The sequence below is a fragment of the Manacus candei genome, unplaced genomic scaffold, assembly GCF_025592945.1.
Source record: "Manacus candei isolate 608988 ecotype Guabito, Panama unplaced genomic scaffold, ASM2559294v1 h1tg000034l, whole genome shotgun sequence".
In the NCBI taxonomy this organism is placed as follows: domain Eukaryota; kingdom Metazoa; phylum Chordata; class Aves; order Passeriformes; family Pipridae; genus Manacus; species Manacus candei.
The window spans coordinates 9798716-9942894 of record NW_026138082.1 but is presented as its reverse complement, the minus strand read 5'-3'; the positions used below and the strand labels follow the sequence as shown (position 1 = coordinate 9942894).

At 39.6% G+C, this 144179-nt stretch overlaps 2 protein-coding genes across 3 annotated transcripts; one reads left to right on the top strand and one right to left on the bottom strand.

The window, feature by feature from the left end:
- Positions 1 to 25445: 25445 nt before the first annotated feature.
- CEP85L (centrosomal protein 85 like) lies at positions 25446 to 136389 on the bottom strand. The gene is made up of 13 exons (XM_051792158.1): positions 136139 to 136389; positions 119389 to 119550; positions 88923 to 89689; positions 51157 to 51278; positions 41920 to 42037; positions 39748 to 39924; positions 37890 to 38042; positions 37455 to 37609; positions 35799 to 35916; positions 35427 to 35477; positions 31930 to 32037; positions 31332 to 31545; positions 25446 to 30195 (listed from the first exon to the last, which is right to left on the bottom strand). The coding sequence occupies exons 1-13, from the start codon at positions 136185 to 136187 to the stop codon at positions 30032 to 30034; spliced, it is 2358 nt and encodes a 785-aa protein (XP_051648118.1). The 5' UTR covers positions 136188 to 136389; the 3' UTR covers positions 25446 to 30031.
- Positions 68152 to 82276, top strand: PLN (phospholamban). 2 transcript variants are annotated; one of them, XR_007905263.1, is made up of 3 exons: positions 68152 to 68644; positions 72827 to 72861; positions 80768 to 82276. XR_007905263.1 is itself a non-coding variant. In XM_051792322.1 (3 exons), the coding sequence occupies exon 3, from the start codon at positions 75638 to 75640 to the stop codon at positions 75794 to 75796; it is 159 nt and encodes a 52-aa protein (XP_051648282.1). In that variant the 5' UTR covers positions 68185 to 68644; positions 72827 to 72861; positions 75516 to 75637; the 3' UTR covers positions 75797 to 78723. The 2 variants fall into 2 exon arrangements, 1 of the variants encoding a protein (XP_051648282.1); XM_051792322.1 differs by lacking the exon at positions 80768 to 82276 and adding an exon at positions 75516 to 78723 and having other exon boundaries at positions 68185 to 68644.
- Positions 136390 to 144179: the final 7790 nt, after the last annotated feature.

Genomic DNA, 144179 nt, shown 5'->3' with positions numbered 1-144179 from the left:
TAATGGCACTGGTATGCAAACTGAAAGGGAATGCTATAAACTTTTCAGCTTCTGTCTCCCTAGAAAGTAATGTTGCCTTCACTCAAAAGCCTGCCAGTTGCCTTCCTCTAGGAGCCAATGTGCTCCAGAGAGGACCACAAGGATGTCATTGGAAAGCTGACAAGGATTGTAGTAGGTCCATTGTTTTTAGGTGGGTATCTTGGCTTAGAAATGTGAGGTAGCTGAAGACTCAAGCTGATTGCATATGCTAATGCTGATTTATGTGTTAAGCTTTCCATTTGCAAAAGTGCTCAGGTTTTGGGCCTCCTGGGAAGCCTGTGCCCTCCTTGGGGTGCTTCAGAAGCAGGTCAGCAGCTCACACTCCTGGGCAATGCACCTCACACCCTTGCTGGTTCAGAGGGGTGCAGCTGGACTAGCAATGAGATCACAATAACTTGCTAAACTTCATCTCTATTGAAAACTTAAGGCAAACCCTCCTCCCCTCCCCCCAACATCCCAACAAATGGAGAATATTGGATGTGTGCTAAAGAGGGAATGGCAATAAAAAGGGTAAACATTAAAGACTTGGTATTCTTTTAAAGGATAATTATACATCTCAACCAGCCTGAAAGCTGAGTTTGTGTGTATATATGCATTTCAAGATCATAGAATCATAGAATCATAGAATCATAGAATCATAGAATCATAGAATCATAGAATCATAGAATCATAGAATCACAGAATCAGCTGGGTTGGAAGGGACCTCCGAGATCATCAAGTCCAACCCTTGATCCAACACTGCTGTGGTTACTAGACCATGGCTCTAAGTGCCACATCCAGTCTCAACTTAAAAACCTCCAGGGACGGAGAATCCACCACTTCCCTGGACAGCCCATTCCAATGCTTGATTACTCTCTCTGTAAAGAATTTCTTCCTAATATCCAACCTAAACCTCCCCTGGCACAACTTGAGACCATGCCCTCTTGTCTTGCTGATAGTTGCCTGGGAAAAGAGACCAACTCTCACCTGGCTACAACCTCCTTTCAGGTAGTTGTAGAGAGTGATGAGGTCTCCCCTGAACCTCCTCTTCTCCAGGCTGAACAACCCCAGCTCCCTCAGCCTCTCCTCACAGGACTTGTGCTTGAGTCCCTTCACCAGCCTTGTTGCTCTTCTCTGGACCTGCTCCAGGACCTCAATGTCCTTCCTGAACTGAGGGGTCCAGAACTGGACACAGTACTCATGGTGTGGCCTCACCAGCGCTGAGCACAGGGGAAGAATCACTTCCCTGGACCTGTTGGCCACACTGTTCCTGATACAGGCCAGGATGCCATTGGCCTTCTTGGCCACCTGGATACACTGCTGGCTCATGTTCAGCTTCCTGTCAATCCACACTCCCAGACCCCTTTCTGCCTGGCTGCTCTCCAGCCACTCTGTCCCCAGCCTGTAGCACTGCAGGGGGTTGTTGTGGCCAAAGTGCAGGACCCGGCACTTGGCCTTGTTGAACCTCATCCTGTTGGAATCAGCCCAACTCTCCAGCCTATCCAGGTCCCTCTGCAGAGCCCTCCTGCCTTCCAGCTGATCGATACTCCCCCCCAGCTTAGTGTCATCTGCAAATTTGCTGATGGTGGACTCAATCCCCTCATCCAGATCATCAATAAAGATATTAAACAGAACTGGGCCCAACACTGACCCCTGGGGGACACCACTAGTGACCGGCCGCCAACTGGATGCAGCCCCGTTCACCACCACTCTCTGGACCCGGCCCTCCAGCCAGTTCCTGACCCAGCACAGGGTGCCCCTGTCCAAGCCGTGGGCTGCCGGCTTTTTCAGGAGTATGCTGTGGGAGATGGTGTCAAAGGCTTTGTGAAGTCCAGACAGACCACATCCACAGCCTTCCCCTCATCCACCATGAGGGTCACCTGATCGTAGAAGGGGATCAGGTTGGTCAGACAGGACCTGCCCTTCCTAAACCTGTGCTGACTGGGTCTGATCCCTTGTCTATCCTGTAGGTTCTGTGTGATTGCACTGAGGATGATCTGCTCCATAACCTTACCAGGCACTGAGCTCAGGCTGACGGGCCTGTAGTTTCCCAGGTGCTCCTTCCGTCCCTTTTTGTGGATTGGCGTGACATTCGCCAACTTCCAATCATCTGGGACCTCCCCAGTGAGCCAGGACTGTTGTAGATGATGGAGAGAGGCTTGTATCTTTCAAGATATAGTTATGTATCTTGAAATTATGTAAAGGAATGTAAACACCACACAAATTTTAAATAAGAGCCAGAGCCAGAATCAGATCAGCAGAATGAGAAACCACTACTGCCTATTTCACAGTGGCTCTTCACCAGAATACAAAACCAACCCAAGCTTGTTTTCATGCAACTGCCTTGTATATGAAAAAGGATGAAATAGCAACTGTATCTTTTGGTGTTGAGCAAATCTTATAGCAGTTTTATCTTATTTAATTTGTTTTTTCTTGGAAGCACAGGATATGTAGGCAGTGAACTTTGGCTGAGGCAGGGATATGGTGCAGCAATAGTTGTAGCTGTTGCCAAGGCATGTCAGGATCCAATTCAGTTTAAATTCAGGCGTGGGAGGACCAAGTTGACTGTGCACAGGAGCTTGGGGCCAACCTTTTGCATTGGAAGATGCAAATGCTGGGCTTGGAGCATAACTACATAACTACATAATCAGAGGCAGGATAACAGAGCAGGTTCGTGAATAGCTGCTGCTGGGGAGAGGGGGAGCTTAACTGCATTGCCTATGTACATAAAGAAAGAGGTGATTTCTAATTGTGAAATTCCCATGAAAATCATATTCTTGTATTTGTGAACAGTATTTCATAATATTGTGTGTGCATAGAGAAGCTAATGTACAAGGGATGGATACATATTCACTATCACAGCTTGACTGTTTTTATAATATTACTTAAATGCTAGTACTTGCTGTGTTTTCTAAATGTTGATCCAATTTATGAGAGCTTAAAATAAAGTGTGTGGGTGGCTGATCAGCATGATTCTTTTTTTGTTCATTATGAAATGATGCTGTCATTTACTAAATAAGAAGGAATGATCACGTGTATTTCTACTTTGTTGTCCGGGTTTTAAGAAAACAAACAAGCAAGACAGATGTGTAAGTTGAGGCGGCTAAGTGTACAGGTTGTCTAGTATGTTCCTGCTTACTCTCATTTAGTTCAAACCATCCTGCATCCATGCAGGAAATCTAAGTTTCTTCATTGACTTGCCAATAAATTTAGGGTTCAGACTAGTTTTTAATAGACAGGATTCTGTATCACGAAATGTTGTAAATACTAAGATGTTCCAGTGTCTCAGTGGCTGACAACACAGGCTTCTGTGCAGTCATGTACTTAACTATATACTTCAGGTTAAGCCCATGAGTTATCTAGCCTCTTAATTAGCTAGTCCTTAAGCATCTGAATGGTCACAGGAACTCAATTAACCTTCTTTTCCATTCTTCTTAATAGTAGCCTCTAATTAATTACAGTGCTGTTCAGAATTCTTTTTCCTCTCTACGCTTTGAGAGAAAATACCACCTGTCCCTGAGAAACTCCTGATTTAAGGACAAAAGTTTGGAATAGGAAGTACTGCTGCTGGGGTGGCAATTGTCAGAGCCACATCTCATTCAAGATGCAGCCAATATTCTCACCAGTGAGAGACAGGTTCTTCTCATATTAACGTTTCTGCTATTTCTAGTCACTAATATAGCATCTCAGTTAAGGAAGCAAATTGTACAGCCAGGACTAGGAGTGGAAGCTCACCCAGTCTCATACCCACGATATTTTGGGTAGGAACCATTTCTGTATCCTCAAAGAGCTCCAACAGAGCAACACAGATAAAGGAGGTACGTTTGAAAAATGGACATTGAGAACTCGGGTTGGCAGAGAAAAATGCCACAGCCTTTACTGTGGCTGCCAGGCAGCTGTACTTGTGTTACAGGAAAGTAATGACAAACCTTTTTGATATTTGATGCCAAATTTAAAAGACATTACAACTTTAAAAGACATTTAAAAGACATTACAATTTAGTGTCAGCTCAAGTCTCTGTCCCTGACACTAGTGACAAATCTGGCAATGGATCACATCACTACAGTAGTGTAATTTCTGAATTAATGCTTCTCTTTTGTTGCCTGCAGTGAAAACCTCCTCAAGAAGAAGGGCTCTGAGTTAAATTGAAGGTACATTTATTTAGTTACTTTTTCCATCCCATTTTTAAGTAATTGGTGGGTACACCAGCTACAGAAACTCCAAGACTGTGACTCCTTAGAGTGTAAGAAATCTGAACTATCAGCTATGTATGATAAAATATGATAAAAGAGCAGTATGTAATGTCATATTCTTTACTAATATATATTGCACGGAACATAATATAAAAGTAGGTGTAAAGAATTAATAATTTTCTCTTAACTGTGTCTTCTTTTTAATTGCAATGTATATGACAACCTGTGAATACTGCTAAGCTCAGGCTGAGAACACAGAAGAACAATTGATCAGCATGTGAAGTAAAATAGGACTTTACAACTGCACAGAGTTTACAGAGGCTCAGGTTACTCACGGTTACATTTGGAAGCATTTTTTCCCCAAAAAATGTGTGTTAAGATGGTAAATGCTTTTCTTGGGATCTACAAGCAAGGCCAACTGTGATGTCTACACAGAACAGGATCTGGATCTACTTGCAAAATACCAAAAAAGGGAAAAGTGGATTTTAGCATCACCTGACTTGTTTTCATTTCTCTGTAAGTATCTTTGCTCATAAAAGTATAGACTGAAAGCTTATTGAATTTGAAAACTGCAAATATCTCATCAGTTACCTAGATGATAACCATGCTGGTTCTGCTTGGTTACAGCATCCTGCTTCCTAACCAGTATGATTAGGAATAGACTGTCCAGATCAGCATGAAAACAGGAAGGTTTTGCACAAACAGTAATAAATTAATGACAATTTTTACTGTTTATTATCAAGCATCCTCTTTTAGGTTATGACAAAGAGAACAAGAAATGTGTTTATGTAGTGGAGGGAGATTTTTGTCATAAAAAAGCCTGTGCATTTCCCATGATTTATTGCCTCATAGACCTGCAAACAGAGATTCCCAGAGCCTAAAGTTCTGATTTTGTTCCACACAGAAAGGCTGAATGCCTCTTTACATTGCCTGGTCTCCCACATTATGCCTTATCAGACATTAGCTTTTGATGTCAACTTCCCCTTACGTGAAGCTGTATAGCCTTAATGTGTGAAAAAGAGAAGTTTGTTTGTCATAGCTCAACCTGACGTCCAGTTCTAGCTTATGCTAAAACACCAACCTGTTCCACTCCCTCCACCTCCACTTATTCTCACTCAGAAAAATAGAAAGCAAATCCCCTTTTTACAGAGAAGAAGAGCTTTCTGGAAAGGATTCTCTGAACCAGGCAGGTCCTCACCATAAGCACTGAAGAATTACATTTACCACACAGCTGACTTCTCCCAGGAATGATTTTAACTTCCTGACTCTCTTACCTTGTTGAGTTTCTACCCTGTAGGGAACCTCAAGAATATGCAGTGTCTAAGATGCTGTTAGTCACAACTTGGGATCCTACATGCTAGAAAAGTAAAACTGCATTTTTATTGCTGCTTTAAGCATGTGTGTGCAGCTAAGCCTTATTTTCTGCTGCTGTGTTTTTAGCTTTCTGAGATTGCTAAGGAAACTGCTTCTCTTTATGTGAAACAAAGCAGTGGCTTGATTGTTCAGACACGAGCAACAAGGCTAGGTGTCATAAATTGATTTTTTTAAGGACCATGTCTGCAATTTGAACATCTTCAGCCAAGAAGCATGCTATTCATTTTTTGAAACACAAATAAATTTCACTTTTAAAGGAATTCTCTTTTCACCTCATTACTGGCTAAATTGTTTTTTATAAATTTTTAGAAATTGAAAAACTTCTTTGTTTAGCAGGTGCTAGATGTCCAGATTTTAAAGTAATGCTATTTTTTACGGAAGACTTGCTTATTGCATTGGGTAGATTAAAAATCTGATTATGGAAATGGCCTATTCCTAATAGTATATAAGTATATGTAATATAGATGCATACAACAAAATTTATTTAGACTGCAGCTAGCTTCAGAACACTGGACGTTCATGCTGATATACCTTCAGATTTCTTTTTAGTGTAGATCTGACCTCATTCTATTGTTTTGATTAATACAGAATCAAACGGTTTCCATCAACCTAAGGGTCCTAGAGATTAGGCTAAACCTGTCAATTGACATTAAAAGAATGTGATTTCTCATATTATGTAACTATAATGCATAATCTCCTCGGAACACCTCTTACAAAGTCTTTTTGCATAATAGTGCAAAGGCACTGCAGCAAACTATTTTTAGCCTTCTGCTCAAAATGGTGTAAATTGTTTGGGCAGTCACAAACAAGATCTGAGTAAAGGTCTGCATAGTTTAAAAGCTCCCTAATTCATACTCTAATTGCTCCTAGAACACATTTATCAGGAAGATCTGTGGAAAGTGGTACTCAGATGGTGATAGACTCTAACACATTGTCAGTCCTAAAGCATCTGTGAATTTTACCACTACCAGGTAGATTTATTCTGGTTTCTTCTTAGAGAAGGATAAACATGATGGAATGGGGCTTATCTTCTGGGGCCAGAGAGGGTCAAGAAAATCGTTAAACACAAAGCTCAAGACTCAGAACAATTCCTGCTGGCTGGTGTCCTGACCTGTGTTCTTTATGTTGAACTTTTTCCTGCAATAGTATCTTTTCTGAACCACTGTGCATTAATCAGGGTGAGCCATGGTGGCTCATACTTCCACTCGGCTGTCACAAAGAAGTGAAATGATATTAACCTCTCAGATATCATCGGTTAATTGCTGATCTGCTTGAGGTTGCAGCAGTGTCAACATTTCTGCCTTGCTAGACCAAACTCTCTGAAGCACTGGGAGCCTTTGCTCCAGGCACTGGTTTGACCTTCACTAACTACCTAAGTTTCGGTGTGGCTTGAGTTCAGGCTATCACACAACAGGTTTTGAGGTGTTCTCTCAACATCCTTCTTGATTTTTCAGTAGTTTTTATACAAGTCTGAAGTCCTTCCATTTATGTTCCTTTTTTTTCTAGGAACTCTGAGCACTACTTGTGCTTTGGTGACATCTTCTGGATAAGGTTGCCACTGGAAGGACTAATTAATACACCTCAACTTCTAGCCTTCTTCGTGCTTGTTTCTGATCTTTTCTGGGAAAAGAGTTCACATGAGCCTGGTTCCAGCGACTAGCATCCTATTTGAAATTTAGTAATGGGTTTGAGACTCCAAAGTGAAAGATGAAAATGGATCTGATTAAAAGCAAACAGAAACAGCTTATGTGGTGTTTCATACAGAGGTGCAATAGAACCTTTCGTCTTGCCCTGTTGACTAGAGTAATCAGAGAAAAAAGAGGGTTTTTTTGGCCAGAGCAAAGACACCCATAGCCACGTTTCCTGCCTTTGGCAGCATATTCCTAGAGGAGACGATAAGGTCAAGGTAAGCCAGGAGCAATAATTTCCAAAACAGTTATTTAACCATAGGCAGAAATGCCACAGAAGTTCAAGCTGGAGTAGTGACTTGTATGTAATAGGTTGTGATGGATTTTTCTTCAGTCAAATATTCTAAGTGCTCTCTTGAGCCCAAATAAGGTTTTTTTAGCCTTCATAATGTCATTCAACAAAGAGTTTATCATCTTCTCTCTTTGCTGTGTGGGGATCAACCTCTTCACTTTATTTTGGTTTTGAACTTGACACTCACTACTATCACTTGATGCCCCATTCACTTGTATTGGAAAGGATAAGAAATATCTCTACTTGTTTCTTTTATGACACAATTCTATAGCCAATGCAGACATGAAAAGACTCAGCTGTTTGACCATGATTTATTTTCTCTAGGAAATTCTATCACGTGCGGATCATCTGTATGTCCTCTAGATTTTAATCTTAACAAGTTCAGAAAAGTGTTGAGTTGGTTGTTGGCATTTTTTGCATAAAAAATGAAAAAATATACTTCACAAGTTGTTTCTTGCATATTTTTGGTCTGTGTGCTGCACCATACTTTGCTTGTAAGGATATTCCCTTTCCTTTAGTAACACCTTTTACCTTGGCACATAGCCCTGCCAATTTCCTTTCCATGTTTCTGATTTTCTTCTATTATCTTCTGAATTTTTTATTTGCTTTATGCTCCTAAAAAGGCAAATCAAAATTGTCTCAATGCCCCTCCAAAGATTTAACTCTTGCAGTTACCCTTTCCACCTTATTTTCTTAACAAGATTGACTCTTTGGGTGTCTGTATTCTAATCCTTTAAATTAAGTGACATAAGATAGAATTGTATTGCCACTTCTCTGTGGTTTTGATTTTAACTCTTCCATTGATCTCGTCGCCACCTTGGAAAATTGCATATGTCTCCAGATACAAATTTATCTTTGCTTTTATGTATTTCATAACTCATTTGAGAGAGTGCAGTAATACTACATCAGTGTATCAGACATTGGTGCTGGACTGTTTCAAGAACTAAACACTGACCTCAAAATTTTCTCCTATTATGGATCACGGGAAAGGTTTCATTTTTATGAGGGCCTAACTGGACCGACTTTGAAGTACTTTTTATAAACCTCTAGTCCAAATATTGATCCTATCATTTGTCAGTCCCTAGATATGTTTTGAAAACTTATTCACCCAAACTTTATTGAAACAGTGTTTCCCCTTTTACTGCCATTCCCTCATCATTCCCCATCATTCCCACCTGCCCATTGTGCACTCTTTCCCAGACAACCCATTTTGCACTGGGAGCCTTCTGGGACAGTTGTGCCTCCAAAACATTTCATTTCTAGCCACCCAGTACTTGGAGAAGAAGCACCCCATCAAACAGTATTCTGCAAGATTAAAGCAGCATTCAGGCAAGCAAAACATCTCTGTTGTTGCTCGCAAGCTTAGATCTGAATCCACAGTACATTTACCTGCTCTGCAACACACACTGCAGCTTCGTGAAAAGGGAAGGTGGAGCACAGGTAAGCACTTGTGTATTTTGCACTGCAGGTGAGACTGGGAACTTGCAATGAAATATGGAGCATGGCACAAATGCACGACATCACCTGGGGGAAACATGTCCACACCGAAGCACCTCTAATCTTCAGTGGGAGGGAAACATAAAAGTCTGCTGTCACAAGAAAGGCAATTCATTTTGATTTCTGTAAAAAAAGTTTCTGAAACCAAGTTTCCAATACTGCCTGTCAGAAAAGCTTAAGGTGGGCAGTGGTTTAATAGGGCTGTAAAAGTAGAAGTTTTATCAAATTTTTAAAGATGTATCATTGCTTTCCTTTGTTGCTGAAATAGAACATGTTTGCAGACAAGGTTGAGGGGTACAGGGAGGCGGTCATTAGGTCTTAATATTTTCCTTCTCCCATAATGATTCATTTACAATGCAAAGAAGGATGTTCCAATCTGGATCACGCTCAACAACTCTCTAAATAAAGTCAAAACTGTATTTCCTTCCCACCTGTGACACTGATGAGTGCTGCTGAAGTGGTGAGAGCTGCCTGGCTGAGACTCGACAAAGGTTGAGGGCAGAAGATATTCAAGCCACAAGAACCTCTGCACATTTTATACCACCTGGAGTGCTGCTGAACAGCTGTCTGCCAACATCTGGAATGGCGTCATAAATTTGTCAGCCAGCTGCAGCACTGAAGAAAGAAATTACTGCTCTCCTTTGAGCAGCAGCTGTTACAGGTATCGTACAGATGCTACAGCTCTTTGGACACAAGGCCCAAGCATCTTATGCTGGCCATAATGAAATTTGGCAACTTCTTCCACTCTGAGGGAGAGAAAGTATGACACCTAAAAGGTCAGAAGTCCTTCCGTTAGAAGTCCTCTACCTTCGTAAGCTTCTGGTCGAAGAATTTAATGATTTTCTTTCAGGAAGATGGATGGCTGCCCTCCAGGTGGCTTAGCTCTGCCTCTTTTCTACTCACTTTTCTGAAGCCTGATAGTGACATTTCAAATCTAATCATCATTTAAAATCCTAGTAGGAGCCAATTTCATATCTAATCTAAATCGAGCAAAATAAATAGGTTTACACTACAGGTGAATTTGCCCTGATATACTTTCTGCTTTTCAAAAGTCAAAAAATGTCCCAGTAGTTTTGAAGTGAAACTTGAAGAATGCATGGTGTTTCTGATGTGAGATCTCATTAATCAGAGATTGACAGTTGTCGTATTTCTCTGTGAACAGAGGGGGTGCTAACTGGGAACTCCACAGCAACATTTCACTGGTCTTGTTCAGTATTTCTTTAGCACTGTCACAGTTACACAGAGAAGCTCTCTTTTGCTGTGTCAGGCTGTTTCCGGGAGGTTGGAATTACTGTTGTCTGTTTGCTCTGTTCCTGTCTTCACAAAAAGTGACTGTGGAGCATTAGGTTAAGTAGAGAACCTACTGATAGGACACATTTGCAGTGTTTTCTAACCCTTTATTAGCTTATTGAAAATTGATAGCCCATTATTGCAAAATGTAGTTCCCAGCAATTTTCATTTGAAGATTTCTGTATAATTTAACAGTTGTTTTTTTCCCCCTTCTTCTGATTCCATCATCAGTTTCAAAGTCCTTTCCATGGACATCGGGCGACATTTTAAATCTCAGCACAGGTCATGCCTTTTCACCTATATCTCTAACGCTGTGTGACAGCAAACTGTTTCCCATTTGGGCAGTGTTCTTCATGAAATGCCCCAAATGACAATCAGGGCAACTACTCTTTTCATCTAGGCAGGGGAGATGGTTTCACAGTGGTTAATGCACCAGGTGTGCACTAAGCAACAGCCAAGGAACTCAGGAATTGAGAACTCAGGCATTCTGTCTTTCCTCTATATGGTGAATACTCATCATCCTGTTGGTTTACAACCTTATCCCTTTGGATTTAGCTCTTCACTTTAGGGCCTGTCTTGGCTAGGACTGTATGGTTAGTTCCAAGGGAGCTGGAGTCTTATCTGGGGACTCCAAGGCCCCCAGTGATATGAACCACACTGGATTAGGGACTTTGTTGTCAGTTTTTCTATCCATATGGTTCAGTCCGTTATAAGATAAGGTGCAAAGAACTTGCATTGAAGAAACTTCAGAGCATTTTAAGTCCTGGCATTAAAACAGGAAAAGGACTATTAGATATAACCGTATAGATAACAAAACCAGAATGATCTAAAGTCCAAACAGGATGTGTTTTTTGTATAGGTACTCAAGCATCTTTATGTTTGTTGTGAAGGGTCTCTGAATCATGTCCCAAGTGGTTGGTTTGGGTTTTTTTAAATTAAACATTATTGTGCATACATAATTACTGCTATTCACCTGTAGATATACATGGATTTAAATTCCATATTTATACATATTATATTACACTTGTAAATGTATTACATATGTCAGATTTTTTTTTATTCTTATTTGCAGTGAGTTTTTTAAAATACTGATAATTATGGATTCAGACACTCCCTTTTTTTGGTGTCATGCATTAAAAAAAAAAATATACTCTTTATGGTTCCGTTTGGATGGGAAAGTTCACTTAAAATTACTTGATTTCACCAGCTGTCTGCTGTCCCAAACATTATTGCAGCACTGTTGTGTTTTTTCTGAAGTTCTTGCAAATGTTTGCAGTCTTAAATGTGCCACTACAATTGTACCCCATGTAAAAGTTCATTAAATGATCAATTAATGATATTCACAAAGATGTACAATTTAAATTGAGTGCATCAGACAAGTCCTGCTGTTAGAGGCAATTAATTTCTCATGTTTTGATGTGACAATTTCAACATTCATAATCATAAGGGCTGATAGATTTTGAAGTCTGCAGGGCCTGGGCGCTTTGTGTCAAGCAAATTGTTCTCTGAATGGCATCATTGTGTGATTGAAAGGGGAAATCATTAGTTTAGCCATGATGTTTTGCTGAGATCTGGATTTCAATTACACTGAGGCAAGCAAGCAGATTTAAAATTAATGGATTTTTGATAGCTTTTTGGACCATGGGTATGGGGTCTAGAGGGACTAAACTTGGACCTGTCAGGAGACTTACCAGTTCAAAGTTCCTCTCTCCAGTGCTTTAAAAATGTGGATGCTGCCCTGGTAATGTGTGTAATACATGGAAAAATTTAAGAGTTCCTGAAAACCATGTGGAGTGACAGAGCCCCTCATGTTAGGGGCATAATTCTCTCCAGAGCCCGTAGGTGGAGTGTGTGCCATAAACTGACTTCATCTGAAACCAGGATTTCTCAGATGGCTTCTGCTACCCTTGTCCTAGGCATGGAAGTAGATCCAACCTGTTGCCTGATTGAAGACCTCACAACAGGCAACTCTATTTAATCTTAAGCTGTCAGCAAAGTAGCTCCATAGCAAAGAGGAAAGGGTTTGGCTTTATGTATTTTGTTCTCTTTCCTCCTCCCTCCTACCTGCAAGCAAATACCAGGGCATTTGCCTGGGACATGGGTTCTGGCTTCCCTGGAGTCAAAGACCCATTACACTGGCTCCCTAGGTGAGTCTGCAAGCCAGTGAGTAGATGAGCTCAGGAAGGGCTGTGAGCGTGATTTCCCTGGGAAATCAAGGTTTGCCAGGTCCAGAAGGGGAGCTGTCACCAGGGTAGCTGCCTCTCTGCACTCAGCTGCTGCAGGCAGGCTACTGCACACCCCATCCCTACCTCTAGGACTATTCAAGCCATGGCTGAAAATAGAAATGTCCGTCATGAATCTGAAGAACAAACAGATTGTATTTTGTCACTTACTTACAGGGTCAAGGCTTAAGCACTTTATGTGAACTTGTTTGTACTCCCATTTGATATTAATTTTTTTTCTCTTAGCATCTTCTGCCCTAATATTAAAAAAAATTATTGTCAAATAATATATAAATGTCAATATTATCCTAATGCCTTCTACGGTTATGTAGAAACTGCTCTTTGTAGTGTCAGCCTTCCTTAGCGTGTGAAATGTTTTGTGAATACCTTGAATGAAATGGGCTTAGTGTCTGGCAGGATATAGACACCTTCATTGCTCTGAATTTAAATGATATGTCAGGTGAAAGAAAAAGATTAAAGCTTCATGCATATTTTAAAAGAGAAATTTGGGTCATCCTGCAAAATATTTATTTTTTTTTTTTTGAGAGAAAGAGAGGAGAGAGAATAGAGCAATGTGCTTGCCCCTGTGGGAGGAACTCCTTTCTGCCCTTCACTATCCTTCTTTATCCCTTGCCTCATCAGAGGGGTCAAAACTTGAGTGAAGGAAAAGCCATGTTCACTATACAAATGTGTATATGCTATGCATACTACTGACAAGCTGCTTCTCTTCCTTCTTCCCCACTCCCTCCTGAAAAAAACAAAAGGTAGGCTGTTGCCAGAGCCAGGTACGGTGTCTTCCCAAGCACAGTGGTAGTGTGGACAGGACTGATGGAGATTTGAGCTCTGCCCTTCAGCCCAGGGGTGGGCAGCGCGGAACAGGGCAGCATGGGGAGAAGCTGCCCAAGCAGTAGGTGGGATGTTCAGTTCCTGCTCTCTCCAAGGTCACCTGAGGCCTGTGTGGCTTTCTTTCCAAAAATTTGTCTTCAGAAGTGTAGTGGAGGAGAGATCAAACCCTCCAAGGAACAAGCAGTGACCCCTTGCATTTGTTCCACTGCACATCTGGCTTTGAAAGAATGGGCTTATAAATAGCCTGCTGCAATTAAATGAGGATTATTTTCCAGAACTGCTAAAAAATAGTGGTCCCTTAACATCCTTACAAAAAAGATTGTGGGTTGGGGGGTGGGATGGATGGTGGTTGGTGCCAAACACCTGTAGAAGCTACTGCGCTTCCTCATGGCGAACTGAGATGTGACCATTCTCTTATATATTATAACCCACATTTTAGTAAAATGTGTTACCTTCTACTGTTGCCCATCTCCAGCCAAGGAAATTTTCAGAAGGAACAGGGCAGTTTTCCTGAAGTCCTGATTTGCTGTCATCGTGAAAAAGCTTCAGTAGTGTATTCCCTCTCTCCACCAGACACCAGCAGGAGCCTGGGAGTTGCACAGGGCACACCAGCCTGAACAGCTGTACCCCTCTCTGCTGTCAGGACAAACAAGCTTGCAGCTGTTGTTATGGAGACAAATTAGGACCAAAGGCTGGTTTTAAAGCTATTTTCCTTGTCTTTGCAAGAGAAACAGAACAGCTGATGGAGGAACTGAATTCCTTCCCACATAAATAATGTAGCTGATGTGCCCATTGCTAGGGTAAATGATGTTGGTGATTAAATAGTGATTGGTGATTAATCAATAATAAAGAAAAATGTTCACCCAAGACAAATGGTGATCCAAGCCTTTTTTCTCTTACTATAGAGTCCAGGAATCCAAACAGTTTTGCGGAGTACTCAGAGAAATTTGGAGGGCAGAAATGAAGCTTGAAGGTTGCTGAAAGAATCCTTTCTATTACTATTATACCCAAAGATGTCTCTACAGCCATACCTGTGCTGCTGACTAACAAGAGACCATAAATCTACCTCTGCTCCCAAGGGCTGTTGCTGTTAGTGTACCCACATTGCTCAGGGGTTGCCTCTGCTGATGGTATGAAGCAGAGTTTGGAAATAAATCCAGCAGCTAACCTGAGAGGCTGAGCCTTGTCCCTCTTTGAGCTCACTGCTACCAGCTGTTGGATAACTGCTGAGAGTCACAACAGGCAATTGGAGACAGGGAACACAGGGCATGAAAAAAGAATTTTCTTCAAGGAAGCAAAGGCACGTGAAGAGTCTCTCCACAGGTTAAGGAAAGCAGTCCCAGTCTGTGATGGTCTTGGGGTTGGTGGAGAGGGGTTGGGGGCTACTCACACCTCCCCCTGGGCCTCCCAAACAGCTTTCTAACCCAGGAAATAGTGCAGGGGGGAACACGCTGGACTGGTTTATCATGTTGTATCTGGGTTAGTTTTGCAACCAGTCTGAGTATTTCCAGTTCCCTGTGTGGGGTCCTTTCTCAGATGAAGATGGGAACATGGTGAGAGGGCAAGAGCTTGGGCAGAACAGATCTGCACTGAGAGCAAAGAGGAAAGAGCAGGAAAAAGAAAACTGTGGGACAAGGGACCTCTTTTTTACATCCCTGCTGCTTTCGAACATGTCCTGGTGGGAAAGACTTCTTGCTGTTCACTTTGGTGCTCTTTGTAGAGCTTGTTTATAAGAGGGACCACAATGAGTGGGAAAAGGTCATTTTAGAAAGGGACTTTCACATTTGGGCAAGTTTGAAAGAGCCAGGGTGATGGCTGGTGATCACAGTGACAGCTACTGCATCCCAACTGCAAGAGCTGTGGTGTCTCCCCTGGGCGAATGTGCCCCAAATCCACTCTGCTCCTGCTCTGAAGTCATTGCTTCCTTACACTTCACTGAGCAGTGCAATAGGGTCCTACTCCAAAGGCTTGCAGCTGCCTTCGACCAGCCCAAGATTCAAAGATTTTTTCTGCCCAGTCAGAGGAGGCCTATGTGTTTGAAAAGACATCCCCACACATTCAACCTTAGTCTGGGGTTTTTCAAGCACCAGACTCATAACATCCTGGTTTTTGAATTTCAAGGCTTTTCTTGAAGTTGGGTGTTTGGGGATTTTCTTCCCTTTGCTTAATCTTCATGTCCCACTCTGTGCTCATTTACGGGTAACAACTTCCTGAATGACAGAGGAAATCTCAGGAAGATCCCTCATGTTTGAAAGCTGTCCCTGAGCCATAGTGAGGCACCCAGGCACAAGCAATCCTGACATGCACTGAATGGATTATGTCTTAGTGGCCCTTTTGATGGAATGTCTCTGGCCTTTTCCCTTTCTCTCTTTGGCAAAAGAATAGGATCTGCTTGTTAGAAATGTACTGCTTGCATTTTGAATGAGGAAGCTGTACTGCAAAGGATTTTCTTAGCTTGAGTGGACAGTCTTTATACTTCAGGTCAATTCATTTTATTTCCTCTTGAATCCAATAGAATATTTTACTAGTTGTACTGTTGGATCATTTTCTCCAATCTAATTTTTGTTTGTTTTGCTTCAAAGAAACTATTTGCAATACTGATTGAAAGGCCAGTATCACAAGTTCATAATGACCTTGTTAGTTACAGATGCTTACATACTAACAAATTAACATGAGTCTTTAAGACTTCATAGACATTTGCCCAGTTTTTCTTTTGTAATAAAATGATAGTTCACTTGCAGAGGAAGTTTTCTGCTTCCTCATCAGTATTCACACCATTTTAACAAGCAATGGTAGAAGTGTGGTCTGTGGTGAGGACAGACTTCTTGCTGGGCAGCACAGTGATGAGTGCCATCCCTAAATGTAAAACAAAAAGAATCCCAAAATAAAAATCTCCATTCTGAAGATGGAGTCCACCGCTAGATTAGCCAACAAGCCTTTTTGTAGTTGTTCTCCTCAGGGCTACCTCTCTGTAAAGGGGAATCCATTACATGAGTTGAGCCTATGTTCCTTTCAGCCATAGACACTTGGATGTTTCTAAAATGGACTGTGACAGTGTCACCTTTTCCCTCTGCATAAGGTAGTTTAAAAGGGTTGTGCCATTGAATCTGCCTCAGGAGAAGGCCAGACACATTATTCATTATCTAGCAAAATGTCAAGTGGCAGGAAGAACAATTGATGGGAGAAGAGGAAGGTGCACAAGAGCAGAATGCACAGGGATTTAATCAGGATTGGTTTCAACCCTTGCATTCAGTGTGTCTGTGCCAGGTATGGGCAATAAGAGCTCACCCAGCTCGCTTACACTCCTTGGCTCAAGCCAAATCTAGTCAAGTATCCCTTTACCTCTCCCCGTAGCTCCTGCGGTGGGTGCAGCAGAGGCAGTGGATATACTGATGTGCACATCGAGTGCCTGGCAGGTACCAGGTTGGGTCGTAGGACAGGAGACGTGAGACACGTGAGACATGAGCCCTCAGGCTTTGCTGTACTCCCTTGTATTGCGAGGGTAAGGAGTGAGGGTTGTTAACACTTAAGAAAAGCATTACTAAATAGTAATGAAAATCTTTGAGATGTGGTTGAGGAATATTTTTGCTGTGGCTGTTGGACTAAGATGAGTGGTGCCACCTGTCCACACCTGGGGCCAAACCCCTGCATCCATGCTGCTCCTGCACATTGAGGGATCACTGCCATGTGGGAGTATCTGTTGCTGATCATGTGCATCAGCAGTCATTTACATGGGGAGTGTAGGAGGTGTAGCTTACTCTGGAGCATCCTGTGCAGGGCCAGGAGTTGGACTCAATGTTCCTTCTGGGACCCTTCCAACTCAGCATATTCTGTGAGTTTGTGATCTGCCACAGCTAAAGACTGGACCCTAAAGTGGAGCGAGATACCCAGGTAGAAAGACCTCCTGCTAAACCTTATGTGCCCATGGAGTGGGGCTAAGATCACAAACTGCTGGTGCTCAGGTGTAAAGTAAGGGGATGAAACCAACCGCTTTTTGATTTTTTATCTGAAGGAATTAAAGAGAACTGCAAATACAACACTTGTGATTGTCACGATCCAGGATCTATCCACTTAAACTAATCCTGTACATTTTGTTCTGTCCTCATAAGTGCTGCAAATCTCTGTCTGCTTGGCCAGGACTCTTCCTTGTGAAACTACTTTATTTCTGTAATCCTGATGTTCCTTCTCCTGGTTGTGAATGAGAGAGCATAATCTGTCAAAGGATCAAACAGCTGTGTCTGAGCTTTTGAAGTTATTCATAATATCTTCTAGTTAATTTTCCATTTAAAAATGCACATGCACATCCTGAAACACTGTCAGACTGCTGAACATATGAGGGGGGCTTTTCAATTAGGAGAATTAAATCACAAAGTAATGCCAGCGGGCAACAGCAGCCATGGCTGCAGTGGTGCTCACCACCCGTGTCCGTGCCTTAGCAACAAGTGGCACTGGGAGGTGCTGGGGGAAGCTGATGCTACCAGGATTGCAGGATGGGAAGGAAAAGCACCATGGTCCCACTGGGAAGGGGTGCTGGGAGCTGCTGCTCTGTAAATTCAGCAGTGGATAGAGAGAAAGAGAGAGCAGCAAAGGCAATGTCAGCTGCTTGCAGTGGGCGGGAGGCAAACCTCCACAACAGCCCTGAGTGATGCTCTCCTGTGACACTCCCTTCCCAAGGGACCACTTCCCAAAAAAGTCAAATGCCTGAGAGAAGCACTGGCTTTTTCCACTCCCTTGGCCATTCCTCTGCAGGCACATGAGGCAGCAACACTCCACCAAGATGCACAAGCACAGAGTGACTATCTCTGAACCATGGCTTAGTAGACCCTAATGTAGGAGATCCAGCAAACCCAGAGATTTTAATGATTAACAGGTTGATCTGGTACTTGAGGAAACAAAACTTGCATTCTGTGCTAGCTCTACAGAAGGAGAGAAAAAAATGCCAAGTCTTCTGCAGAAGAACCTGTGGATCGAGGGAAATCATGCTGTATGTAAATGGACTTTTAACTTCTTGGTTGAATGTGGTCCTTTGGGTACTAGTTAGGAACATTTTTAAAGTTCATGGTCTTCATCACCCTCCCCTATTGTATGGGGAAAGGATTTAGTTCAATCAATCTCAGTTCTGGGAATGGGACAGTTTTCCTGGATTATTGACTGCCACGGGGTGGGAGGGGATTCAAGACAGGAGATATAACATTCCAGTTTTGTGATCAGATTGAAAACCGCTGATTTTTTTAGCATCTAATTTCACATAACACAAGTTACTGTGTGAATGCTGATTAGTGGACATGCTGTTTAGTTCTTGTGGAAATTTTCATCCAAGGGTGTCAAGATGCTTTCCAAGGGAGCCTGTGTAATCTCCACTTGACAGTCCTCACATACAGTGAGGCACTGAGATGGAGCTACTTGCCCAAAGCTGTTCAGCTCACCCCAAAGAGAACAGTTAGCATCACAGCTGGACATTTTGTGCCTATTTTCCAGAACATGGTGCCTCTGAAATACATTTCAGGCATGTCACAGATGCAAGGCTGACCTCCTCTTGCTTAGTTTATGTCAAGACGAAACAAATTCTTCACTCTGTACACTGAAACAATTCAAGGCATTCAAAAGTCAGATTTAAAATATAGAAGTGCAGAGCTAATAAATTTCTTTTTATTTGAAGGTCAGTTTATGTAATAAATTTTTTTGCTTTAATTAAACAGAAACCATGTTTTGCTCTGTATTAATGTGCATATAAATAATAGTACTATGGTGCTGTGATATTTTTAGAAATTCTTTCAGGACATCTGTGTGAAACCTTAAACCTAAGACACAGAAAATGTCAGTACTGCTGTCCCAGACTGCTTCTCCATGAAAGCTTCTTTTATCCCCATTTTAGTAATTTGAGACTGACTTGGAACATAAATGGTTTGTTTTCAAATGTTCAGTGCAGGGCTAAGCTTTGACTTTTTGCCACGGTCCTCTGGTGGAACACATCTATCACGGATGAAGGCCTATGGCCTGTCCTTTTTCTCCTGCTGTGGAGACTGTATGGACCTTGCCAGGTCCTCTGTGCTCCCCTGGCTCCATGTTTCAGCATCCATCCAGACTTCCTGTTCCTTACCACATAGCTGGAGGGACTTCTCTCATCCTGCAGTAGGTGGCCATGGAGAAATGTTAGCTAAAGCACTAACAAAATGCAAATAATGCAAGTACTGTAGGGAATCCAGCTGCAAAGTGGGCTCTGTGTGTGTATGTGTGACTTCTAAACATCAAGCAATGTAACAAGGCCATGAAAATCAAATGTGCTCTCTAGTCTGAAATCTGGGAGGATAGATTTCAGGAAAATACAGGCTTTGTTATCTGCTGTGTCTGATTTGTTGTGGATTTGACCTCCTTGAAATGTTAATAACCAGCAAGTGCATCATAACTGTGAGGATTACAGGTGTAAAGGACCCTTCCTCTCAGAGTGGAAGAAAGCCCTGATGATGAGCTCTGTAACACAGCTCTGCATCACAGGCCCACAAGAGCTCAGTGGTGAGATGGTGTGGCAGGGAAGACTTGATTCTCTGCTTCCTTAATCACTCCACCCCAGGCTGGGGGAGAGAAGCAACAATTCACCTTATTCCCGTATGTTCAACCAGCAGGCTGGGCTGAGTGCTGTGAGCACCCTGCAGTGCCAGCCCTCAGTGTGAGTGCAGCTGAATTGCTGCTTAGCAATGGAAGATGACACTGGGGTTTGTTTTTCTCATTAAGTTGCCTCATATACTAAACTCAACTTCCATGCCTTAAAAGAAGGAAGAAAAGTTCCTTGGAGAAACACAGTTGTTGCAAATCATTTCAGGAATGCCCCACAACATGATGTGCCTCCTTCAAGGGTACAGAGGCAAAACGCTCCAGCATGGGACACAGGAGAGAACAGCCAAAATGAGGAGAGAAAAGAGCATGTCATAAGTGCTGAAGTGACATATGTAGCCTCCACAGTTCTTTGAATTTAGTGGATTTTTTTGTTTGACACATGCTTAAGTTCAGAATAACAGTGAACTTTCAGAGTGTTTTACTTCACTTTTGGGCATAAAGTTGTTTGAAAGATGATAAAAATCATGTTGGCATTATGATCTGCTAAAAGCATTGAAAATTTAACTCAACTGAGTGAGCAAAATTATTGGAGCAGTGTCTGCCACCCTCAGGAGCTGGGGAAATAAATACAGCTGTAGGCAGCAGAGATCAGAACATCTCCCAGTTTTGGGAATATGGAGCAGTGAAGATTTACCCACCATGGAGGAGACTCAGGTGAGGTTTAAACAAACTGGGGAGGCACAAATCTTTCAGTACAATGGGATGTACCCATCAGTGTTGAGGGAGCTGCCTGATGTCATTGCAAGGCCACTCCCAATAATCTCTGTACAGTCGTGGCACTGAGGATCCTGAAGACTGGAAGAAAGCAAATATTATTGGTGTCTTCAAGGACAAGAAAGACGGTTGCAGGGAACTACAGGTTTATCAGTCTCACTTTGATCCCTGGAAAGGGAATGCAGTAAGTTATGCTGGAAACTGTTTCTGAACACACTAAAGACAAGAAAGTGATTGGGAGTAGCCAGCATGGATTTATGCAGGGGAAACCATGTATGATCAACCCGACAGACTTCTACAACAAAATTATTTGCTCAGTGGAGAAGGTGACAGCAATGGATGATATCACCTTGAGTTTAGGAAGGCTTTCAGCACTGTCTCCTCTAACATCCTTATGGACAAATTGATGAATTATGAATTCTATTGCAATTGTCAGTTAATTTGCCTATAAGCCTGTAACAGCACAGTTATTTTCTTAATTACAAAAGAGACTGTATTTCTTCCCTGAACCTGATGTTCTTACTTCACACGATCAAGGTATTTGCCTTATGCTTTTGCTTTGTAAAGTCACCACTTGCAATGTGTGTTACAGTCTGATTTTGTTTATGCAGGCTGGGATCAGTGATGAGCCTTGAGAAGGTCAAGACACAGTTTAGCCAATTACTTAGGGTTAATTTTTTTAAAAAAATAATCAATTTTGTATTTATTCTTACATTCTCAGTATGTTTTGGAGCTAGACTGCAAATATTTAGTTTTAAGCTGCCTGGTATTCCTGTCTCAGCCATTTGGGGTCATTTTTGTGCTGACCTTCATAGCCACTGCAGCAGAACTTCAGGGAAGATTTGGGACTTTTTAAAAATGCTTTTCAAATTGGTGCAAATCTAGGCGTTTTCAGCTCCTCTCACCTCCAAGACACAAATGGATGCCAGACCAAGTGGTCCAAGATACCAGGGTCTGAGCAATCATCACTTTTGCTTAAATGACTTGCAGCACACCCCATATTGGGTCATACCCAGCAACAGGAAGGTTGGTAAACTGCCCTGCATGACCAGCTTTGCCTGTGCACACAGTTTGGGCTGGCTTGGTACATATAGCCACCAGAGCAGTGGCTAACCCAGGCTCTGAAGCTGCCACTGGCCATGAGCAGGATATACTCACTTGCTCTCTCTCCATGGTGATAATTAATTTTTATGAATGAGGGTGAGGGAAAGGATGTTAGAAACAGATTGATTATAATAGGCTTTTAATTAAAATGTTCAAACCACAATTTAAACTAAAAATATCCTATTACTTATCTTCACTATTTCACGGGCACTAAGGCAGCGGGTGATAATGTAACTAATGATCTGATTGTCACCAGCTTGTATAATGAAGCATGTCTGGGGGCTGATCGGATTACACCATCAATCAAACCCCTTTTGCAGTGCTCCCTCCTTCAGCAGAGCTCCCTGCAGGGCAGTGTATGCCTTTTCCAGCTCCCTCCCAGCTGTAACCTTTATTGTCTCTCCCCAAAGTGATGAGCTGCCATAAGGGGGGGCAAAAGTTGGGCTGCAAGCAGCTGAAGTTTGATGATCTTCTGTGTGTGGTTATAATACTTCACAGATGATTTTGCTGGGAGGTGGCCATTTTATGGCTTTAACCTGACAGTAAATCCTATTTATCAAAATGGCTAATGATCAAAGAAGAGCCTAGAAACTGGGTCCTGCCACCCTGGCTCTGACATAAAGAGGACAACAACATGTTGTCTGGATTAACAGGAGGGTGAGTGCCATCAACATGCCATGGCATACCTGAGCTTCCAAAGGAGAAAGCTCAGTTTGAAAATCCCATGGCAGCTTTCAAGTGTCTCAGCTGAATGCAGATTTGGGTGGTTGTGCTCAAGACATTGATGGCCACCACAGCACCTGAATGGGGCTTTCCAGGACAAGAGTGAGCTGTGTCAGACTCAAAAGCCTGTCTCACAGCTAGGATTTGTTTGCAGTAGAACAGAGGGTCTTCACCAGCCCATCCTGTCCTGCTGCATGATTGCCCAACAGCTCTGGACTTGCCCCAGGGACCAGCATTACTTTCAAGCCACCTTAAAACACTGGGTTCAAAGGCATCAACATAAGATCAGCTTCTTGAACAGCTCAAGTGTCTGTGCATTGGGAGAAGACAGATCACCTCAAAGTTCGTGTCATCAATCTCTCTGATCAAAGCTCCCTCCCTCCCTGTTGCTGGATTGCCCCCAATTAACTGACAATAAATTAGGCATCATCTCGTTTAAACATTATGAGATCAAAAATAGCATAAGGTTAGAAAATACATTGGGTACATTAAGTCCTGTTGTCCAAACTGCCTGTAGAAAGGTATGCTGGGTGGCTCCTGTGAACAGCCACGTCTAAGCAGACAGCTGGGTGTTTCCTCCCTGTCCCCCCCAGCCCATGTATGTATGGTTAGAAATGCAGAAACAAACTTTAAAGAAAGTCTTAAAGCAATTTCAGAGTCCTGCAAAAATAATTTGATAAATTAATGACAGTGACTATAATTACAGAGCATGTAATGAGTTCTTGCTCCAATTACTGCAATACCTTCAAGATCTCAGCCAAACTGATTTCTCTGATAAGCCTACTCTACAACATAGGCATCATCAATACCAGCCACCAAAAAAAGAATGGCAATTAATACGTCAAAGAAAACCAGGAAAATCCAGCTTCTGATTGGGCCCACACTGAAACACTGTGACCAGTCTTGGGGCCGGGAGCTGGCTCCTGCCATACCTCAAGGTAGAGCTCAGTCCTGGGAGCTGGGGTAGTGGGGCACTGACCCAGCACTGGGCCAGGGTATGGACTGGCCCTCACCCCAACACAGACTGACTGCAGTGGGGCTCTGAAATACCTTCATCTGGCACCTGGGACCACCTCAAAGCTCAATACAACCCATTTGGTCTGGGAGGGGGTTTTGGCATCTCCTCGGTGACAGTAAGGGACTACCTGCATTCCCATGTTTTACTGTAGGGGAGATAGGCCTTTTTGATACTAAATTCTATTCAGTTCCCACTCAAGGAGGGGTTTTCAGTCAGAAAACTCTCTTACAACAACCTTTAGTGTTACAATTCACTCTCTCAGCAGCAGAGAGAGTGGTTTGTCTCAACCAGGACTTAACAATGGCTTCCTTCTGCCTTCCTCCAGGCAGACGCTTTCACAGGTACACAGACCAGTAAATCAGTTTTCTGGTCTATTAGTACCTACAGGTTGCATTCCTGGGGGAGCTGCCAAACTGCTCATGAGAGCACCTCGAAGCATTAGTTAACCTATCAGGTGCTCCACAAACTGAGCCGGTTTCAAGTCCATAACTCAGGAAATTCAGACCTGTGACACCAACAAAAGAAGGAGAAAAGCAGCAGCTGCCACCAAGGGGGAGTAACTCACACAAAGTAGGAAAAGAAATATGCACATACCAAAATGTAATTAAGTATCATTGTTCATAGCATACGCTTTCCCTTGCCACTTGGAAATTTTCCAAGTATGCTGAACCCCTTAATTTACAAAACAATCGACCCAGCATGGTTAGCACATCCTGCAGACTTGCTTAATTTACATAACGTAGGGCATCTACTGCAGATTGAGCTGTTGTAAGCTGTACTCATTCAAGATGCTGCAGTTTTATTTGCAGTATTATTGTTTAAGGCTTCATTTTCATCCACATGTGGAGTTGTATTTTGTTTGTGGAATAAAAGTCAACACAACATTTTCTACCACTACTATTGTTAGCAGTGCTATAATCATGATAATTTGAAACTGAAATCTGACTTCGAGCAGTTCACAAAAGGCCACTCTCAGAAATCTCACAGAAAGCTGGCATCTGTGCAGCCCTTTACATGTATTTACACAGGGCACGGAATGTTTTTAATTGAGTTAGAAGTCCACCACAGTCCATTCAGTCACAATGCTGGAGAAAAGTGATGTCTACCATATACAGTGCACTAGCTAATTATGAAAGTGAATTTCCCAGTGTCTTTGGAAAGAGGTAGCCTCCAAACAGGCTCTAAGATTTATCACAGGGAACTGTCAGTAAACAAAACTTTCTTGGGTGACTCCACTTCCCTGTGCGCTTGTGAAGACTCCTGTTACACTGATTAAAATCCTTCACCTTTGACTTTTCCTCAGACCAACTTGACATGGAAGTCAACACTGCCTGGTTGTGTTGGGCTACGCTGACTTGCAGTATTTCATGCCACAGGAATTTCTGACTGCCCTAACTACTGCTCAGCCTGACCACACATCCATTCGTGCTTTCCAGCTGAAGAGCAGGAATTAAAAACGCATTTCCTTTCTGCTCACCAGTCCTCTTCCTGGTACCAGACCCACTGCTGGGTATGTTTCACCATGCAATTTTATTTTTTTGCCCTGTGTGACTGGCTTTGGGGCAATATGTTCCAAAGTTGATCAATCTTTCAGCAACTTTGAAACTAGCTATCGTAACACTTCTGCCTACTACTTTGTGCTAATACAGTCTTTTAAACAGACCTACCTGTGATCTCTCCAATCAGCATCCAAGAAAACAGGAAGTGAACTACGTATGCCAGCAGAACTACAGACCATTGAAGGGAAGCTGGAGTGGATGTTGGGAAGATATTTCATGATTCCATTCTTGCCTCCAGCTTTGGTCATTTCTGTCACATGCCAGATATTGAACAAATGAGAACCATGAAAAATTTACTTTTGTAACAAAATTTATTTCTGCTCTGCGGATACAAATCCCAAACATCAACAAACAAATTCCAGTGGAAAAATACCAGTCATTAACAATGAAAACTTTTATTATTATTCAATAAATAGAACTTTGGCATTCAAAATTCTAGCTGTAAACCCTACTTTAAAAAAAATTACAAAAAGAGGCAAGAACAACAAGCCTAAAGCTGAGCCAGCCAGTGGCTCCTTTACTTTTTACAATGAACACATTGTGATTAAGTCATGACAACTCTATTTACATATGAGGTATTCTGAGCGGTTCAAAAATTGAACCCAATTTACAAAACTACCAGTCTTCAGGGACTGATCCAGTACATATGTCAGCTGTGCTTTTAGAAGAGAGCTCCAGACACTCCTCCCCACTGAACTAATGATATACTTAATTAATATACACAAACACATTATTTGTGTTTCCTGCTCACGCATCATATTCAAAAAAGCTGCATACTACAACCAGCCTAACATTCAAAGTGTACACCTAGTACCTAGTTTAAGTACTTCTGTTTCTAGACATTATGCAAGAGTTCTTACTACAAAAGCTTATTAACAAAGTAATGGCAGGTGAGAAGAAAAGAAGGTGCAGTCATCAGCATCCTAAGAACTTATTTAAAGTTCAAGGGGAATATACACTTACTTCAGGCAAAAAAGGCACAAAGGTATGCAGCTGTGGAATTAATATTGCTAATTAGCTACTGGAATAAATCATCCCTTTAGATAATAACCATTGATCTGTTTGCAGTCTAAGAATGAAGATTGGTTCAGAAGATCTTTTTCCCACTCATGACAGAACTTGTCACATCAGTGAGAAGAGCACAATTATACTTCCAACTCCACCTGCATTATAGCACTGAGAAGGAGAACTGGAGCAAATTGTGCCCTTGCAGAGAGACTGCAGTGTGCCATCACTGCCCACACTATGACACCAGGTTGTGGAGGACAGGGTTTGCTTTCTTCCTTTCCTTGTGCTCTTACCCTGCAAGAAAAATGTCCAAAAGAACATTTGAAAGAAAAGGTGGGCTGCGAGGGCAAAGGAAGGAAGGAAACCTTTTGAAGTGAAAAGGATGGAATTTCAGCTCTTGTAATGACTTCTTGACCACCAGCAGCTTCAAATGCTGGAGCCTGAGTGGGTGGTTACAGCAATCTCCACAATTTCACACAACTATCACACCATAAAGCTGCACAGCAGAGGCCAGCAACCTAAATCACATTTACACGACTGAGCTGCGTTACTTCTATATAGTAAATACATAGCATCCTCTACAGCTTGTCCGAAGACACTTACTTGCCGTGTCTTTTTCAAAGTACATTCTTAAATACAGTAGTTACTGTAAATATCTTCTGGAGGATCATATAAATTCAATCTGAAACTATACAAAATGTTACTGTACAAATTTGCTGACACCTAGAATGGTACAGTATCCATTCACCTGCGGTTGTTTTTCAGCCCTTGGGATTGTCTAACAGCTACAGCAAAAAGTTGTCATGACTAAATCTAAGCAATTCCAATGTTAACATTCTTTAATCAACTCCGTATTAAATAAGTTGAATGACACCACACACACACTACATTTTAACCAATTAAACAGTCATGCATATCTTAGACAAAGCTTATTCCATTTAGAGGCATCTGTAAACTGATGCATATATAGTAATTGCTACCACTACAACAGGCCAAATTTTAAGGAATCAAAGCAAAATACTGCATCACTGTAGACAGTCAGTTGGTAGTCTGCATCTTTGGCTCATACATCCATCATTTACCTCCCTACTTTAATTTGACTGAGGCAGATAAACTCACAGGGTTTCAAAATCAAGTGCTTTAAAGTCAACATAAATATTACAGGTTCTGTAAGAAAAACATCACAATGCAAGATTACAGCACTGCAATCAAAGTATTACAAATAAATTGGGACCTCCTTCCAGAGAAACTTTCGACTAATACTCGAAGACCATAAAAAGTGAAGTGCTCTGCAAACATAAATTACTGATCTCAGCTTTCAGTACAGTATCACCCTTTAACAGGAGGGACACTGGAGGCACACCAGCCAAGTGACAAGCTTAACAGTTCAAAAAAAGATCTCCTGCTCCTCTCTAATTGCTCTATTAACCTCCTTGTTATTTTCATCAAATTTAGAAAAAGTGTTGCTTGGTAAATTTTTATAGGTACAACATTGCCATTTAAGGAAACAAACAACAATGTGTAACTAGGTATTTCCTCTCTCCCTAATGCTTCTCATTTATTATCTGAAATGCTATTGTTGAATTCTGGTAGGAGACAGATGCCATAAACTGAAGACTACTACTTCACTGCAGGACCAAAACCAGCAAACTACACCAAAGGAACGAGCTGAGGATTTAGTTACAAAAGCCAATACTGTCAGAGGCACAGAAAACCACGCCAGCCCATTTGTACAAAGTTCCTTGTCTTCAGTTTTGCACTAGTAAAAAAAGTACACCTTCAATGTGGAAGATGTGTATTAATGTGGAATTAATACTGTTAATGAGCTTCCAGAATAAATCACCCCTTTAAATAATTACCATTGATCTGTTTGCAGTCTAAGAATGCAGATTAGTTCAGAAGACCTTTTCCCCAATCATGACAAAACTTGTTACATCAATGAGAAGAGCACACTCATATTTCCAACTCCACCCCATCACAGTATTGAGAAGGACAAGGAAAACCAGAGAAAATTGCACCCTTGTGGAGAGATCGCAGCGTGCATACAGAAAGAGCATAGAAATTTAAAATAAAATGGCCTCATTTCTTTTCCTTTAAGTAGACACTAAACAATTTCACTTGCGATTTCCTCTAGACACTGTTTCAGTGCTCACAGAAGCTGAACCAGATTAATCTATCTGGAAACACCATGTAGCAGTAATATAAATAGCAACGTTATTTTTCGCAAATTAGTCCAAGTGTAGTTTCAGGATAGAGAAAACTGTGAAATAAATAAATGCATACAGTTAAAAAAAATAAACCACTAAATTATAAAAACAACATTAATGGTAACTGTTTAACAATCGACAGAAAGCAAAATATCACCAAGTTAAAACTGGTAACCAGCATATGTTGCTTTACCACTTTTTTCTATTAACACAAATATAATCAGAAAACAGAAGATACTAACACTTTTGCCATAAAAATGTTACCCTAGAATTTTCTTGGTTCTAATTGCTAAGCTTTCTAAGAGATTTCTGCTGGTATCCCCACTACGGGTAAGTTGACTGACTTGCATTTTAAAGCATCTGAAACCTTCTTTTAGTCCCACACACGTAAGTGATGCACGTATTTTTCTTAACAGTGTGTTTTGGAAGTGGTTTTGCTCTTCACAGGTTTTTGTTTTTTTCAGTTAAATACTATTCTCCAGCATGCATAACTGTGCAGTTACCTTGCAGTAATGTTCCAGGAAATGTCATCTGTCCCATGGGAGTTAAACAGCACTGCCAAGTGATACTCATTGAATAAGCTATGGAACACAATCTTATTTTTTTAGGTAATTGCTTCCTACAAAAATGGAGAGATCAAAAATTCCAAAACAATGTGGCAAACATTGCAGTTCTCAGATAACCAAATACTTAATACTTCTAACTGGAAAACTTCTGGTTCGAGCCCTGATTTTGCCAAGAGTTAAAAACCCTTTCTATAGCTGTGGTAAAAAATGGTTGAGGTGGTGCACAACCTCATCAGAGGCCTTCAGCAACAGAACACAGACCAGCCACATTTTAAAATGGAGAGGACCTAAGGAAAAAGTTAATACAAACACCAAAGTACAGTTGTTGGTTGTTTTGTTTGTTTGTTTGTTTTCCTGCAGCCATGTACTATGCTGCAGTTTCATGTCTTACAGCTTCTCTGGGCTTGTCACAGAATTCATATTACTGAAACTTCTTACAGCAATGTGAGAGCACTTCAAACAATCTGATATAGCTATATTTTATGGACTTGTTTGCATAAAGGAGTTAAACTTGGGGGGGTTTCTGCTATTGGACAAACAATCCACTACTAAAACCATCTTTCCTATATTCCTATTTTTAGACAACTTGGATAGCAACTACTTTTTGTAGTGCTCCAAGATTGTTCCAACTGCAATTCTTAGAGTGAAGTGCAGTGGCAGAAACCTCTGGCTTCACCACATACAGGTCCTTTGACCTTCTCCTCTAATATCAGAACACATATAATGCCACACAAACCCTTGATGAAGGAAAGGACTGAGAGCAGTAGCAGCACGGCTGTTTTGAAGCTCTGATTCCAAAAACTAGGTGAAGTAATGAAATGAGCCCTAATGAAGGAAACAGAGTGTCCAACTGAATCATTCTTCACAGCTTGTTCCTACATTCAGTAGTTTGGAGAAAAGATTTCTTGCAGTTTGTACCACTCTGTTCAATGCTGACTCTCCCCTCCAGACCAGACTCCCAAGGTTAATTATACGCAGCCCTCGCAGGTGCATGTCTGGGGCTATTTGCAGCCTTCCAATATGGTTCCTTAGTAGAAATGAAAAGACCTGTGACACAGCAGGATTTAGTAAGTCGTTTTCTACTAGATGAAGTTTTGTCATTGAGTAATGCAATTGTCCCCCATGTCTTGAGCATAACGGTCTGACATTATAGTCCTCAATTCATCAATATCCTTCCGTAACTGACAAACGTCCAAGAGCTTCTTGGAAAGAGTTTCCGTGCTGTGGTAGTTTTCACTCTCTTCAGCTGAACAGCTCAGTGCTACGAAAAACAACATCCGAGGTTAAAGCTCTAGCAACTGTACTCTGTGAATACTTCAACTACTAATCCTCTTTGAAATAGGAGGTAGGTCACTTTAGTTACATCAAGACAAATCACGCTTCAGCATGATGAAAAGCCAAGAAAACATGGTACCATGTGAACTTAAAGTCAATTCAGAGCCCATCAGTGCTTCTCTGAAAGACATGCTTTTCTGTTGGTACCAAGATCTAGACTTGCTGAAGTCTGATGAATCAGAACAGTAGTGAAAAAACCTGGACAGAAGAGCCATTTCCTAGACGTTCTGGAGTTTTCTATAGCCACTCAGAAAAGAGGGCTAGAAGGCGTGTAGTAGCTCTTGTGGCACAGAACACTGTACTTTACCTTTTCACCCTGCTGATGGTTCAGTTCAGCAATCTGTCTACCTGATTAATTCCAATTAACATTCAGAAAACATTAGAATATGATACATCCATTTAAAAAAAATGTAACTGTTTGTTAGGCTTGTTAAAAGACCTAACACAAACTTTGTGTGACTGGTTTTAAAAGGGCATTTTTTCTCTCATTTCCTGGTTAAATTTAACAGCTTAGTAAGTGTTGAAGACTAGATGTACTGTTAACAGTACTAGAGATGAAGGTACCATGAGGTTTATTTAATACACCTGGACCCCCACCCCCAAATCAGACATACACATCTTCAAACAACAGATGTATATTCCTACCATTCGATCCTAAGGGCTTTAAAACAAAAAAACCACGATATGTGTTTTTGTTTTAAAGCCCCATTAGCATCCATTAACCCTCACAGTGAGTGCACTATTGTCTCAGGAGAGACAGACACCTGGCTACATATCTTTCTTTTCTAGAGCAGTGAACACAGCCATGATTGGGTCCACATGAAGAGCCAGCTACCTGCTTTCCTGACTTGGTAAGGACCTGTGTAGTCATATGCATTTAGTGGCACAGGCACACTAAGAGTTCAGCTTTTCCAGAGAGCTCCGTGAGTTCGTGCACCACTCTTCCAGCGGCACAGCGAGGACACCAGCTTGTCCAGCTGGCAAGTTTGAGCAACACTTAGCTAAACTGTTATTCCTTTGTGTCAAAACATTATTAAGCATTGGCATGACAACATCACTTACATCTGATTCCCAGCAGTAAGGAAAGGTTAGGCTCCTTGCCCTGAGCTCTCTGGGTAAGAATACTGCACAGTGCTTTCAAGTCAAACAAGCAGTGGGACATTTCCTTGAACAACTGGTCTGCTATAGGCATCTTCTCAGATACTGGCTGCCTGGACTGCTCCACCAGCCGCATCTGCTCCTTCAGGCAGGCATTCTCTTCCATCAGTCTTTGGTTCTTTGTGAAAACCAAATGGAAAAAAGGGGAAAGTTAAGTCTGCATCATGCACTATAGCAGAAAGTTTTCTGTTCCAAACCACAAACAATATAAATAAAAATAATTAAATTCCAAACATATAATCAATATTTCTGTACCTCTCCAAAGAATGGCAGATAGACAGCTTCTATATGACTGTTTCATGTTACCATTTCTTAACCATCTTCACCCTTTAAGTTCTCCCTTCTTGAGGTAGGGATAGTATGTATTATACGTCTGCATGGTAGCCACGACAGTTAAGACGTAATTAAGGTCATAAAGCCCTACCAAGGGATCTTATAATCATTCTATAAGGTTCTTCCCAGCTGGTGTGGTCAGGGGTGGGTTACTGGAGTTTTTACTTACTTCAGAGAGAGTTTTATTCAACTGCTCTATATTCCTTTCTTTTTCCTCAAGCTCATTTGTCATCTTCTGAATTATCAACTTTTCTTGCGAAAGCTTCTCTTGCATAGACTAAAGTGAATGAAAACACAGGTAAAGATTTTAAATTGTCATGCTTTATATCAGCACTTAGAAAAAGTTTCAATTACTTTGTGCTTTTGTACTAATTCTTCATTTTTTTACTTTCTACCATGCTTCACCTGGTAATATTCAGCTGTACCCCAGCTCACTGTACACTAACACACTATTCCAAGTATCATGAAACCTGTTAAATAAGCAGAATCTCTTTAGAAACAAAAAGGTTGTATGCATGAAAAACCTTACCCCAATAAGGAATGCATGAAGTCCAAAATAACTATGCAATATTGTTTATTCTAATCAAACAATTTCACTTTACATAAGCAGTAGATACATCACAAGAAAGTTTCATTTGTGTCATTCCAAGGTATAACTGAAGATTTGTTTCATTCTCTACTTTAGACAAAGACTAAGGCAGGACTTTCCACAACCTTTCACAACAGAATTCACCTCACCTATACAGTTGAGAAGAAAGTCTTTGATAGCTGATACAGAGCAGCAACCTCTGTAAAAGCATTCAGACACATGATAGAACAGTCTATACAATTCTACTGTACTGAAAAAAACCACAGGCAAAAAACAAACTTATTTGAAGTTGCATCTGTAATAGATACAATAATTACTATTTTCAGTATTGCAGCTTTTCATGATTGACTTCCAGATCAATCACAAGCAGCAACAAACAAAAAACCTGCTGCAACATGGAATCAGCGGCTGTCAATTCCCCAGTTTTCAACTACAGAACTGAAACTGAGAAATCATGAGATATTTCAAAGTGGAGTTTTTGGAGTGAATTCAGCATGACCACAGGTGTTTGTTCTTAAAAGGACTCATATTTATTCCACTACTTGGTTTTTAAGTCTGTAGATATATCTTTCAAGGTCATCTGACAAAATTCAGAAAGAGGAATATTCAAACCATCTTATCTGAATACTAACAATGAATAGCAACTCTATCATACTCTGCAAAACTGGAAAACAATGGTGCTAACATTTACAGCCTTAATATGAACTAAAAAACCCCCTACTTTATTTTCACTTAAGTAGTAAGAAGCAGCAGGCAGAACCCAGAAACGACTACTTGTTTTTAATACCATTTTCATACACTTGACCTGCTGCTCTTTTCACCCACACCATGACCCTCGAAAGGAAGTGCTGAAGTACTGTGCATCCTAAAGATAAGCTCTTCAAGAAAGTGCAGCTACACACACCAGTGGGAGGAAGGGCAGGAGGAAGGAGGGTCCTGCCTCACAGCAAAGGAAACACCCTGGGGTAGGACAAGGCAGGAAATAACTGCTTCAGGCATTTCCTCTTGCGTGCTTGCAGATGAGCAGAACCTGCAGTGATGTTAAATCATCATCTTTATTCTTTTAGAAACACTCTGTACTGAGAAAAATGGCCATTACTGGGTCAGCCTGAAGGTCCCTCTAGCTCCATCTGTAGCAGCAGCCAAACAGAAGATATTTAGGAAGCAGGAAGTGAACAGGGCAATGTAAGTGCCCAAAACACCCTTCCAACTTCCAAGTATCTCCCAGTTTTAACAGTCTTTGATGATGAACAAGTTCAGGGACACCCAGAGCCCGAGGTATGCTACATCCATTAGCCCTACCAATTACACTCTTCATGATTATGTCAATGACAACAGAAGGTTTGACTCTGCAGCCTTCCTGAGGGTGGAGGGAAGACAAGGTGAAAAATATTACCTTCCCCAGTGTATTTTCAGAACTACATCTGCCAATAAATTTGCATGACTCTGCAAACTAATCAAAAAACAACTTCTAGAATGTTCTAACCAACATGCACACACATTCAGCTCAAGAGTTGCACCATGTAACAGGAACTACTAGAAGTGGAAATCAGTGTTTATTTTTAAAAGATAGACCAAACATCTATCATTCTCTGCTACTCTAATCTTAAAGCTCAGAAAAAGCACATGTGCTTAACAGCTTGGCTGAGCCTACAGTGCTAGGGTTTCCAAGTTCCTAATTGTGCTATGAATCCTCTGTACTTCACCCTTAATTTTTCCATATGCTTTCCAAAGTTACAAAATGGTGGCAATACTCCCAGCCTGGCACAGTTTAGGTTTATTGTGACTGACAGGGTTGACAGATATACTTTGGGTAACACAGGCATCATATAATCTGACCTATTTCTACTGTCTTTGTTTTGTCGCAAAAATTTTAATTTTGTGATATCTAAATTAATCATGTAAATATGGATTTTTTTAAAACATCATTGTAATCCATATTTATTCTCTTTCTGAAGAGGTACTATATATGCAGCACAGCATCTTGTCAAGACCAACCAGAATTTTAATCCCTCTCACTCAGAAGAACAAATCAATGAAGCAAAACCATACAAGGAAGATCAAAATCATTTCACCACGATTACAAGTAAATAGAAACTAGTACTGCTTCATACACTGCTGCCTGAAACAGAATTTGCTTTCAGCTTATAAGTTAAAAACAAGGAATTGAAATACATTCTCAAGCATAAGTTTAAAATGTGGCAGAAGACAGGGAATAAAATGAGATCATCTGAGCTGAAGATAAATTACATCTCTGTGCTGATAAGGGATTTCAATTTGTAATGAACTAATTTTCAACACTTCCCAGGTAATGTATATGGAAGGCTGGGGATACCAAGGACAAAAAAAAGCTGCTGTAGTCTACAAGTAATTTGACCGTTGACACCATTTTCTAATCTTATTTTCTGTCCTTATATAAAACACTTCAAGAGGAAAAATAAGAGAAAGTCCTGGAGAACAGAACACTATTCTGTTCACAGACAGTCACAACTACTCAGTATTTCCTAACCCCAGCTCTCTAAAGTCATTTCAGGCTAAGCACACAAAACACCAAAGAACACCAGTCTCGAGATAGAGGTGATGGTGAGAAAAAGATCAGAAATTTTAGGAAACATGAAAAGATTCAGATTGATGATAATACATTTAGCAAGTTGCTTGTATCTCTGATAAACATGACATATAAACAGAATATATATGTAAATAATCTTAACTATAAAGAAGGACAGAGAACCTCAGAAAAGTTATGGAGTTCAAGTTGAACTTCTTTTTCATTATACAACCCAAAGTAACATTTGCCTGTGTCACAAATTTTGCACATAACACTAGACCAGCAGAATAAGGATGTTTTTGACTTTTTGATAAGTACCAGCAAAGTGCTAAACCATACAAACATAACGACTACATTATGACCCTGCAAGGCAACACAGGCCAATTGGAGGCCATAAGACTAAGTTCTTGGCAGTTCTACTTTTGATTCCTATTCAGAAAGATAAAAGAATAAAATTCAACTTTAGCAATGTTCTTTTTATAAATTAAAACTGTACACAGTAAACAACAGAATACACATTCTTCCTTACCTGCATGTCTAAAATCAGTCCAGCTATCTGATTTTGCTGATTGTCTATGACCTACAATATAAAATTCAGCAGTTTAGAAGGCTTGAATCTCTTTAGATCCTTTTCTAAAAATCAGCTTACAGGTGTGTACCCAGAGATTTTAAATAGAATCTTTGAAAATGTAAATGACAAGAGAAAGTTCAACTCTGAAAGAACATGAAATTCATGCAAAATAAATGTACTGAACAGAAACAGACAGGTACTGAAAAGTAATCTGAATTAGCAAGAAATGTGTAATTCTTTAATGAGATATTTATTTCTCATGTAGGAAAAATAAAAGAAATGCAGTACTTAAGGTTAAAGATGCCATGAGCAGATAATTTGCAGACTAACCTTACTGGCTTTCTCATTCTTCTCTTTAAGACATTCATTCTCACTCTGAAGCTGTTTCGTGTCCAACATAGGAAGTCGAATACCATCTTCCAGGCATTTTTCTACTTTCTGTTGTAAACTGTCATTCAACAAAAAAGAAAGAATAAGAGGGCTGATTGAAACCAGAGGGTTGTGTGTTCTAGCAAAAACCAGAAACTTGCACCATCTTCCAACCAGACCCGTAAAACTGTTCCTATCAGAATCCAGCCTTATGAATGAGCAAACCAAGAGCGGATGAATGACGCAAAAAACCCTAAATACCGAAGTTGCCATGTCAGTGGCAAGGACAGATTCATGCAGCAGAATGCAGGTTTTATGGGCCAGATTGTGTGCTGTGTCTCCCAAAAGGTACAGCTCCAGCAGTACTGTGTAGGGAGAGAGGGCAGAGAGAAGCAAAGAAAAGCTTTGTGGTGCTCAGTTGCTCTGTGCTACTGTGGGAGGCAAAGCCTGCTCCAGCACAGATCAGAGGAATTTTCAAACCTCTCAAAAGCTTCACAAACTTTAAAATCAGATTCTCTCTGTGTGGCACATACAAGTCAAAGTGGAGTCCAGAATCAGAGGTGGTGCCCAGTACTGGTGGCCTGTCCTTCATGCTCCCTGTGACTCATAAGGGAGAGCACAAAGCCACTCCTGCCACATGAGACCCTCTGTAGCTCAGCCCAAGCCTCTAGGTGTAGCTACAGCCTTTGTCTGCTCATCTTCTCTCAGAAGGGAAATGCATTTTTTATTAGTGTTAATCTTGCTGTCTAATTTTGAAACCAGAGGCCACCCCAACTATTTGTAGGCTTTCAGAAAAGACAGAATGATCCCCCTCTAGATTATGAGCACAAAGGAAAAAGGCCTTTCATTGGTAAGATGGAAACAATGTGTCAACAATTTGGCTGGCAGGGCGACCCAGCCAGCTTGCCTTTCATCGTGGAAACCTTTCAGACTCCTGTGGCATGCACCTTCACCCAAGGGAGAGACAGTGAACTGCAGGAAGGTAAACTATTAAAAGGGATTCTCCCCTGCTTCACTCTTCCTTTTTTTTTTTTTCAAAGTTAAGTGTTTAAGTAGCTCCTCTGATCTAAAATGTAACACAGTAACAAAGTCTCCATGTCTTACCAGTAATATTCTTCGATATCTGCCCCATTTGTTTTTCATTTTTATGCAAGTTCAGCGACAACAAATTACCTTCAGCTAAATCTCCCTGTAAATACCTACACCCTTAGGGAAAAGGTAAGAACAATTTCTGGAAAGCTTTGACCCTTCCCTGACATACCCATCAGCCAATATCCAGGGAGTTTTTCCACAGCTCATAACAGGATCAGTTATCTAACAGCCGTGCTGACAGCTTCTGTACAACGCCCCTTTGCTGCACAAATTTATTCCATCTTCTATATGCCAGCAGGCTATGATGCCATTGCAGTAGTGTCCCACATCCTTAAAGAAAAATAGTGAAGAGTGTCCTAGGCAGACTCTTCTCTGTGGTATTAATTGCAACTTGCCACAAATAAAACTCTTGCCATAAAAAGTCATTAGCATTGTAATAGATTAAGATGACGAATAACATTAGGTCTTGACATCGAGTGGGAAAGCACACCCATTTCAGGGCACAGGTGGAGCAGCTGTTCATACCTCTGCACTGTTGTGACCAGTTCTTTTTCTTTTTTCTTCTGAGATGCCAGCTGTAATTCTCTCTCTCTGCACTGCGACCGGGCCTCGCCGAGCTTCTTTTCTAACTCAGCCATAGTTTCTTGAAGTTGCCTGTTCTTCTCTTCTAGAATGTGCAGCTAACACAGGTTACGTTAGTCAGACACGATGCCACATCAGCAGAAGGCCTTGCAGCAGGTCACAGCCTTGCTGGCACCTGCTGCAGAATCTCAGGCCCATTTTGCTTGTCTGACTATGAGAAATCCTAATACCTACAGAGACTTCTAAAACATTGAAATGCTTCTCTTCCTAAACAGATAGTGGAAAAAAATGTACGTTGAAACAGTAAAAGACTTGACAACAGATAGGAGGCAGCTTACTTATATTTTCAAAAGGTAAACCAAACTCCCTTCACCTTACCTGTTTAGTCTGTCCTTCTATATCATCCAGTGTTGGTAGGTCAGCCAGGTATTTTTCTAAGGTTTCAATTCGTCTTTGTTTTTCTTTGTTTTGCTCAGACTCCTTCTGGCATTTCTTTTTCAGGCTACTAATATATCGATCTCTAGTTTTAAGCTAGAAGAAAGAAAAGAGTACATGTTTTATGATTATGGTAAAAAATAAACCTGCTTTGGAAGCAGAGGTTGGTCACTCTCCAAAAATTGTACTCTCAGCTGCATGAAACATTTGGCTACTGCAGAAAACAAAACCAAAAATGATTAATCCCAGCAGCTCCAAGTAATAGACTCACACGTGACGTCAGTCAAACCCATGTTGCTTCACCTCTGCCCAAAACAATCCATGTGCCTTATCAACTGAAAACACAAACAGTTAAAATACTATTAACTTTTTTGCCAATGGAGATGTTCATATGCAACAAATGATTAGGACATATTTTAGTCCATGCTCTTTCTCTGGACTAGGAAAACAACTCCAAATACAAGGACCAAAAACTTTAACTAAGAAGAATTGAAGCCAAAACCCTGACTTCGATGCTGTCTGACAATGAGATCAGGGAACATGAAAATGGAATAGATGCTTTCTTAAATACCTTTTCTAGAGGCATCTCCATTGTCCATCAGCCTGGAGAAATTTTTTTTTTTATATTGTGTTACCTTAGTTCACATTCCTGGTACTTACTTTGCTTTATTACCTAAGTCAAAAAAGTGGGAAAAAAAGGCAGGAAGAAAGAGTATTTTCCACTGTGCCCCGCTGCCCTCTTTCCTTGAGAGCTTTTTATTCAATGCACAAAATGGACATTTGCTAAGGGGTGAATCAGGACTGTGCAGTGAATCAGGGTCCAACCTACAGACCATCCTGCTGACAAAAGCTCTGCTGCACAGGCCCTCACCACTGCCACCACACCAGTTCCTTCACAGCGAGGAACCCAAGCAGTAAAAGCTCAGAAAGGAAGAAGCTGCAGTATGCAATTTCTGCCCTTCCTGAATGTTACTCTTTGTGAAAGCACACTGCAGGGCTCATAGGAAATGGTAAAGCAGAATTTGAGATTAATTATGCATTCTCCTTTGTCTTTCCACTTGATACTTCACTGTATCATATTGCTTCTCTTCCTTGAATTTGCATTAATAGAAATCTAAACCCAGTAACTAAAGAAGAGAAGGTAACAGTGACAATCTGTCTCTAAAACATTAATTACAAACCCCTTCGTCAATGGTACATTCCTGCTTGCAATAAAGGAAGGCTGTCAGTACATTCAAAACTACATCTGGGAATTGCTTCAGCCTGCAAAGAAACTCCTTGTCAAAACAGTTCCAAGAACACAGCCATCCTTGTCTCAGACTACAGTCTATTCTGAACATCCTAGGAAAGCCACAAGCAAATCACTCTTGCAGAGTAGGCACATATAGGCTGGTATCTCAAAGCATGAGGGCCACATTTACAAACCATGCTAAAAATAAGGATTTAATTTTCACACTCTATGTTTTTAAATGTTATTTTGTTTACTGTAATAAATACTTCAAGCTACAAGAATTCTTAGAGCTGAGTAGCATTTTTTCAAAGTTTAACTGATACCTTGTTAAAACTGTCATCATGATTACTGTTTTATCTAGTACCAGTTTTTAGGATGCACTCTCTACGAGATCAGATTCATCCATTAGCAACACCTAAAATCATTAACTTTCAATTTTTCTATCACAGATAATTTAGCTATGTTTTGAAAACAGCTCAGACACTCACATAATAAGTTGCTTTCTAGTAAACAAAACATATGCTGCTGAAACAGTGGCAAAAGGAAATGTGGAACATGAAAGACACTTACTTTCTCCTCCATCTTCTTTTTCTCCTCACTAGATTTGTTTGAAAGTTGTTTTACAATTTCACTGAGTTGTAATTCCTTATTCTCAGCTGCTGCAATCTTTCGCTCAAGCTCCTCAAGGTGGGAGGCTGATCTTTCTGAAATGTGAGGTTGCAGCAGTGTGCTCTCATACTGCGGTTGCTTACAAAAAGAAATAAAAAAATCATACAAATGAACGCACACACTACATTTGAAAAGCACAGCAGAAAACAGTCCTGCTTTTTTTTTTTTTTTGGTTTCAGGAAGGGTGGGGTTTGATTTTTCAAACATTAAAATACATGGCAACAGCATGTACTTCAGGAATCTGGAACAGAAAAACAAAGAAGCTGGACACCATTCACAACATATGCACAAGAACATTGCAGGGGCACTTTCCCCCTCAGATTTATGGAAGAGGTGTGATGTTTCTCCCAAAATAAATCCCTACAAATCCAAATAAAAAGCATTTTCAAAACAAATCACTGCCACTGAATTATCATACCATCTCCTGGGAAGAAAACCACTATAAAATGGCCATGAATATACTGAAGTAAGAGATGCTTTAATCCAAAGACACTTCTAAAGCAGAACATCAGTACTAGCAAACCTTAGAGCTATCACGCCTGCAGTGTGAATGGTGCAGAGACAAGCCTGAGAATAAAGCTATAATCAGAATTCAGGCTTCCTGTCTTCTGTTCTGTATACCAAAACTTCAACCCCCACTGTCCAGAGACAGACAAGCACAAAATGGAAGTCAGCTGCATGTGGGATGAAAAAGGAGATGCGTCCCATTAGGCTCTCAATTTCAAGATTCTTTTAATAACACAAATTGGTATCTTTAACACTACTGTCTGTATAATTTCTTTAACTAGTGACATCCTTCAGCAAAGCATTAGGAGATTCAAACCTTCACTAAAGTAGATTTGTTTTTATAAGTTCATCAAGCAGGAACCAAAATACATTATAAACTTTCAAAATTCTTTAAATTATGAAAAATTAATGCATCTGCTACTTTATTTGAAGTGCAATATCGTGTACTAAGATATGTACACTAAAATTGCAGTTTCTGCACTACTGCTTCTTATTTGGTTGGTTTTGTTTGTCTCTCTCTGCCTCCCTCCCCCCCAAACAAATCTTAATCTAGACAGATTCTAAAATATTTTGTTAAAGAAGATCTGGAAGCACCAAAAGCAACATTCCTATATGTCTGAAAAAGTTTCTGGATACCTAACTTCACACCAAGGCTCCACTTGCATTTCTCTGCTGTGTCACACAACCCACATTCTCACATGATGTAGAGCTGTGTTATTCCAAGGACATAATTAATGTCATGTTGAAGTACACTAGCTGAGATCCTAGTGCAGTGTTTGTGACAGAAAAAGGTAACATCATAAAAGAGGGACATGAAAGCTATTTCTCTGCATATCTTCCTTTAACACTCTCTTGCTGCATTGCCTTTTAGATATGCCAAGGCCTGAAGATTTTGTGTGCTGTAAGCAGCCACAATCCTCAAACTGCATTTCCTGGTTTACCTATGCTACCTCATCCTTATGCTATCTTGATAATGGTGCCAGTTAGATGAAAGTTAGGACAATTATAGCCAAAATATCACCACACATTCCCTTTCAGACTAAGTGTTCCCTAGGAGTACTAATCCATATCCTTTTCAGGTGTTTTGTCAAAAGGTATCCCACCAGTCTGTTTGCCTTCTCACATCTCTTCCATCTATTCTAGTGATACAATCTAACCATCCAAAGTGCTACCTCCTCCTCCTCTTCAGAAAACCTTCCAATAGTCGTTTTCAGATACTCTCCTATCATCTACTTTATCTCCTAATATCTACCTGTAGGACTATGATACATGCACTCTGTTAAACCCTTACTCTTACAGTGTCCTAATCCCTCATTCCCATCTCATTTTTATCAGACTTCAAAACAAGTATGTACAAAATTTTAACAATATTTATATTTCTGCAAATATAAGATAAACTACAAGCTTAAGGTGGTATTCTTTACACAATTCTCTGCTATGCAATTACACAGCCATCAATAATCACAAAGGCTCTACATTTTAGCCTGCAGTAAATTGTGAGCATGTGTTGAGGTGCCAGTTACTGGGCAATGGAAAGCTTTGATGAAAGAAAAATATTCATCCTACCTGTAAATTAGTCACGTAAGGTTCTTCGCAGTTCACAAGATGGCTCAGTCTTGCGTGTTGAGCTCGTAATTCATTCTCCCTTATCTTCTGATGTAAATTGTTAATTTGCTGATTTTGCCTGTAATACACAAATCTTACTTCAAAAGGACTGAATGGAGATTAAAAAAAAATTGATCTTAATACTTGTACTGAAGAATACACTAACAGTGTTATTCAGCTATCCTGGATCTGTGTTAGCTGTGGGCTTTTTCCCACTGCAGCCAGACTGCAATTAGACTAATTTAGCACTAGAACTGGAACCTCATCAGAGTATGAACACTAAAACTACAGTTACCATGTGACTTGTGACTTTCACTTAAGCAAACCCAAAGGGTCTGTGCTCAGTTCATAATAATAAGCAAATCCCGTAGAAATGCAACTTGAAAATTCTATCAATTCTGTGGGGGTCGAGGGAGGCTTCTGTTGTCATCTGATGCTAGGGCCAGAAGTATAAGCAGGGGAAAGTATACAGAAAACAGAATGAAAACAAACAAAACTCAAACTTTCATTTTACTTGGACTTCTGTTCAGCCTCTCTCTTTGCCAGAGCTGATTTTCCAACCAGTAAAAAGATTTACAAATCAAGGGGAGCAGAAAGGACTTATGAAGAAAAGGTTATTATATAAGATAGTCAGCACAGCTTTACTGTAAGGTCTTTCTTTTTGCTTTGCTTAAGACTTTCTCAGTCAACTGCTTTATGCAAGATGTACCCTACCCTAGGGTAAAATATTTGTGTAAAATAATAGTGCTTGTGTACTAAAGGAGAATTAAACTCTTACACCAATTGCTTGGCCAGTGTACAGCAAAAACAGTATTACTATTTAATTATATCACAAATGATATCGCTGCTTAAATCATGACTGCATTTGAACTAGCATGACTGCAGGGCAAATACAAGCCAGGTCTCCACCCTAGCCCAAGTCCCAGCCCTGTGAGGTGTACAGTGCTCTCCATGGAGCAACGGGCACCTCAACAGCTGACTCCAGAATGGAGTTGTCAGCAGCCATCAGAAACACACAGAGCAACCTCCTCAGTAAACTTAAAACCAACTTAAAACCAACTTTGTGCACACTATTCATTTTCATTTTTCCTTCTTTTTTATCTGAGGATATATTTGCATGCAAGCATGCAATTGTTTTGCAAAGCTTCATCTCTAAGCAAGCAGTAGGACTGGCTTTTCTGTAAACCATGATGCTGAACCCAGATGTCTAAACCCAATTTTAAAAAAGAGATAAAAAGCAAATGCAAATTAACTTCAAGGGAGAAGACCTGCCTGCACACATACTGGAAAAGCAAATCCTGCAAAGCATAGAAAAAAGATCAAAGCCTGTGGGTTTTTTTTAAAATTGGGGAGGGTTGCATTTATGAAGAGCATCTCGGAAATATTATTATGAGTATACAAAACATGTATTATACAATTTATAAACAAACGTGAAATATGTACTAGTTGAAAAGATGCCAACTGCAAATTTTAATAGGAAAAATAAGATGCAAAAAGCCCAATTAAAGGGACTATTTTAGCTACTCATATTCTTCTAGCTAGTTATCAGCCAACTGTATTCCAATTATTTGGTTTATAAGAGGAATTTCATATTTGAAAAATATTGAATATATTAAAGTTAGCCTTTCCTCACCTAGATGTGTTATAGAAGACATGATGCATGCCTACAGAACACCTTTTTTTAATTTTTCCCTATTTTTATATCTACAAAGAACAGCAATGAATGGAAAAACAGTATATATAAGCTGCCATTTGGAAGTATCTTAGAAGTATTCATTCAATGTGATTCATAAGAAGGAAGAAACTGAATGTATTTATGTGACTCCATAGCAAGCCTTAAAACACTTTCTATCAGCACAGGTCATTTTGAGGCTTACTTTTGCCATTCCACTATTTAGACAGAACAAGCTTGTACAAATATAAACAGAGTATGCAACACTGAAAAACTTCGTACAGTTCTGGTTGGTATCTGTAACATGGCACTACAAACAAAAAGCTTCCAACTTATTTTGGAAGAAGCAGATTCAAAGATTAGGTAAAAGAATATGCTCTCAACTTGTAACAGACCTTTTATAAGCCCAAGAGTTATTATACTCATATGAGAAAATATAAAGCCTTGACAACTTTTGTGCATGCCTGGTTACAGAGACCAAAATTACTTAGTATGAGTTATCCTAACCTATGAACTGAAGCAAATTTTAATTTTTTATCACCTTATTACTTACTAGACAGATGTATTAAAATTTCTTTGCTCCATGTGCTTTAAAATTATTTACCCATTTGTCACCTCTTGAAAGCATTATGTGATTTTCTGTTGACAGCTGACTGTAACTTAGCAGTGCCTTCTTTACCAGGCAGGATTTCAGTAGCCTAAACTAAATGCTACAGCCTAGAGTAAATGTTTCAAGATATTTTTGAACTTCCAGTGTAGTTTGGACTACATTACCATATTTCCTTTCATAATCCTTCTCCTACCCTACCAAATCCCTGCAGGAAAAAAGGTGAGACAAATTAATCCGTGATGAGACAGAGCACAGAATTTAACTAGCTTGCTTCTTTTCACTCTGCAAAGCATGAAACTCTCCACCGTTATAAAATCTTGCCAACAAAACACACCATAGAAATGTTTCAAGGCCGTGTAAATCCTGCTCAACTTCTCTGCATAACTACCTCTGTGAAAACAACATTAACCTCATGGCACTCAGAAACAAAAATTCTGAAAACAGCAGCAGTCACAAGGAGAAGATAAACACCACACAAACATATTTACTATTTACATACAATCCTTCAAGTCTTTGGAGACTTCATACCAAATGCATTTTGTCACTGATACTCTCATATGCCAAGACAGTTTTAATACTCTGTTAGCCCATCCCTGTTACTGTTATTCTGCTGCATAACCCTTTATTTAAAGGGAGCATAGAAAGTTCAAATGCTCTCAAAAACACAGCTCGCCTATTACAGCGGGAACGCTGTCCCCAGAAGCTCCTTATTACCAATCAATCATCCCACCACTTTAAAAAACCAAAACCAAACACAATCAGCCTTTAGCATCTAGAGGCCATCAAGTTTCTGTCAAGCTCCTCAACCTCCTTCCCCTCCATGGCACACCACAGGTACTGCCTGGCCCAGCTGCCACAGCTGGAACAGGGACCTCCACTGTGGCCCACACTGGCACTGCTGTGCAACCAAGAGAGTTGGTGCTCTTCCTCTGCTCATCAGTGAAGGGAGAAAGGCAGGACAAGTACTGGCTTCAGCATCACCTCACTAGGACATTTTTATTTCAAGTCAGGCTCAGAAAACAGCAGGGAAATGCCCCAAAAAGGCTTTCAATTATGGGTCTGCTAAATTTGCAGTCTGTCTGCCTGTGGACAGCAAGAGGCTGTTTCTGGTGGGGCACATGCCTTGTGCCACTACTCTCTGCAGACAAGCACATCGAAGACAACATGCTACGCCCCATGAAATGGCAGCCAAGCTCCCCCCATCCTGTGACTCTACTTACAAAGCTGTCTAGAATTCAGAGGAAAATTACTGGTGCTACTTGACACTAACTGAATCCATTTAAAGGAGCAAACCCAAAGTTAGAGCTGTAAGAGTGATGTATTGATGGGAAGAGGGGAAGATCTCTATTTTGATTCAAGTGCAGCTCTGTCCTTTAGCTCAAACAATCCCCTTTGAAAACTCAAGTCAGCACAAAGGACACGGGATCCCAGACAACAGAGTAAAGTTCAATGTGCACAAGCCTGGACTGTCTCCAGAGACCAGCATTAATAAACTGCTTAATATACAAATTGCTTCTCCTTAAGTCTCAAAAATATTAGTACAACATAACTGACATTCACATCATTTTCTCACATTCACAACAGGACAAGCATGGACACATGCTTATACAGACACTCATACATGCATTTATCTAGAAACAAATCACATTTTCTTGAACGTGGGACCAATTCATCTGTTCTCCATAAGCCCATTTTACCCCATACTTTAATACCAAAGAGCCTTTAGAAACATTTACCAGAGTAGCACTTTCTCCCCTCAACTTTTAAGTTTTTCTTAATTTTAATTCTTTAATTAGCGTAAATCTAAATCCCACACTTCAAGTCAAGATACAGATCCAGTATCTTCAAACACCTCAGGGACTTTAGAACAGAGCTTCCTCCACCACAGAAGGGACACTAGTAACTTCATAAGAAATCATATTACAATTAATGCTTACCTTCAAAAGTCACGAGGTTATGAGAATTTGCTGCTTTAGGTGAAAATGTGTGGGCAGATTTCTTCAGAATTGAGATGCAAAGTAGAATACAATACAGATCCCTCTCTACTATAGATACAATTTATTCCACACTGCAGCTGGAGGTATGCTGCTTTGTTTTGTTGCTTAAGAAGTTAGATACAAATTTTTATATCCCTTTGTTTTAGAGGCACAATCTCTTGGGACCACAAGTCCAAACGTGCAGAACACTGATAGGGAAAGAGATCCTTTGTAAACAAAGTCCTAAAAACAATGTGAATACATTTTCCGGAATTTGGAAGATAATGCCAAAGAACTCCAACATCAGCAAAGCTAATGAGAAAAGATACTCTCAAATTTCCTATGCAATAAAGTCTGCTTTTTTGGTGAAGTTAGGAGACTGCAGTTCTAAGTGAACCTTTCCACCAGTCACAGCAGAACTCACCTTGAAGAGAAGATGGGAACACTACTTTTGGGAGTCAAGACATGATCAAGTGGATATGCTAATGTTGCAGATCTTAAGAAGTCGTCCAAACTAAAAGAATTACAGCTTTACACAAGCATTAAAACAAGCATTGCCAGAGCACATACAGTTTGATGTCAATTACTGAGGTCAGGACAATTTGATATATGGCAAAGAATATTTAATACTCTTGTCCCAGTGAAAACATCCAATCCTAATTCTGCTATGGATTAAAAGTTAATGATTTAGCAACTGTTTTAAGAATGTAAATGCTGTTTTGCCCTGAGGAATAACAGCTATTCACTAAAACTGTATTTCTCTATCTACCTTTCCTTAAAAAGCTGTTCAAATGCCCTTATGCTGACTAGAAGAGAACATTGCATGCACAATGGTATTCTCAGCATCTTATGTCATATGTTCAGATATTTAGCATTTATTCATGTACCCCCTATTTGCAGCCCCTGCCACATAAACACTGCCAGGATCACACTGGAGACATCGACAGTGGCAGTGCAGTCTCAAGAGACATTCGCCATTGTACCAAACACTGTAATTTCAGTGTTGTTATGTACTGAACAAAGGAGCAACGTAAAGAATTAAAATGTGATGGTGTAATTTTCTAAACCAATACAAACAATGTTGGCTCCCTCTGGTGCTAAACATAATGTAGTGTTACATCCTAACCCGTCAGAGAAGTAAGGCAATGATATAATCCAATTATTTTCGTATACTAGGTGACAGACATTCTACTAAAGTGTTACAGCAGCATATTTCCTCTTACAGACAAATCCTTAAGTCCTCATTCAAGGCCTGTACCAACAATTTTTATGTGGAGAAAACATGACACACATCTTTAAGAAGTGCCACTGAGATCCCATGAACACGTGCACGCAGAGCAGGCTCACTTCCTTATGCCACGTTTTCGCTTCCTAAAAGTACCATCTTCTCCTCATTTTTTTCAGAGCAGACTTAAAAGTCATTTCAGGTTTTTATTAATTAAATTAGAAGTGACTTTTAGAGTAGTTTTAAAAAGCAAACCAAAATTACTTTTAAACCCACTCCTTTATGCTACTGTGTACTACTTAAATAAACGCCTTTGTTATGGTGAAAAGACTACACAAATAAAATCAATTTTAATTTACCTACTACTACATCTGCTGTTCAACACTGTACAGAACAAAAATTGAGCCATTTATTCTATTCACAGGTGCAAGGGGCTGTTTGGGTTTTAAAACTCTACTTACAGCCTGAATTTCCATTGACACGCCAAAGTATACAAATATGATGATTTACATGTAAGCATTATTCCTTGAATTGTTTTTATAGTTATTTGAAACTTACTTGCAACTATTCCTAATTGTTAGATTTCCAATGCCAAACAAGGAAGTTTAATAATCTAATCTGGAAGGGTCAGATTTTTTTTGCCTTTTTATCTTTGTGAGGAAAGAAGAGAAGCAGGCAGTATGTTTCGCCTTCCTTCTCCTGCCCTTCCTCCCTTTTTTAACAAGATAAAGGTAGAACAGCTTAAGGATACTACCCTGTACAGAGCATCCACTCCCTACTAATCAACAGATTCAAGCACCAAAGTGTGTGATGTTAATCTCCTCCATCTCCTACATAAGTAGGACACCAGTACAATTCCCAGCAAGAGTGTTTAACCTTAAAAAAATGGCTAATGTCCCTGTGGGTGAAAGGGAGGCTGGTGACAAGTGCTGGAGAATGGTGTTCCCAGTGTGCATCTTTTTATCCAGCTGCTCCTTGTACCTGCCAGCAGCAAACAGCTTGTTCTGGAGCACTATGCCAGCTGCTGTCCCACTGCATAACCCATCTCTCCTGAGCTTCTGTTCCCCCAGAATTAAACAAGTCTCGCTGGCATCTCCCAGCTACCAGTTTGTAAATTCAGCATGAGACATGACTTAAGGACATAACACCTTCTAAAACTCCATCAGAACCACAGGTACAAAGGGCCTTCTCAACAAACACCTACTACCTAACCCCAATCAACAAACTAACTCCTCCTCCATTTCCTCAAAGCATAAATTCTGTAATTTAACTACTACCATCTTGAATTGACCACACTTTAGAAAACTTTATATTTTTATTTTAGGTCACTATTCCCAAACAAATTCAAAGTCTGAAAAGAAGTTTAAAGTAAGATCAGGAAGACTAGGAGTTGGAAGATTTAGGTTTACTCCCAGATATCATCTTGAATCTCAGTGCAAGGCTTTGTGTGTCCACAAGGTAAATTTTCACTTAGTGCCTTGAAGAAAGGATTCACACTTAAGTCTTATTAATAATTGATCTGATAAGAAATATAACACTAGTACTTTTTAATGGAGTTCTATTTCAAGATTTTTGCACAGCAGCTTCATGAGTGAAACCAAAAGTATTTTTTATTTGTCATAGAAGACACAACCTCTTCTTAACAAAAAAAATTTAAGAATCTATTGTAAAACTTTGTAAATATGCAACATCAATTAATACTAATCTTAAATAATACAAACCATCTGTTTTAAATGTTTTTATTTAATTTTAAAATAGCTTTTAAGGTATTTTGTCCAAATGGAGGCTCAATATTCAAAAAAGAACCTGTTCTGTGATGTATTGTTATACTGCATTATTATAAAGTACAACATGTTTAACTCTTACACCAAGTGTCTACTTAAATGAAACACTGTAACATCACTAAGTGGCCTTTGTTTCACTTCAATAGCTTCCAGAGTATATTTTGCCATTTCAGCTGAATGAAAAGAAATTATCTAAACTGACTTCTGGTCAGAAATCTAGAAAGAACTGTATTCACCATCATTAAGACACTCAAAAATAATGACTCATACAAAAAAAAAAGAACAAAACACTGCCACTGGATGTCAAGAAACAGCTTTTCTTCCTCAACATGACTGGTATCAAGTAATGTTAGCAGGAAATCAGGTTACAAACTGTCACTTCAGAAACTTCACCCTTGACTGCAAACACACTTCCAGCGTAACAAGAGCAACACGAACTGCATTTTTAGTTGCCACTGTGGAACAAGCCTTCACGTAGAGTGCAGAGGAACATAAGCTCAGCAGAGGCACCAAAGACTGCCCCCAGACATCAAGGGCCATGTACTCACAAAGGCTGCTGACAGCCTGGGCCCCAGAAGGAAGGCTGCAGGTTTGTTGCTATTGATACAGCAAGCCTGAAAAAACCACTGTAATACAGACAGCAGATCTAGGCAGCAGATCAAAAGGCTCTGACAGAGGAGATGTAAACAACAGCTAAGGATGTTTCCATTTTAACTTCTTACCCCCTTGGGAGATGACCACCCCCGCAGGAGAGCTGGCAGTGTGCCCACTGTGTACCACCACAGCAGGTAAACACACACTAACATCCTACATCCCACTGGGGAAGAGGATCCCAACCTTCAACAGTGCAATGCCAGCAGAGTTACTGGTCAGACTACTAAGGGACAGAAACACCTTATACCACTGCAATTCCTCACTCTGTTGCAATAATGGAACGAACAGATCTTGTACAAGTGTAATTCTCCTGGTCCCAAAGTAAGTTATGCCCAAGTTGCCTATCTCTACCCATAAAAAGATAGAAATTACTAAATGAAATACAAAACTATTCATAATGGATGCCTAACATTAGTGTGATCACCTGCTTTACACAGTTCTCCTCATGTTGTGGAGCAAACTATCAATAACAAGAGCACAACTATATCAAGATCAGAACAATCACTCTTCTTTCAGCCATGAGCCAAGAGTTTATTATTGAAACACAGACCATGCCACATTACCATTATGTCAAATATAAAAATATCCTCCTTAAATGTCCTACATCCAAACTCTGCAGTGCCTGGTGATATCTATTTTAGTGTAGTCTTCATTAAGCTCAGGCTCTTATTAAAAGCATATTTTCCTCATTAAGAGGCCCATTCGGATTGACAGCAATTTTAGTAAGAAGCTATGTATTTACTCCCGGATTTTATATTTTGTTATTTGAACAATTTGTATCAGTGTCCAAATAGGATTTTACTGCTGAACATTACTGCTAAGGCCAGTTTCTCAAAGCTTTATGAACTGGCTTCAAATATATTGCCTTTCCGTACTTGTCATGGAAAAGAAAATCAGCACCATGCAGCTGACCAGTTTTCATCTTGCAAGTCACTTGCAAGATCTGTACAAGCAGAAAAATGTCTGACACAAACTCCCCGACCAGGAAGAAGCTAAGAGGGGAAGCTGACAGCAGAACTGACTGTTGGTATCACTTTCCCTTTTCCACTCCAGAGGCATTAAACCCCCTAAATACATTTCCAACTTTGTAAAAGACTTTTAGCCAGCTGCCAGTCTTCTCTCCTAGCAAGGATTAGCTCCCACGTATTCGCACATAAATAGTGGCTGGATTGAAGCCTAACAACTGTATGAGTAAGCAGCTCCCCTGAAAGTCAGCTTTTACACTGTAGCTTTTACATCATCTCATCTAATGAATGGAGCAGGTGCAGGTTACTCACCGATCAATCACAAACTCTTTCTGTCTTAGCAGCCCCTCTTTAATTTTCATTAGAGATTCCCAGTTGCTGGAGTCCTGATAGCTGCTAGCTGGGTAACTTGGACGAGATGTTCCAGGTGAAACCTGTGTAAAATAATTGTAGGATTAGCCTCCAAAACAGTAAAGGTAAATAATGTCCTAGGTATTAGGGTGTTTACTAAGTGGTTTGTTCTTTCAGAAACCTAAGAATTGTTTTTTAAGTTTAATTCAGATTTGCTTTGTATAAAACAACTGCATTTATAAACAAGTTTCTTGAAACAAACTTCAGTGTCAATGATTTCATCATTTCTCTACTAAAGAATTCATAGCTCTGAAAGCAGTTTGAATGAAAAGCTCATTTAGAATTTAGGTACATCATTAAGACAAACACCACAAAATGCTGCAATTCTTGTAGCACTTCAAACAAGATAGCTTGATAATAACTTTAGACCTGCTGGTAACTGCAGGTAACAGTTACCATTCACCTGTTCAACTCCCATTTGTAACAGCAAAATACAGAGAAACTTCCCTTGATCTCTGTGCATTTAAAATACAGAATATGGGAGTATAATTCTGATATAATATGGGAATATAATTCTCATTAAATTTCCAAGATTAAACAGGTTTCAGGCTTTCTATTCATTTTCACAAAATCCAGGCTCTGTGTCTCACAACGAACTGAGGACAACAACTGAACTGAATATGAACCAACAACATCGCAGTTTGGAAGCAAAGTAAAAAATTAACTGAGATGTTTAATCAAGAAAGCATTTACTACAAATTTATTATAAATATTTGTATCAGGAATTCACATAAGGGAAGGCTTAAGCTAGAGTTTCTGTGATCAGATTGAGGGATCCCAGCATCAGCTGCCATCAGGTATCATCTAATCTCCCATCAGTTTTTTTTTGAATCACTGAAAAAAACCTTCTCTTTTTATTATCTGGGAGGCATCCTGGACTATGTTGTCTTTTATGCTTTTGAAAGAGAGCAGAAGAAAAAAAAAGTGAAAACATGGGTATTTTTTTTAAACTTTAAATAGACTTCAAGATATTTTTACTTGTATTGCTCTACAATTTTCTAAATTTCATTTGAAATTACAACAAACTGTATTAAGACCAAGACACATCATCAACAATTAAAATCAGTTAGACAATTGTCAAGCAGCCCACACTTCTGGTCAAAGTTTTACTGTGAGTTGTAACAATGAAAGCAAATAATTCATTGCTTAAATTCCAATATCATGATGTGCTGAAGTCAGGAACCAACTCCTCACAACTATGGTCTCTTCTGTAAGTCTGAAAGTATTTTTTTCCATTCAGTCTAGTTCAGTTCAAACTCCGGCTTGCCTGTTGAGAAAAAATGGGCAGAAGCACATCTTTCCTCTTTTAATTTATAACTTAAACCCAGATAAGATGACAAGACTTACTATTTCTAAAAATCTTTCCAGACTGTTACACCCCCACTTCACTCCCCGCCCCCAAGTCCAATTTATCTCCTTCAGGGAATATTTCCTTTGCTTAATGAACTGGATAGCTTCAATAGTAAAATGAGATATGAATGATTAAAAAAAACCCCAAAGCCTCAAACTCAACACTTCTACACATTAAATAATGCATGCCAATTTCTGGCCAAAGATGCACGAAGAATGCTGAGTGTGTTCCTTGCCAGACAACATCAAGTATTGTATCTTTACTGAAAAGGACACATTGACTGGATAAATAGTGCTTTTTGAGGAAAAGTAAAACGTGAAATATTAAAATTAGGTTTTATCCTAAAATAGTTCACTGATATGGTTAATATATCCTGTTTCATGCTCACTCATGAGTACATTCCACAAGCAATAAAAAGCACAGCAAACATTCAAAAATTCTCTAAGCTGTTGCCCCTAAAAAAGTGTCTGATACAACTAGGTTTGAAAGTTTAGGGGCAATAAAATTTATCACATCTGCAATTTCTAGTAAGTCAATCCATTAATCCTATACTTGTTCAAGGAAGTTATGTTCAAAGATGGTACTGCACTCCCCTGGGAGGCAAGGAATGGCAAAGCTAAGTGCTGCTTGGATTAAGATCGACCACTCAACTGTTAATTGATTTAACAGTCATCTTGCTTCATTTTTCGTGCACAGTGATCGATATTAGCATTAAAAAATCCTAAATTGGTGGTATCACTTTAGCTTTTTTGTTTGTTTGGGCAGTGATCTAATAAAACTTAGGAAAGATACCAAGTCATGATTCTTCCTGTGAGTAATACACGTGTCAAGTCCTTAAGGTTTAAGGAATCTAAAATTTATTTTGCCTGGATTGCTCCATCCAGACAAGATAACTTCAAAGTTATCTTTGGGTGCTCACAGAATACCTTGGGATTGTCACATATTGTTCTGTATTACAGTTATACACATGACTGGCTGAATTAAGAGGCACCAGCACAAACCTATTTCAGTGAAAGCCTCTCTTAGTGACACATGTCCTGTCATACAGTGTAAAGTGACATCAGGAACTATCACTGTATTTTGTGTCATGAAATTTTTTCCTTTGCTTTTCCCACTACAGTGGGATGAATGCTCTTCTATATCCACCTCAACACCATTACACTACAGTCAAAAAAGAAGAAAGAACTAGTCCTTAATGCAGCTGAGATTATATCCTTATTTTTCAGAGCCAGAATTTCCATCTCTACTCAAAAGAAAACCCACAAGGGTTGGACATGATGAACAGGAAATATATGGATTTATAAAGCCAAACCAATTTATTGAGCAGGATGAATTTTGTCTCTAAGACTCAGCTATAAAAATTAAGAGATTAAAGACAACTATTTCAATATGAACCCACCTTAAGTGAAGACATTCTGGAAGTCATCAGTGGTTTCTCTAAGAAAATTCTTCAATGCAAGCCCCTTACTTCAACCTAGCACCTCTACAAACTTAATAGTTTGCAGTAAAATTGGAAAGAAACTCTTCAACTTTGGTACATAAGTGATTATACAAGTCAATTAAATACTATTGTTGTTGAAAAGCAAGGCAATGAGTTTTGCAAAGCTAAGAACAGAGTAGTATTTTGTCAATTAAATGTTCACAATAGTGTATTGGTTTGTTGGTGGTTTTTGTGTTTAGGTTTTGTTTTGTTTTTTTAATCTAATACATAAAGCCTTCTGACGTGATTTACTGAGATGCTTTAAGTTTGGAATATATCTAATCCTGTGGAGTATATACATGCTGTATACACACACGTAACAAATAATTTTTTACTTTTGCATTATAACTGTGTGCTTCAATTTTTCACTCTGAACAAACGAAAACAGCAACAAAAATGTTTGTTTCTGATATCATGGTTCATCCAATTAAAAAAAAAATATACTAAAAATACTTCATAGCACTTCCCAAAATAACAAGACACTTCACTCATTTATGAGCACCTGGTGTTTACTACAAACAGCTTCCTAGCTGCTTTGAATGGTGTGGTAACACACCAGCAGTCCTCTTACGCTTGAGTATCTTGTCTCCTAGGGATATCAAACCAAATAGTGAGAGCAAGATACACTTCTATGGCTCATATTTAGAAAGCATCCACTACTCTGAGTTCTCAACTTGAATCTGCCACAACTACAAAACAAAATACCAGCTGGAAAGACACAACATTCTTTTCTATCTGCCTTACAAAATACATCTATTTTTGTCACCTGGCACCTCTTCCAAGAGTATCAGCCCTGTCCCGAGAACATCTGTTCAGTTAGAACAGATGGCACACTGGCATCCAAAGGTCCTTACTAGCTTGTTTTTTAACAAGGGCTTCAAGTCACTGCTGGGGCAAAGTCAGCTGCTGGGAAAAAAAAGAAGAAATCTTTGCTGTACTAGCCTATATGCAAATATTTACCGGTGGAAAGACACTGCTGTTATCAGACACTGTTTCTTATCAGTGGGAAAACAATTTTTCTCTGGACAGAGTGTAACAACATTTAGATAACTTAAGTCAAATATGGCTGGGTTTTTAACTGTGCTAATTAAAATTATCTTCTCCAAACATGTTCATAGTTTCTGCCTGAAGCAGTTTGGTGTCTCAGCACACAGAGTAGCACAGCATCCTGTATGTAACATGCTGTATCATGAAGTAAAGGTGAAGTTCTAAAATGTCAATATAATAGTTAATCTAAAAAAACCCCCAAAACCAGAAAGCTCAATGCATTTGAAAGGTTGTTGTGGTGGTTTTTTTGTGAAAGGTGTAGTTTACATAATTCAGTGCTGTCTATACTACAATTGCAAAATTTCACAGTCCATTACTAACAACTAGCAGAGCACCAAGAGTTAGGCTAAGTGCATGATCCCTTCTGGCCAACTGCTTGCACTGCCTACACCGTCATAAACCTCTCTCTGTAGGGATCATTCTTCTCTCCTTCCACTGCATTTTACAGTTATTACTCAACAGAAAGAGAATTCCTTGCAACCACAGCTAATCCAAGGCATAGGATCAGCACAACCAATGTTAGCAGGAGCACAAATGATTCCTTTTTTTGACTGCTGGGGGAGGAAACAAATATGAGTGTTCCCACAGGCTGTGCCTCAGGGACACAGCACTTGCTCTACCACATCACTGGATGATGAAGGAGAAAGAACAATTGGATGTGGCAACAGCAAGCCCAAATACACTATTATCACAGAGATGCCTCTTGCTTTTCAGTCACCTGTGATAGGAAAAGGATTAGATCTGTAAAGGCAGAGCAGCAGTCACTGATGAACTCTGCTCCCCACCCTGGGTAAGGAAAAAAAGTATTTATCCACCCCTCCTCCCCAGCCAGATTTTTTCCTAACATCAGGCTGTTTCAGCTCACAACAGCTCCCTTAATTCAGAAAATGCTGAAAGATCATTCATCCTTTTGCAGGCAAAACATAACAGGATTAGTAGCTCTTATGCAGGAAAAGCAACAGGAGGCTGCAATTACGGAATAAGGCCCTAATTTTCAGGAATTATTTATACAGAAAGGCTGTGCCTTGGTGAAACACACTAAAAAGAACAGCCACAAAGCAGCAATATAGGATTCCCAGATGGATAAAAACAAGACTACAGACTGATTGAAGAAATCCTAACTTATAGTATCTGTATCTCCCCATCACTACCTATCGCTCTACTCTGCTCTGTCTTTGCCTTCTAGGGAAGACAGTGTTTCTGCTCAACAGGATATAATCACTACAATTTTTGGCAGCAACACCCAGGCTGTATCACATTTTGCTGTGCTTTCACAAATTTCTGGCAGTCGTAAGGGAGAGAATATCTAATCATGCCCTTGCACCCTTATTCTAGCCATGGTACATGTGGTATTCTTTGGGGAATTTTTTAATTAGAAAGAGAACATAATTAAAATCAAAACTGAAACATCATCAAATGGTGAGGTACTGGAAAATACAGGCATACTGTAGAGACCTTAGCACTGCTAATAGCAAAATAAAAATCAATAAGGCTTAGAAAAAAATCCCAAACGCATAACTTTATACAGACATGCAACCTGAAAAGTAGTTAATATAAAAAAGGCCAAAACTAACAGGGAAAATAAACTTGACAGGAGTTCACAATTTAACCTGCCTGAAAATCAGTTTAATGCAAGTCAGAGTGCCTATATATAATAGGTCAGGTTATAGAAGATGAGGGTGAGGGAAGGAATAAGACAGTGACTTTAAATAGTTCTGACATAAACCCATTGAAAGAATATGTCTGGTAGTACGATGCCCAGAACCAGGAAGTAACTGAAACAGTAGAATATGTTCAATCAAGAGCAACTTTCATGACTAAAAAGCTTAGAAGGAGTGATTTATGAGTAAAGAGCTAAATACCATAAAGGCTGAAGAGACATGAAATCAGACTGCAAATACTTTGTTTCCTGGGCTGAGAGTCCATTCAAACTAAGGCTGATGGAAAGAAAATTGAGATATGATAATCTGGAATAAGGGTATTAGGAGAAAACAAACAAAAACCAGCAAACAACAAACAAACAAAACCAAAAATCCATCAAACCAACTAAAGAGGTGGAGAAAAGCAGCAAAAGCCTATCACAAACAACTGAAAGATGATTCAAATTTTAAGATTTGAGAACCTACACAGGATAAGGTTTAGGAATTAAAGTGCTAGCCAGTTCTTACTTGATGACACATCAGGACTTCTCAGTGTTAGGGTTAAATTGCACATACATGTGACTAAGCACAGACTGATTACACTATGCCAAGAGGAAAATAATCACAGTTAGGCTCCAACCTCATCAACAGAAATACAAACTCAAAGTTCATTTAAGAAAGGGATCACCTCAAAAATCTATAGCCAGAGCTGAACTGCATGGATGCTACACAAAGAAGTTCTACAGAATAAGCAGCCACTTTGAGAGATGCACTAATTGTTATCCCAGTTTGCAGTAGTCTAAATCAGTATTGGTAATTTGGAGTCTCAAAATTGGCTAAACAATACAACAAAAAGAAGACAATCTCACCACTCCATTTTCATATGGATTTTTTGACATTATCGAATCAGAGCCATTCAGTTTGTAATTACAGTATGATACAGGGCATTACAAAGCAAGCAGGTTGAGGAAGGTGATTCTGCTCCTCTACTCAGCTCTCATGAGATCCCACCTGGAGTACTGTGTCCAGCTCTGTGGTCCCTAACTTAAGAAAGACATGGACTTGCTGGAGCAAGTCCAGAGAAGAGCCGTGAAGATGATCAGAGGGCTGGAGCACCTCTCCTGTGAAAACAGGCTTGAGAGAATGTGGCAGGATAGAACTGTGACAGAGAGTTGGGGTTGTTCAGTCTTGGAAAAGAGAAGGTTCCAGGGAGACGTTATAGCAGCCTTCCAGTACCTAAAGGAGGTCTACAACAGAGCTGGAGAAGGGCTTTTTACAAAGGCATGTAGTGATAGGATACAAGGGAATGGCTTTAAACTGAAACACGGTCGGTTTAGATTACAGGAAGAAATTCTTTACTATGAGGGTGGTGAAAGACTGGAACAGGTTGCCCAGAGAAGCTGTGGGTACCCCACCCCTGATGATGGATGCATGCCCCCATTTAGGCCAGAACAGACAGGGCTTTAAGCAACCTGGTCTAGTGGAAGGTGTCCATGCCCACAGCAGAGTGGTTGGAACTGGATGATCTTTAAGGTCCCTTCCAACACAAACCATCCTATGATTCTATCAAGTCCTTTGCCACTGCACTAACTTGCTCCTTCTCCTCTTTGTAGCAAGTGTTTAAAACTGTGATGATCTGTTCTGCAAGGGGCAGCCAACATGCCTCTCTTCAGTTATATGGAACCACATTATTCCATCTGTTGTGTGACTTTTTAAAGTTTTTCCACTAAAAAACTAAAATGCTAATGCTATTTACAGTCACCACCACTATCAGCGGAAAGTTTTCAAAATGGAAAAGAATAAACAGCAATAGCATTCAAATGCCTCCTAAAAGCAGCACTCCCTCTAGTCATTACACAACAAACAAGCATGTTTGTTGAAGCTTTCTTCACAAATGAAATCCTCATCGCACACAAGGCATCACACACTTAATTACAGACCTCACAAATCTGACCCTCATAAGCCTGAGAGGAATTTGATGGTCCTACGAGTTACTGTTATTTGTACAATTTACTTCTTCCCCAACATTATTTATACTGCAGCTGAGGCTTCCGAACTTTATCAAGGTCAGGTTTGATAACCACAACAAGAGAGGAAGACACGTCCCTCAGCACAATAGCTTACAAATAATTAAGAAGAAAGCACAGCAAGTACATGGTTGCTGGGATACTAAGAGGGATGGGAGAAAACAAATGCTAAGGTCAGGTATGCTATTCACCATGGAGGAAAAAAAACCATAAAAAAAGTGCAGACATTTGCTACTGATGTCACAGTTACAGGGTTTTGATAGCAACCACGTGGCCACTTAAATGTGGCATAAATGTGCACTACTATCAAAGGGAGGGGGGCCTGCTCTCCTACCCCTTCTCACTACTTCAAACATTCATATCTTTCAGCTCCCTCCTGACAGCCCCAGTCCTACAGGCTCCCCTCCATCCCACACACATGAAGGTTACTTGTATCTAGGTCAGACTCCTATTAGATGCCTTGTACAGGGCCATGTGAGATGTGGTGCTGGCACACACTGTTAAGTGGGAGAGCAGTGTACAAGACAACACATTTTGCAGTGGCACAGTTTTGTGCTGGAATAGTACGAACACAACCACAAGCTGAATTATCTCAATTCCAGGCAGTGCCAAATCCTCCCAAAGTATCAGCTTACGAACTGAATGTTTTCTAATCTTCTGGGAAAAAACCTACTATGCAGTTACTGTGACACTGTCAAGTTACTGGCCAAGACCTGGTGTTAAGATACGCAATCAGTTCAAGAAAAGGAACTTCCACACGACGATGGCATAACAGAATAAAACCAAAAGCCTCCTGCACTTTCTTATCTTTCGAAATAGTCCTGCCTCTGTTGTGTATCAGAATTGTGAGAGCATGCACAGGACCCAGCAGTACAGTCATAGCCTACAGTTGGAGACTGTATGTGTGAAACATCTGTATAATCTCAGAATCTGCATCCAGTAGGGGATCCTGAATAAACCAAAAATATAGCAGGGTATTTGTAAGGCAAACAAACTGGAATTCTGGCCACTGCTTAACTGCCCAGGCTTCGTTCCTTCTACCATCCTTGATGGTATTGTGCAAAAGCCTCAAACAACAAAGAAATCAATAGATTAACTCTGGAAAGACTTTAAAAGATCCCTAGGGACACATGTTGCTACTGCCTGAAACAAGGGCAGTCTCACTGCAGCCACTCAGCAGTCTGCCGTGACTTTCTCGTCTCTGCCACCTTAAGCTACTTAATTTCTAAAGGGTGAAACCAACACTCCCAGAGCTGCACACGAGATGATACACCCTCTTCAGCTTATCTTCCCCTGAACAATTACACTTTGCTTGCCTTTATGTGTTGTTATAACATTCCTTCAGACTCCACGCAACACCAATATTATTTTTGTCAGAAATCCTTTCCATTTATATTCTGGCAAATGTTACGAACACAAAGCACTTCTAGGTGCCACTTAATATGACGTTAAAAGCAACAGTGCCTGGAATTTTCCCCTGATAACAACTGGGCCTTTCCTAAGTATAGAAGCACTTGTTTTATTAAGTGTTCATTTTATCTTCCCATTACATTTAAATTTAAATGTTCTTTACTAAAAGAAAATTTTTAGATTTGGAGATGAAAGGGAGGTTCCGCAAGAAAAAATCCCTCCCCCGTCCCAAAAGCTATTAGTAAAAGTTTCACTGTTAAATTAATTATTTTCTTTTGTTTCTTCTTCTGTCCTGGAAAGCAGCATGACCAAAAAGTAACTGCAGTTATTCAAAAAGATCATTGTTTTAAGTGCTGCACAAATGTAGGGCATGTTATTCACCACAAAAATTATGAAGTCTACAAGTAAAATGGAAATAGCTTAGAAAAAGGAATAGATGGCACGAATCAGTAACTCATAGAAGGACCCCTAAAAGTAAAATATCTCAACCAAGTTCTGATCATTTATAAAAACCTTTACATTAAAGGTACATTGCTAATACCTACAAATACCAGCTTACTGAGTGCCAGTGTTGATTGCTCAGTGGTTACTTATTACGCCTGCTCACGGCCAGAGTAGATGCAAAAAGTGACCTAGAAAGCGATCAAAAAAGCATCTATTTTTGGCCAGCCTGCATAAACTTCTGCTTTCTGCTTGCTTTAGCTTTTCATGACTTTAAAAGAAATATGATCCATGAGTGTAATACTCAGCACAATTAAGTGAAGTTAAAAAGAAACAAAAAAAACTAACCACAAAAATAAACCAGAAATGTTCAAAATATTTATATTACAACAAACCCAAGTATTTATACAAACTCACAAAAGCACGCTTTTTTTAAAAAACGGTAATCCAGAACCGGTCTCTATGAGCACCTGCAGAAAGAATGGAGCAAAACTACTGGAACATGCGCACTTCAAATTTTGCAGATACAACTTCTGCACGTTATAACTGATGGGGAAGGGGTGATTAGGTAATATATTCTTTTCCACTCCCTTGTAGGCTGATAAACCAAAACAGTAAGCAGAAACAAAGACACTCCCTCACACACACCTTTGATCTTGGCCAGCTCTTATTACCATGAACACAGATTTAAAGAAAGATAAGAAAAAAAAGGCAAGAATATTCTATGAACAGTGGCAAGTGGAGGATTTAGTAAAGCTTTCTTACCAGGGATTGGAAAACAAAAACAAGTTCTCTGCTAAAATAGTCTCGTGCAGAGTTAATAAGGTCTGTGGACATCACAACTCTGCACAACGTGAGTACAGTACTCATTTACTTTTTTTGGTGACTACCTTGAAAAACTTCTGCAGATGGAAAAATTACAGGCATGCTCATGTTTTCTGCCCCAACTGCAGGAATTCTTTCTGGAAGAAACTAGCTGTGTTTCAGCCAGCAAACCAAGCAGGACAGCACATGGACCTACTGTGAAGATTTCGATTGCTTCAAGCAGTGATTCTACCACCATCCCTATACAGCATCACATACATCACATTTCATCATGTAAGCAATAATTCTCAGTCGCTTGCCCCAGAATTTTTTTCTTTTGTTTTTTTTTTTTAAAAAAACTCACAAGGAGAGACCATGTACCTGCATGACTTTCTGGATTTAAGAGGCAATTGAAGACAAATCTCTCCCTGGGCCTCTAACAAATCAGGTCCTGGAATCTCAAAAGTCAGACATTTGAAAATCCTGGCCCGAAGCTTCTGCATCACTGACAAACAGAAGAAATGCTGCCAATTTAACACTGGACTGCCTGTGAAACTAGGAACCACACAACCGTGGAAAGTAGTCACATAATTTGTGTGTGGAGTAAGTGGCAGATATTTAAACTGTTTGGCTTCAATCCAGATTGAACCTTTTCCACTTGAGTTTATGAGGGGTACTTGAAACACACTTGTCTCTAGCAAAAGCAGCAGTATGATGTAAGGGTGCATCTGAACATCCGTGTCAGTGTGTGAAGGTGTTATCCTTTCTTAAAAGATAAACACGGGGGGAGCCCTAGCACCTTCTTAACATAGGCAGAAAGGGTAGAACTTCACACAAAAAAAATAAATACCACTTTCATCAGCAGCAAATAGTACTTGCCACTTGTAGGTCTAGATTTTAGATTTATCATTCTCATTCCAAAGAAAGGAAACTGAAAAAAGAACTAAGTTAATTTGTCCATGGCTCCTCAAAGAGCACCAAAACACAGCAGATTCTCTCATGTGGAAACCATTTTGTAAGCAAAATACTGGTTTTAACAGACACAAATGAGACTATCTCTGCCTAAAGAAAAAGACATGTTAATTGAAGAAGGCTCATCTAGAAGGTGGAAAAATTCATGTTTCAGAATGAACTACCTTTGTTTTCATTTTCTAATTCACAGAGATGTCAATAATAATTTTATCCCAAATACTCACATAACCAACTGAGACTGAGGACTGTATTTCAAAACCACAGAACCAATACATTTTCACTAAAGGACACAAAAAGAGAAAAGCAAATAGTTTCTTCTATAAGTACAAAGTCATAAAAGGAGAAAGAAAAGCTCTCCTTCACATCATCTGAGTGGCCAGGCAGCTACAGTCAGAACGATGTGTGAGACTACACTTGAGAAAGTTTCCAGGTTCCAGTGAGTGACAACAGAACTTCCATGAGAAAGCAGCTGCCTGTAACAAAATATATACTCAGAAAATATTTGCAAGATCAGGAAATCTGTTCTTGCTACTCCGAGATGGTTTGAACCAAAGGAGTAGGGCAATGTTTTCATTTGGCACATTCTGCAACAGAATAAAGAAAAAACATGAAGTTCTGTACCTCGAATTCTCAGGTAAATGCAATTAAGCATCTTAGTTTTCTGGGGTGCTTTTTGGTGAATGCTTTTTTTCCTGCAAATGTAATTGTCAATCAGCACTTCATTTCCAAACAGGGAAAAGCCATTCTGCTATTTAAATAAACTTCAGTGATTTCTGATGAAGTTTAAAAAAACACCTTAGTGTTTTAGCCATGAATTGCATGCAACAAAGATAGGAAGTAATAGATAGCTGAGACCATGGGAATTGTGCTAGTCTTTTTTATAGTCACTCTACAGAGAGAAGGAAAAAAAAAAAAAGGGCAGAGCAATGGACAGAAGAAGTAAATGAAGAAAAGACACACACCAACCAAGAGAAACAAAAGGTGTTTCTGGTTCCCATTTCCCACTTCTCAAAGTAGGACCAACTGAAAATTATCCTGAAAACTCTCTAAAAGGCTGATTTACACCATCTCCATGTTGATCTGAATGAAGATCCCAGTGAAGAAAGATGTTGAGGCCACTGGTCTACATGCTGCCCCTCCTGAGGGTGATCCCTAAAATACTCTGCACAAGAGGACCTTCAGTTCTTAAACGCTGCCAATATGTTCATCATTTGGGCAATATTCAAGAAGTGTTTGGACAACACCCTCAGGCACATGGTGTGACTCTTAGGGATGGTTCTGTGCAGGGCCAGGACTTGGACTCGATGATCCTTGTGGGTCCCTTCCAACTCTGCATATTCTGTGATTCTACGAATATTTATGCATTTCTGCTAGGACAACTTTCAGATGAAGATAGGCAGCAGCAAAAGATGCAGCCCCATCATTTCTCCTCCATTCCACAGTTACCCTTTAAAGTAGAAATAATCCAGCACCACCACTTGGCAACTGAAACATGGTCTTCTAACTTTATCTCTCCTTCATATGCCTTTGTCCCGCTGTTCATCCATCACTCACAACATGTCAAATAACACAACTAATCTCTGTGCTTCCTAGAACAGTGTATCTGAAAGACACTCGACACACTTTCTTAGGTATAAGGATCTCGGCACACCACCTAAAGCACGTTGTTCAGCCTAACCAATCAAGGACACCAGTAAACACCAAAATACAGTCTTCCCAGGCATTTCACAGAAATAAAAAATATTCCACTGTAATGAATATCACTGAATTTCCTGTCCTCTATCATGTTGCTGTTTTGAAGACACTTTGCATCACTGCAGTGAACTGCTACTATTAAATTATTTGACCTTCAGTAACCTAGTAAAAAGGTACACTTCACTGATGTGAAAGCCACCAGCACAGCTTTTTGTGCTGCCAATATTATGGCAAAATAAACTACCTACATGGGTCAAGCCTGTGCTAACTGTGTTGCCTCCAAGTGAAATAAGTGTTTCCTATAGGGGTATGAGAAGAGGAAGGACATGGATTTTCAGAGCAAGAGCCAGGCAAAATGTCTTGTTCCCCTTCTCTCCTAACATTGGGTCGATGCACCAAAGACAACAGACAGGTGAGACACACTTCTGCACCCTGGGATCTACTTTAATGGTTAAAGGTTCATGGCAGTAACAGTAACTGAAAACAATTGAGATGACCTTTCCAAAAATGTCTTTGGTTCATAACAAATCAGATGATTAGTCCTGCCAGAGCCTTCACCATTCCCAAAATGAGAAATCTTTCAGACCACGTTGTATAGTTTTCTATAATTTATTTTGTACAGTTTTTTTAATCACTTTGCAAGTGATTTGAGGCTTCCAAGTTGCAGCCTCAAAAAGTAATTTTATCTTGTTTGTAATGAAAAACAAAATGTGAAGATCAAACTAATTTAATGTCTGTCAAAGGCTTAGGAGAAGTAAATACTTGGTGTCTCTGAGGAAAATAACATGATGCAAAGTCCAGATTTCACAGCAGAGCTGTTTCCTGTAACACTAACAAAGACTCTAAGTCCCACTACACAAGAAGGAAAGTGTGCAGACTCAGAAAGGCAACTTCCTCCACATAAATAAAAAAGAAATCCAAAAAATATTGAGATTCCAGGTGTGAGTGAGATGCACTGAAGTCAAATAAGCTTTAAAGGAGGCATCAGGTAAAACATAAACATATGGGTCATAAATCTATCAAATTCAAGCAAAAAAACCTCAAAGGCATTAAAAAGGAAAAAAAAAAGGAAGTTATTATCTCTGAATTGATTAGGCTGTTCCCTTATCTGGTGTAATTCTGTAATGCTCTTGACATCAGCACTGAAAATGCTGCTTTTCTTGTTAAAGGAAGAAAAAACTCACACCTCCCTTTAGGCCGCATCAGACCCACAGCACAAATGTAACTGAAGGATACATTTGCTGGGTCCTTTCTCTTAGCAGAGATCAGCAAAAGAGGTCCTGTAAGCCACATTTGCTAATACCTGGATGACTACAAGCAATTACATGTGCTACAGGAAGCATCTCAGAATCAGGCCAGAAAACTGCTGGTCACAAGAAGGAAAGATCTCACTTCAGTGTTCAGCTTCAACACCAAAATCTGTTACTCTGTCCCATCTACACACAAACTAATGCACATCCATGGGAGCATTCATTTATCCCTTCTCTGTGTTTTCTGTTGCTGTTAAACCAAACATGTGCAATACAAGAATCTTCGCCTTGTGATATTGCAGAGCTACGCTTGCAGTGTGAGACAAAACAGCAGCAGCACCATAAAACAACACACTAACCTGAGTACTCAGACTTACTTTTCTTGTGTGTTATAGATAATTGCACTGTGGTAACAGTTCACTTCCATGCAGTCATGATTATCAGCACACCAGATAGTGGCACCCCAAACTCTTTACACAGATTATACAGGTGGTCACCGTCTACAGCTGCAATTTTAAAAACTAGCACAAGAAAGACAAAAACGATCCATGAAATTATTATTATGTGAATAAAATAATCCAGGAAAATATTATTATGTGGATAAAAGACTGTTTAAATAAAAGACCTGGTATGCTGAAGTACAACACACCTCTTTTTGGACATTATCCCAATCTAAACAAATTTATGAGAAGAAATATGTTCTAGTGGTAGATTTCTAATTCCCCTGGAGAAAGCCCAGATCATCTCCATTTAAGGTCAAGCAAGCAACAGCTGTGCATTCTTGTTCCTCAGAACAAAATACAGCAGACCAGAACCTCCAACACAGATTCCTTTCCTAAAGCTTTTGTTTTCTGATATCCATGAGCGTCTGGACCCGTTCCCCCAGGAGTCAATGAAAACAGTACAATGATGTGCTCATATATTGTGTCTGTACCTGTCAGACTGACATGTCCCATAAGCAGTACTTTGGCATCTACCTCAGAACCCCACGAAAATCCCCGTGAGTTACACAAGGGAATGATACTAAGCTGAACTAGAAAAATGTTCTCAAGAGAGAGTACCCAAACAAGCTTGTTTTCAGAGAAACAACATCAATACAAGATCTACAACATTCATGTGGGCTGAACCTGTGCATGTTATGGTTGTTTAAAAAAATACATTTTCTATTTTAAAATTTCTTACCAGGCAGACACATACAGAAGACACGTATTACATTTCTGATGAGATACTAGTGTTTCTATTAGTGCCTTAATTTGCACATTTAACTATCAGTCTTTAAAAATGAGGCCAAGCTGTGATTGTATCAGCAGCTCACAAAAGAACCCAACATTCTTTTAAGGTATCTCATTTCTAAAAAGCTCCAATTCATTAAGCAAAAGAGCCAAGAATGTGGGGTAGAGTAACTAAATAATATAACAATTTTGCAGTGAGTTGGTGAAAGGGAGGAACTGGCATTGCAGCTGCTGCAGTGCTGGGTGCTGGACCTAAAGTACAGAGGTGAATTTCAATAGTACAATTTTCAATAGTACAAGTACAAAAAGCAAACAATCCAGTGATAGCACTTTTCTTGGATGACAGCACACAATGAAAACATGAAACCTCCCTCATAAAAAGGCCAAATACAGTCTTTTTATGTGAGAAATTTACAATGTTAATAATGCCAATATAAGTAAATATACTTATATGTAAATATGCAATTTACTGTAAGTAAATTATGAAACTCTTGCACTGGTAAAGAACTATCTCACTGTGGAGATATTCCATTAACTTTCAACTGAAATATGTGACCCTAGATTTCCTGTGTTTGATAATTAAGGACAGCAGAAAGCAGGCAGAATTATTATATTAAAGCCGAGTTGCTAACTTCAACTATTTTATAACCAATTTTGCAGACTACCTAAACCGTATTTACAAAAATAAAAACAGAGCTAAGTTTGAATCAGGGTGGTACATCACCTCCAAGGCGGTTCTGTCTCTGGTTTGAATGATGTATCACAGCAGGGCTCCCGGGGAACAAAAGAAAACAACTAAACAAAAAAAACCCACAATGTCTGGTTTCCTGCTTAAAGCCAAGCACTCGTCTGTGCTAAGCAATTATTGTCAAAACTGAATCTGCAAGTGTTCAGAGTTTGACTGAGCTTCTGCATTTTTGCCTGCGATTTCCAAATCAGGAAAAGGCACACGCTGTCAGCTGCATCCACACACAAAGCCTGATGCTGGATGCTCGCACATTAAACAGTTTAATCCTTTCACATCCAGCAAATCCTTCACTTCCCGGATGCACAAAACCTACTCTGTATATGACTGTGTTTGTCATTTCTCAACACAGGATAATATACATAAGAGAACCTGTAAAGTAGCATCAAGCTGCTACTCCTATCCAAACAAACTGAAAGGGTTCTCAAAAAAATCACTTGAATAGTTTCCAGTCACAAAAAGTGGGAGGGGAAGAAAAAGTGTGGGGATGTGTTTTAAAGGAAAGATAAATACTCAAATTATATAGTAATGGTAAATTTTGGAGATGAACTTTTATATGCCAGATTTTATAAGCCACAAATTAAAGGTTGGAAGAGACTTGAAATACAGGAAAATTACTTCAGTTCAAGCACTGTGAGAAGAAAGATGATAGTGGAAAAAACACATCATACACTGTAAACTGAATACCAGCTGTGTTACAAAACTATCAAAATTATATGTAATGAAAATGTAGTTTTAAAAATACCTTGTAGAAAAGAAAATCATTCCAAGTCAAATACCCACATGAAATGTGATAGCCCACACTATTTATGCTTTTTTATGACGAAGAAACATCGCTGTAGCAAAAGTAACACATTCAAAACACCTCCCTGAGCAAATTCCCATTTAAATTTTTGTTTAAGAAAAGGCAAAGTGTCAGCAAGCAGCTCCCTCTGCTACCCCACTGAAGCATACTGCTTCCCAGATTCCCTTATCCTGTGGTTGAGTAGGTGGTCTCCCTGGCACACAGTTCCCTTCACAAAAGGAGAGATGTTGCCCATGTTTAATACATTACTGCTGTGAACAAGTTTAGAGAAGCCACTGCCTGTGTCAGAGGCAAATGGGACCAATCAACTTTTGAGCTGCTGAATGACACTGAGTCCTGCCTCTGAAACTTTTGTTATTTTTTCCCCCTCGACTTACTTCAATTGTTTCCACAACTTAGTTACAGACTAGGACAAGTTGCCAGAGCTCTACAGGCACGTCCCACAGCCGGGAGCAAGCTCCTCTGTGCTTCACTAAAAGTAAGACCAGAGGTAAGGAACCTCTCTTCTGTGTAATGCTTTTAATTCTTGCAGCAAGGTGCTCTGTAGTAGTAGTTTTCTACAAAAACTCTTCTACTTAAATTAACAGCTGATTATTAAAAATATGGAAATGTAGGTATTACAGCTCTGAGTCAAAAATATAATGTTGTGAGGGGAATATTTCAGCAACAACAGAGGCAACAGAATTTTCTACATGCTTGTGGGACACTTGCTGTCCCTGGGTAGGCAGGTAGCATTGCCCTGGTGGCATTGCACCAGAAGGTGAGAAGGTTTCATCATGTTCTTCAGACCTTTGTCTTTCATTTTAGATTTAATACCTTTTTCTTGTTGTTTTTTTTTTTTTCTGTTGTTTGGTTGGTTTTTAATCCAAAATCCACAAAGAGAGTAATTCACTTAAAGTTTTGTAGAGACACTTGTTTCCCAAAGCTGCTTATTCACAGCCCACAAAGGTAAGAAGCCCTTTCACCATTTAACTCAGAAAAGCATTTTTCTGAGCTAACCCACTGAGAGAGCAAACTTTTTTTTTTGGCTGTATGACGAAAAATTGCCTGTAATTTAAAAATTTAAGCGGTTTATAGCTATACTAGAACTGAATATATGTTACTGTAAGTGCAATTCAAGCTACAGAATCCACAGAGCGTTTTTGCTTTGAATTCCATTAAAAGTTAATTTTCTCCTGCTGTTCATTGTAACTGCCAAACTTGTCCTAGATTGTTTCTAATAAGAGATAAATAATTTTGCTAGGATTTGTAACATCATGAACTGAATTTCAAATGAAGAAGGCAATCCATTTATTTCTAAGGGAAGCACATACACACTGTACAATGAAATACAACTCTAGCTTTAAAACCACTGAAAAAAAAAAATCTCACACAGAAACATGTCACATAAAGAACATCTAATATTTACATATACAAATATCTTAAAAAGAAATATGATTGATGAATATGTAGGCCTCTAAGGTATTTATGCTCCTTACAATCATGTTTCCTCCTTTCATCAATTCGCACCTTACTACTTATGGTTGTGATTTTAGAAAAGACAAACATAGTATAGACCTTAATTTTGTGAGGTATGTTTTCTCTGTTATTGAACAGACACACAATTCCTTTTCCTATTAGTGACTGGCAGGCATCAGGCAAAGATACATTCAGGTTCTTGGTTTTGTGCTCAGCAGCCACATGCCAGTTTTGAATAGACAAGTGATGGATGTGTCCAGATATCCTGTTACTCCCAAAGCAAACTCCGTTACGGAGTTCCCTAGAAGCTTCTTTCCAGTAGGCAGAAGCAGCACTTCAGACCTCCCAGTGTCTTCAAAACAATGCCTACCAAGGAGCAAGAAGATTCTAAGACAAACAGATATCTTTCAAGGTTGAAGCTACATAAAATGTGTTTTCAAGTGAAAAGAGGAGCTAAGGTTTATTCTACCGTACAGAGAATCTTTCTCTCCCACCCCAAATACTGCATACATACACCTTTAAAAATACAGACTTCATGCACACACACACAGATTGAACATACATATAGAAACTTGACTGCCGTAGGCAGCTCTTTGATGGAATCTGGAATGCATCCTGTAGCTACAGCAGGTTAGCTGCCCGATCATCTGAATTTTATCCTGGCACAGAGTTCGGTAATTTAAAGCAGATGAAAGAGTGGCTCAGCTGTTAAGTTAAATTTAAAAATTTCACACTGATAACGTCCCATGTCACAGACATCTAAACCCTGATTAACAACAATCTACAGTCATGACAGAAGCATGTGCTACATAGCAGGTGATAAGTGTTACAAATCAGATGTGAATTAAGGTATTTAATTTACAGCAAACAATTTTTTTTTTGCTACTCATTTGTCAAGACAGCTACATTATTATTATTTGTATTTAAGACAGACTCAGATTTATGTATACACCACATTTCTATTTTTAAAGTTGCATTTATTTCTCATCCCCTGAGGAGTTTAGCAATATAGTGTCTTCATTGTTCAGTGTGAAACTCACTGAAATCAGTTTGTAACTGAGAACATAAAGGTGATTTTCACTGATATTTTTTCAGACCATCAGCAAACAAAAATGTATGGGATATGTCTAGACAGCTACAAGAGCAGTTTTTAATTTGCTTTAATAATAATTTGATTTAGGAATAGAAAAGTACCCCAACTGGAGAAACAAAAAAATCCCACGGGGAAGCAACATTATGTTCCCTAAACTACAAGACATTTGAGAACTGGAAGACTGCTTTTGCTTTCTGGATCTTGATAAATGGGTTAAGAGGACTTTCCTGGCATCAAGTTACTTCTCAGAAGTTAAATTCACCTACTATATCCTTCTCAATCAATGCCATTTCGTTGTTCCCTGAGCCCCTAGAAGGTTAACAACAAAACCTGGAACATTCTTTTACACTTCTACTTTTTATACATGCTAGATATATTTCAATTTTTTAATTCAAATTGCACTTAGCCCAATTCCTATACAACCTATGAACCACCAGAACCTAAAACTCAACATGAAATAACTTGTTAGGTACACAGTGAACACAGTGGAGGAAAGAGTTTATTTCCTAAAAGAAAGTTACTATGTAAAAGGCAAATCATACCAACAGTCTGGAAATGGTAAAACGTTATTTTATGTCTTATTTTGATGAGGGGAGATGATGAGTATGGAGAATGAAGCACCTGCTCAAGATTCTCCCGTACGGTTCTGCAGCATTTGCAGGAAATTTACCCTCCCTAAAAACTAGCCCAAAGCTTTGGCTCCCAGGCTACTCTAATGGACCAGCACACATACAACTTCCAAGGCACGTGAATAACTTCCCAAAACCAAAATGCCTGGTGTTTTCAACTATTCATCAGTCTAATTGCTTTGCATCTACATCTTTCACATTCTGATGTGCTTGAAACACGAGTAAAGGCTCTTACTGTTGGTCTTGCTTCTTAGAACACCAAGAATACTAAAGCTAGTCAAGAACAATAAATTAATAAGAGGGGGAACAAAAAAAAGATACTCAAGTGCGAGCCTTCCCCTACCCTCTCCCAAACACATGAAAAATACCGACACTTCAGCACAAAACAGACTTTAAAACAAAAGGTAGAAAGAAGGATAAAATGAGTTTCCTTTTCCTGTTACCAGCACTTCTCAAACTATGAGATGAATTGTTGCTTCTTTCCCCATCATAAGGAAATGTTTTCTCCATGTCATTGAAAAATGACATTATATGCCACAAGTCAGTGTCTAGATCTTCAATCAACATACCTTGATAGTACTTTTTGCATCACTGTTTATGGTTATTAAGACATTTCTTTTCAATGGACGGCAGTGAACTCCTGGGGTTTTGGGACATTTCACTGTTAAAGTCTATGCAATAGACTTATGCAACATTACTTTTTAACAATACCCCTTCAGGGCTTCACTTATTCACGTGGAACTGCAAGAATTCAAAAAAGTCAAATCTCTTCTATTCCACTGATATCACTGCTGCATTTAGTAAACGTATGACAGGAAACAGGCTGCGTCCAAAATTGCTGTGGCATTTCCAAAGGAGCCAAATTTAATCCGTGTGACTTCAAAGGAGTCAACGCAGTTGCACCAGGAATGAGAGTGGCCCACAGTTTTCACTTTGGTCACATACCCCCCTCTAATTGTGAAGGACACCCAGGAACAAAGATAAAAATAACCTAATACAAATCAGGGAAACAGTCACATGTCGGTGAAGAAGGAAACAGTAATTGTGATTGGTGATTCATTCTAGGGCATTAGGTACAGGGGATTCACTACATAGTAACACACAGGATCAGCCACAAGACTGACCCTGCAGATCCGCACTGTGCTTAAGACAAGCCTTTATTATCCATTAACAGCACTGATAAAACATATAACTGCACAGCAATGCAGTCAACGGTTCCTCTTGTACACTTTTAGACTTAAAAAACATATAAACTACAGTATGCCCTTTTGCTGCACTTCTGTTTCAACAAGTGGTGTGTGCATGCATAACTCTCCTTTCTACTGGCCTAAAATAAGGGGACTGAACAGCAGAGAGCAGCTACTATTTGTGGCAACAATCAGCCTTCCTTTCTATGTAATTATGTTCCAGGCTGTCCATTTTGACCTTGATAGTCACCCATAGGCATAGGCAGCTGTATTACTGAATCTGTTTCTCTTTATGCACACTTTAGGTGGGTGACAGCGCCATGGAGGATTAACAAGCAAGGTATGTGTTTATTAGCTGAAGTCAAGCACTTGTAAAGACAAACTTGTTGAAATACAGGCCCAGAATTGGCTTCCTTTGCTTACAAGAAAACTTCTCCCACAGGCAGGCTTATTAGGTAAAAAAACACGTAGATGTTGTAAAAACTTCCAAAACCTTGTAAGCTTTTAAATCAAGAAACCCAAGTTACTCTATTTTGTCCTTTCCTCATCCCTTCTCTACAACATTTTCTTGCTGTTAAAGGTATACATTTTAACTTATGCTACCTTCCATTTTTTAAGATCCTTTTCTGTCACCTGTCTTGTCACATATGGCCAAATAGCTAGTGCCAACTCAGCTCGACTGAGCCTTCTGACCTATTGCCAGTTCCCTCAGCAACATTCCCCAAGAAAAAGAAATAATATTTTTTTTCCCCTCCCAGAGCAATCTCACCCTCTCTTGCCCTCTTTTGGCCTTGCATCTGTGATGCCCAACCAGCTAATAATGCTTTTTATGGAAGCATTCAAAGCCCCAAGTCCTCGCCTCTTGAGTCATGCAAGTGAAACATTTGCAGCAGCACAGTAGTGCAGGTGCCAGCACGCGCACAGTTCAATCTAATGCTGGACTCATTAAATGGACTTATTATGCATTTACACAGGTAAACATTGATGCTGCTCCAATCCTCACGTGGGTCCCAAAAAAACAGTAGTCAGGAAAAAGAAATGTTGCTGTAGCAGGACACAGAGTCCAAAGACCAAGGGTTGCACACACACTGCATTAAAAAAAAGAAGCTGTGATGAAGTCATCCACAGGAAATACTGTTCCCTGTACAGTGTCTGTCACACAAGCTCACCACACAAACTCTTCTCTACCAGTGTTAATCCATTAGTGGTTCATCTACTGTGACTTGTCTGGAAGAAGATAAACAGCCTAATGCACTCCAGCCTGTATGGGGATGGGAGAATGAATGCACATTCAGCCAAGAGACTTGATAATTCCTGTGCATGTCTTGCTTTTACTGCACTAGTGACTGACAGTGACTTGCATAGAGCTAAGCAGAACATATTTGGCAAGCACTTTAACTGCTTAAATAGATGAAAACAGGTACAGCAAAAAGTCAAACAAAGATGAAAAATTATAGTCACCACGAGAGCAAGTTCCTGGTGCGTGTTTTGTTTGCAATAAAGATCAACTATAGCTTAAAACATCATAACAAAATCTGAAGTTGAGTTTTAGAAGAAGATGTCATCACATGGAATCCTCTAGAGGTATCAAAATAACCATGTGCGATTTGATTTCTTTTGAAGGTCTCCTTTAAATACCAACACTGCCACTGGCACTGAAAGCACATGTATTCTGCTCATATAGAATCCTTTGACTCTACAGCCCAACATGGAGGGACTAACAAAGAAAAGCCTGCAAGACAGTTCTGTCTCCTTTTAAGCTTTTTCCATTTAGCCACATATAGAGACAAATTCATGGGCGACAAAGAATCTCTGATTCAGTCAGGACCATCAAGTAATTTGGGAAACAGACATCTAAGCAATGGTTTTTCTTTATGTGGTATACATGATACGAATTTCACTTATTGCCAAGAAAAAAAAAAAGGTGACAAGGAGAGGCCTTCTGTGAAAGATTCGATCACAATATCAATTCATAAAATGTTTAGGGGTAAGTGCAGCTTTGGGAACAAAGTCTGACAGATGCATATATCATTATTATCTTGAAAACAAAGTTTTCATATTGTGACAGCACCTGCAGAATCCACCTCACCCTGACCTAAGCAAGCATATATCAAAGCCAGCTTCTTGCCACAGAAGGTTCACGCAGGAGGGATTTACACTGCAACTACTTATTTGGAGTTTTAAGACAACTGACACCCTGTGCTTCCATCTGCAATTCAAAGGGGGAGGGAAATATACTTTAAATATAACACTCATTTAAGAGATGAAGTTGTATACATGCTTTATTTTTTTCCTCATAGCATTTCTACACCTTTGCAGCCACATTTTGTAACACACTGTCTTACATGCATTAAAAAGATTTAGTCTTTATTCTGTCCTGTCTGTTGAGAAATATACTACTAAAATTCCCTACAGCAGTGATTCGTTAGCTTTAATTGCCCCCCATAAAAAACTTGTAGTTGGAATGGAAACACTTCAATAGGATTGTTTTTTCTCCTCCCTTCTAGAAAAAGGAAAAAGGTTCTGCTAAATCAGATTATCTGCCCCTGTCAGTAACAGCCAGCACTACTATCCAGATCTCCTGGCTGCAAGGTCTGTGACCCTAGTCTTATCATCATGCTTTCACATGTGCTTGAACAAATAAAGCAGAGAGATGTGGGTGGGAGGGCAATGAGCCACAGCCTTTTCAGACTGTGAAAGATGAGAGTTTAGGATCTAAAGCAATAATCTGGGCAAAACCCACATACTCACAATTTCCATATTACAGTTCTTCACCACTGCTAAGAAGCAGATGCTTAGTAGCCTTCAGGAGGAGAAATACAGTACAGCACAAATCTAAACTTGAAAAACAAATTTTCAAAATCCTGTTTTAAACTAAAAACACTGTAAAAGCAATCTATTTATTTCAGACTTTTTAGAACTTTTAAAAAATCTCCATTTGCACTCTTCAAAACACTTCTGTATTTCTAATTCTTCGCTTTCCTGCTTTTCCAGCTCCACAAAGGCTGTCTAAAAAAAAAGAGAAGATATTAGGCACTTTGCACTGTTCCTGACAACTGCTCTTCTTTCCTGCACTCCTAAAACCTCTGATTTGTGCTCTCTGCTTTCTTGTTGCCATGGAGAAGGTCCAACACATAACCCGCTCTGCTCTAAGGAGAGCCTCAACTATTGAGGTCAACCCACAAGCACGCCAAAGGCTCCAAGAGCTCTTTGTGAATTTCTGCCTGATTTTAATTTGCCTCTTGCTGATCTGTATCATTGTGATGCTTCTCTGAAGTTCCAGCACTCCTCTGCACTGTCCTCTAGAAAAATCACCCCAGGGGGAAGAGAGACGTACACCTGCAACTCCCAGCGCAAGGATCCTCATGTGACAGGGGCCAGCACTCGGACTAGAGTGTGTGCCAACCAGTGCCCTGTTACCTTACTACCTGCTACATGTATTAAAAACACGTCTTCTGTGCAGAACAGTGTTTAGAGCCTGTAGTTACAAAGCTGTGCATGACCCAGTTTGTCGGTCTCAATCAAGAGATATCTTTAAATGGGGTAAAGTACTGGTAAATCAGATTATCTGCCCCCAACAGTAACAGCCATCAGTTGGTAAGTTCCTCAATCTTTTAGTTAGATAAATAGCAACTTCACTTTTTGGGGGCCTGAGTGTTTTTAGGTTTCTCTGAAAATCCTTATGCCCTTAGAGGGGTTCCAAATTTGGACCACATCTGCCCAAAGAAGAGCTTACAGGTACACAGCCATCAACACATCTTAAGAAAATTTCTGCTCTGTTTAATTCAAGGTGCTGCATCTCTGCATTATCAACTGAAGGCATTTAAATTGCTTTAGTGGTTTTTAAGGGAACGTGGGAATAAACAAAAAATCTCTTCTAACCCAGAAATGAAAACTATTTCATATGCTTTTCTCCCTATCTAAAGGATCTTGTATATGTGTCATCTGGAAAGGTTTTTCATAATGTTTTGTAGAAAAAAAATTGACACTACCACACTGACATAAAAAATTTTTTTCTATAGTCATTCAACTGACATGACAACTGGCATAACTTGGAAATAATTCTCAGAGTACTTAATATTTGACTTCAGACAACTTAATTATGTCCTGCTCTAATTTATGTAATAATTTCCTTAGTTTAAAACTACAAAAAACTTGGAACTTGCCAGTGTCACAGAAGGTGGCTTATATCTGATATGGTAAAGAGAAAAGTCTAGGTCACTATTATTGCTATGACTAAAGTGTATCAGACAAATACAAGTAACACCCCCACCTTCAGCTGCAAATACCTGCTAGAGAACATGCAAGTATTTTCCTGAAACAAATGACAGATTAAAAAAATAAATTATAAGCGATTATGCACAGAAGGGAAAAGCATTGTAGAAATATCTTTTTGACACGTAAACCAGAGGTTATACATGCAAAAGATGACATTTCTACTCCAGCAGTTGTGAGTAACAAGACTGAGCAGAAGACTTCCAATCCTACTACATGTTTCTGGTATTAATTGAAGTTCCTAAAAATTTGATAGTTTTTAAATTTAAAGAAAGCTCAAGAATCAACACAGAGGTCAAATAGACCCATTTTTTGAAGAGTAATCTTTCTGTACCACTCTATGTAAGCAGTCCTACTGATGAATACAGAAAATCAAAACAAGTTATCTTCATCTTGTATTCTGCCTTTAAGACTTAATATTTCATGAGTAGAGGTTGACAATGAACAGCTGAGCAGGAAGGGAAGAAATCTTTGAAAAAGCTTGGTATTTAATGGAATGCAAGCAAATCCAGTGGTGATGCACTTCCTATCTGGCAAATAGATATGCTAAGACCAGGCCTCTAAAATAGGGTTAATTACCAGAGGAAATTAAGACAGCGACTGTATGAGGACTAGAGCAAGCACTGGTGAGGCTGGCAACACACCCCCACTTGCAAGTTAGTATATGAGCATTACTGATTTGAACCATCAGCGTAAATCTCAATTTCCATTTCATGCATTCTCACCACTTTCACAAACACATGAGATTTTAGTAAGCATATTTTCCCTTTTAATCCTTCTTCCCTTTCTTCTCTTTACAAACTTGTATTTTGGTCATGGATAGGGTTTCTAGCTTTAGTTTGCTTTGGATGTGCTTCAAGAGACTTCAATTGGAAATAGACAAGTTTTACAGTACTGAAAACTTGCTGAAGAAAAGTGTTAAGAGTAAAGCATCGGCACATACATCCTGAAGACATGTTTGGATTATAGGTTTAACAAGCCAATAATATATAGGAGTCAAATTAAAGCATTGCTAAAAAAGTACCCCCCCCCCAATAAAAACAAAGCCTCCAACTTCCACTTATGTACCTAAAAGCCATCATTTATTTAAAAGCAATAAACAAACAAGAACAAAACAAAATTATAAATGAACTGGAAGCCCTACTGTTATTTTACATCAATGCAGATAAATTGCATGTACTGTTTGGTTCATTTATGTCTTAGGATTCTGATGATCACAAAATCTGCTACCCTCCTCTGTATCACCAAATGTCAACTGAACCCACAGATTAAAAAACAACCATCCTTTTGTATATAGTACAAACTTCTTCATAGACTTTTATGAGCTTTAAAAATAACATCTACTGTATTTTAATTATTAAAATGACTGCTTGAAAATATATTAATGCATAAAATACATCCAATTCTGTTTAGAGATCTATCATTTACTTCATAAACTTATGTGAAAAAGAGATAGTCATTGCACAGCTTTTTAGTTCTCTATATCTCTATTTATTCTGCTTTGGTTTTTAACAGCAATCTTGACTGTTTTGTGATGCCCAAATCACTTACATGTACCTAATTCACACTCAGTAGCTACTGTTCGTAAGTAATCCTAATGAATTTTATCAAAGTGTAATCAACAAGTTCCCTACTTTTATGAGCTGTAATAAAAATTGCAAACACAGCACATAGCTTGGATTAAGTTTTCAGTTCTCTGCTCCACTCCACCCAAGCCTAAATCTTTTTCCTAAGTTCATCTTACACACTGATAATGAATAAAAACAGCTGAACAGGCAACAAGCTGGCATTACTATTCCTCTAAAACAATAAATTACAAACTTTCATGGTAATTTTATACAGGGAAGGAGCTGAATCAGGAACAAAAGTATGCTGGTTTTAAAGATGTGTTTCCTCAGCCAGCTCCTCAGCAAAAACTGATATAACTACTCATTATCGTCTACATGAAAACACGACCCATTTAAAACCTGAAATTTTGCTCTGATCAAGACTAGTCAGTAAGGCACTTCAGAAGGCAGGAGATAGTCGTGTTTCTTTATTAACTGTTCTGCATCGATTTAGCTACAACTGCCCTTCCTAGTAAAACTGCACCACTCAGTGGAAAGACAAGTGTAAAACAGACTTAAACAACATTTTTCACACAACAGGGCCAAAATGTTTGCCACCCCTCAGCATAAAGAATTTTTATGTAAGTTTTGCTACAGTTACACCAATGGTCAATGGTGCAACTAGGCCAGGGGTATCCTGGGGTGCATTAGGAAGAGCACTGCCAGCAGGTCGAGGTAGGTGATCCTGCCCCTCTACCCAGCCCTAATGAGGTTACATCTGGAGTGCTGTGTCCAGTTCTGGACTTCTCATGGAGCTCCAGACATGGGGCTCCTGGAGCAGGTCCAGCAGAGGGCAACAAAGATGATTAGGGAACTGGAACATTTCCCTTATGAGGAAAGGCTGAGGGAGTTGGGCCTGTTCAGTCTCAAGAAGAGATGCCTGAGAGGGGACCTCATCAATGTACATCTGAAAGGAGGGTGTCAAGAGGAAGGATCCAGGCTCTTCATAGTGGTGCCAAGCAATAGGACAAAAGGCAATGGGCAGAAACTGATGCACAGGAAGTTCCACCTGAGTATGAGGAAGAACCTCTTTACTGTGCACTGGAATAGATGCCCAGACAAGTTGTGGAGTCTCCCTCACTGGACATATTCAAGAACCATCTGGATGAAATCCTGTGCCATGTGCTCTAGAATGACCCTGTTTTGCCAGGGAGATTGGACCAGATGATCCACTGTGGTCCCTTCTGACTTTATCCGTTCTGTGATACATACAGAACAATAATGATGTCTGATGTACACACTTCTGCTGAAACATACTTTACCTACATCCTCTCTGCTAAAATTAGAGCAGAGTAATTGAACACATTCATTTAGAGAGTGTTCTTGTTTATATCTGGAAGCATATTAATATACTATAGATTACAGGCCAGATACCTGTAATTGTATGGCTACTAATAAATAGTGTCTGGCAGAATACAATTGCAAAATATTTGTGAAATCCTATAAGATCCATAAATACCTTTTATTTAAAAACAAATTTAGTCCTTTTAGCTTTGACCTCCATAATAAAAACTGGAAAAAAACCTCAGAACATATTTATAAGGATTCCTTTAAAAAACTGATGCTCATCTGAGTAAGAACCCTGGTAATTTAAATTATTTAAAACAGGCCCTAGATTTACTGTAATATCTGACTGATTGCTTTATAAGCTTGTTATATTTTTTTAAGGTAAAAGAACGCCAGAAGTTACATCTTTGTATAAAATATAAAATGATAAAACACTGCCCTCTTGTGATGATCCGTAAAAACATAGCTGATTACTAAAATGAAGTTTTGGCAACTGTTTTCACTGTTAGGGCATAGTGGTTTTATATGTTCCTTTCATTTATGTATACATATTTCTATATATAAAACACAATTGTTAAGTTATTAATACTCCCTTAAAATAAGCTATTGCGTATGTCCTATTAAAAGCACTAAGGACACATCCTCTGCCAGCCCAATCTACATTCTTAATAAGGCATTTGCAAAGCTGCAATGACTCTTACACAGCACACTGCTGGCAAAATGCAACCTGCTGCACTGCACAACGTCAAACTCTAGAAGGGTAAGGATATACTCCTGTTAACAGAAATACATTTTGCCCAGACAAGAAAGCTTTCCTTTTTTTGCACTCACAGAGATCTTTTAGATGTAAATTTTCAACAGTCTACTGTTGAAACAGAGTAAGTCTTGAGAACAGTCATTCTTTTGAAAATTAAATAGGCCTGAAAAGTACCATACATATTTAAAAAAAAAAAAGCAATAAAGAGCCAAACTGTAATAAAATTCAAGTTCTTTCTCCAACAATTAGTTCTTTAGAAATTCCCCAGTAGTGAAATGAAGGTTAACATTAACTTTTTTTTTTATTATTTTATTTTTAAGGTACTGGGGAAAAAAAGCCTGTAGCAGTATCTAGATCCTTTTCCGGAAAAAGAAAACAACACAACTCTACTTACTGTAAACAAACATTTTTTTTCTTCAGTGGCAGAAACTAAAACCAGATAAACAGCTGTGGATACAATGAAATTTTTGTGAAATCTACCTTGCTTAGCATTAAAGGAGCAACACAAAGCTACAATTAAGAGTCTGCTGCCAGCACAAGAGGGCAGACTGATACACATTATGGATCTTGCAAACGACAGAGGTCTCAACCTGCTACTCAATTTTCTGCTCATTTTCTTGGTTCTAGTGCTCGCATTTATCCTTGTGAAGCTGATGTGAACCTTTGTGAGGCTCTGCTTCCTTCTCAGACCTTTTTTTGAGGGCTTTGCAATGATAATGTAGACACTTAAAAATGTCTAAATATAAGCATGCAAAGACTGCAGAGGCTGAAATATCTGACAGAGAATGTGTTCCCACACCAAATTTATCAGAAAGCAATCCTAAAAGCTGTGCACAACCATCTACCTACCTTTGAGTGAAAAAAGCATCCAGAGCCTTGCTGAGTACCTGAAGAAATCCAACTATGCATCAGCAGCTATGATAGTTGCTCACTGTTAGAGTTGATTGGTATTTAAAGATCTACAAATTATCTGCAGACTTCAAAGAACATCATTTCTGCAAAAGCAGAAATCAAATTTTTAAAATGGGATTTCTGTAGAACATGTATTTCATGGGAAATGACCCAGATACAGTAGGAAGGCAAAACAAAATGCCAACACTGAGTTGACAGCACACATCAAATTACCTGTGGAGAGAAAAGCACGGATGCTGTAGATGGAAACAAAGTATCTTGCAGCTGAGATGGGGATAAGTGAAGGTTAAATATGAAAACATAATTATTAGTTATACCTTTTTCACCACCTATGGTTCACTGCAACACCCTAAAAGCCAGAAGCCTTAGTGTCATCCAGCAGTATCAAAAGAAGCAGCTGTCAAAACAACTGAAAAACCAATGACCATTAAGCAGGGTTATCACAACTCAGCCTAGGAAACCCTTAACACTGGCAAATACACAAGCAGTAGGTCCATCTGCACAAACCCAACAAGTGTGTTACAGCCTCAGTAAGCTGGATTTACCACTTAGGCACAGGTCAAGTGAGCAGTGTGGGAGCTCTCCAGCCATATTTGACAGACCACTTGCTGCTTGCCAGTGAAATCATCCAGTCCATAACTTGTCCTCACTTGTATGTAAATAAATAAACTTACAGGACCTTCTTCTGTGGCCCTTTACAGGATGACGTACTTTCCCCACAGGTCCTTGGGAAGGACAGTGACCAACAAGAGCACACTTCTCTTGGAATTATTTGCTGAGAAGGCAGCTCTACATAACCTGAGACACATTAGCAAAGGAGATGACCAGAAGCAGATTTTCGTACATTACATTGGGGCCAAACAGCTTCCTCTTAGCACCTCACTTTTCCAAGTAAAACACGGGAACAGTGTGCACCAACACATATACATTGTACAGTAAACTTAACGTCATAGATATGCATATTAACAGTCTTTTTTTTGCACACATGCAAAAGAAGCAGATGTTGCTCATTGGGTGGGGGAAGCCCCAGCTTCCAGCTTTCTGCTACCAGCAGCACATCCCTGATTCAGCACAAACACTGCTGAGAGCCAAGTATGCTACAGAGTTCTATTCACATTCACACCCAGAATTTCCATATGATTACTGTTGTTCTGGGTGGCTGAGTTATCTGGAAGAGACCAGTCTGAATGGATCTATGGTAGACTTTACACAGGAAAAGGTAGTATCCCCAGCAAACCAGAAAGTTTATGCAAGTCCTACCATTAATAGTCATCCACGTTCCATTCTATGCTACCTGCTCCAAAGCTTAGGCAGTGTTAGTGCACTGGTTTGGGTTGGAATAAAGTTAATTTTCTTCCTAGTGTAGTAGCTAGCATGGGACTATGGTTTAGAACAAGTCCAAAACATAGTTTGCACCAGCTACTATGAAGAAAATTAACTCTACTCCAGTCAAACCAGCATGATTAGCTACAGCAGCCCGGATAGTTAAAATGAAAGCTTTTCTTTCACCTCCTCTGAAATATGTGCAATAAACATTTAAAATAGCTTCTGCAAACTACACATCCATAGCTTTTTAATGTTAATAGTTATAGTAGTATGAATTCCCATCTGCTTGCATTTAAAGCAGAAAACTTTGCACAGCTACATCACTGTAAGCACTTTATCATTTATTTTGATAATCTTGAAATATTCTGCTTAAAAAAAACCACAAAACTTGTAAATTTATATACAAGGCATATACATGATAATGGTTATGTAGTTGTGTATTGTTTAGGAGGATTTCTCCTGATGCTTGACATAGATGGCTCAAAGCACACCAAAACCACAGAAACAAATAGGAAGTCCACTCTAGCCCAAGGTAGAATAAAAACAGTTTTCCCAACAAGGTGGTTATTTGCTGATATACTGCCTGGGACTATAGAAAGCTTGTTGTCTGTATGACCTTCCATACCATTCCAAAGTTTCCTTTTCTTAGGGAAACCACTGTGACAGCAGTTGGCCTTCACAGAAAATAAAGTGACATACTCCTTCTTAATAACACGAGAAAGATGAGCCTAGTGCCACCAAATATCACATATTTCCAGATCCAATTACATACAAGGGAAGTCTGCAAGAAACTCTGCCACTAGAGCATGGAGAAACAAGCCCAAGAAACAACCCCAGTAGCCTCCTCTCAGTCAGCAATGAACATTACAGAATCCTCAATAAATGCTGAAACACACTGTTGACATTGAAACATGTATTTTACTGAGATGACACATAAAGTTGGCAAAGTCATCAGCTAACCAATGCCAAGTCTCTTTTTTGCAATCAAGCACAGTCCAAGTTTGGTTTCCTATCGTCTGCTAGTGCTTACTCCACATTGAACTCACATATGGACTATAAAGAATGGAATCCCATTTGTTGGGTTACCAACTTCACAGCAAATGGAACAGACCATAAAAACTTAATTACGGCTCACAGAGAAGGAGTTCACTAAGATAAACAAAAGTGATAATTCCTCATATTAAAAAGTTTTATCTGCCTGAAAAGTATGATTTCATCAAAACACGATGCAGGGAAAATGTTGATATTAATAATTTTTAGTTTTCTGATCTGCCAGGTTTGTAAAAAGAACTAGCTTTGAGTTGACATTTAAGAATAAAGTTTTATGTGGTAACAATGTTATTTGAAGAATGTCATAACCTTTTCATTCAATTAGAACAGCTTTGTTTACCAATGTTTAGGTATGCATGCAGTTTAGTTTTTTCCTTCTCTGTTTTGCAATGAAAGTTGTTATAATATCTCTAAATTTCTCAATGCATTAAAATTTAGTTTCCAGTAACTTTTATATGCACGGTATGATAAATCCAGTATTTTCCTCATTAAAAAAAAAAAAACAAACAACAATAAACCTGGTACATTAAAGGGAAAAGATGCACTTAAGCAATTTCCATCTATTATCTCTGCTATATTCTGACACGTGTTAGCACACCATCAAGAAATCACAGATGTTCTGTACACTGGAAAAAAGAGATTCATCCAGTGATACTTGCAACGCTGTACAGAGTTAATAAGTAGATATGCAACCTTCTGAAACCTTGGCATTGTATTATCTTCAACAATTTTAAAGGCATGCTTTCACTTCAAATCTAATTTCTGGACTAGCATACAGCATGTATCTAGATGCATTCAGAGTATAAGATATATAATAGTATCAGACTGTAAGAAGTGCCTTTAAATGAAAACATAGCACCTTCCAATCTAGATTTGTATGGTCTCCTAGTTCAGTAAATAGGAACCACTGTTGTGTATTACAAGCATTTTTTTCCCTTAGCATAGGTCTTATCACACACTTCCTTACTGAAAGATTGGCTGCCCATTCAAAACAATTAAAATGTATGCTGAAATACAAATTCTGCATGGAAAGTGTTTTCTTTGAAGCACTGTTTCCGTGCTTCAGTGCATAAACTGAAGAACTGTTAAAATCAGTTCCTTGGAAATGTGTAGGAGAATGTTTATCTTCAAAAAGCCTAATTAAATAACTCACATTAGCTAGAAAAATGAATTTTCATATGCAACTACATGATGTTACACAATAACCAAAGACCAGATCCTCTTCGGATATTTATTTCTTAAATGTATACATTTTTTAAATGCATCACACCCACAACTGAATGATGCATCTTCTCTGAAGAGGTTTTTGTTGATCCTGCACCTTTTCTGCAATTGTAAACCTGACCATGTCCTCAAAGAGAATCTCAATGTAGCTGCAGATCTTCTACCCAGCAATCCTGAGCTTCTCTTACAATGCTAGACAAATGCACAGGAAATTTCATTTTAAAATCCATGGTTTACAATTGGAATGGAAAAGCCACATTATAGGCTTTTTAATTTGGGGAGCAAAGTGTAAGAAAAAACACTGAGTTCAGCCTACTTCAGACTACTAAGAAGGAGAGAATCTTAAACTTGAATTTAATTAATCTTGGAATAGCTTCTGAGAGCTGTTACATTATACTTTGCATTTACCTTTACAATAAACAAATTCAAAGCTTGTCTGATTTTATAAAAATTAATTCTTATTCAGAGTTTTCCATGGTAAACTGTCTATACGAGTCTGTGAGGGCACAAAAATTTATTCGTAGGCTATTTATTCGTGGGTGTTATGAAGTCCCCCATCCGTTCCTGGACCATCAGTCCTCAAAATCAACTCAGAAAATTGTTGCTGTCTATTTTTACTTCATCAGTGATAGAAGGGGAGTTTATAAAGGGCAGCTATAAACCTAACTTAAAGATACACAAAGCTGCTCCAGATTGACAGTTGAAAGCAAAGTTCATTCTTTTCTGTTCATGGCAATAGTAGTGTTAAAATGAAAGAATGATAAATCGTAATTTTTTTTCAGTCCTATAAAAACCACTACATTTCCACCAGCTTATATATGTAATAAAACCAAAACAACAAAAGCAATTCCCACTAAGAGGAAAAGAAAAATAAAAAAGTTCTTCTAGAGGTGTGGCTTTTTCCCCTTTTATAAATCATCAGCTTCCTCAAGCAAAATCTTTCACCTCTGACTCTCTCTCTCGGATATATATTCCACATAGGATTGTTGTTTTCTTGGTTTCTCAGATATAATAAAGTATCAGTTCCCAGATGCACACATGGTGATCTCTGAAAAAAGCCCATAGCACAATAATGCTGAGGTTTCTTTAAAAATCAGGTGTCAAGACAGGAAGAACCATTCTCCTTTATTCATCTTCTGTGGTGTCCCTCCTTGTCACAGCTGTAACCTCTGTCAGAAAGACAGGGTAGGCAGGGAGGGCCAGCAGGGGATGCCTCTAAGAGCCCAGAGGCTCATCGCTCTTGCACATGTTTTCACTTTCTGTTCCTCTGGGTCCTATTTCACAACCACATCTTACTTGAGGAAATAAAACAGATCACATTTCAAGGCCCATCAACTTGACTCCAGATCATACCAATGGAAGTACCTGTTAAGGCCATCAGGAACCTCCTCCACAGAGATATAAAAATAACAGGTGCAAGAAAAAGAAAAAATGCCAGTTTTAGGCAAAATTTCACTCTATAATCTTTCAATCTCAAAAACCTGGAAAGGTGCAGCACTGTTTTAGGAATCCAAGCCACAGAGAGAAATAATGCTTGTGTTTCCCCTGCTGGCTCTGTCCTTCAAACACAGGTGGGCAGCAATGCCTGCATGGATGAAAGTTTTTGAGTAACTGTAATAACACATACAGAGTTTAATCTGTTTGAAACATTAAACTTTGCCTTGATACTGTGTTTAATCACAATCAGAGTGAGAAAGCGCCTGTGAGACACGTAAAAAAAGCTGCAAGTTTTTGACCTAAATAAAAATAAGTTTCTAAAACATCCATCCTAAACAAAATGTTGTGTAAAAGGTACATAAAATACGATGAAGAGACATACCTAAATGAAGGAAAGAAGTAAATAAAGCTTACTCTGCTCTTGTAAGACCCCACCTGGAATATTGCGCACAGTTCTGGTGTCTCCAACATAAAGAGGACATGGAACTGTTGGATCAAGCCCAGAGGAGGGTCACAATGCTGGTAAGAGGACTGGAACACCTCCACTATGGAGACAGGCTGAGAAATTTGGGGCTGTTCAGCCCAGAGAAAAGAAGGTTGTGTGGAGACCTCATGGCAACTTTCAGGTATTTGAAGGGGGCCTACAGAGAAGCTGGAAAGGGACTCTTCGTCAGGAACTGTAGTGATAGGACAAGGATTAATGAGTGCAAATTGAAGGAGGGGAAATTTAGTCTGGATATTCAGAAGAAAATCTTTACTGTGAGGGTGGTGAGACACAGGAACAGGTTGCTCAGGGAGGCTGTGGATGCCCCACTCCTGGCAGTGTTCAATGTCAGGTTGGATAAGGCCCTGAGCAACTTGGTCTATTGGGAGGTGTCCCTGCCCATGGCAGGGGGTAGTGGGACTAGATGATCCTTAAAGGTCCCTTCCAACCCTTAACATTCTATGATTCTATATATTCAAATCCAAGAGGAGAACCACCAGGCACAGTAATCTGCTCACAAACCTCACAGACAGCACCTCTGATGGCTGCAGCCAGCTACATGTGTTTCAGGTGTTTGGGAAGACTTGAATGAATGGATAGACCAAGCTCCTTAGTGGTACCGTGCTGTCGCTTCTGCTTCCCAAACCCCTCATGTGTTCCTCGATGCCACCAGCAGCTGTCAACTGCCAAGAGCCCAACTGGCAGTGCCCTGGATCCAGCATCAGCAGTGACCCAGTTTCTGTCACTTTGGCTCTGACAGGACTCCATCAGCCTCTGCTCCCTACCTGGGGAATTTCTCAACATCAAAATCTTCAAAAACCTTAAGAGAAAGATGAGGGTTTCTGTAGCAATAAAGGTAAAGGTTGGCCAGCTGTAGCAATGTCTGGTTTTTAGGGAGACCCTTAAAGATTACTGTTTGTTTGGCCATATTAATTTGGCTTCATTTTTTTTTTATTTAAAAAAACCCAAAAACACCCAATACAACAAAACCCCACCATCCCACCAAAAAAACCCAAGCATCAAGATCATTAAGAGCAAAATTGGATCCCAAGAACCTCTAAACCTGTCAGTCTTTCCTTCAATATACAACAGAAGAAACAACAAAATTTGAGCACAATTCGTAAATTATTTCATGTACTTCAGGCTGGAGGAAAACAGGTAATTTGCACATACAGCTGGATTATCTCTCCTCAGATAATATCCCAGTCTAACCCTAGAATGCCTTTCAGAGAAATTTACACATTGTAAATTGCTTGGGATTTTTTTGGCAAGCCAAGCCAAGTTTACCTACACAGGTAAACAGGAACACATAGATTTTAAATACTGCCCTCTTTCACAAACCGTATTTTTCCACTAGGGGAAAAGCTGGAAACAAAAATTGAATTGCCATGCTGCAAAGGGTTACTTGTCTCTTAAAACTATGTGCTTGATGTTCTCTATATGAAAATATTTTAAGTATGACAGATAAAACCCACATGTTATTTTATTAAATAAACCAGATTCATTGACTACTGTTGATTTTAATTAGTTAAAAGATAAGCAGTAATATCAAATTGAATCCAGTTTTTAAGTGCTGGGTGTAGTCATACGAAATATCCATTCATCCTTGCAGTACACAGACATAATTCTTATTTTGCTGAATGCACAAATGCAGCCTCTTTTTAAGCCCATTCAGATCGAAATACATTCACATTTCCCCCACTACACTGTGATCAAAGACTCTCTCTCAAACTACTGAAAAGGTTATCTGCTGAAACTCTTGCTGTGTGCAGCTTCATGTGAAGAAATGCTGGTCCCATGCAGACAGGCTCAATGAATCAGAGTAAACTGTAAGCAGACAGCAGGAAAAAAAACAAACAAAACAATAAAGAACTGTTGGCACTCAGGTAATATTGAGAAACAAGCAGCAACATCCCCAGTCAAAGTTTAAAACCATCATTACCTGATTAAGGGGACCTGTTCCCCATCCTGTTTCATTACAAACTGCCAGGTATAACACACGATGCCGCATGATGGCAGCAAACACCAAACTTTAGCCTTACCTGCACAGGCTGTTCACCTCCTATTCTAAAATCTTCAGGCGGCTGCACATGCCATGCAGCTACACCGTAGGGCTCCTCGGCAGGCCTGCAGTCCAGGGGATTTGCACGGAGCTGCTCCTTAAGCCACATTTGAGTCCTCACTGCCGGCTGTATGGGAGCTCCACTCACAGCCTGTTGTCCCAGTGTTGCGTATCTCTGTCCGAAAGCCTCACAACTGGCTGCCGTAGGTTTGCTTTCAGGTAAGGCACTGTAGGTCAAGTCTAAGGCATGTCTCCTACTTGGGGAATCTGAAACAAAATCATCTTTGCTGCACGTTTCAAATTTATATTTGCAGTCCAGTAGAGAAGATCGTTTTTTCCCCATTTCTTTGTCCTCAATTTTTAGCAACTCCATGCTGTCATGCAAACAACTTGGCCCATTTGTCCTTAATTGTGGTGACATGGCTTTGTCTGTACCAGCCCTGTATTCCATCAAATGACTACTACCATCTTGGCTGAAGGTATTTGGTGAGCTGAGTTTAGACAAGGAGGACCATTTTCTCACAGGTCTCGCATCTTTCATGTCAAGGGAGTTGTCCAGTGAACCCTGATTTCTGCCTCCTCCTGACCGTACAAAGCTTGTGCTCCATTTTGAGCCATCAGACTTGAAAGCTTCCCTGTGTTTGGAAAGTGAAGAGCTGGCATTAGACAGCATCACATGGGCAGTGGGAATGGAAACCAGTGATCGGCTGGGCTTAAATGAGGATGTACCACTTGAAGTTGAATGATCTGTGAAGAGAGATTTATCATGTAAATAAGTACAATACAGAACTCATTAACAACAAGATAAATCATCAAATTCAAGGTGAAATGCAAAAATAGAAGAGGTTTCTTGACAAAACCATTCAAGATTATGAGAACGTAAACCAATTAAATTGGGAGATTTTCAAATGTGTTGTGCTCAGTTGCCATCATTACAAAAAGAAAAGTGTACCAAGCAGTGGATGAAGGACCACCACCTCCCTAAGATCTTGCTTTATGGTGAACTTGCCACCGGCTGCCGCAAGAGAGGAGCCCCGAAGAGGAGATACAAGGACTCCCTGAAACAACATCTCAGCCTTGGCCATATTGATCAACATAACTGGTCTACTCTGGCCTCCAATCGGGAGGTCTGGAGACACGCCATCTATAACGCTGCTGATGCCTTTAAGAACGCGCGCAGGATCACTCTTGAGGAGAAAAGACAATGCAGAAAGAATCGTGCCTTGCAGAATATACCACCTAAGGAGTCTTTCTGCTGTGCCTTTTGCAGCCAGATGTGCCTATCTTGTATTGGCCTTTTTAGCCACCAGCACGCTTGTGACAAACGTGGGTAGAGCCCTCCCCAAATCTTTGTTCGCGAAGCCCAGCCATGATGATGACTAAGCAGTGGAGACAGCAGTTCCAGAGAGAATTCTCAGGCTGTGAGCTAAAGGAGGCATTGTTCCTTCCCCAGCTTTAAGGAGGCAGGCTGGATTTCTCCCTCAGACCAGATAATACAAAGTAGCTTCTACAGCACAAATGGCAGAGGTATCACAATTCCAGAGCCCAAGACTGGTTCCTCTTCCATTGCCCCTCTTCCCATTTTTTTAAGGCAAAACGATTAACAAAATGCAGTTTGTAAAATGGCAGTGCTGGAGAGGAATCAGTTTAACAATGGTCACTTGGACAGAGCTATTCATCCCTTTTGGATCTCACTGACTTCAAAGTATGCTTTTTGTGCCAGGTTTGGTTGGAGTGGAGTTAATTTCCTTCATAGTAGATGGTATGGGGCTGCATTTTGGATTTGTGCTGTAAACACTGTTGGTAACTTAGGGATGTTTTAGTTCCTGCTGAGCAGTGCTTACACAGAGTGAAGGTCTTTTCTGCTTCTCATCCCACCCCACCAGTGAGGAGGCTGAGGGTGCACAAGGAGCTGGGAGGGGACACAGCTGGGACAGCTGATCCCAACTGACCAAAGGGATATTCCATATCATATAGCATCATGCTCAGCAATAAAACTAGAGGGAAAGTTGGTTTGGGGGGCTGCTGGTCAGGCAACACTCGTTTGGTGGTGACCGTTTTCATTTGCAGCTTTCCTGGTTCTTATTTCTCTCTCTTTGTAATTTTCCTTACAATTTTTTATTCCTTTCAATTATTAAACTGTTTTTATCTCAACACATGAGTTTTTTCACTTTCATACTTCCAATTCTCTCCCCTATCTCAACAGGTGTGGGGGGAGGAGGAGTGAGTGTGTGTGTGTGTATTTACACACCCAAAAACACTACCACACTGAAATTGTGTGTATCTTAATTTTTAAAATCTTTCCCAAGTCAAAATATCAATAATGAAGAAATCAGTGACGTGTTATTCAGGAGGTAAAGGAGAGGTTACTGGGGACTGGCTGAGAGCTCTCACATACCCAGCAACATGTTTAGCATCAGTCTGTGGACAACAGAAATAAACACCTAATCCTCTCATTAGAGGATCAGCTCTCACCAAGTTCCATGGCTGCACCTTAGCAAGTTCATATTGCTCGTTAGGTTAATGGCAGACAGACAGAATGAAGTTGCTCTAATTAAAAGATTCTTTTGGTGTCCTTCTTGCCAAAAGCAAGATGGATACACTTTACTTGTTTCTCTCATCCTAACCTAGAGAGAACCTACTTCTTTGAGATTTGTCAGCTGGTCCAAGAATTCACAACTTAGAAGTAAAAATAATTGTTCAGCAAGTACAACTGGCATAGCCAGTTCGATGGTTACACTAGGTTAATGTGCTTTGGTAAAAGCCAGAACAGCTTATTAACTGAGCACACTTTCAAAGCATATATTTGACTCAAAATACCACCCCACAAATAAGAAAAAGAAGAGAGTTTCCAATGGTGCAACAACTTTTTAAAAATGGTAGCACTTCTTTTTCTATGTATTCAAATAAAGATATCCTTACTCCCCACGTGAATACTCCTCCCTATATAGGACCAGATTTACCCACTCCTTGCAGCACAACACAAAATAATACAGTCCTATAGTCACACTCTTCATGACAAAAATGCATTATAGTCCACAAAACAGTAAACGGTTCCTTGATTGTTACCTGTTTATTACACAGGTAACTTGTTTATTACAAGGCTCCTAAGAAGGCAGAAAATCTTGTTGAAGCCTTCCTGTTTCTTAATGAGTCACTGCCCCACCATGTACCCTCCCATTTCAAAGCATAAGCTCACACCACACTGTTTCTTCCCTCTACCCAGCCACCTAATTCCACAGTAGTTACAAAACATTGCTCTCTTTAAGACTTGACAAAACTGTCAGAGCTGGATCAAGTGGACCAACAGCCTAAGAGCTGATGATGGCCAGAGAATACACACACGGACCGTCCTGTACAGGGCCAGGAGCTGGATCCCAAGGGATCCTTTAGAGTCCCTTCCAACTCAGGAAATTCTATGATAAAGTTAAATGGAGAGTAGAATACTATGAGCTTGTTACCTGATTAATCATGCTATTAATTTATGTGGGGTAGTATTTTTGACATGCAAAATGAAAGACCTTCCCTCCTCCCTGCACTTCTTCCTTAAAAATTCTATACTGCAGAGAGAAACATTTTTCTTGTCCGTTCTCTCTGTCTTGATATCGGTCAAGAGGTGGGACATGTTAAAGAGGAAGACAGAAAGCACACAAGCCATTTCAAGTAGAAGGAACTGCAGTCTTTTAACCAAAGCACATCAGTGCCCACAGATATTGCAACAGTGGAGACTGTGATAGTGCAACACTATTAGTTTCCGAAATTGTGATATGCTCACAACACGTAACCAATTGGCCTGTGCAAAGTACGGTACCAGCTTCTCTCAGCTCTGCCCGCTTGTCTTCCCTCATAGCTCATTACACACTTGCATAAAAAGACACCACAAAGTGGGTACATCTTGTTACACTGTCAAGCAGGGGCTGCAGCTTTCAGTCGTGCTCTGCAATGAAACAGACATCTGAGGATGTCAAAGCAGTGACAAGGCAAAAGAGGTCCATGACCGGATGGAGTTGGAGTCTCAAACCTATGTACTATGAGACAAAAAGTGCAGGGCTAGAGTCCTGCTTTTGGGAAACAGAATAGGAAGAGACTCCTGATCTCCTCCTACTCTCCCAGGCAAAGTAGGGATGGAAATGGCACAGTAGAAAGGAATGCATCTCTTCTTGTACATACTCCTTAGTTAAAGGTTGCTGCCTTTGTAACACTCAAAGAAAACTAACCTTTGTCTTGTGCCTTACCCAGAAGCTGAGTCTGACACAGCACAAAGTCAGTCCAGCAAAGGCAGCAGTCCCAGACTTTCTTATATCCAAAGAAAATTGAAGTATATTAGGATTCAAAAAGAACAAAGTGTTAGGCTATGCAGATTTCTAGGAGTAGAAATATCATATCTGCAAGAGAAAAGTAAGAAATCCTGTATACATGTATCTGTAAAAGTTAAAATAATAAAAAAATACATAGTAGTATTTAATACATTATTTTCAATCAAAAATACTGACTTAATGTTACCTATACACAGTCTTCAAACGCAAATTAAACCCAATAATAATCAGAAGTATATGATCTCCTTCATTTATTAGATTACAGAGTTATTAATATGTCCTAGATTTTTATTTTTCCTTCTTCTACTCTATATTAAATTAAAAATTAATTAATTTTGAGTCAGTTTTAAACTTCTGTTCCTCACTTCCAGTTCTAAACTCTTCAGCAGATTTAAACTTGGAATGCCACTTATATCCAGCTACAGCTGATGGATGTCTCCAATAATTTCTCTCAAAGTGAAACACAGTAATTTTGGCTTCAAGTGTCCTAATTAGTCTTCCCATTAACCCTCACTGAAATACAGGAGAAAATTCACACTTCTTCTTAGAGCATATTGCTTCCGTCTGCCTTGCCTGCCGGCTCGGCTGGAAAGAGAGCCAGTCTGCATTCTGGAACATCTCCCAGCACAAAAAGCATGAAATGCATAAATTTCATTGAAAACAGGAGAGAATACAGAAAGCATCATGAAACTTAAAAGACATTACTTCTTCTATAGTCACAGGAATAAGCACCATCTGGCCAAATCCTGCCAAAGACTACTTCATCCGAGCAGCAGGTTTTTCCCTTCCATACAGGCAGGGGTAAGCAAATGCCTAGTTTCGAATTGAAAGCTCTCTCTCTTCAGGATTACTTGATTTTTACTTCATTGAGCTGGTATTTATTTGAAGATTACAGACACTCTCAAACATGGCTTGGATGTCTCCCGAGTCTTTCAGTGCTTAAGACTGCTCTCATTAATGAAAACTGAAAGAGACAAGAAGGAAAAAAGGAGCTATATGCTACTGATTTTTCTTTCAGCAGAATTAAGATTATAGGAAGAATTTTGCTTTTCCATTATCCTACTAACTTTTAGGGGGGCCCACCACAAAATTTCCTAGAGCACTTTTCTAATAGGTATGACATTTTAATACCTGATCCAATACTTCCAAAACCACAAAAATAAGAAAATTGAAGAAGTGCTATTTCAAAACCACAAGATATCTACCACATAGTAGCAGCAGATGGAATCAAAAAAATGAAGAACATTTCACATGGCTTTCTTATCATCTTGTGTTACACTCCTGAACTATTTCATTACTGCATATCTGGCATAGAAAATAATCTAACAGAATCAATTTTGGTCCTAATAAAAAAACTAATCACAGAGAGAAAGCACAGCAGACACTTTCTTCTGAAGGAGGGAATGAAGAAAGAAATCTTCCAATATAAAGTTAATGAACATCTCCTACTCTTTTACATTTTCCTGTACTATGCTTTTTACATCACTGGAAGAAAAATCTCTGAGGCCATTTCTCAAGCCAGATACACACCACCATCATTCAGCTACCTAAAATCCTTATCTGTGGCCAAACAGTCAAAACAGATGAGTCAGGAAAGGTTCACTGTAACCCTAAACAACTTCTTTAGTTGCAAAATTAAACTAGTGCTATGAGAATTCCCATCTACAAGATATACTTCTGCATGGGACAAATTCTTCACTGCTCCAAATAAGATATTATCAACAACAGCAGAGTAATCAGCTAATACAGTCACCCAATACTAATCATTTGATACACAAGTTTATGAGATGCACGTGTATCTAACACCACCAAAAACAGAGAACCTTCCTTGTGTGAAGGACTTTGAAATTTGATATTTCATCCAGGGTATAATTAGAATGCCCTGACCATGGAGAAAAACACCAGTATTAAAAACAGATGACCTTCGCTTCCTGTCCTCCCTTACCACTCCCCCAAAACACTGACACAGTTTACCCCAATTCAGGAAAATAAACCAAACTATTCTAAATAACTGAGCAGAAGATAAACAGGGGAAGTCAAGCCTCCATTACACAAATTGAAGGTCTTGAATCTGGCTGTGGTTTAGTGTACGAAAGCTCTCATTCATTATAGGATGTCAGTTCCTGTGAACTGTTCTGTAACTCTTAACTAAATAGACCCCAGCAATGAGCCACAAGAAATTCCAGCATCCAACACATGACTGAAGGGGACATGAGTCTTCAATCTATCACACAAGCATGTGGCTGCTTCCTGGAAATCTCCAAAACAGCTACTTCCAACAACAGAAGTGTCTAACTATTCTGGGAGTTGGTTGAAAATGGTTGATGATGGGATGATGTACCATGAGAGCAGTATTTATGCTACATGTCTGTTCCCCCCACCTACCTACTCACAAACTGGACCAGCCTTAATGAAGCACAGATAATCAGATGAGCCAAACAAGAATTTCAAAATGGACAGGCAGGAGGCCAGTCCTAGCAAAAAGCCCTGAAGAGACCAACTAGTCGACCTCTGGAAAGAAAAAGGATGCCTTTCCAGGGTGCAGCAGCAGTCACAGGAATGGTTTGGGCTTGGTTAATTTGTTTTGGTTGGTTTTTGCTGGTTTGGTTTTTTGGGAGGGGTTTTTTTGTACTGTCTAGAAATATTCACCATTCTTTTTACAAGCTCTGTTCATATTACTTCAAGTTTATGATGTCAAAATATGAGGTGAATGAATGAAGGAAATCACTGCAAATAACTCTCTTCCAAGGAATAAATAAAAACATGCATCATAGAAAGCTGTAGCAGAAAAGGAAGCACTACAGACACAGCAGAGAACTGTTCAGACATTTAACAAGCTCTTTATGAGAAAGAATTCCTAAATATTATTTGTTTATAAAGTACTGAGTTTCAACAGCAACTAACCAATACAGAAGAATAAGTAACAAAAAGAACTTACTAGAGGCAAAATATAATTTAATACTAATTACTGCTAATTTAAAATAATATTAAATACTTTACTGCCAATAAACTGAGATGGTTGTGTCATATTTATGTCTTCAAAGCAGAAACAGTCATGTGGTGTTCTGAAGCAAGTTCAATTAGTGTCATTTGGAAAAAAGAAGCAAGTTCACTGCCTTCTACCATCACCAGTCACTGCATCACCAGTAGCAATCAGAACTCTTTTACATAAGATGTGGATAGCGAACTACGAGTCAGTTCTACTTTGTTTCACACTAATTGTGTAGGATTTTCTACTGTGTTGCATACCAAAAGAACACAAGTTGCTACCCAAAAACTTGCTGTTTTAAAAGTTGAAGTAATTTACAAGCTATATAATTCACAGAGAATTCAAACAGTACAACCCTGAATAATACAAATGCAAACTTAAAAGGTTGCAGCTGAGACAGGATTTTCAAAAACTGAAGCAATTTTACTGCTTTTATGACTTTCCTTCAGACAAAATACTGGTAAAGCTACTAGCCCTTGAGCAACGTTATTGTAGAGACATGGAAGAAGGAATAAATGGTAGGTCAGCCTTGCAGGCCTCCTACAATGTACAGAAATAAAAAAAATACTACAAGAGGAATTTAAAGGATTTTTAGTAAGTAGAGCAGAAAGCTGTGCTGGAAAGAGTAAAAGCTGCAACACGTAAGTACCAGGGTAGCATACACACATTTAAGGAAAGAAATGTAGAGGTAACACTGAGTTCCAGCAAATGGCAAACAGCTTCTCAGGTATCCTTACCAACAAAAGGAACACTACATACAAACGAACATACTTGAACAGAAACTTGCCTAACATATCCAGTCTAATTTATTATGGCCTGGCCATTTGGTATCCTCCTCCTCTACAGTCATGAATTTACTTTTCCCCTGATTTGTGACATCTCATTCATTTCCACACCCTTCAGGCAAACACACCTTCTCCCTTGTTTGCCAGAGGTGGTAAGGTAGCAACAATCCTACTCAGTGTAGGATGTGAGGATAACACTCTCAATTTGCAAATAATATGAAAAAAGGGGGAGTGGGAAACATGTATGTTCTAAAGTTTATTTAATGAAGCTTAACACAGAAACTGTCACTGAACAAGAGAAATTATACCTCCTCATTGAGCAAGTGAAAAGTATTTACTCGTAAAGAAAATTACTCACTTTTCCCTATTTTCATATTATTCACATCCTGTTTTCAGTTTACCACATAAAAGGTTGCGTGGTTTCACTTAGATTTACCCATTTCCCCAGAACACAGTATTGACAAGGAACGTGCCCTGCAGAAGTTACTTGTTTGACTGTGTTAAGTTATAGTACTTATGGTACTGAAATACTCTTTCAGAAATTTGCTCTTTGATCAATTCTCATCAGGACACAGAAGACACCAGTTTTGATTTATTTAGAGCACTGCCCCACGCTTGAGAGGTCACCCCTGTACACCAACATCAGGTTCCCACCACACCTTCTGAGACAGGAGATTTGGCAAAAACCTCATTACTGAAGTTCTTAGATTCCAGTAGCAAGGACATGCAACTAAATGATACAATGGACCACATCTTAATACAATCTCACCTTAGTACTACAAATCAACCTCTGCATTCTACATCCTATTTCAAGAGCCAAAATTCTTAATTCCAACACTTAAAGTTAGATGACAAGAGGCAATCTGAGCATCTTCCCAAAGAATTGCACATGGGTGATCGAACAGAATCAGTGACAAAATGAAGCACACAACAGAGATCATACCTTAGCCTTTTTGATCATACCTCAGCTTTTTTGATCATACATGATCAGTTAAAAAAACATTACACAGGAGACAAGCTCAGTAGAAAGTGTTAGTTTTCTCCTGTGTGCCACAGAAGTCACCACCTTTGAGACCAAAGTTCCCAATACTAACTGAAGTTAGAAGACATTTGTTAGAATGACCCGTCATCCAAAACACTCCTCACTAAAAATTAATGTTTTTCCCTGAAATATATAGTGGGGTTTGGGGATTTTCTTGTGTAAGAAGACATTGGGTAAAATTATCCACATTCTGCTTTAAAAAAAAGTTCCTTTACATTAGCTGTTTGGCAGTATTAATTATCACAAGACTCAAATAATTAAAACTTCACATGTTTCAACAAAGGAAGCTTAACAAAAACTTCTAACAACATTTTGTGTTTTGGAACAGTTGACTTCAGGGAGACTGTACCAGGCCAGTGCAACAAGAGGGGGAAACAAATACAAACCCCACAAGCAAACAAAAAAGCAAACAAAAAGCAAACGTGAATGGTACAGTAAACCTCCTGGGATTTGCTATGATAGAGCTGAGGACTCAACACTCATTATGTATATACATGCAGAGAGAAAAAAGTAAACACTTAAGTCCCCAGCATATTAGATACACAACAAGTACAGCTGTCCTGCCTAAGGAATCTCAACATAACTGATATTTTAGGATACAAAAAAAGAATACTGTCTATTAATATTTCTATGAACTGACAGTTTACCTAGAAATATCTAGGCTAATGATATTCAGATGGGGAATCCACAACTCCAGAAGAGAAACATCTTCAAACAAATTTAGTAACTTTCTACTCTTGAGCCAGATCTGGGTCAATTTAGCTCACTTACATGAAGCCCAGATTCAGATGACCTAATAGGGGACGGTAAAGAAAAGCAGCACTGTACAGAGGTGGGATGCTGCCACTCCAGAACAGTCCTGTGCAACAAGGACAGCTTTAATGAAGACAGTTCAAAAAGCAGCAGGTGAAACTTGTTTTACAGGAAAAGATCATGCAGCAGAGAAAAATAAATTACAGCAGAGTCAACTACTCAAGACTATTCTGTTTTTCCTTACTGTACTCAATTATTCCAGATGTCAAAGTTAGAGAAATGTTAAAGTACAGATTCATTAAAAGCACATGAGACAAATACAATACCATGGGGTATTTAATGAAGCAGAAAATATTTTGCAGATTGTATCTGAACAGAAAGTCTAAAGTAAACAGCAGGTAAGCCAAAGAGCAAATTTTTACTCTGTATCAGTCACTGAAAACAAGTTATTTATGACTGCTATTTGTCTAAGATTGCAATGGCCATCTGCTAAATTAATCTACAAAGGATAACCTAAATTACATAAAAATCTCTTCAGATGAGAAAACTGAGCATGCTGAAGTAGAAGTACATCTTAAAAGAATGAACTTGTTTTACCAGAATACAATAAACCTTTTGATTTATGCATTTTGCCTCCTTATCCCAAGGATATCACGCACCCACAGTCAAATATAATAGTGATTTCTAGAAACACAACAGAATAAAGGATGCTCTGAACAGTCATTTTCAAAGTTAAACTTTCCAGTACTAACTGCCACACACACAAAGAGATACCCCATCCTCAATGCTTTCTCTTGATGTGCCTCTCTGCATTTAGATTCAGTTTTGGTGCTATTACTACTGCTATACATGGGGGCAAGCACTCCATGCTAAATTTCACGAGTTTGTGGTGCGCTGTTGGGAACTAGGCAAACTACCATCAGACCTTTGTGATGCAGTCATCACCACTTTGTATAAGAAGAAAGGAGTCAAATCAGACTGTTCAAATTACTGTGGTATTACTCTGCTCTCCACTGCTGGCAAAATCCTGGCAAGAATACTCTTGAACAGACTAATACCCGCTATAGCAGAAGGAATTCTACCTGAAAGTCAATGTGGTTTCAGAGCCAACAGGAGTACCACAGACATGGTATTTGTTCTCAGACAACTGCAAGAGAAGTGTAGGGAACAGAACAAAGGTCTCTATGTAACCTTTGCTGACCTCACCAAGGCTTTCAATACTGTGAGCAGAAAAGGTCTATGGCAGATTTTGGAATGTTTAGGTTGTCACCCAAGTTCCTTAAAATGATCATCTCACTTCATGAGGATCAGTGCGGCCAAGTCAGATATGGCAACACACTTTCTGAGCCCTTTCTAATAACCAATGATGTGTAACAAGACTGCGTTCTCACACCAACCCTATTCACAATCTTTTTCAGCATGATGCTCCAAAGGGCCATGGCAGACCTCGAGGATCAGGACAGTATCTACATTCGATACCGTACTGATGGAAGCCTTTTCAACCTAAGGCGACTGAAGGTCCACACTAAGACCTTAAACCATCTTGTCCGGGAGCTGCCCGATGCTGATGACGCCGCCCTTGTTGCCCACACAGAAGTAGCTCTGCAGTGTTTAACATCCTGCTTTGCAGAGGCTGCTGAGCTCTTTGGGTTGGAAGTCAGCTTAAAGAAGACAGAAGTTCTCCATCAACCTGCACCTCAGGAACTCTTCCATCATCCCCATATCACCATTGGCCAATCAGAGCTCAAATCAGTCCAGCAGTTTAATTACCTAGGCAGCCTCATCTCCTCAGATGGTAAGATTGATGGAGAGATAGACAACAGGTTGGCAAAGGCATATGGTGCCTTCAGAAAGCTTCATAAAAGAGTTTGGCAAAATAAACACCTGAAGAGAAGCACCAAGATCAGTGTTTACAGAGCCATAGTGCTGTCTACTCTCTTATATGGATCCAAATCACAGGTCATCTACCGCCACGACCTGTGTCTCCTAGAACGCTTCCATCAACGCTGCCTCCATACAATCCTAAACATCCACTGGTCAGATTATGTAACCAATACATCTGTTCTAGAACAAGCAGCAGTCACAAGTATTGAGGCCATGTTGCTGAGAACACAGCTGCATTGAGCAGGGCACGTCTCCAGGATGAAGGACCACCACCTCCCTAAGATGGTGCTTTATGGTGAACTTGCCACCGGCTGCCTCATGAGAGGAGCCCCAAAGAGAAGATACAAGGACTCCCTGAAACAACATCTCAGCCTTGGCCATATTGATCACCATAACTGGTCTACTCTGGCCTCCAATCGAGAGGCCTGGAGACACACCATCTATAACGCTGCTGATGTTTTTGAGAACGCACGCAGGATCACCCTTGAGGAGAAAAGACAGCGCAGAAAGAATCGTGTCTTGCAGAATATACCACCTAAGGAGTTTTTCTGCTGTGCCTTTTGCAACCGGACGTGCCTGTCTCTTATTGGCCTTTTTAGCCACCAGCTTGTAACAAACGTGGGTAGAGCCCTTCCCAAATCTTCGTTCGCGAAGCCCAGCCGTGATGTATACAGTATCTGACAGAGAACTCTACTACAGGATGTTCACAGGCTGCTGTATGAGCACATGTGAGTTACATGCAAGTGATCACCACAAAATAGTAAAAAATATGTATACATACAATGTGGATTCTCTCTGCAAAAGAGCACCAATTGAACAAAAGAGAAATTTGTATCCCACAGTATCTATCCATCTTCTCCAGCAATCTAGAGCTATTTTTAAGAAACAGTTATGTAACTAAGTAGAACAATTTTTAGATTAACAGGTTCTATTTCCCCTCCCATACCCTCCCGGATAAGAGGATAAAGCAATATTCCAGAACAGTAGTCACGTAAACAGTCAACTTCACTTTGCTGAAACAGAAGTGAAAACCTATACTGCCACAGGGAATTTTTCCTTTGTGGTTGGTTTTTTGTTTTTTAAAAGTCTTGATCTTAACTTGCATTTGCCCTTTTATGAAGGCCATCTACAGCTTCCAATTCCATTTTCCAACCACAAGCACTTAAGAGTGAAGACATGAGGAAATCAAATATCCCCCTAGGATCTTCATTAAAAGTAATGGCTAAAGGGGGAAAATGCTATGGATGTCACAATCTATCTGTCCTCCTTCCTTTTCGAACCTGCAAGATACCCATGCCACAAATACCACCTACTTTGATAGCCACCAGATACTCCCTCTTGCTGGCATTATTTCTTCACCGCCACCCAGGGATGACTCCAAAACACTGGAGTAACTTAGCCCATCAGAACAGAAATCCACCCCTGCACCCCAGAAGGGGATAATTCTAGGTATTTTTGTTCTCTATAGGAGAAAACCCAGTAGCAGGTACATAAACACACCTACCCCCCACCTTTCTATACCAAGACAGACATAAGTTGTACTTTCTCAGTCTTCAAAAGACATTATTTTATATTATAAAATATATAATATTTTTAATATTATCCCATCTCTCTAATTTACTTCAGTTACCATCTCCTACAACAGCACTCCCAGATTAGCTAGGCTGATACCCTTCAGCAGTGAAACCACCTCACCTAAGCCATGAAGGGAAAAGGAGGCACATGTGAAGAGAAAGTCACATGAGAAGAATTGAGAGGAGAGACTCCCTCAAACCCAAGGGACCACAATAAAACCTGAGGGTTCCCAGGGAGCACTCTCATTCCATACAGTTAAAACTCTGTGGTTGACCAAGGTGTCTATCAATACTTTACTTTTAATTCATAATTACAGGCAGAGACAGAGCCTACAACTCAATGTCAAGTAACTTTAGAAGGTTAAATCCTACTTTCAACTTCCAGGGAGACTGGAGTTTCTGGCTACATTTTTGAGATCATTATCCACTAACTAAAGTTTAGTCCTTGTTCCTACTAAGATTGCCTTCATATTAAAAATATCATATTTAGAGTCAACTGGTACCTATTCTGATCACCACTGAGCTCATATCTTGGTTCACAGTATATCAAGAATAGCTCTAACAGGAACAGCATCCTTCAGCTTTATGACAGGTTATGCAAGCGTGGAAGAGAGGGCACACCTTCATTTTCTCTCTCAGCCTCGTACTCCAGCTTCATTTCCTCTACTGATCTCCCCCAGCTGAGCCTTAAACACAGAAGTCATTCTAGTTTACCTCTGCATTCCCACTTTGGGAGCCCTGGCTCAAACTCAGTCACAGAATAAAATCATTTAGGTTGGAAAAGGCCTTCAAGATCACTGAGTCCCACAATTAATGTAGCACTACCAAGTCCAACCCTCAACCACAGCCCTAAGCACCACATCTACGTGTTGTCTTTTGAATACCTTCAGGGATGGTGACTCAACCACTTTCCTGGGCAGTCTGTTCCAATATTTGACAGCCCTCTAATGGGTAACTCTTCCAAGAATCCCACAGACTTGTGTACAGTAAGAGCACATGTGTACATCGCCCAGATGGAAAAAGAAATCCTTTCCCAGACAGAAGCAGGTGCTCTAAGCAACCACAGCAGCGAGGCTGCCATGGGTCCAGTGAGGCAGGAGGATACTGCTTGATGGCTTTCACTGCTTCATAGCAAGATTGTCCTGGTCTGTCTCCTTCCTCCTTCCTTCTGCTGCAGACAAAGGTCAGCCCAGGTCACCAAGCACAGCCAGCTCACCTTGCCACAGCACTGCCACTGCCGGCACCTCTTGGAAGCGGTTAATGTCCCACAAGCAATTTACTTAATACACTTCAGGAACGCCTACATCAAGCAGTAATCCTTTTAAAGGGCCAGAAATCAGCCTCAGTGATCCCAAAAATTCAACTGTTGCCTCAAGAATAACTTAACTCAGTGGTGAAGTCTCTCCCCTTCAGATGCTGATCCCCAAATGGCAAGAGAATAGCATGTTAACAGTAGCTTATTTTCAACTGTAATAAGTCTGCTGAGGACCTAGCAGTCTTGGTCTACATAATTACTAACCAAGACTTGAGAAAAAACATGTATTTAAATAAGAAATTAAAAAAAAAAAAGGAAAACAAGTATTTAAACCCTCCATAAAGTAAATACAGAAAAGAGTGAAATACAATATTGACAAAGTAGCTCCAGCACTCTGTTTTCCAACTTTTATATTCTTAGCTTTGCTACTCTACCCTTCATTTAATATACAATAATCACACCTTTCATTCTTGGACACTTTAAGGCTTTGATAAAAAAATTAACAGCCTACTCCACATGTAGGTCACCATCTGGAACCCAGCTCAGGTCACAGAGGATTAACCTTAAATTGGATTTTAGCACAGCTCTATATCCTACAGAAGAAGTCATTTTTTATACTTCAAAAACTAAGCACTGTTATCATTATTTCTCAAATTAAGAACAGGAGGCAAAGTGTTACACTTGGTGAATCGTACCTACTTCCTCCCACTGCTGTCTACACTGAGCAATACTGTCTACCCTGGTTTAATGTGTGCTTTTCAAATTTCACAAATTCAAGTAGAACAAAAAGAAGGAATAAACTGGCATGAAAAGATGATAAGACCCACCTGGAATTCACAGCATTTTCCTACAGCAACCAAAAACTTGATACTTGCCAAAGGAATTTGACATTCCTATAACTAACAGAAACATTTCTGAAAGTAATAATGACAACAAGAAGATATGGAAAAGTTACTGTATTCCATCCTACAAAACTAATTACAATAAATTAAACAGATGTGGAAAACCCTTTGCTTTCCTGCACCATCTGGCTGTCACCATTTTGACTCCAACCTCTAATATTCTCTTTTTCAGACATACCTGTGAAGCCATGATACTAAGACTGTTAATAACTGAAAGTTGTTCTAATTCTAATACACGATTTACGTACAGCGTAAAGCAAAGGAGAGGGATTTAGGCTTCTGTAATGCCTATAAACAATTCTTCCTCCAGGACCTCCAACTTACACACACACACACATTCTGAGGACTTAATTTTACTTTTTTTTGGAGGACAGTTGACAGTTTGAGCAAATGTGAATAATACATGGGTAAAATTAGCAGTGTTAATTCAGAGGCTATATTTAGAGCCAAAGCTCACACTCTTAGGAGGATTTCTGTACTGTAAAAAAACAAGCCTCCACTCTGGACAGGAACTATTACATCCATATATGTCCACTACTAAAGAAGCCATGAAGGATAATTTTAAAGGCAGGAGGAAAAAAAAACCCCAAACTTCATGCATGTTACCATCTGAATAATATTACTGTGACGTTTTCCCAGAATATACATACAGATCTTAATGCTTGACAGTGTTTCTTCACCTGGTAGTAGTTTGTCTATGAAGTAATGACAGTTATATACTATAAATTTGAACATGTATGTCACTTTCTTTTTAGAAATATTCTGAAAATTAAGTCATTTCTGCCCTCTGAAAAGGCTGGCTGAAAGATCTGATTTCAACTATAACCAAGACAAACAGATACCAAATCAGAAGAGAAATGCATAATGGTCATTAGAGTCTTTTATCCCAGCTTTTGCTAATTAAAATATTTAGCTTTGTAAATAATTTCTAAAACAAAAATAAAAAAAATTAACAGCAGTTTACTGCTTCTCCATTTTTCACCAGCAATCCATTTCTAAAAGTTATTGTTTCTCCCTTCACTACCTATGCCAGAGAAAAGGAGAGTTTAGTGTCCTGACATTACAATGACTTAAAAAATTTTATGATTAGCACACTAATTAAATTAAAACAAATCCAACTAAGTCATAAAAGTAAGAAAATATAAGTAATTAATTATGAAAAATGCTTTAACAGAATGTTTCTCATCCCAAAAGACTACAGGTTCCTTTGCCAAATCATATATATGTCAGGCACCATTTGCTTCACCAAATTCATCCTCCCGAGAATGAAACACAACACTTGCTAAAAATTAAATCAGCAGTCTTAGATTATTAAAAGACTTGACTGACTGTAGGTAACACAACTGCAACCAAACTCCAACTCATGGATTTGAGATTATTTCTGCAGTCATTTAAGATAAAACATGCTAAAGCATTCAAATCAAAAAGAAGGCACTACACACACACAAAAAAAAATCCTTCCTTGGTGAAGTTCTGGGGGTTGATCACCATTATTCTAAAAATCAGCTCGGCATCTCAATTCCCAAGGTTTACCTAAGGTTTATCTAGCACCTGAATGGGATGTTGGTTCACTGCCAACACTCCTTCCTGAGTACCCACTGAATACACAGCAGTACTGATCAGAGCCCTTCACATTCAAATAGAGCTTATCTCATGACATATGAACTGCAGTTACTTGAAGTGCTGCTACCTGTATTGCTACCCAGTCTTCTGAACACTAACTCCTAGATAATATAGAAACAGCAGAGGGGTTTATAGACAACTAACAAGCCTGAACACATACAATCTGAGTTATGGTTTTCTTCAAAGGGTTTAGTGATCACTTCTCTTTGCTCCCCATGAATACTGGAAGATAGAGTTTGAATGTTCCTTTTGTTTTCTGATGTGCACAGTAAGAGTAGAGTACAGAGTAAGAGGTGGGAGAGCAGGGAATGTTTCAATTGCTGCCTTTGATAATGGAAAGGATTTAGTGTTTACAAATTTATTTCCAGTTGTTGGCTCACACATTTGGATATTTATAGTACTCATCGCTATGGTATCCAAGCACATTAGCAGTGCTATGACCCACACAACAAAAAAACCCCAAAACTATTTCTTCTCTGCTCTCCAGCCTCAGAAACACCTCAGTTAAGGCATTTCTAGCACAGTAGGTTCCAGAAATTAGAAATGAACTCTTAAAAAGGTAGGCTCAATTTCAGATCTTACTTCTGGATTAAAACAAGCAGGGGACAAAGTATATCATAAAAGTTGGTGTGGGAGAAAACAGCTTATCAGGAACTGCTCTCTTGCTCTGAAATAAAGTCAGTTCCATAACCACTAGCTCAGAAAGTCTGAATCATATACTTACCAGCAAGTATTTAAATTAAAAAAAAAAATTAAATTTGTCTAATTATGTTAATAATTGAAGTCATCTTTCACCCCAGAGAAACACAAGACATGCATTTTACGCAATGCGGTATCTAATGTGTTCTTCAGGGTTACCTAATAGCAGCAGTAAATCCCTAACATAGCAAATTGTAATGGCATTCAGCCCACATCCAAGCCACCAGGATGAAATCTGAAACTCTGCAAAGGGTAGCAATTTTAGAAGCTACACACAGATCTTCACATCCCCACTCAAGTGGTGTAAGGTTATTGATGCACCTCAGCTTCACAAGAGAGGCTGACACATAAGATTTTTGATGATCAAAACTACCATGCCTCATATTCCACAGAATACTATTTAATCAGCCACTGCAAAATTCACATCTTAGGCTAGCATTGTAGGCAGATTAGACACAATTAGAATACTGAAATAATGAAGCAGTGGAAACAACTGTATCAATAACAATTACAAACCATGAATGCAAGAACAACTTCTTAACAGAAACTCCAAATATATTTTTACCCTGTATTTTTGTAATACACCTTATTTTTAGATTTTAATTTATATTTTCAGTTCTTACAGGTCAAAAGTATTAATGACGCTGGAAAAACAAGCATGGTAACTGTTTAACATAAATACACACAAGTTCATACACACATACAATAGGCATATAATGCCAGTTAATAAGCACATGTAAAAAGATACACTGATTTAACCAGCCTCACAAACCAGGAAGTCTCAGAGGAAAAGGGTAAAAAGAAAATTCATGCTTTAAGTTTGATATCAGACTTATAAAACACCACCACATGTATCATGCTCTCCATCAAGTCCCACATTTACCTCCCAAAAGCTGGAATAACACCCATCCATATAAGCACTAGTCTAATTAACTTTAACTTTTACAGTAAATTAATGGTATACTACTCCCATGGGAGTACAGTACTCCCAGAGTCATATAAACATGAACTCTTGGCAGTAAGTCACATGCTTTATTGATTCTACTAGACTATGCTACCTGCCAGTACTAACTAAAATAAACATTCATATATATTCATAATATTCCTACCTACTTTCAAAGTCCCATTTCATTCCAAAACTTCAGAAGTACTTAAGAGCTTCTGAATTTTTCACATTCTTTATCTTCTTACAAAATAATCCATCCTAATTTCCATTAAGGATACATACATTTTAATTCCCATTAAAAAATTAAATTCCACTCATGGGTAAACACAAACCCTTTGATTTTTGTTATTCACTCATTATGGCTGCATACATACCACATCTTCCTATCCTACAAGAGTTTGATGATGTCACTTACTGACATTAGTCTTAATGTGTAGAAAAACAACACAACATTTCTAGACTTCATTTCACAAAGGAAAACAGGGAGAAAAAAAAAACACAGAGAAAGTACTACTGTACTATCTCATAAAGACATTCTAGAAGCTGAAATCCCAAGACTGCTTCTTCTCTTACTTACATCACATACCGTTCTTTTCAAGCCAAGACCCACGTTTTACAAGAATTCAGCCATAAGGAACATCAGAAACTACAAAGACTGTAAAACAGGAAGTCTGATCAGAACCAACCTTTTACCACTTTCCTTTTTTTTAAGGAACCAACACTGAACAAATAAAAAAGTAACAAGCTGGAGCAGCTGTCATGCAAAGCTAATCCAGCTGGGCATCCTGTACTGAAGTCCTCTGTCACATCCCCTCAGCATCAGCAAGTAAGATCATCTGAACACCTGGTGAAGGTGAGAGAGATTTCATGAAAAGGTCTGAATGTGGAAAGCATACCTATTCTGGGGACTACTTCAACCCTCTCTTCTCCCTGAACCCCCTCAGGAGAGAGAAGATGGGCCAGTAATGAGAGCTGAAAAGGAATATTGAAGCTGGTGATACCGACATGAGTCGAAAGGAGGGAGAAAGTAATGTAAGATCCAGTTCTGACCACATGTCACAGGGACAGCTCGCTTCCAGTTTTACAGAAGCCATGAATCACTTCTCAGACCTTTTCAGAAGCTATGAGACAACAGATATGCAAGCAACCTCCACAAAATGTTGCACTGCTTTCACAGAAACAGAGAATGGTTTGGGTTGAAAGGGACCTTAAAGATCATCAAGTTCCAACCCCTCTGACATGTGTTTTCTTCACAAAGGATTTTTTTTCATCATAAGCATTTTTCTCCATTATGATGCCCCAGTGAATCCCACTCCCTTTCTGTGCACTCTGAACATATTTTTAATTCACTTTTCAGCTGATCTAATGAAAACTAAAACCTTGCCATCACTCTCAACAGCAAAGTATGAGTGCATGCAGACAGCTGATGCAATGGGAAAGAAATGAGTACTTCTAACTGTATCATCTCTCTGAAGAAAAACTTGATCCAAAAATACCTCTCACTCAGATAAAAAGTATCTGTTTCTCTAGAATTTGCACATAAGACAGAACAATAAACTATAATCCTGCCCAGAATCTCTATGTGCTCCTACAGTAAAATTTAGTAACAGGAAAACTGAAAACTTCTTGCCACTTCATGCAACAAATGCCATTGTTTAAATCAGCCTAGAAAGACTGTCATATTTTTGAAAATATAAAATATATATTTTAGCTTTTGACAGCGATAGGCTAACCTCTGATGGAAAAGGATGTGCCACTAAGAGTTTATCACAGCTCATACAACTTAAAAATGCACAGGATACAGACTTCAGACTCACAAACCAACATCAAGAACAAAATCATCCTGTATGTTTAAGAATAGCAGCCCAAACACATTCAATGCAAGATACTTCAAAAATATATACATATATTTAAATTCTCTTCTATAATATTTAGACTTGTTAAAAACTACAGGAGTTAATACTGAACTAGTACACAGTTTTGGCCAGGAAAAAAAAAGAAAACAACAACAACAACCAAAACAAAACCAAAAACAAACCAAAAACAACCCACCCATGCCAAAAAGAACATAAATGACAAATGGTTAAATTTATTGGTCACACTTTTCTTGGTAGTAGTAGATAAAATAAGGGCCAACAACACAAAAATTGTGGCTTGGTAGGTTCAGACTGAACACTAGGGAAAAATTCTTCACAAGGACTTCCTGTAGCATTGCAACGGGTTATCCAAAGGGGCTGGTAGGATGAAAGCAATATTTTTTACCCACTTCCAACCCCTTTTTTCAGGGTCATATTGTTGTCAGGCAGTATGTTGTCATCTCAAAACAGGAATGTGATTTCTTCTGGGACACTAAGCTTGTGGGGTTTCTCCTGCAATCCACTGAATTTGCTAGCAACATCCTTATAAACTTTCTGTTCAATGCCTCTTTTTACTCTTGTGATAAATAAATAAATAAATAAATAAATAAATAAATAAATAAATAAATAAATAAATAAATAAATAAATAAATAAATAAATATCATCCAGTCATTGAGCAACAAGGCATAAATTGTAATGTAAGGACAACTAACAAGGAGGGAGATGCTAATTTATGTTTATGCAATCCACAAATGTAACACATTACTAACATCTTCCAAGTATATTTTATTGTTACCATTTTTTCTGTTCAAGGATTAAGTGCCTGGAGGAACAGCAGCACAGAAAACAGGGCACAGAAGAGACTGCAATTCCTGAACATCACAGCAATACCAGACAAGAAGAAATCGACCCAAAAATTAGAGAAGTTACTCCTGTATATTTTCTGGTTTTCATTGTCATTACAAGAACTTAAAAATTGCTGCACAGAGGACCAGTGTCAGAGACATTAGAGGGAATAAAACACATTGCATTTTTTTACTGCCAATCATCTTTCTGCCTCTGAGAACATACATCATTTTATTCTTAACTGGACACCTAAACTGCCTTTCGATTTTTTTTTCTGATCTTGCTACTTAATAGACATTTTTAAAACAATACACACATACATAGAAAATACTGGTTAGATGTATGCAACTAACCTTTCCTACTAGGAATGCCTCAGAAGTGTTTTTCTGCAGGAAAAGCTTGAATATTCAGTAAAAAGCTATTCACTACCCAGTTGTATTTATTTTTATAAGTAGAGTAAGGTATAATAGTTTGAAAAGTTTATGCATGATAACTACAATAGAAAAACATTAAATTACAGTGGAAAAATAATTTTTAATGGCAACTGTTGTCCTTCAACAATTTCAAAGTAGTCAAGAGGCAAGAGCATACATTACAAGGTTTATTATCAACAGAGGGCACTAAAATAAACCAGCAAACCTTCACAAAGCCACCATGTGGTCACTTCATGAGAGGATTTTTAAACACTGTGGGGGTGGGGAACATGGGAGGATTTCTCAGTAAAGAGCTGGGGATTTTGTTTGGTGATTGTATAAAAACACACCACTAACAACAGGAGGAAAAAAAAATAAAGTCAAATGCAGACAACAGATTCTGTTCACAGGAGTCAATATTCTGCCTTCCACAGGATGAGGCTCAACTTCTGCCTTCTAAAGTAAATGTCATTCTGGACAAAAGCAAGTCCAGGATCTATATCCAGACAAAACAGATCTAACTGCAGTCCAAATTTTAAGTGAAATAAAAAGAGCATCACAGGCAGAAAACCAAGGAGTTCAAAGACTAGCAGCCAAGACTTATTACACAAATAAAAAAAATATTACACCCCCCCATTTTAAAACCTACTCTTTTGAAGTTTAATCACTTCTTTCATATTATTCACAAGTCATCATGACACAAAGCAAAAAAAGGTACTTTTTTAATGGAGACACATCCAAAGGTTTTCTTAGCAACTGGCTTACAACGGCAGCTTATTCAGATGTCTCATCTGTAGCATGACACTTTTGCTCTTTTATTATTTAGTTACAGAGGTGAAAGAGTTCCTCTCAAATTAAACCGGGAGAAACAGACAAAGGTCCACACCCTCGCCCTGCAATCCAAAGGCTACTCACCGCTGCATTTTAGTGACCATCCTACAGTGGCAAGAGAACACAAGGCCTCCACTTTTTAGGTTTTAACTTATTTAAAACAAAACCCCTCTGCAATTAGCTGGAAGACTGCTGATAGCTCAATATGACATCAAAACTATAGATCAAGTCCACTGTCATCTCAATTCCCAGTTTTCATACATTAAAATTTGCCATGTGCTCATTTAAAAGACGCACTGTAGAATGAGAGGCCCCTCCCTTCCAGGGGCAAAGAAGTGACTCTGTGTAGCTGATTACACTTCTACAATGCTGACTTTCATGGCTGCAGCTGACACAAACGCAATTGTCATACCGAAAGCTTATCTGTCAGATCTTTAAAAGGAAGAAAATAAAAAAAAACCAAGAGATTTCTTTTACCATTTTTGCATTGGGAAAAGCCCACACCAGTTTTCCTTCTAAATCTGACTGTGTAAGAAACATTTAAAATGGTGAAAAGAAAAAAAAGCACAGTGACAACGATAGTAACTGCTTTAAAAACAAACCGGTCACTGTTACCCAAGAAATTTAGCATACCAAAAGCAACAAATTGGCACCTATTCTGCCTGAAAACAGGCCAGTTGTTACCAACCCTCACTCAAGTGAAGTTACTGCAAACAAACTGCCTGTGAGCGGGCAGCTTTCTTGCAGGATTTTCCCCCTTCCCCTCCTATTACCAGTCCCCACAATTCAAATTATTTCGTCATTTGCTGCCCATTTTTCACTTCCTCATACTTAATTCCCCCAACCTGAAGAAAGTCAGAGATAAAGGAAGTGAGATGGAGTAACTACGCTTCCTGTAAGTGTCCTCTGCACATTGTTCTTTCTCGCTGCTGCCTTTATACAGACAAAACCGACCTAACAGTCCATCTGACCTCAGAACCTCACAGAAACACATGCAAGGCCCTGAAACAGGTTCTCTAACAGGAAGCTTTTATGTTCTACTTCAAAGAACATTTTTACAGAAATTATTTATCATCACTACACTGAAACCATGGCTAAAATAAAGGATGCCATTAAACACATTAACTGGACTTTACACCAGAAAAAGTTTTATCTGTGCATACATTATGGTAGAAACATGTCTGTTGAATAAAGACTTAAGAGTGAGGTATAAGCCTTCCAAGAACAGATAGTCTAGTAAAACTGTTAAAAACCAGAGGTTTACAAACCTTTCTATGGGGGATACAACCAGTCTCCTCCATCAAGTCCCAGGCTAGAACTCCAGGCAGCAGCAACAGGTCTTTTCTTCCTCAGGAGCAGGCTACAAGCAACTTGCTGTCTGCATCCCAAATGACTATGGCCTATCACTAAGTGCACCACTTTGTCTTTAGTGCAAAAGACTAAAAATGAGTCCTGTGATTTTTTTTCAGACAAGGCGGTAAATGCTACTTGAATGCGTACATTAAATATTGACTAGCTACAGAATGTTTCCAGTGTGAATTCCTCCCTGGAATTTCTCAGCAAAGATGTATAATGATTGGCACGTCTAGGTCTCATGATATTAACCTAAATATAGACAAGATCATTGTATGATGCTCCTTGTTTTCTCATCAAATACCAGATATCCATCACACTCCAAAAATACAGTTAATTAAAAACAACTACCTGATATTTCATCTAAGCATGATGTAAATGATATGGAATAAGGGGCAGAGATTGTAGAGGGTTTGGCTGGATGAGAGTCAGTTTTCTTCACAGCAGCCCCTGTGGTGCTGTGTTTTTCTCTGGTGACTAAAACAGTGTTAGTAACAAACCAGTGTCTCAGCTATTGCTGAAAGGCACTCACACGGCATCACAGCTTCTGCCATCCCAGTGAGAGGGTGCACAAGAGGTTGGGAGAGGACACAGCTGGGACAGCTGACCTGAAATACCAAAGAGATTCCACAATATACAATGTCATGCTCAGCAATAAAACTGAGGGGCAGCTTTTTTTCCAAAGTATTTGTTGCTCAGAGACTGCCTGGACATCGGTCTGCTGGTGGTGCTTGATGTTTGTCTGCTTTTTCTTTCGTTAGTAAACTGTCTTTATCTCGACCCTGAAGTTTTGGGGGTTTTTCCTTTCTTTCTTTTGTTGTATCACATTCATTCTGACACAACTCAGCGACAGAGCTCCAAAATACACGGTAACCAGGTGAATGCTGCTAAATCATAAGTATGCACGACTTATTTTCCCTGAGTTATTTCTGATTAGAACAACAGAAATCATCTTTCTGAAAAAGAAGTACTGATGATAGCTGAAGGCAAAATGCACTGAGTTCATTGGGCAGAACACTCCCACTAGCTGGAAACAAAACCTGCTATTATTTTTTAATGTGAGACATGTGAGCATGTGCATACTGTAAGCTTATTCCAACGGAGAAACTATCACAAAAGAAGGCAAAGTATGAAGTTAAAGCAGCAGCTAATTCTTTCTGCAGAGCATTCATATGTGAAACTAGTAAGTGCCTTTAGTTTTGCTTCAGCCCATTTCAAATTCAGAGTACACATGCTCACATAGGGAATATGTCACTGTTGTTTGAAGCAACTTCTCCATGTCTTATTTTAGGAAATTTATTAGCATAATTTTTTCCTATTCCTTAAATCCTGGAAACAGGTTACTAGAATCTGAAATAACCCTTGTTTAAATTTTGTTTAAATCCTAAACCCCCAAAGAAAATAAACAGCCAAGCTCTGAACATTAATATTTATATTCCTCTCAGCTATACAGACACTTCATTCTAGCAAGGGATGGTAAAACCACTTCTGCAAGGACTAAAGTTTAATATAGCCTTAAGTGAAGTGCACATTTCTGATTGTCAGGATAGATAATATCTGAGTAACACAATAAGGCTGACTCAGAGGGCTGGATACTGCTTCAAATGTCAGACTTGGCAAGCAGAGAGGAAGGAAACCAAGGAAAAATGCCTTGAGAATAATTATTTTCTATCCTACAAATAATCAAGCTACTTTACCAAACATATGCCAATACTTGCCAGGATCCAAGGGCATAGAGATTAACCTCAACTCAATTAAGACTGGGACTCCTCTGAAAATCCATCATCTTTCAAAATCACAGAACACAAGAGAGAGAGAGAGAGCATAAAGCTGTCAGTTCTCAAGAGCTACGATCCTAGTGCTGTTGCACTTTTATGACACCATAACTGATGGTACAAACTTTGCATGTTCCACCTATACATTGCCAATCCCATCACTCTTAGCAGCATGCTAAACTAAAAGACCCCCCCCAAGATACTTCATAACTAGATTTTGCTTCCTGAAATTCAGTTCTGCCTTTCACTATATTCAATAGTTATATTTATTAATTTTTTTTTTTTCTTTCATGGGAAAAAAAAGTGTTAGAATACCATGCTTGGGACCTGCTAGAAGAAAGAGTGCTTGAAATAGCAAAACCAAGTAACTTTGGTGCCAGCTGTACCATGTTCCCTGGTGTATCAAGAAATGCTACAATTAAATTCAACTAATTAGATTTTTTTAATCCCGTAAAAAGATAACATATTCCATTCAAAATGAAAGCCAAGAGACTCCTCTGGGTCTCATAACATTAAACCAAGTTCTTATTCTGTCAGCTAAGCATTCCACAGAAGTCGTTGGAGGGGGTTGTTAAAAAAGTTTTTAAAAAAAGTTGAACTAGCAGAACATCAAGTCCTGAAGAAGTAATAACTCTGATTCTCTGCATCCAGTTTCTCTCTTCTGGAAAGCAACATTCTATAAATTTTCAAGCCTATTAATCTGCAATCAGAAATGTTAAATCAAGAATTGCATTTAACAGTAAGGGAGAAAGATCTGCTTTATAAGGAACTTTTCACTGCACAACAAGCTTATCTGATGGAGGAAAATATTTGGTCTGCAAGAACCATGGGCCCCGTATCTTGTCACATCAATATCTAGTTATTATTCCTCCTGTCCAAAAGGCAAAACTCAGAATGTGCACAGGGGAAAGGGCTCTGCTGGGATTTACAGCCCATTTAATTTCCTTAAGACCCTGGTTCTCTAATTAGGTAACCCAAATAAAAACAGCCTCAAAAATACTTAAAATATAGACTTCATGTTTCTTATGTAAGTGGTACTGAAAGAATGGTTATACACAGGTATCACAATGGCTATCAAAAACTAAGTATAAATGCTATCATTGCTGATGAAGAACAGGAAACATCACGTTTCATGAATGCATTCACATTTTCATACAGTATTCCACGCCTTTTTCCTGACAGACTGTAAACTGTAAGAGAAGCACTTTAATCTAGACCATGCATTTAAAGTAGACAGAAAATCAGAAGAGTCATTATTTAGAAGTTTACTAAAATCTGCTTCCATTTGAAAGACTTCCAAATTAGACAAAGAGACAAGATCACGTAACTGAAGGTTTTCAGAACTTTTTCCCTGCGCTTTTTCATTACAAGAGGCTTTTTTCTGCCACCCACCTCCCCTTAACCTTGTTTCCTCTTTTAGCTTTAGTTCTGAAATAGTAACAACAATCTTTCCGTCAAATCTGAAGTTTAAGAGACAACCCAAATCTAAAGGCCTACACACAGCACAGCTGTTAGCTGATGTTGGGAGCTATCTTTTGTCCCTATAAACATAAGCCACAAATGCTATGTCTGCCAATTTCACTGCTGACAGTGGGAAGGAAAACAAGAACAAGACCATTCAGGTAGTCTTCACTGATAGTTGACCAGCTGTTTGCCATCAACTAAAATCTTTTATTGCACATGATTCATCCTCCTACTCTACCAGAAATGCAGGAACTTTCCAACAGAATCACAGGGCTCAATGTTTCACCTCCATCATATCTCTTAACAGAGGACATGCGGTCTTTCAGAAGACTTAGCAGCAATCAATGCCCAGAGTAAACTATTCACACAGACTTGTACAGGATAAGTTGAAAACAGTAGTAACACAGTTGACTTACAAACAGAGTTAAGTGTATAAAGAAAAGAATCTGGAAAAGACTGTATCAAAATCTTTTCCTCGTGCTCCATACAGAATGCAGAATTATTTCTGTATTGCCCAAAAGTTGATCTGAATCCAGAACAACTTACTGACAGGAAACAAATAAATAAATAAATAACTAAAAAACCCCAAACACATGAACTGTCGTCTACATAGAGATAAAACACCTTTATATCTTTATACCTTTATATTAAGAGCTGAATTAAATGTTTTAGATCTATTTCATCCAAACTAATATCCCCACATTCATGGTTTATAAATGTTTCTCCTCAGCTTCCCAGTGCACATCAACATTGCACAGTTTCCACAGCGAAACTCCACTAGCTATTTCATTTCCTCATTTTCCTACCTTTGCACAACATAATATACAAACAACCAACTTAATACATTTTAACATAAAAAGTTTCTTTCTTATCTATGTCAAAACCCATCTCCCCTCCAAATCATGTAGGTTTGAGCCAAACACAAGAGATACTTGTCCCTATTCTTCAAACTCCGCATTTCCCAAAAGAACAAGTGTTCCCAAAACGAAGTATGAATAAGAGGATGGATTTGAAGGAACATTTTACATGCCATGAAAGAAAAGTTGTAAAGATACATTTCAAATGTACCGGAGCTCCATTCCCTGCACCACTGTATTTATTAGTAACTACACATCGATACAAATAAATTCACCTGTAACCTGACGAATTAAAGCAGATATTAATCCTAATTCTCAAAATAAGTTTTTCAGTTTTAGTGGACATAATATAAAGGAAATAGCAAGGCCACAACTCATTTTCTGAGCATTGTTAAAAACTGTAATAATCTGCTGACTTGTGAAAAAAATATTGCTCTGAAAAAGCCCCAGGAGCTTCTTCCCAAGCAGCACATTGACAGCAGATGGCCAGCATCAACTCTGCAGTTACCAGTCTGGCCTGGCAGCCTCACAGATGACAATGATACTCTTTTCTTTTTGTGGATGTGGGGAGGGGGCAGCTTGAGAGATGCAGACAACTGGGTATCATAGGCAACAACCCCTTCCACTAAAAACATATGTATGTATACAATCTATTTCCAAGCCTGTCACATGTTTCTTCCATTAATTTTCATTTTGGTTAGGTTTCCCTCCTTTATTTGTAACACTGAAAAAACTTTAAGTGGTAGAAAAGACAAACAAGGTGGCAGGAAATGGATAACATAAAAGATACAGTAGAACTGTCCATTGTCAAGCATTGCCAGAGACAAACTTCACGAACTACCTGTTGTGGCAACTTTCCCCCCTTTGTTTCACTCTCCCCTCAGCACAGACTTCCCCTGCCTTGCCCTGAACAGATATTCTCTCGCCTAAAGAGGTGAACAGAACATCTGATGAGGAGCTGCTGTTTCATTTCCTCTCCTTCATCCCACCCCTCAAATGGAGAAGCCCTCAAAACAGAGGAGGGGAGGGCATGTTTTTAATCCAAACGCTGCATCTTAAAATACTGTTGTGCAACATTTGGCTGAGAGTGATTGTAAAGCTATATATATACATAGCATTAGAGTGCTTTATTCCCCCTACATCTCCTGGGAGATAAAAAAAACAACCAGTGAGGCTTCTGCATTAATAGCCATTTACTATTTCAGTTTTACACCCAAGAATTTGAATATCTGAGCAAAACCTTTATTTTGCCAAAGCCAATAACTGTTTAGAAATGAAAATAAGCAGAAAGCAAGCTATGAGTTCCTTTCCGACCAACAGATGCAACACAAAGACGGTGGAAAGGATTTTCTCATGAGCAAAGAGCCTGATATACTTAACTGAGGCATTTGGACCTCTCCTCAGGAATGCTCAGTCCCTCACAGAGACTTCTGTCTTACATTGATTCAGCATTCCTTACCTCATTTCTTGTAATTCTTCCTGTTCTTCCTCATCTCAGCTATCCTTTTGAAAAATTTATCACACATAGAAAGATGGTGGAGAAAAGTATATCACAGTCCTGCTGTCATTATCTGTCTTGAAAATCTTACTGGGAAATAAGGTTATTCAAGAAGAAAACCTCAAGTCTTCTTATGGCCTAATTTCTGTCTCATTCAGGCTTAATTCCAGTAATGGAATGTAATGGAACCTTAGAGGCTGCACCCCTCCCTAACAAGAACACCTTTGGGTAATCATGACTTAATCCAAACTAATTTTTAACAATCCTTAGATATTGTTATTCTTCTCAAAGACCTTGGACTATGTGTCAAATGCCATGCAATGAAACCTAAATTACTTACCACCAGAAGGCAGAGATGAAAACACAACACACCCCATTTTCCTCCCAGCCCCAATGAGAAGCTTTCTTTGCTGACACACACAATGAATACCAGAAAGTATTGTCCTTTCATAAACTCCCTCAGAAGTTTTTATGCTTTTACCACTTGTTCATCAAGTGCTGTAGTACAGGACATTAGTTCCCTGCATAAATCTGGCACTTCTTGTTACTGCAATTATCAAGAGATGTAACACAAGTACCAGCTTTGTGGCAGAGATGCAAGTTAACGCACACAACTCATGCAGAACTAAATTAATCAAACCTCACTGAAACAATTACTTGGTCCAGCAAGTAAAAAAAAAAACCTGCATGTGCTCAGTAGCTTTGATTCTTTTGGGAAACATACCTTCAAAACATTTTGGATTGTTTTCTCAGAAACAGCCAAAACTTAAGAGTGCCAACTCACCTTCCACACTGTCAGAACAGGAGGTACCAATCCCAGTGTCCCCGCTGTCGGAAGCTATACTGTGTCTTCTGACAGGATTGCTTTGACTGCCTGATGAAATCGTTGTGCTCTGCCACAGGGATTCAGTACCAGGTAACCATCCCACTGAGGAATAATCTGAGCCTATAAAAAAAGGAAGCCAGAATTCTGTCATTACAAACACAGTACAGAAGGCAACTAAAAAGTATCTGTCAAGATGAAAACTGAATCCTCCGTTTCATAGTTCGAGTCAGACTGTGCCTACAACTTGGGATATTATTTTTTTAAAATTAAAATCCTTTTGCTAGGTGAAACCTTCCCAAAAGTTCCAATACATATATTTTTACTATTTAAAAACATGATCCTTATACTATTCTTCCACAAACATTAACAAAACAACTATCACATGACTCCTATCCTAGAACTGATTCTCAATTCACAGCAGATTTTTGCATTGCATGCCTTCAAATACAAAGAAATGAACAAATGTTAGGCCAGAAATCAGCTGAAGATTTGGCCAGTGAGATACACTGATTTCCAACTGTGCATAAGCCCCATGACCTAGGTGATAAAATAAAGCCAGCAGTGAAATCGTCAACACTGATACCTTCAGTAATTCATTACGTTTCTCTGTTATCAGTAGTTTTCAGTGGTCAAGACAGACTACAAACTGAAGAAGGCACATCGTAGCTGCACACAAGCTGTGTTTGTGAGACATCTATCCATCTTGCAGTTTGCTTCATTTTGGTTATCTTCTTAATTCAAATAATCATTAAAATATTACATATTAAAACACAATTGAGAGCAGCAAACTGTTCCTCTGCTCAAGGAGTTTTTAAAGTAGGCCACATATTCTCATAGTCAACCTCAAGAGAATATATATCACAGAGTACAACCCCAGACAACCATTACAATTTCCAACAGCCAATATCTAAATCTGAGAATTGTTTATAGGCAGACTACTGATCACCACACTCACACTCTGAACCAACAGAGTTACATAAAGAACCCTGGAAAAAAGCACGGCTGCACTTCATCTATATATAATCACATACATGCAGCCCCTCTAGCAGTTAGCTCTGTGCACCACTTTCAGCAGGAAATGACTCATGAAGAAGTATCAGTTCACATACAATGTCTCTTGTGCTACATGCGGTTATTTTTAGGTCATTTAAACATTTTCAGCAGTGTCCATCTAAAGTCATAACATCAATTTAACTCTGCAATGATATCTGCAGATCATTGCTAACTCCAGCTGCACTCGTTTTCCAGCAAATTAAGTAGTTCGGAAAAGTATATAAAAATGAATATGTATGTGTGTGTGTGTGTATATATATATATATATATATATCCCCGCCCCTACATATATGAATACACACATACTCCCCATATAGCAGCCAGATCACTAGACCCACTAGCCACAGTGGTAACAGCTGCTTGCCAAGTCAACTGTAAATTGAGGAACACACTTAAATACCTACTTACACAGTCAATTCCTTACTGCATGTGCTATTTAACTGTAAGATGGCATCTAAAACAGTCTACTTTCTGTAAGTAGGTTCTTGAAGGTCTTAAATATGCCTGTCTATCTCATTTGCCTCAACTCTGTTCTCCGTTGAGGTTACTGCCTCTTCTTCCCTTAACACATTTTCCTATCTTTTCTCCTGGTATTCAAAATCACTCAGTTCTCCTCCCAAATCATTCCACTTTAGCAATATCTTGTGTAATGTATTTCCTTGTCTTCCTTAGTTTTTCCTCTCCAAAAGTCTCAACTATGCCACTGAGTATCTTCCAAGACCAGAGGAGCCACACATGAACACACTTGCCTGTGCTCACCAGTCACACCCTCTAAAGAGGCACCAGCCAAGATTCTAAGGGAACACCACTCCAGGTGTCATTCTTCATACCATCCTCTCTGTGCCATCACCTAATGTACTGAAGTTTTGCATACAGCTAGTGGGAATCTGGGACATTTCTGCCTCTCCTACCATCCAGCACATTTTTCACTAAATAGTCTGGCTGCTTTGGGAACAATAATTTTTCCCTCTAAATAGGGCTACTTTTCACAAGAGTTCCACTTCATACATCTCAAGCTGCACCTAGCTATTCCAGCAAGAGTAATGCTAACTTATGGGAGGCCCAGCTAATTAAATCAGAGACAGTTCTGATTTAGGAGACATTTCAAATACATTTACAGAAGAGAAAATTAGACTGGTTTACCCTTTATCATGCTGGTTTCCACTATGCAACACTTTGGTGACATTTCAGCTTTTATGACATTAAAAAGTGTTAAAAGAAATGCAGCAGATAATGCTACCACTACTGCACGTTAAATTAATACAGTATTAAGTGTTGAACCCTTTAGATTTCTTGGTTAGAAAAATACTCAGTTTGTGAACCTATAACCATCCATATGCAAACCCCCAAAGGGGAGAGATACTTTTCACTCTGGTGGAACTTTGAGGAATAAGAGCTAAAAATACCACAGAACCAGAGTAACTTATGAAAGGACATTCAGAAGTCACCTACTCTAACCCCCAGCTCAAAGCAGGGCTAATGAGATCAGACTGCTCCAAGGTCCCATCCAGCTGAGTCCTGAACACCTCCAAGGACACAGATTCCAACACCCTTTCTGGGCAGCTTGTTCCAGCATTTAACCACATCTCAGGAGTCTCTCACATTCCAAATATTGGTGCAATATATCCTAAAATTGCAATAACACAGTGCAACTAGTCTCAACAAAAAGGGTTAACATACTAGAGGGGGCAGACAGTCATCCTCATTGGGGTCTCTACAGGTACTGTAAGCTGAGAAAATAATAGGTGCTACAATTTTGGAAAATAATAGGCATTACAAATGGATTACCCTGCTCTAGTCTATTCTCAGTTTTACACCCACACAGTCTTGGGACACACCAAGCCCCCTGTGTGGTGCTGAACAGAGGTCCAAGAGGACACACTGGCACAACACACAATTAATGCAATGCCTTCTTGAGCACTTTTGCACCCAAGGGAAGTTCAGCATCACTAAGTTAACTCATGAAGCCTGATCCTTGAGCTTGCAGGCCTGAAGAGCTAAGTACTGGTACACATCCATAGCTACCCACAGATCAGCATGAGGCCAGCAAGAGTTTATTGGCTTTGGCTCAGCACAGACCGGTCAGATCCCATCTGGCTTTCCAGGAAAAATACTCAAGTCAGTCTGCATGGTGCCCTGGGCTCCAGAAGAGTCTCTTCACTCAGACACTCCTTCTCACTACCCACTGGATGCACAGCCAGCAGGAAAGTGCCCACAGTGCTGTCATTAGGATAATGCCTTCCCCTTACAGCCAACCTGTACACAAAGATACAGACAGTGGCTGGCATGGGGTGGAACACACTCGTTTTCTCCCTGGGCTTCTACTGCTCAGGAGAAACCTCTACATTTATAAGGGGTATGTCCCAAGAAAGACAATTATTTTAGCTTTTTAGTACGTAAACTGTATGTGGGTTTTAACCTATTTTAGGCATGTCAAAAGAACACGGTTGCCCATGATCACTTCCAAGAAATGCTATCTCTTTGACTCCCTGACATTACACATGCTCTGTTTTTTCTAAAAAGATAGCTAATGACGTATTCCAGGAGTCTACACTTTTTAGTATTTCATGGCATATCTGCATCACTGTTTTACTTTGCTGAACTAATGATGACTCTACTCCATAGAAGGCCATTACAAAAATACAAGTGTCTACATGAAAGAAAGCTTTTCAAAGCTGATTGAACCCACTACCATAAATAAGTACAAGCAACGAGATAGTAGGAACAGACTCAATAATTAGGTCTCGATGGTAAGTAACCCATAAAATAGGACCTGATAGAACTCGCTAGTCCAAGACATTATTTAAAAATTAATTTATTACTTTCTTTATTTGAAACTAACTTTCCAAGCCAAGTTATGAGGAATCACCAATGGCTATGCACCTTGTTCTATGGTCCCCAGCTCCTTTTTGAACAGCTCTCTGCAAATATATGATCTTTCACACAGAAAACAGCCTACACTAGAAGAACCAAGTATAAGAGAGGAAGATACACAGGAGTCCCCACACTGCTCAGTTAGCACACCTGCCTTACCCTGCTGCTCTAATTTCAAGTCTGCCAATCAACAGCTAGTGTCTGTCTGCCCAAAATACAGTGGGATAAGAAAAGCAAGCAAAAACTTCTAAGAGATATTTGTGCTGCTAAACTGTATATTACCATCTGACTATGATCATTCTTTACCAGGCTAGAAAACTCTACCTTTCATAAGATTCACCAGAAGAGAAAGAAGAGTAGTGTCATCCTACCCACCTGTAATTTCCATCAACAAACATGACAAAATACACACGAGATTCCAAACAAATCTCAGAAGGAGCCTTGCTTACACAAAAGGTTGACTACCTCCTTAAATTTGGCCAGCTAAATATACCAACATAGTCCTGTGTTTCCAGACTAGACATTTAAAACAGATCCGTTTACAACTAAGTATATTAAGTGCAGGAAGTAGATTACTTATTAAGAGAGAACAGTTGTTGAAATTTCACTCCACAAAAACATGTATCTTTTTCTGTGTGTTACAGAATGCTGTCAGCTACTGCTGGCAGAAAGTCTCCTAGTTAATTCTGGATCATTACCGCTCCTAATTTCAGTGGCATGCACAGTTCCCATTTGATATACATACACAAAATAAGCACACCACCATCTTAATATCTATTTCCTAAAATACCTGAAAAATGCTTGAATGTAAAGATTATTATTTTTAAGAGACAGCTATGATATTATTATTTTACCTAGACACTGAATGGAAAGCAGCAGCCAAAGACTTAACTGGGTTTCACAACAGATACATCCTAATTTAAGGATATTGATTTTTCTATTCCACACCATGACTGACATAGATTGTGACCAGAAGTGAATCACCCATGACAGCCAGTGTAAATTTATACAGTCAAAGGATTCTGAAGGAGATATCTCACTACAGTACTATCAAAACTGACAAATAAGCAAAGCTCCATTCTAGTCATCATGGATGTGACCAGGCTGTACAATAGTATTTCATGCCAGGATGGCACTGAAGCCTGCCTGAAGCTCTTCCATGGAAAGAGAGTCAGCATTCAGCCCAAAGACACTGCCAAAGTTAATTAGTTCACCCTCACCATCTGTACTTTTACCCAAACCCCTGCTAATTATGCCAGGAGATCACACAACAGTATTTTGAAACAACTCACCTCCAAGCTCGTTCTCCCACATCTACTTGCACAATCCCCTGATACTGATGAATTTATCCCAACTCCTACACAGGCCCCTCTTTCCCAAGGAATTCTTCAGGGTGTCATAGACTCTCTTCTGCACTCTCTCCCTGTCCCATAGGGCGAAGTAAGCACACATCTTTTCAAAAGGAAAAATCTACAAACAAACCCACAAATGGTCTCTCAGTGACCCATTTGCTGTATTGCAGGAAAAAAACTTTCTTCCACTGGAAAATGTTTGTTTACTCATCATATATGCAAAATCACTACTGATGTAAGATTAAAGACGACTTCACTCCGGTGTATGTTTCATGCACAAGTCTTTGCCAAAAATATTCTATTTTTTTTAACTAAGACAATACAGTGAGAAAAGGAAATGGAGGCAGGTGAATCTAAAATGCTAAAAAACCTTTTCAAAAGTAGACACAAGAGCAGATGCCATACTTTAACACATTCATATAGGGTTTTAAAAAAAGCTGAGAGTCAGCAATAAAATGGCTCAATGGCAGCCTCCTTCAGTCAAAGGTGAAGCAAATGATAAGGTGCATTCAGTCAATCTGATATCCTGACACGATAAAAAGATCCAGACATGTAAGTGTTCCTTGTAGACAAAGGCAAAAAGAAAACTTATTTGGACAAATAAATTCTTTAATAAATACTTTTGAAAATAATGTTTAAAAACTGGCACCTCAAGCCTAACCACCTAGACACATACTTCCTAGGTGCACTTCATCTCTATGATCCTTCTGCAAAATAAATTGCAACTTTTATTAAAATGTCCAAAACAAGTTCCAGGTCTACAATGAAACCTCTTCTCTTCCAGGATGAGCAGTACAGTGGAAAGAGGATTTCTAATGCTTTCAGGGAAGGTGGCCAGCTGACAATTTCAGGATCCTTTTCACAAACGCTCTGGAGGTGGTGGAAGCTCACAGCTTTACCAGCTGGCCATGAACTCAGATACCAGAAGGCCTTAGTCCCTCCTCTCACATGAATGCAGCTCAGAGTAGGTGGATGATGCAGTTTAATCTAAGTGCAATAAGAAGCCGGGTAAGGTGGGATGAAATGACAGCCCTGAACTACTGAATTTTTACATTTCAGTTTCTCAAGAGCACAGTGTCAGACAGCTAAAGTATGAATCATCCTGAGCACTCATATTCTTTATTAGAGTGCTTTATTGACAGAGCCTGCAAGCTATTTAACCAAGTTCTAGTTTTTCATTTGGAAACTGATTAGAGCAATCCCAAGTATGCAGAAAGATAAAAATGTACAGATATAGAGGGAAGCAGGAAAAGAAAAACAGGAATGCAAGACTTTAAATAGAAGAATATTGAGAGACTTTTTTATCAACATTTTTACTTGTACAGCCTGATAACACACTGCCTGGTATACAAAGGCCCATACCTGTCCTCTGTATTGTTAATGTGGAAAAGAATTCATTTACCAGAGAGAGAGAAAAACATAAAATAGTAGAGGAGAAAAATTAAAGTAGGAGAGAAAGAAGAAAATCCTCAAAATACACATACATTTGATTGGCAACATCAATTATAAAAACCTAGCTATGGTCATATTTTAAGGAACATAAACTTGTGCTTCAATTTCTTGAGAGCCTAATTTAAAGTAAGTTGAGAGTCTAATTTAAAGAAGCCAAATCTCTGGCTTCTTTTGCATCTCAAATTTCTTAATAAAAGTTAAACAGTTTCGTTTTTCCTCCCCTAGAGAAGCGTCTCAATGCACAACCTCTCATCATAGATAATTATAGCTATAAAACCTTTGTCTTCTGTACAAAACAGTATTTCAGTGTGAACCTTCACAAGGTCCCATTTTTGTAACTTTACAAATGCGTACGGGACTGCACGACAACAAGTTACAAGGCATCCCATGCAGGAACGTGTGTGATTTAGAAGGAACAGTGGGAACTAAGAATAATAAATGCGTCATTTTGATAGATGAGCTTTAGAAAATCTTGCCAAGGCAGTTTAAAGACATAATCAGGTAGCTCACTGTCTATCAACCCCCACACCAGTGTCTATAGAAAGTGAGAGGTGCACAGCTCTGTCTTTCCATCAAAGGGTCCAGCTGGCCAGCTTATGCTGCTGGTTAAAATGGGTTTGAGCTGAGAACACTGTTTGACATTAGAGCTGGCTGGATCTTGTGGTCAGCTGCTACACAAAGGCTGCTCACCCTTCGCAGACACCTTTGCTTGCCCAGCATAAGCCCTGCCACTCCAGAGCCCACAGAAAGGGGTTCAGGAACAAACTGTTCCTGCTTACGGAAAAGGTTATCTGCTAATTTGATTCCTAAGCTTGCTCAGCAAGGGGTCAGACAAGAAGCAGCGCCAAGGAGGGAGTGGGAACATACAGGTCTGAGGCCTCTCAGCAATTAGGTAGTAACTAGGGGTATACTACTGCCAAATTGCACATTGTGGCTCATTCTAAACTGGAGTGAGATAGGCATAAATCTCTGGCTGGCTACACTGAGGAGGACAAAATCTGTTCAACTAGCAGAAAGCTGTGTTCAACACAGCATTCTGTTATCTAAAAAGGTAGCAAAATCCTTAAGACTGACACAGTATGTAATAATGGGCTCTGCCTTCCTCATTTCCACTCTAGAAAGCACATAAAACAAGAACTCAAATTCTTAACACACTTTATAATTTATACACACACAGCATTTAGCTGTAGTTATTTAAGATCAACCCAATGATTAAATTCCAACCCTTCTCAGGAAAGAAAGAGGTTTGCTTTCATTTCATCACAGGAGCAAGACCAAAAACTCAGTCCAATTGTTGATGGCACTCCTGTGAGTTTCCTGCTTCCAGATACAGCATTTGCATAAAACAGAACTTCAAAATACAAACTGCAGATGTTTCTTATTTCACATTTGGCTCACAGACCACATCTATTACCTCATGCCTGCTCTGCTGGCTTGCGTGTTTGTCTTCGGACTCAATGCACTATTCACCTCACAGAAACACAAAATTATGTTTTTAGTTTCCATTCACTTCCATATAGTAACTGCAGAAGAGAAAGCTACCTTTTAAACTTAGAAAGTTTATCAATTACAATAGGAAGAGGGGAACATCCAGGAAAATAAACACATTAAATTATGCTTAAAGTTAATATAAACGTTGAACAGCGAGCCCTCAGGACATGCAGTCAGTTCCCAGGGTCTGACAAAAAAGCTGTGCACTTGTAGTTGATCAGCTGCATCTTCCTATCAAAAAAAAAAAAGCTACTGATCACAGATTACCATCTATGTTTCACTCCTTACAGCTTAGTTTTACTGGTATTTAAAACCATAACCAGGTAAGTTTTTCTCCAAGTTTTTTGCCATTCTAACATTTTTCTTACAGAATTACCTTTGTTCTCCCTCTTTCTGATTAAAGAGTTAATTCAATCTCTTCTAAGCATGGAGAAAAGTGAAGTAATCATAACTGCTAGAATGAGTCAAAAAACACTAAATGGTTTTAAGCAGCTCCCAAACTTTCCAAGTGGATCAAATAAAGGAGTTTAGCAGCCTTACTTTTAAAAAAAAAGTTAATAATTTCTCTCCTCCTTGTAGTCAAGGAGGATCAGATCTAAAGGTACCTTTGACACCAAAATAAATGGTGAAGACAGAGACTCCCACAAAATAAAATTTCACTGAAATATTTTGCTTAAGAAAAACAATGGAAAAAATCCTAATGTTGTCAAAGAAGTCTAATGTGCATTACACACACAACAGCATCTACTTTAATAGGAACATACCAGAGACTGAGCCTCCAGGCTATAGTTTTAGTGCATGCTAACAGAAGTATGCACATCATGTAAAGGAGTTCCCACACTGTTACATTTGGGTTAAAAGGATGAACTGCTCCCTTCATGTAAGTCATTAGGAGATTTTCCTTACAAACTTCCAATGCCCATGTCACAGAGCACAACTTTTCCCCTCACTTAGCTCTTCACCTTCCACTAACACCTATTCAATATAAGGACAGACAATACCCTGAAAATTAAAAAGTACCAGATAAAAAGAAAAAAATCCTTCACACAATACACCATCAATCCAGGATAATTCCACTCAAAACTTGTACTTCTTGTCTTTCTGTCTACCCAACTACAACGGCTTTTAATGTAAAACTTTACACTACAATAATTCTATCAGCCACATAAAAGTCCTTGTTCAATCAGTTTGGTATTTCAGATGACGGAGGGAACAGGAAGAAGTTAAGACTGTAACTGTTATCTTTGACTTTCCAAACTAGCAAAAGGAATAAAGTTAGAAGTAATGGTATTTCCAATGTCTTTTTGTGCTTTCAGCTGGGTCACTACACTTCATAATTTTTTTTCTTATTACCCACAGAACCATCAGGTCTTTGATCAGTGTTTGTCATTGAACTTCTATACAAAGCATTAATTCTCAACTATAAGAATGCCTCCAAAGGTTGAGAATTGCCAAAAGGTATAAATAGCTTTGCTGAAGAGTAGGCATTTGGGAGAGAAGATACCATCTTATAAAAAAGATAACACTTAAATAAGAAAAGTCTTATTTATTCTGAAACATTTGAAAAAGTTGCAGCTTTCCACACCACCTGGAAACTATGCTACAAAAGGCATAAAAGAAACATTAAAAACACAAGGATACCTTATAAGGAATCTCAGATCTGACTCCAGGATGATTCAAGAATGTTTCTTGTCCAAATACCACACCACTGGTCTCTAATGTACTAGGAAGCTAAAAGTTTGAAAAGCATCTTTTGCTCTTCTACTTGTATTTGCTAAGTCTACTTCAGGTATTTTAATGAAGAGGCAATTAGGACTTTTCCTTGACACTACTGGCACTGCCCTTCCTTAGCAGGACTGAGATAGTCTCCAGTACTACTTCAGTCATTATCCATTATCCTGGACCTGCTTAAACCTGTATGTGAGTCCACTAATTGGTGGAAGTTACGCTGTCCAACGGAATTAATGTCACTTTTTCCTGATCCTCACTCTTAATCTTCCTTGGCTTTCATGGTAAGCCTGAGGATTAACTATATACTTCCTGATGGCAGCAGCAGCAGCAAACCAAGACTATGCTGGGAGATTTTTCCACTCTCCATGAGCTGATTGAAGAGGTAGTCCATTTGACTCTAAATATTCCACACCTGCCTGATATCAGTACAGATGCTTCCTGCAGTGGAACTGATAGATTCCTGTCAGGTTCCCGACACCAGGGTCAGGCAACTGTAACCCCTCCCCTTCAGCATTTAACTTCAGCATTTTCCTGGTCCAGCCTCCCCAGTTCGCTCGCTGCAAGGTTGAACAAGTGCTACAGTGGGCACATGGGATGCAATAAGGATACATGAGTGGAGGTACACAGAAAGGTGGGAGCAACTATGCACTAGATTATCTTACCTGTAAAATAAAATCATGCCCTGCAATCCACCCAGATACATCCCTTCAGGAAAAAGAAGCAGTTTACCTGCCACATTTTCCCACATTTCAGGGACTATCACATCTTAAAAGAAGAGAGAAAAAAATTCTCTAAACTCGACCTTCTTTTATTTGTGTTAGTTCCTCCTTTCACAGATGGGCCAGCTGAATCTCAAAAAACAGCAAATATCCCTGTGGAATGAGGAACAGAAAGATGCAGTGTCATTTATGGCATGGCTGGCTGCAGAAAAATAGGTCACTTGAGCGTGGCTGTGCAATCAATAGGATGTTTATGCCCAGGCAACCAAGCCAGATGCTGTGGAGCGGAGAGCCCAGGGAAAGCTCGCATTGCATCCCCAGGGGCAATTCCACAGGTCTCAGCAGTTTCAGGAAACACAAGGGATGATATGTCAGGACTAAGACACTTGTGAGCATATTTACATGAGCTATTCCCTGCTGCATGTTCTCCTCCTCTTCTCCAGCCATCCACCTCTGTGCTTCTGCAGCTGATCTGAGTTTCCCACTTACCACATTCAGTATCTCCTCATCTTGCCCTAGACAGCAAGAAACTTCATGTCTGCCTACAGCAGACACCAGAACCTTGTTATACTTCAGTACACCTTCCCACACCTTCCCCCAGTGTTGGTAGGAATAAACTTCATGACACTATATATAGTATTATTCGAGGTCTACTGAAAGAAATAGCAAAACACAATGACTTCTTTCTGAAGAAATTTTATGGGGGTTGCAGGTGCCCACACGCTGGTTGGGGCTGCAGGGCAGCCTCTGTGAGGAGTGTCCAGAGCTGCGCCAGGTTGGACACAGCTGGTTGCAGCCAGCTCCAAGCCACCCACTTCAGGGCACTGCTCAACCCAACAAACACGACAGCAACACTTTGGAGAAAGCATTTGTTAAGAAAGAGCAAAACACAGTCCAGAAGCAATGAGTGAGTGTGGAAAAACTGCAAGGAAACAGCCCTGCGAGCCCAGAGGCGAGAGCAGGAGGGGAGGAGGAGAAGCAGGAGCTCCAAGCACCTGCACAGAGATTCCCTGTAAGGCCCTACAGAGATCAGGCTGGCGCAAGGCAATAGCACAAGGAAAGAGCATGAAGAGGAGCTGACATGGACTGACGCCATGGTCAAGTCCACTTGCCAGTACTGTCACAGAAAAAAACCAATCTCTCTGTCTTCTCAATTCACAAGCTTTTCCACCCTGTTTTCTCTCCTGTCTCGCTGAGCAAGGGGAGTGGGAAGCGGCTGGGTGAATGTCTGGCAGCCAGCCATGGCTAACCCACGGCAGAAGCCAGTGAGAAAGCCACTTTTTGAATTACACAGTGAATACACTTGAATGTGTTTTAAAGCTAATCACAACCACAATCAGACTGTCTCATTGTCAGTGTACAACTTCAAGATGTATTTGGGCATCTGAGAGGCTACTGACAACTACAACCAAGTCAGCACTTTTTCAGCCAAAGAACAACCAGCATGGGAATTGAAAATCAGTTTAGCTCTCCAACTGTTAAACCACAGACAAGTTGTATGATAGAAACAAGCATCCAAAGAGTACAGAAGGCAGAGCAGGTGACACTGAACAAGTGTAGGACTATCTCTCTTCTTAGGTAACTTGTCTACAGTGAACAAACTTTGCTTCCAACAATGGCAGATGGCCACCTCTGGACACAACCTCAAGTCATGCAATTTAGGAGACTTCCAGCTGTTCTTACCACCATGTACTCTTACTGTATTTGGCAAGTGCTCCATACCTTGAAACACATGGGTTCTTTAACAGCTATTAAATGTCCAACTAAAATCTTAGCATAAATAATTTTCAACTGTAAGAATCAATATTTGGTGGGCATAAATCCTAGATATTCTTTTGAAAAGCTACAGATGCTCTTATCCTACTAGAACTTCCTTCATCACCACCTCCTAGGGCAGATGTGATGGCTCAGGCTGCTTTTTACTATATCCTTATTCTGTACAACCATTTAAAATGAATGCATTCTTCTCAAAATCATTACATTAATTACTACTTCTTTTAATTAAAGTTTCAAAAGCACAGAATTACCACAAACACAGGTCTATTATTCAGTGAGTAAATGTTTAACATACAAGAGATCAGAAAAACTGCTAAGCCCCAAGACCAACACTATAATATACCCTCACATCCATCTCTCTTCTCGTGCCCAGCAGTTAAGACATACATGTTCTGCATGCACTAAAAGAGTAGATGCTACATCCATAAAAGTGAATTGCCTGGAGGGAGGAAAAAACAAAGGCATTGTTTTTGAAGGGAAGTAAGTAGCTCCTGTTCACCATCACTCAAACACAGAATGTCATTTGACCTCACAGTGATCTGTGAAAGACAGCAGAGGCCATTCTAGCAGCAGGAACACAACATTTTTAAGCTCAGGTGATCAATCTTTACAATGCACCATATGCAAACGTATATATACGCTCATAACTGGTAACCAATTTGAAGTCTACACGTGGACTAACTCACCATTTATTGCTTTGCCTAGCCCATAAAGATAAACCTGCCTTCTCAAGATATTCCAAGAGCTGTCACATCCCCAGCTGCAGGTCTCCAATAGCAGACTAAGAAAACTTGTTACAGAAACAAACCCACTGGATTTCTGTCCCTTCCCCCACCTCACATAATGAAAACAAGTGTCATCAGCTGCACCCTCCCCATGCCAGCTGTTAGGAAGCTGCCTGTGAAGCCCATGGGTACCCCAGGAAGGTAGTGCTCCACAAACTGTTGTGACCTTATTGCTGTTGACATTTTGCTTGTGACACCATTAAATAATCTTTCAGATCCACGTGTGTCATGCTGCCAATAAGGCTCAAGTACAAGAACGCAGGGCAAACCACACAGCCAGGGCTCCAGAGGCAGAGGGGGGCAGGCTACTATTTTTAGGGAGTATCAATAATATCTTTTTGATGTCCATTATTATCAATAGAAAATACTGGACAGTGGAGAGAAGCCTGACTAGAGGTGGCACAGTTTACTGAAAGTAATAAATACTTGTAATTTCATTTTAAAGTGTGCTGGTTTCACTTTCCACAGGCATCTGTTGGACGCACATGGCCTAACTGAATGACTGCATGCCCCAGAGGTAAAACACATCTAGATGAACACTTTCATAGTCTTAAAAGAGCTATTAACCAAGTGTGCATTTCAAAGGCTGGTCTAGATTAATAAGAAAATGGATTAAAATGCTGCATGCCCTTCACTGCAGTTATTTAAATTCCTGCAGCACATGGCAAACTGTTGTCTTTATAGAGGTATAAGCGTTTCATAAACAGTTACATGTGTACAAGAAGACTGAAAGACTAGGTCAATCATATACGTTCCAAAAATAGCAATTTAATTTTTCAGGACAGGCACTGAGACTGTAAGAAGCTGAATTTATTTCGCACGGGCAGCAAACTTTGTCTTTAAATTCACTGATTAAAAAAGAAGCACCTATCTAAAAAAAATTCTAGCGGGATGCAAACAAGACAGCACACTTGTTTTCAAAGAATGCACTCCCATTGAACCAAAAAGCAGGAACAATATGCAAATTAGAAAAGAGAATAAAACTGAAGGCCACAAATGAAATATGCCCCAAGAAGTGTCCTTGCCTGTTACATTTTAAGATAACCAGAATTAATTTGCATCTATTACTGAAAAACTGGTAATTCCCCTGTGTAAATAGAATACTTCAGTAAGCACCTAGCTTTGTAAGTGAACTGTAAGATTTTCAACAAAACTAAGACTTCTAAATACATATATCTATAGATAACTAGAGTACAACTAGCAAAACAGAACACTTTTCACTATTAAATACAGTTTAATAAGAGTTATCAAGTTACTGTTATGCTCCCAGATCAATCGGAATCTATAGCAAGTAGTTGCCATTAAAGAATTAAACATATCTTGACAGAAGAAAAATTCCTTCAGCTTAAAAATAAGTACTTAAACTTCTGCTTCCTCGTAGGATGCTCCTGTTCTGCTACAAAATACTTTTCCCATGGACAGCTTCCTTGGAAAAAAAAAAAAAATCTAACATGGCAATAACAGGATCTTAGTAGCTGTCATCCCTTCAATAAATACCTGCATAGAGCTAATTAACTTCCACTGCTTTAGACAGATTACAAACCTTGCAAAAGAGCTTCTCGACTCTTTTCCAGTAAGAGAGATGAAGGAGGCGACTCCTATGCTGGAAATTATAGTGCACAGATGATATCTCAAGGTTAAACCTTCACCTACTTGCTTTCTAATTAATCACTACTTTCTGTTAATCTTATCTCAAATTAGATGTTTTTCTACCAGTTTTGCTGCCTTACACTTCTAGTGCTTACAGATAAACATGTATTAAATACTCTGGGTTAATACAAGTTCAAAAGGAATGAGGGGACTGGGGAGGAGGGAAAAACAACATAGAAAATTTGTTCTTGAATCTTAAAGACCATTCTGACAAACGTGCAAAAGTAAAACATTCATCCAATAATTCACCAATCAGAATTGCTGACAAATTCAACACAGTATTAAAACACTTCATTTGACCCCAAACAAAAGGAAAGACACTGTACCAAGAGGCACAATCTAAAGTTTTCTGAAACTAATGGAAAACAAACATCAGCAACCTTTGCAACAGTCTGAAGTTAGTGTCAGAGTACGCTTGTGACATAACCTTTTAATATTCCTGCCCTAAACACAAATAATCAAGAACTGAAACACTCTAAATTCCTGCAGTTTCCATCAAATTAACTGAAATCTCTGCACCTACTGTTCAGAATATCCACTATCTTTGCAAGCTGTAGCACAAAGATAATGTAATTCCATTCTTTTACAGGAAGCACTGAATAATTAAAAAAACCAAAAAAGCTTCAACAAGGTGAACGTGTTATACACAGAAATTAATAACTTAATCACAGTACAGAAAAAAGGAACAATGTCTTCTTTCACCTTCTAGGGATGAACATTAGCCTACTTGTAGAGATTCGGGCAGCTGCTGAGAACGTCTTAGCAGCTCTTGTATTTGCAAGAAAAACCCTGTCAGTCGAAAGCAAAACAATCCCGCTATTTACATATGTCAAGTAACCATATACACATTATACAGTCATGTTTTGCAATCCCAACATTAAAACATAAACCCAAACTTCCAAAGCAAAAAAATTACTCCAACAGCACTACTTTGCACTTGCAATGGCAGAGCCAAATCACAGACCTCCACTGTGATCAATTGCTTCAATAAATCAAAACATGACAAAATATTTGCAGAAGCTCTGCCAGAAGGTGATACAGTTGGTAGTATTTCCAAACCCTGAAAAGAGCATCCAAAAGAGCCAGCACCTTGCCTCACCTGCCCAAAAGTAATGTTCACACGGCTCTAAAGCCAATTCACCAGTTTTCCTCCTCCAGTTTGACAGCCTTGACGGGGGGGGGGGAAGTCAGCCCATCGCTCACAGATAGGTGTCTCTCCTGGAACAACCTAACTCCAAGCACTAACCTATCAACGCATCCCTGCCAACCCGCAGGAACTAGGCTCTAATTAATCCAGAGACAGCGAAGTGGTGGGGGAAAAAAAGGCAAAATAGGACTCGACCCATTTGTTGCGGTCTAAATTTAAAGCGAAAAAGCATCAAGAGAAGCACGCTTCCAGTCTCTGCCTTAGGGTATACTAACAAACCGGGGAGGGAAACGAAAGCCCGAAACATGGAAACGGATTATGTAGGTTAAGCTCAGCTTTTACCATCCGCTGCAAGGTCCAGCTAAGGCAGCGCCGAGCCCCCGGCCGGCCCGATGCCGCTGACGCCTAATCGGCCTCTCCACCGGGCCGGCCCCGCACCCTCTCCGGGCGCCACGTCCCCCCTCTGGGAGCCGGGTGTGGGGAAGGGGCCGCGCCGCTTCCCGCCCGCAGTGGGGAGGGAGACATTTCCTCAGGCGTTCCCGTGGGGACCCGGGAGGGAGCCGGCCGGGCCGGGCCGGGCCGGGGGAGGGGAAGCGGCGCGGGGCCCATGTGCCTCCCCCCGGCCCTGGCCCCGGCGCCAGCCCCATTCCTTCCCCTTCCCTCCTCAGCGCTCCTTACCCGCCTTGTAGCCGCGCAAGCCGGGCTGGGGGTGCAGCCCGCCCCACATGGTGCCGCGCCGGGCCGGGCCGGGCCGGGGGACCGCCGCTCTCGGGCGGGCGGGCGGCGCGGAGGGGCGGCGGAGGCGGCCGCTCCCGCTGCCCGGGGAGCTCAGCGGGGCGCTGCCGCCGCGGCGGGAGCTGCTGCCCGCCCCAGAGGCGCCGCGGCCATGGTGCCGGCACTGCCGAGGGCCGTGGGACCTCGCCGCCCCCTCGTAGGAGACAAAACTTGCTCTATTGCGCTGCCGCTGCCGCCTCCTGCCTCTCTAGCGCTGGGAGCGGGGCGGAGACAGGGGCGGGAACGTCGCAGATGCTGCTGCGGCTGCCGCTGCTTCGGGGGCGCCCGCTTACATAACCCGGCCCGTGGGGCGAGCGGCGGCGAGGGGCTGCGGCGGGGGGCGAGTCCGACCGGCCCAGCCCCGCACAGCCCGCAACATCCCGCCCGCCCGCCCGGGCCCCAGAGCCCTCTGCCGGGGCCGCAGAGGAGGTTCGGGGGCTCCCGTTGGGCTCGGGCTTCTTTGCTCGCTCCCTCGTCCGCCCGCGGGACCCGCGCGTCCCGCCCGCTCGGGAAGGGCCGGTGGGCAGCGGCGTGTGGCTGTCACCGGGCAAGGCGCCGAACTGACAGCGCTCGGCGTGGTGCGAAGGCAGTCGGTAAAGGAGGGTGAAACGCCTGACTCCAGAGTGGCGGCATTGGAAATACCCAAGGCCACTACTCGCGGATTTTATACTAAGTAGAGTTCATAATAAAATCACAATTTTCCTCTACTTTTTTTTGTTTTAGTAAGAAATCGAAGCGGAAATAAAGAAGAATGGTAACATTCGTTTGAGCGATCAGTTCCCCCAAAAGCATCATAAAAGTTGAAGCCACGGGACTGGGAACATAACGCTCCTGTCAGCAATAATTCAAACCCGGTAAAAGGCCCCCTCCAGCCCCAAGCTGCTTTGAGTCTGCTCCAAACACTTCAAGAGATATTTGGGCAATAGCAACCTTCGTGTTACTGTTGCTTGCGTCTGCCAGCCCAGTGTCCCCATTGTAAACTACCTTCTGAACAAGTGTTAAGCAGTCTCCATCATCAGATAAAAACATAAAGAGGAGGAGAAAACACTCAAACAGCTTCTAACTTCAGCATAACTATCCCAAAATTACAAAGCCCGCCACCACCAAGAAAAGCAATGCTTCAGACAGCATTGCAGAGTATGATGGGCATGACAGCTTGGGGAGGTGAGGTGAAACACGAGCAGTTCTGTATTCACGTGGAAACATTCACAATCAATAAATAAAATTGTGTTCAAACAGTTCCTGCTGACCCAATGCATTTTTAATTAGTAGCTGATGATTACAGAATAGCTTTTATCTCTTTGGAAAGTTATATGTTATATTTCTGCATAAGTCATGTTTTATTTATGCCTAGCTTGGTATTCATAACGTAAAAGAGAGACCTCAGAAGTACTGAGGTAGAAATGCTGCATGTTGTTATTTCTTCCTGTTTCTTGTCTGTATAAAGCCTGTATGCACTCACTGAAGACCTGACATGATGTGCATTCCTCACCAGCTTGTTTTAGCTACAGAGTGTAACTGTCCGTGGGTGTTTTGTAGGTAGAGTTGTAGAAACAAGGTCTTTAAAAAGTTAGCAAATATTGAATAAAAAAAACAAATACTAAAACTGCAGGAGATCCTGTCAAAACTTTCAGAGTGTAGCCTGAAGTCCTCTGAATGATAAAAGATCAGACACATTTTCAAGAACCCACAAACATTGACTTACAGCAGAACACCAATGCAGGAAACTAAATAATTGTTGATAACACCTTAATGAAATTGTCCAACCTTTCAATCCTGAAGCCAGCTTCAATATTGAAGAATGTTTGCAAGAGAGACTATAGTAGATAAACATGACTATAAGAAGGAAGAATAAAAGCTAAAGTATCTAGCAAAACACTCAAGACCAAGAAACATGTAAACAGCTTAGTTCAAGACCTCTTTAAAGGACTTGTCTGCATGTAATATTTGTTGCATACTATTTTGTTGGATAAGCTTGAATACTTAGCATATTTACAGGAGGATGCAGTGAGCTATAAGGAAGCTGAATATCAAGAAAGGGAAGGCGTCTAGCTACAGGCAAGAAGAAAAACTGCCTCAGGGCTGCTGAGCTCTGGAGTTTGTGATGCTGTCCTGTAATGCAGTTGCAGGAACCCAGAGCCTTATCATGACTGCAGAATGCTGCATGCCTGGAAAAGGTGTGATAACTGTTCTTCTATCCCCTAAAAAGTGTCACTGCAGTGTTTTTATGTACTTTGGTATTGCCGTTCATGGAAGGCTTACAGTTTCCTATTTGTCTCCTGTCTACTTGTGAACAACACCACAGAGGAAAAAAAGAACAGATGAAAAGGCCAAGATGAGGGTAGCAGGACACAACCAGGCAGTCTGGCTGAATCACCTCCAACTGCAGGGCTGTGTCTTCCAAGGTGCCCCTGCTGGGGCATCTGTGCTTTGACGGTGCTACTGCTCAGAGCAGAAAGGAAAAAAACATGCTTGAATGCAAGCAGTAAGATAACAGAACCTGAGACGCATCTATCATTTTGATTGGATTTTAAGTTATTTTTATAGAAACTGAATGTAATTAGTAAAGCTTTTTCACCGCAAATAATATCAGTGTATCTGTCTGGAAACTAGGCCAAATTGAAGCCAGTAGTTTTACTCTATAAATAAGTTTTAGCTTGTTAATACCTAATTCTCTATCCAGCAATGTTTTGCGTCTGCAGTCTGCTTGTGTACATAGTTCTAGACCAGGTGGAGTATTTGCTTTAGATTTTCCAAAACCTCTTGAAGAAGTGGCTTGGACCTCCTGCAAAGATGAGCTTGTGCTATTTAATGCTGCTGAAGCAAGGCTCTACTTTCACGTGGATCTCAACCTGGCAGTGCAGCAGGCCCTGAGGACATCCCAAGTCCTTCTTCTTGACAAGTCTCTGTTGTCCCACCTACAAGGCTCAGCCATGCAGAGGTGGTGGGTAGTACTGGCTCTGGTCCTTAGTCCTCACTCATGTCTTAGTCCTTCTATGCCTAAGGGAGCGTACCCATCCCAAGGTGACTTGCATTAGAATAGAATCATGGAATCCTTACGGTTGGAAAAGACCTCTAAGATCATCGAGTCCGACTGTTAAGCTTATCACATTTTACATCTCTTGAGTTGGATAAGAATTAGGAGCATAACAATCTGTGTTCCAGTGCTGCCTCACTCAAGAGGGTATACAGGTCTCAGTACTCATGGAAAACAGCAGCATGGTATAAGGGAAAACTCATGTAACCTTACACATGATCAAGGGTAAGTGGAAACAGCCTGCATCCCTGGATAACTATTGTGAAATCTGATGCTCCAGACAATGAATGGACTCTATTTTTTATTGTCTGAAAAGCCTTCTCCCCACCTCTTTTTTTCTGACACAAGCTCCACCTTCTTGGCAGAATGAAACAAAAACGACAATAGAAGATAAGAGCTCGAAATGGAATTAGGCTGAAGCATAACTGCGAAAACAGCATTTTTTTTATTAAAGCCAGAAATAAGTTCAATGTTTACTCTAAGCACTTGCTTTCACATTTAATAGAATTAAAAGATTATTAAAAAAGCCTGAATGCTAAATACCTAAACATTGTTCTAAGCGAATGCAGACCATTTCTCCTATCTAATTAAGACATCAAGCATGTGTGCATTCTATCAAAAAGCGAGAGTGGTATTTCTGCAAGCACATCTATATTGTAAATTACTTTGAAATTAAAATCACAATTTTTCAATTATTGAGTTGCTTCACTAAGTACAGAAATCCTTTTCCTCCACCCACAAGTTTTTCAGCTGAACACTGAGTCCTAGCAAAGTCTTATCAGCCTTTAAGAAGCCTTAGAGCAATTCCTCCTGTTTTCCAAAAAAATAACCGCAAGACTGTATTGGGTGGCACTATAATTAAGAACAGATTAATGTACCAAATAAACTGCACATCTGCTGGTAGGGGCAGGTTGGCCTACAAAAGACTGAAATGTTTCACTCAAAGTACATGGTGTGCACTGTGCAGCATTAACAATAAACTGTGTCACCTAATATCTGCAAAGCAGGCATCATGGAAAAACAGTGTACACAATGTTTTTATTTTTGCCTTTTCTACAAGCAAATGGGAGTGAGCATCTTTCACAAAGGAGCACAAGTTGATACTGATTTGAATCTGCTTTGTACCTCACTTTCACTAACAGCTTACACCGTGATAGAGGATCAAACCAAGAAGCTTGTTGTTACCATAACTGTGATTTATTACCAGCCTCCTGAAATATCAGTCTTCTTAATGTTTCAGGTTTCAGAATCAGATTTTCACCTGAGAAATTCTTTACATCTTTGCTAAAAGACCCTTTGGAGTCCAAAATTTTACACTTTTGTGTGTGTGTGTGTGATATGAATTTAAAATAAGTCTAAGAGATCTAAATCAACTTTGCGTCATCAACTCTGATAATGCAGGAAGAAGAATATATGCAGGGGTGGGACCCAGAGGAGATGGAGAGAATATGTAAAATACTACAGGCCAGAGGCAGGCCTTCTACTCCCAGGCTTCCAGGGTTGCTTCCTATAAAGTTTAAGCGCTTGTACCAGAGCAGCCAGTGAGCCTCCTCCCCTGTCCTCACCAGGGCATATCCAGCTTCCTTGCAATACATTATGCTTTCATAAAACAAAAATATTTTTTTAAAATTGTTTCTCCTACTCTCATTGCATGACTTTTTTAGAGTTTCTCCAGTTCACTTGTTCTTGAGCCCACTTGTCCCCTTCACTTTCTGTGAACACACTGTCTCATTTTAGGAACACTGATCATCTTTTCCGCAATAGTTCTAATACAAAATGAGTTAGCTAGCTGTAAATCCTCTTGAGAGAGAGGGCTGAGACCTCCTGGTGATATTTTACATCTATTATGATCCTGAAATATTTGATGAAGGCCATATTTGGGACCTGTTGTAGTCTAGAAGCTTCATTGCAATAATGAATAAGAAATGATGATGTATCAATAGTATTGGTAATATTCTTTGGTATTTTTAAGAGAGAAAGACCAACAAAATGAATAAAATGGAGGCATGAAATAAGTGTGCTACCAGTCATCAGATGAGGCAGGCACAATTCAGTTTCACAATGGCTGTACTAAAACCTTTTCAATTTGGCATTATGAAAACACTGAACTTTTTGTATTTGCTTTTCTGTGTTAAAACAGAAGAAGCCTCAGCAGTGCTTCAGTTCAGGTTTTCAATCCAACTGCCACTGACAGTGCTCAAGTTTTTATAGTTGGCATTTTACTTCAAGGCAGACTTGTTTTACTCTGTATTATACAGAGACAAGTGAGTACAGAAGGATAAAGCATTGGATGATATTGTTACACAATAATTTGCAGATTTTTTTTTAAGCTTCTTCATGTATGTTAAACTCCACCCCAAATGTGAAGTAACTGCTGTATCAGAAACACAAAGCAACATTTAGCCTGACCTGTTTAAACCTTCCTGCTTCAAAGGTTAATCAAAAAGCACCCCCTTGTATGCAGTCACTGAAACAAAGGATCAGATCGTGCAGTCACATTCCCTGGTCCTTCTCCACCTTGGCACAGAAGGGAATAAATCCTGTTCTCCTTTTGCAACAAACATCCCTGATGAATTATATAACTTTAGAGAAATCAGAATTTTAAATTGCAAGTAACTGTTACAGGAAATCCAAAGACACTACAGCACAGCCAGTTAGGATGCAACATTGTATGAATACTAGAATATGGAAATTTCTTCCAAGTAGCCATCATTATCTGCTTATAGCCTGAACTATGCAGTTTGTTTACTCCGAGTCAGAAATACAAGCTATAAACATTACCAGTCAGAAAATTATCTGGTCATTCATGTTTAAGCCAAACCCAATATTGCTGCAAAGGGATGAAATTTCAGTAAAGTCAATGGAGTTATGCCAGCGCTCAGTTTAGTCAGCTCAGTGCTGTCATATGCACATATGTAAAAGTCAGATGGAAAAATTTATTTCATGCTTTAACCATAAATACGATAACTTCATGAAGCTCCCCACCCCATTTTTTCCTCCATTGATTTTTATTCTACAAAAATCACTGACATTGATTCTACAATAATTCACTACTAACACAATACAATAATTCTCTATACACATTATACTATATTAATGTATCAGTATTACTTTGTTTTCTCTCAGCAGTGAGAAGTCTGTGCCTAAAATGACAGGGTGTTTTATGCTGGTAGAATAAAATCCAGTTTCACGGAGCACTTTTATACCCACCAAGCACACGCCCTGCAAACATCTCAGAACCAGCCCGCTCCCAGCAGCCATTGGCCGGGACACTGCTGGGAACTGGAGAGCGTGCAGGACAGGCAGCAATAGAAAACACTCTGATTTTGATATCCCTGGCTCTGCTAAGCCTAATTTGCTTATATCTTGTGCCTTGTATCCTTCTCACAATAAACTAAGAAATATATACATTAGCACACACATTTTTAGACAGACCCTGTTCACCCAAGAAGGTAGAAAATGACTGAAATGCACCAAGTGAACTGTACTAGTTTTTACTGACCACAGTGCTCATCAGCTTTGTTTGATGGGACCTCAGGGTTCCTATGTGACATACATACGAATCCACCACAGTATCTGAGTCTGTTTTGCTTTTGACTTAAAATTAAAACACAGACGAGAGTGTTTATTAAAAGTAACTTTGCAGCTCTGGCTCGGCTGTAAGATTGTTCTACTTTTAACACATTACTTGAGTGACCAAATTGATCTGGGAGGCGTTTTAATAAACATGTAACCTGATCTTTGGTCACAAAGAAAACAAGAAAGCAAGTTTCTAAGTGAGCATGTAACTTTAAATGTACATAAGTAAAAGAAGCATAGAAGTTTAAGTATTGTTGCTTTAATTGCTGGGGACTGTGCCACTCATTTAGGAATCCTGTGGTTTAAGAATTGCACATCATGTAGTGCATTGGTGTCCCGTTCTAATACTGTGAATATCTGGTTAAATCTATGAAAATGAAATTGAAGAATCATATTTCCAATTTTCTGGTCAATGCAGTACAGTATGACACAAATATGCTCTATACTTTGACCATTTAGTTCTTGGTGTTCCTGTCTTCTGAGCCAAGCATCAGAAGGTCAACCCAGATCATAGGAATATCCCCCTGGCTTCTGAAGGAAAAATTGTCATCTGTTCACAAGGTAAAGGAGCTTGAAGGACCTAAACAAAATACATTAGTAGAAGAGATAAATAGCTTAACTAAAAATTTGGAACTGGCTGCATCCTTATAAAACAACATTATGTACAAGCTCCCAATGTGAAAATTACAAAGAACGAAAAATATACTGAAAGAGGAGATGACAAGCAGTGCAGGAAGCTAAAGTGGAGGGCAACAAAAATGTATTAAGAAAGTGCAAGAGGTGGTCATACACAAGACTTCCATCTGTACACTACTCCAACGAATGCTCTGTGAAGCCATTTCATCCATGGAAGTCCTTGTTCAATGACACCACCCACCACATGTTAAGGGAATAACCCCCCGTGTGGTGACTGCCAGAGCCCGACAGCGCTCCCTACAGCCACCACAGAGCACTGCAGGCTCTGCCCCTCCAGTGATCCAACAGCGCCCCTGCCAACCGGGATTAGAACCGCGCTGAAGACAGAGAAGTACTCAGACTGGTTTTTTTTGAAGGGGACTTTTGGGTACAGGACTATTGTCTAGTTGTTTTTGTGTTCTGTTACTGTATTTTGCCAACATACATATATATTTTAATAAAGGGTTGTTATTTCTTCCTTTTTTTCCATACCCCCTTGATTGGAGCCCCTTAATTTTGGATTTACAATTGCTGAGAGAGAGGAGTTTGGTCTATCTCATGACTCATCTGCCTTAGCAAACATTCCAGTCTCTTCAAACGGAGACAGTCCTTGAGCTTATACATTTCAATTTAAGTAAACCCAGTCTCCCTTGC

Coding starts and splice junctions, on each gene's coding strand:
- PLN (XM_051792322.1), top strand. CDS start 75,638: ATGGAGAAGGTCCAACACATAACCCGCTCTGCTCTAAGGAGAGCCTCA.
- CEP85L (XM_051792158.1), bottom strand. CDS start 136,187: ATGTGGGGCGGGCTGCACCCCCAGCCCGGCTTGCGCGGCTACAAGGCG. Junction 35,917..37,454: donor CTGGTCACAACAGTGCAGAG/GTATGAACAGCT, acceptor GTTGAATGACAG/TTTACAACAGAAAGTAGAAA. Junction 31,546..31,929: donor TGAATAAAACTCTCTCTGAA/GTAAGTAAAAAC, acceptor GTTTTCACAAAG/AACCAAAGACTGATGGAAGA.